This window comes from Paralichthys olivaceus, chromosome 5 (assembly GCF_024713975.1).
Source record: "Paralichthys olivaceus isolate ysfri-2021 chromosome 5, ASM2471397v2, whole genome shotgun sequence".
Lineage (NCBI taxonomy): Eukaryota > Metazoa > Chordata > Actinopteri > Pleuronectiformes > Paralichthyidae > Paralichthys > Paralichthys olivaceus.
Genome location: NC_091097.1, coordinates 9449486 through 9566839, shown reverse-complemented (window position 1 = coordinate 9566839; position 117354 = coordinate 9449486). Strand labels below are relative to the sequence as shown.

General features: G+C 40.5%; 5 protein-coding genes across 9 annotated transcripts; 1 reads left to right on the top strand and 4 right to left on the bottom strand.

The window, feature by feature from the left end:
- Positions 1-25230: 25230 nt before the first annotated feature.
- micall2a (mical-like 2a) lies at positions 25231-37441 on the bottom strand. 4 transcript variants are annotated; one of them, XM_020094814.2, is made up of 18 exons: positions 36724-37441; positions 36408-36456; positions 35153-35294; positions 33603-33769; positions 33373-33503; positions 32772-33281; positions 32488-32672; positions 31458-31518; positions 30819-31000; positions 30533-30622; positions 30173-30280; positions 29932-29996; positions 29631-29754; positions 27397-27499; positions 27073-27146; positions 26876-26990; positions 26700-26746; positions 25231-26625 (listed from the first exon to the last, which is right to left on the bottom strand). In XM_020094814.2, the coding sequence occupies exons 1-18, from the start codon at positions 36864-36866 to the stop codon at positions 26546-26548; spliced, it is 2376 nt and encodes a 791-aa protein (XP_019950373.2). In that variant the 5' UTR covers positions 36867-37441; the 3' UTR covers positions 25231-26545. The 4 variants fall into 4 exon arrangements, with proteins under 4 accessions (XP_019950373.2, XP_069381311.1, XP_019950372.2 ...); XM_069525210.1 differs by having other exon boundaries at positions 35090-35285; positions 36724-37438; XM_020094813.2 differs by having other exon boundaries at positions 35090-35294; positions 36724-37422.
- A 12537-nt stretch (positions 37442-49978) lies between these two features.
- On the bottom strand, positions 49979-68002 carry ints1 (integrator complex subunit 1). Of its 2 annotated transcripts, none has more exons than XM_020094707.2 (48): positions 67852-68002; positions 67430-67520; positions 67020-67310; positions 66291-66487; positions 65798-65935; positions 65543-65702; positions 65344-65449; positions 64921-65107; positions 64590-64735; positions 64366-64507; positions 64057-64233; positions 63851-63959; positions 63629-63749; positions 63453-63530; positions 63222-63379; positions 62904-63030; positions 62728-62819; positions 62557-62617; positions 62279-62476; positions 61742-61871; positions 61378-61557; positions 61113-61262; positions 60849-61028; positions 60635-60739; positions 60357-60524; positions 59974-60085; positions 59730-59888; positions 59494-59640; positions 59302-59400; positions 58781-58905; positions 58391-58645; positions 58132-58291; positions 57919-58050; positions 57289-57457; positions 56154-56280; positions 55934-56049; positions 55391-55478; positions 55045-55295; positions 53543-53672; positions 52925-53058; positions 52623-52815; positions 52410-52534; positions 52198-52307; positions 51868-51981; positions 51701-51771; positions 51507-51598; positions 51229-51338; positions 49979-51072 (listed from the first exon to the last, which is right to left on the bottom strand). In XM_020094707.2, the coding sequence occupies exons 2-48, from the start codon at positions 67482-67484 to the stop codon at positions 50957-50959; spliced, it is 6591 nt and encodes a 2196-aa protein (XP_019950266.1). In that variant the 5' UTR covers positions 67485-67520; positions 67852-68002; the 3' UTR covers positions 49979-50956. The 2 variants fall into 2 exon arrangements, with proteins under 2 accessions (XP_019950266.1, XP_019950267.1); XM_020094708.2 differs by having other exon boundaries at positions 56154-56277.
- Positions 68003-74934: 6932 nt separating this feature from the next.
- mafk (v-maf avian musculoaponeurotic fibrosarcoma oncogene homolog K) lies at positions 74935-86849 on the top strand. Its single transcript, XM_020094675.2, has 3 exons — positions 74935-75173; positions 81530-81608; positions 81700-86849. The coding sequence occupies exons 2-3, from the start codon at positions 81564-81566 to the stop codon at positions 82138-82140; spliced, it is 486 nt and encodes a 161-aa protein (XP_019950234.1). The 5' UTR covers positions 74935-75173; positions 81530-81563; the 3' UTR covers positions 82141-86849.
- A 27-nt stretch (positions 86850-86876) lies between these two features.
- Positions 86877-108077, bottom strand: tmem184a (transmembrane protein 184a). Its single transcript, XM_069524669.1, has 9 exons — positions 107642-108077; positions 107170-107391; positions 102186-102351; positions 99975-100065; positions 97557-97632; positions 91841-91932; positions 90423-90592; positions 90152-90349; positions 86877-88324 (listed from the first exon to the last, which is right to left on the bottom strand). The coding sequence occupies exons 2-9, from the start codon at positions 107389-107391 to the stop codon at positions 88095-88097; spliced, it is 1245 nt and encodes a 414-aa protein (XP_069380770.1). The 5' UTR covers positions 107642-108077; the 3' UTR covers positions 86877-88094.
- Positions 108078-109316: 1239 nt separating this feature from the next.
- On the bottom strand, positions 109317-111565 carry psmg3 (proteasome (prosome, macropain) assembly chaperone 3). The gene is made up of 3 exons (XM_020094414.2): positions 111407-111565; positions 110502-110730; positions 109317-109925 (listed from the first exon to the last, which is right to left on the bottom strand). The coding sequence occupies exons 2-3, from the start codon at positions 110718-110720 to the stop codon at positions 109773-109775; spliced, it is 372 nt and encodes a 123-aa protein (XP_019949973.2). The 5' UTR covers positions 110721-110730; positions 111407-111565; the 3' UTR covers positions 109317-109772.
- Between the last annotated feature and the right edge of the window lie 5789 nt (positions 111566-117354).

Sequence of the window (117354 nt, the reverse complement as noted above, 5' to 3'; positions counted from 1 at the left end):
CAACAGTGAGATTGTTTGCTTTTTGTAGTTGGATGAATGATGAGGCCTTGTAGGTTATGAAACTATGGAATTTGGAGGAAAGTTATTCATCAGACAATGTGCTGGTATAGTCACTGTTAAACCATTAGAAAAAAAATCCTGCACTTTTTTGTCTAGGAAATTAGTTCAAGCCCATAAAATACACTGCACATAATTTTTTGTGATCTCCTTTATAATTCCCGGCTTCCTCCTCCACCCTTATCTTCCTCTTCGCCACTGTTGTGCTCGAATGTGTATAATTTCACATCCCCAGATTCACACGGCATGTCACCAACTCGGAGTGAAATATACTTATGTTCAAAGGAGTCCTAATGTGGAGTGATGGGGAGGGGGCCCACAGTAGCCTCACAGCCGTTGACACACAGCTGTCTTTGCTGTAAATCTTGCAAATCCACACGGAAAAAAAAATCTCCCTCATGAGACTTCTTTGAGTGGTAAATTGCTCCAGCTCTGAAAGTAAGTGTAGTGAGAATCGTCATGTGCGTGTGACTACAGAGCAAATTATTTGAGTTCAATTGAGAAAGGAAGTCAAAGCTGTTACTGCACTTCTAATAACTGTAAAACATGACTTCTAACGTATAGTTACCAGACAAGGTTAATCCTGCAGGTTAATAAATACAATGCATTCCCCCAGTAATAGCATGCAAGGCCTTGTCGGAGTCCTTTTTATCTACAAGCCTTGTCTGTGAGGTTATTATATAATTATATTATTGCATTTGTCATTTACAGAGTTCGCTCTTGGGGTGAGGCACAAATTAAAGCAGTGAGTGTGTTAGCTTTATATAAGCAAAACGTCTGCAACACAAACCATGAGAAAAGTTCATATTTTTTCCTGTGTAATGAATGCTACATTATTTATATTATGAATTATGGATGAACTTGTGCAGACCTGAGCAGGCCCTCAGTGGCACGGCTCGTAATCAATCCTTGTCTGATGGACCTCTCCAACAAACAGTTATTAGTGGTTCCTCTGTCTCCAGTCGACTTGGGTAAACCTCACTAACTGGCAATATGATCTGTTATTATCTACATTCAAGGTATAAATGAGAATTTCGCTCACGGAAAATACATTGTCACTCATTTTTTTGGGGAAAAAAACATGTTAAGACATTTTGGCTGTAATGATTTAAAGATTGTGGCGACAAAGATTAAGCACTTCACCGGTTTCCTGTCATTGAAAGGCTTACTGAAGCCGCCTGCTAATGCTCTTCACAGAGTACTAAAGAGAATGCATATTAAATGACAGCATCCTTTGAATTAATACACTTTGTAACTTCGCAGGCACCGGCATAAGCACAGAAGTGAGATAGGGAGGAAACATTATTCATGGTGTTTTTCATCCTAACTCTACTTTATTAGCTTATTTGATTCCCTATTCTCCTCATAGTTGATTCAATACATTCCCTATTTGCATAAAACTGTCCGGTAAGATTATCTTCACTTATTCGATCTATCCTAAGAGTCACCTTGTTCAGGATCTTATATGAATAATGAGATTTTAAATTGGAAGACACTCACACAGAGAATGAGGCATTTACAGTTAATTCATCTCATTGAGTTACATTGCTTAGAGGTATTGGAGGGTTTAGATTTTCATTCAAGCATCATATTTAACAGTGTCTGCTTCCCCCACTTTACTGGCATTGAAATTTAAATGACCTGAGCCTGACAGATCCAATATTGCGACCCACTGTTGCTATTTTTCCTGGGAGGAAATATATTGTCAAAATCGCTACATTCAGAGAACGAGACGGAAAAAAAAAAAGGAGTGATCACATGGAGCGTCTCACCTTTGTGGTTTCCCCCTTCTTTTTATAAATACTTCAATGGGACTGAACGTCATTTGTTATTTCCCTATTTTTAGAAAACGATACAAATGCACCAAATGTTGCAGAAACGATTTTGGATCCAAATAAAAATTACTTTAAAGTAAGCAGTCAGTGTTTTATCTAAAGCAAAATGCAAATGTGCACGGAAGCATAAAAATTTCTGTCGCGCGTGCACACGCATTCACCGTGATTTTACAGAAAAAGAGACAGAGAGTAAGAGAGCGAGAGGGGGAGGGGGTTAATTGGCTTTTTATGACTCCAATTAAATAACATTATGCATATACTGGCTTAACGGCTTATATGTGGCCTCCATTAACAATGTCCTCTTGATTGGTTCTTGGGCTTAAGGTCTCCTCCAGCTCAGGCAGTGCTTGTCACACTGTTTAAACCGGTAAGTGGAGAAAAAGCTTATGTGACAGTAAGATATTTTACACGTGCCCGAACCATTTAAAAGAAAAACTACAAATCTCAAAAAAGATCAATGCCCACCCCTCTTCCTTTACGGACACGATCTGCACAGAGAGCCCTTGAAACGTTTTTGTGTCCGAGAAGACAATTGAATAAAATAAATCTCGTCATTAAGGCCTCTGTGCGATATCTTGAAAGCAAAAGAGAAAGAAAGAAAACAAGCATGTGCCTGTCCTGAAGCGGAGCTCCTGAGGTGTTAACTAATCTCTGGTGGCCAGTCTATGCACTGCCTCCTCTAATTGCTCCCTGTATTTCAGTCTGGTGTGAGAGCAGCCATTGTAGCGAGCGCCCAGTCAGCCCCCAGAGGTCTCACACCTTCATTATCACTCTTTATTGCAGAACCTTATACGGGCACTCGGCACCAAACAGCCTGCCCGTTAAAAATAGAGCCTTCTCCTCTCCTCTCCTTTTGGTGGTTTCAGTTTTAATTACTAACACAGAGCCAAAGCCAGAGTCCTCAGCAGGCATGGCGTTTCTTTCTCTTTTTTTTTTGTTCACTAATTAAAGCGAGGACGGAGTTTATTGAAGGGACCCTGACTCTGCTCTCTCATCTATTATTAAGAGGGCAGGACAAATCATTTTCAAATTTATATGCTGAAACCTGTCCAGGGACAGGCGCGGGGCGGTAAAGGTTGGGGGGGGAGGTGGGGTGAAATGGCGTTGAATACAAGGGGAGGTGGTTGAGACTGTCTATGTGGAGAGGGATTGAGAAAATAAGAAAAAAACAAACAATTTTTATAAATCAGCACAGAAGAAGGAGTGTGGTAGATTCAAGCTACAAGTCCCTGAGATGCAGCCCACCTTAATTCTGATCATTAAGGGATGAGAGTCTGCTCGACCTGCACCAGTTGTATTAGCAAACATAATGGCATTGATTGGAGGACACCCTCTGTGTGCTCTGTGTAAACAGTGGGCATAAATACCAAAACAGCAGGGCGGTAATGTGAGAGCACAACGTCCGGCCAGATTGATGTTCTTAGTGATTCACTAACCCCCTCTGTCTAACATCCTTAATTGTCTAAACAGGCGCGACTCTGGCAGCTGCACAGGTACCTCGGTGAAAGAACAAAAAAAAAGTATTTGACTGGAGAGAGGGGAAGAGGAAGAAGACAGCTGGTACAAAGAAAAAGAGCGTGAGAGACAGCTGATACGAGTCCTTACTCCTGTGTCGTACAAATACTCTAAATCTAATGTTTGTACAGATTTTGGGTAAAAATGTGTCAAAGTCAAATTTGAAAATGCTTGGATGAAGTCACGGATTTTCTGCTTAAGAGGAGTTTTACGTGAAAATCTTAAAAGCCTTTGATTTTACTTAAGCAAATCCAGGTTTTTATAATTGCTTTTTGTCAGCTTGTTAATTGTGTAAAGGCTGCTGAGTTTTTACAGGCTGGAAAGAATCCTGCATTCTTATTCAACCAACATTTATTTACTTTATTTTGAAAAATCCATTAATTTGAAGGTCCAAACTTTATTTTTCCACCACAAAAGCAAGTCTGTGTGACATGAACTTCGAGGCATTAACAGAAATGCTTCAACTTACAATAAACAATGCAACGCTGACTTTTTCTCACAGTTGCATATGAAGGAACGCTTTGTCAAATCGCTGCTGTACATTAAATTGGCCTCTAACTGCTACAGTGGGTGTGTGAGGTATCAGAGCAAAACACAAGTGGGAGCAAATCCGCACGGAGAAATTAGCAACATACAATTAGAGAGAGAAAATCTTCATATCTGGTTTCTAACCTTTATGAGGGGCGGTAGAGTGAATTGAAAAGGAAGAAATAATGAATTTAGCCGAGTGAGGAGCAAGAAGAATCCTCCCCTTAGCCTAACAAGCAGCTCGCATCCTCAGGGCAATTAGTCACTGTCATATGGGGGCAAATGTAGAACCCTTTGCATGCTTGTTAAGTAGAAACTTACACAGAGGTCACTGACATGTAAGAGAAATGCAGTGTAACCACTGAGCTATAGAAAATTTCCAGAGAAGAAGAGGCCAGACAAAACTCGAATTACAACAAATCTGTGTGACTTTAAACACAATCAAACTCCATCTTATCAAACAACATGGAAAGTGGCTAATTAATGGAAGTGCAGTGAAACACAATTGAGTTTTCTTTGGTGCTTGGACCAGATTGATGTTTTTTATTCAAATCCCGCTCTTTCATGTTGAGATGTGAAATATTACAACAAATGTTATCTTTATATATGTGACAATATTACATTAAGCTTTGATCACTTCACAAAATCTCAGAAAGAAAACGTAATAAAAGCAGCCGTCTATGGGACACTAATGTTTCCTTGTGTTTCTTTCTTCCGCTCAACCTTTTATGAGCTGCACGCGCCCGACATATTTCCATGTCGACAATTTGCCCCATTACCTCACCCAGTTAACATCCCCCCAAAAAAAGAATCCTGGAAACTGAAGAATAAAATGAATTTCACAGCAGCTCAATGTGTGATTGTTTAATTCCACCATTTCTATGCATTATAAATGTACATTTTTTTCAGGGTGGATTTTTCCAATACGTACAGGGGAGGGATATATAGGTCAGAGACCCCAGTGCCTTATCAGTAATTCGCCTTTGCCTGGTTATTAAGGACAGCTTAGGTGGAGAGGGCTGGAGTACCAGGAGGGGTTAAGGTGAATTGATTGCCTGTGGACATGTTAAACATGACCCTGTCAGGCCTCCACTCCACTCCTAAAATGCGCCAACCTGTGCACCTCACTCCAAGTAATCAGCTGTAAAGGCTTTAATAAAATTCAGAAAGCCCCGAGAACTTCCCCCCGGGGACGATACCAAGTTGAAAATAATCAAAACCCGCGGCAAGAGACATTTGCACTGTGTTACCGTAGGAAGTGTAACAAAATGCCTGGTGCTCTGAACCCTTAAAAAATGTTTTCAGGATGAAGAAAAAAAAAAGAGTTGTGGTTTACGAGTGCAATGAAAGCACATAGGTTGTTGTTGTTCACTGTTAAACAGATTGGGAAGTAATCACCAAAGTGTCTGCTCCTCTGCTGACTGGGTTCAGATGCAGCAGCTTGCAGCAGAGGGGCAGTGGCAGGGTAATTACGGGGTAACTTGGGCTCAATCTGTCTGTGGACGCCCTCCCTCTTGGAAGGGGGTGTTTCCCTTGATTAGCCCGACTCAGGGTGAAGCCCCCTCTGCAAACGGCAGATTGAAGTTCATCACAGGGGTCTCAGCTGCCAGTATGTTGCAATGAATTGCCCGCTGTAAGAAGGTGTTGACGGGAGCAGCTGGACATCAGAGAGTGATGAAAAGAAAAGGGAAATTCATGGAGAAGCCAGACAGAACGGTCCACTGGGGGAAGAGAGACGGAGAATTGGTCATCTGCTGGCAGAGCGCCGAACTGCAGCCATTGTAGTGTGGCTTCAGGGTGTATGTCAGTGTGTGTGTACAAGCCATATTTGTTTATATGTGGCCTTCATTGTGAAGGAGGCCTGAGTGTGAGGGTTAAGAAGTGTATGAAGTTCTTTCACTTTAATGGATTGGACCACTGCGGCCTCTGGCAATTACTCAAGCGATAACCTCGCTGAAATAGACGTTTGATACGCCTGCAGCATGTTGATAAAACGACAATAAAGATGAGACCACATAATCATTTTTTTTTCTGTGTGTCATTTCTCAGCAGGATTTCATGTTAAAATGTGTCACTGTTTAAAACACACACATCACATTAGAACATGTTATAAATGATAGTGACAGTGGACGTTCCAGTCAGGTTGGCTGACAGTGACATAGGTGTCTATTGTCTCACAAGTGCAGCTCCTTAGCTCAACAACGAATGTTAGAGAAAATGAGAAATGTGTGTGTGTGCGTGTGTGTGTGTGTGTGTGTGTTTTGATGAATAGAGATGGTGCCCTAAGGTGAGGACAGACGATATTGGTGTGATTCTACCATTCACTATATTAATGAACTGCCTAAAGGTGCAAATTAGGTTTTAATGGGTGTTACTTTACTGGCTTGGTTCTACCTCACACAAAGCCCTTTCACTCACTGCTCCTCCTGTACCTTTTATTCTGAAGCAGCTACAATTTGGAGTCCATTCAGGTACGCCAAACATAAAACACAAACATTAGCAGCTCAACTCCTCGAGAGGAGAAAGAAAATGCTCGCTCCTTTCGTTACGACACCGCGTTCTGACACTCTTCCCTCCACACTTGAAATGCCTCAACTCATTTTGCCAAATTCTGTCTTCCACCAGCTTACTGCGAACAAAGCCAAAACATTTTTGCATGCCTGCGTGTTTGAAGCCCCTCGCGCTGTATAATTCGCCGCTCTTTATTTTGCAGCAGTTGAATTCGGGAGGAAGAGGGGAGGACGTGGATTGCTACATTTCAAAGGAATAAACAGAGAAACAAATGTCTTTTTAGTGGGTGGTTTGAGAGAGCGCCCCCTCCCCCCCACTGCCTGACATGGTGGAATAGGTGACACCAGCCACTACTTAATTAGCCGCCATCATCTCCGAGCCCCAGAGAAAGAGGGACAGGCTAATGATTAATGATAAAAAAATGGCTGAGAAAAAAAAAAAAGGGTTGACAAAAGACAACATGTCATTCTGTGTCCTCTGCAGACGTGAACCGCTGCTGTGATTTACCCTCCTTGAAGCCGAGGAAGATTATTCATGCTCACAGACCTGATTAAGCTCAGATTTGTTTCTGCTTTTGCAAACATGGCTGGAATATTCGGACCCTGTTTGTATTTGCAAATGACACAATTTTCTTCCCCCCCCTCTCCACACACACACACACACACACACACACAGCCCGGTGACTGATACGATGTTTTTGACACACGTATAACAGCTGACTGTGCAGAGTCTTCAGGGAAATCTGGGGAGTCATGTTTCTGTCTGTATGTAATGGTCAGGCTGTATTGCATTTTTCATGCTTTAACTCCTCCACTGAATCTCTGAGCATTCTGCAAAATCAATTGCTGTATTGATCTATAACTAATTAGGGGAAGATAAATGGTTCAACTAAACAAATACAGGCTCTATAATGAGCCAATACACTGCAAGACATATAAATTGAGTTCTGCATAATATGAGGCTATTCCTCTATATTAGACCTTGCATGGTGTTCAACTAGAATGTGACTGATGCTGCTCCACAGACATCTGAAGCCAGAAATACACTGTAGAACATAAAGTCGTTTTTTTATTCTCTGCCAAAGGAGGTTAGGTTTCCCTCTCTGTTTGTCTGTTTGTTAGCAAGAATACGCAAAAACAACTGGATGGATTAATATGAATCTTGGTGGAGGAATGCATTATGGGTCAGGAAAGAACTCAAAAGGTTTTGTTGCGGATCCAGTTCAGGGATTTTTTAAAAACTTTCTTTAACATTGCATTTTATTTGTTTCTACACTTTTGTTAGTTTCTCATGGAATAATTCTTGCATTTTTTGGGGGATGATATTTATGAATAGGAGCAATTTCTTACAGATCCATATATACAAATCTGGATCTAGTGAGTTTAAATGTGGTTTAATAAGGGAACTACTGGGTCCTGATGGAGGTATAGCTACTCCCCGATTCCCCTTCTAGTTATTATTTTTATTCTGTATCATGACAGCTTACAGTTAAAAATATGTCTAACCTCCATGCCATGCTATATTGTGTAGCAACCAGATCCTGTGTTAAAACCACCTCTCCGGCGTGACGCGTGTTGTGTGCACTCACCAGCGATCAAAGGCTAATTAGTTTCAGCTGACACGGGGGGCGGCCCTCAGGTCAAAGATCATGACTGATGTTATAGAGATGATGGCGGAGAGAGGGAGCGGCAGGGGAGAGTCGAGGGATCCGAAATCCTCATTAACCAGAAATTGTTGCTCTTACATCAAATCCGAGACTCAACTCAACACATTTCCTATAATATGAGGAAAGCTGAACGTTGGAGTGAACGTCTCGCTCCTTTTACGTGTGTTTTTGTAGAAAAGGCAGATAATCAAATACACTAAATCTATGAAATGTTTCCCTGTGGGCAAAACTACACATATTGAGAATGCAGTTTAAAGTGTAAATATATGACTCATAACCAGGGGCTCCCTCTACAGGCCGACTGCTAACCCCAGCAGCAGCAGCAGCAACAGCAGCAGGCAGCTCCTCCTGACAACATGCTCTCTCGCAATGCTTCATTTGTCATAGCAGATGTTCAAAACTATTTTCCCTGGAAGCCTAAAATCTGAAGAAGTAAATTAATATCCCCTCCCCTCCCGTTTTAAGTCCCTCAGACTCAGTTCATAGCCTGCACTAAGTGCCCTTGTTGACTCAATTGGATTAGCACTAATATGTAAACACAGGAGGTAAGAGGAGTAATCCTCTAATGAGAGGAGGAAAAAAAAAAGTGAAATAAATAAGTTGAAATGCCACGGCTCGCCTTTAACGGGAGGCATCTTTCAGGTAAGCTGGATCTGTGCAGATTGAGAGCAGGTATTAAAAAACGTGGACCGGGGGATATTCCGAGGTAAACAGTTGTGACCATTCAGTGACAGCGTAATTACTCGTTTGTAACTTAGTTGGATAATAGGAATACGGCCTCGAGGGGATAAGACAAAGACTTGTTAATTATTAAAGCTTACATCAGCCAGGCACTAGAGAGTTGCAATTATTAATGTTGTTGTTCTTGTTTGTGCTTAAACACTACCTCTGCTGTTAATATGCTCATTAACCAAAATGAGTGATTTTATTACTCTTGATTTGGTTTGGGGTTTGTTAAACGTATCAGGGCTCAGCTGTCGTTGTTTACTGAGGGATAAACGCTCCTGGCAGATGTGGACAGGTGACAAGTGAAACATCCCGTCGAATCCTTTTTTAATCGCCTTAATTACCAGAGTCTCAAATCGGGAAATAAACTTTTTGCTCCACACCACGGCGCAGTTAACTCCATTCGGTTATTAAAAGAAATGTCATTTACATTTAATCACACTGATGCACTGCATGGCTGTCTCCACTCTTATCGCACTCACTCACCCAATTTAAACATAATATCTCATTGTGCTCCGAATCAAACAAGTTGCGTCTAATTAAACAAACGTTCCCGCTGAAATTTCCACGCGCCACCTGAAGTCCTCTTCGAAGTCGTGCACAGCTACAACACGTTCGCCTCCCCGCAAATTAAAAATCGCTCTATTAATAACTGTTGAATAAAATATAATGGCTGAAAATGTGAATGAGTTAACAGCAGTGCAATCAAAAATAAAAGCGAGGTTTTATTCTTTAAACTTTTCAGCATAAACAGGTCACATTCAACAGCGGATTAAAGGAGGATTTATCTCCTGATGTACACCTGCTTCGAATCAAAGCAGCTACCTAAATGTTTTGTTAGTAAAACTCATGTGGATGATATTGATTTCAGACGTGCACACACTGTTACTGCTGCTCTCACTGACTCTAATTGTTGCTGTCTGCTGCTCAAGGAAAAGAAAAAAGGATGTAAACAGTGGATGTCACTTATAGTGCAGCCATAAAACTGTGATTTATTATTATTAAAGAAAAACTGTTTCTGCTATGTGTGTGTGTTACAATATTTAAAGTTTGATATTTCTATTTATTTAGCTTGTAGCTGTTCATCATCTATGACATTTTGTTGAAACTACCAAACTGACACACGGCCTTCGTCTAACTTACAAAAATACAACACGGTGATGACGAATCTCGAAATACGCAAACAAAATAAACATAAAGCAAACAAGCAATTATATGAGCTCACTCTCCACCGTGAGTTCGAACCATATGCAGCTTTAAAGGGTGTTCCTCTTTCTAATGGGCCCCATGGGGACGAAGGGGTTAATTGATGCAGATGTTGATCGCTTTTACACACAATGCAGGGAGCATCTCCCCAGTGGCTCCTATTAGAGGCAGTTTTAATGAAGTGCTAAACAGAAGGCTTTCCTACAGTGTGGCCCGTCCTCAGGAATACCCAGCAAAGGAAAGCACTCTGCAGGAAAACAAGGTCCCCCATTGATTATCATGCCAAATAACTGAATCCTCCCCCGATCAATGCTTATTTCTCAACTTATGGAACCTAATAGAAGACAACATGAGAGGAAGTCAATCAGGGAGGCGTAATGCCGCTTAGGGCACATGAATGAGTGAGTGGCTGTGGAGGAAAAACCGCTGAAGATTTTAACCTCTTGATGGTAATGGTCCTAATAATTCAGCTGTTATTTCAGTGACAGGCTGCCGTTTATTAAAGGGTCAATTCTGAGGCTTTATATTATTTTAGATATTTTTTTTAAATGGTTCTTTCTTTTAATATCCTACTCATGGGATATATTATTTTTTTAGTATCAAAAGTCAGGACATTTACACGGCAATGATAACACTGGTTAAAATAGAAAAAAAAAATGCTTTTCCAGAATTCACACATGAATTTAGTTCCAAAAAACTAAATTTTTCTTTCTAAAATTACACAGGAATAAAATCACGCCACATAATGTGTACTAGTCTGTTGAGGTTGGTTAAAGTGACGGTAATGTAATGGGGCTTCTCACGCAGCGTTACCAGCCCATAGTCACTAAATTCTGCTCATTAAAATGACAAACCCAAACACACAGTTACTCAGGCGTGATCTTCAGCTGTGTGTGGCATCTGGCCCTGACGCACCTCCGCCCCCCAACTCCCCAGAGCATCGCAGAAAAACACACACACAGACACACATAAATGCACGCTCATGCACACACCCACACACACAAACACAAACCTACCCCAATCAAATTTTAAAACAATCAGCATTCCCTTCATTTCCAATTTAGTCACCTGTCATAGCCTCCTATTAGTGTCCACTATGATCCAGTATAAGGGGTTTATAAACGAGGACAGCGTTTTCCTCCCCTCCAGTCTCAAGGAGTTTTCCACATTTTCCCCCCAGTCAGCTCCTCACTCCATCCGTCAGCCTCCTCCATCCTGATTATCAGGAGACACCAATTTCAAAGAGACATCTTAATAGTGATGTCAATGTATTAATTAGAAGTGTTAATGAGCTAAAATCAACCCAAATTAAATTAATGCAGCAATAGACAGAGAGCGAAATTAGCTTCAATTTCTGTAAATGATTCTGAAGTGTGCACAACATATCAGCCTGTCTGAACATTCCCATCCCCCAAAGCTAATCAAGAGCTACATTGCAATTAGCTGCTTAATTAAAGCAACACTCTGCTCGGAAAATCCGGCACAATTAAGTAATGGCTGTTATAGCATGAAGACAGACTGTATTTTTCTTCTGGAGGAGAGAAAAAAAAATAGAAAACAACATATTCTATCCCTAATGGCCTGCAGGGGATTGAGCCAGCCAAGACGTGCCAAGATGGAGAGGTTTCTATCTCACGCTTCAATGGGGATCTTTGCTCCAGCTGGAAGCCTTGTGAATCAATGACAGCAAGGCAGATCAAACTGTCGTGCCCAGGGTTGCCGAGACATCTGAATTGGCACCGACTGGGGTGACTGTGTCCTAATCACCAGTTCTGTTTTAGCAGCTCAATGGCTTCCAGTTGGACGGAGCAGCTCGCGACTATTGACACTTTGCACATATTTCAGCAGCGGACCTGTTACTGATCCCTGTGGCTGTGGACACTGTTGTCCTTCAGTCCCTGCTGGTGTGGCTGGAATACGCCACAGTGACGAACAAACAGGGGGCCAGAGGACGCTGACCGTATCTACATGGTTAAACTGGATTCATTTATGGTTTGAAAACAACACACCACAAAGTGGATGCCCAATTAGAATACTACAGGCCAATTAGTGCTTGAAATTGAAATTTTCCTTTTAAAGGAATAATAAGATTTGCTTGAGGAGGATCTAATCTGAATGATGATATGAGGTCACTTGTTTCATGTGATCAAGTGCAAAAGCATATTTATATATTAGGCAGCACAATGGAGGCGAGAGTTCAGTTTACATTTGATGAGAACTGATCCTCTCGGTAAAACTTCATTGGCGTGTTCTTAAACTGAGTCCAAATCCCATAGTATATACCACAACAGTTAGCATGACAGGAACCAACATACTTTACTTTTTATGCAACAGACTGTCTATAAAGATGGACAATGCGTCTCCACTATCCATAAATCAATCATTGCTATCTTGCAAATTTGGATCCAGAGTCTGCGCTGCAATCTGTAGCAATGTCTCCCGATAACCACTCGACCAATCGCGAACTTTGACATTTACTTTGACTTTTGAATTTGACCCGTGTCCCGTCTACTAACATGGAGGGGACAGGGTTCAAGACATGTACTGCAGTCAACCACCAGGGGGTGATCGAGACACTTTGTCTTCGCTTTTAGGGAGCTATCATTTTGTCTATGAGTGACTCTCATGATGAAATACAGTATATATATATATATATAAAATTATCTTTTTAAAGGTTATGATTTTTTTTCTCTGTTCCATGTGTTTCTGCAGTTTATAACTCCCACAACTAATCACAGTTTATTTTAATATTAAGCATCTGTGTATAGCTTTGTCAATGGTTTTAAACACAGAAAACCTGCAAACAATAATTGTGGGATTCAGACAGAGGGACTAGATTATGAGAGGGACCTAGCAAAAACAAATCTTTTTATTCCACTGAAGAGTAACAGCTTTCAAAGCTTTTTAAATAAGTGTAATGTCTGATTTCACATCTGAGGAACCCCTCCCTGCTCTTCATATATTATCTGGCTTTAAAAGTGTCTGAACGAGTGGTGAGCTGTGGTTAACAGCGTCCTCGGAGGTGGAGTCCAGGGACCGTGGTGTAAACGGCATCCTTCAGCAGGTGTAGGCCACAGCAGAGCATATGCCGTCAGGTAACCAGGCTGGTTTGCTCTGCAGAGACTCTGCTGTGATCGTTTTCCCTGGGCCTGCTTCTGCTGGGAACCAGTGTCACTCACAAACACCATCTGCCAGGAAACAGGTCCGCCTGCGAAGAGCATTTATCAGCGGGTCAAGGAGTGGTGCCACACACCTGCTGGATCAAACAAAAGGAGAAGGCGCTTCCTAATTTCATCTTTAGGAATGAGCCGTGTAAACATAAAACAGTAGAAGCACTGGGCCACTAAAGATGGCTCAGAGGCAGCAGTGCTCCAGGAAACCTTTCCCTTTGCTGAAGAGAGGGGAAAAGACACCTGAAGTGTTTGACGCTAAATTAGCTTTTTAAAGACAATAATTAGACTTCTCCCCCTAAAGGTAAATTACCTGCTAACCAAGTGAACTGTGTTCTAATTATAGGATCTTGCCCCTGAGCCATTGCCAAGGATCCTTGTTCCTAGCAAGAAGATGTAAAACACATTTTTAGAAAGAAAAAAAAAACACGCTTTTGTGGTAAAGCGTACAGAATACAGAGAGGAAACATGCTCTGTGCTCCAGTGGCTCTGGAAAACTGACAGATCACTTCTGTAACCTGTGGAGGATTTAAACAAGATAATTTCATACAGCGACCAGATGGAAGCTATCATTCCTTATGTGCGTTTTGACAGGAGAGGTTGACTGAGCAACACTGGATGGGTGACAACTAGGTACTTATCTGTGCTTTGCATATTTTGCCGTTGATGTGGTGACACTGCAAATTGATTTGTAAGACACACGGTCGGTGAAAGGATATTGAATATTTACACTCACTATGTAATAAAAAACCTATCATGTCAGCCATGGGGGGAGGCTTCCACTGGCCTTTATAGGTCTAGGTAATTTCTCATTGTTCTGCCGGGTCGAGCGCCGAGGCTCCCGCAAGGCGGCGGTGTGGCTGCGGATTTAAAAAACGAGGGGGCCCACACATTTGAATTCATCACCCGTGCCGATAGCCCGCCACTAATTAATATGTAAATTCAACATTGTTTGTTTGCTGCTGTGTCAAACTTTGATGTGAGGAGCAGCTTCCAGGTTAACAGAGATTTAGTGGAGATTGAGGGCTGGAGACCTGCCACGTATCAGCAGCCAGCCTGTAATCTAATATTTTATTTAAATACATCCACTAATACTGTACGTCTCCACAGCTTAGAACCTGGGAGACAGGCTAATGATATTTTATTAAGCCAGAGTAATTGAGGAGCCCATCAAAATATGTAATTAAACACTTAAGCATAATTATCCAACACAGTAGGAACCCAAATGAATTAATTAAAAAAAACGCCAATACATCAATTTATTTGAATTCCTTTGTCCCTTTTCTACTTGTAATAATTAACATTTTAATTGCCTTAATTTGTGATGAGCAAAAAGAAATTCACACCTTATTCAACAGCAGAAATAAAGTAAGTAAATTGCGTTCGCAGGAAAATGATGATGAATGTTAAGGAATAAGATGTGTTTTTTGTGGAGTTAAAGAATGAGGGTGTGATGGGGTGTATATCCATTTCTGTGTGTGTGTGTGTGTGTGTGTGTGTGTGTGTGTGTGTGTGTTGCTTGCCTGGGTGTATGTTCATTATCAGCAGACAGGGCTTGATGCATACCTGGAGAGCAACTTAATATCCTCAGGCCACTACTACATGTCAGGCCATGAGAAAGATACACACACAAGACAGAGGAACATCTCTGGCCCCGGTGGAGCCATTTACCTTACTCCAAGTAGGTTCAAGATATTAATTAAGATAAATCTACCTCAATTCACACATTCTGCCATCTGCCTATTTATCAGAATTATGTTAATCATTTCTGTAGGGCAGAAGAATTATTACCCATTTTGTAGGTAATTCATATTAACATTCAGAACTAAATGATTTCTGCATTCTGCTCCATATGGACTCCTGCACCATGTCATCTTTTCAGCGCACATAGTAAAATAAGGGACACATTCATAACACTCATACAGAGCGCATGACAGCGATTTCCCTGCGGTACTCACACAAACAATATGGAAATGTATCTATTCTAATCATACACAGCCTCTCAGGATTTATCCTTCATGATGCACCTCGTGCATTTGAGCTGCTTTAAACAAAACTATAATCTTACGATGATCCGTTCTGTCTCGCTGGCTGTGATTTTAAGTGAATCGAGGTTGCTTTTTTTCCTCCTCTCTTTTGGCCAATAGATGAGCTGGTTAATTAAACTCTGAGGAGATAATTAAGACGAGGCGGCTGCTTGATTCACGCCGGTCATCCTGCCATTATGTGGGGCAGGCCGACAGGTGGCACGCGCAGGCCTGCATCAGGTGACAGCTCAGCCAACAGATCGCACCATGTCACGGTGTGTGCACATTTCATAGCATCCCCTGGTGCGAGACACTCCTGAAGACCCACGTGTCAGACAATTCTACGGCACATCTACTGAGTTGTTGGACTTAATCTCAGCTTTGGCTGTGTGGATGCTGCATGGCTGATGCCATGACTGGGTCAGAGTCAGGGGGCTACGGGGAAAGTGCCAGGGCTAAAACAGGGCAGATCATACTCCTGCACGAGCCATGGGCTAATGAGGGTGAGAACAGGGCCAGGCAATGCTATGTGATTAAATTTAGATCTGGAGGGAGATCTTGACCCATGGTGGCCTACGTCTAAGTGACATTTACCCAAGAGAAACACACTGCAGCTGAGGCTTATTAACCTTTTATAGATCTAAGCATGGCCGTCTGTCTTAATTGGCAATTGGAATATTAAATGGGCCAAATTCAGAGTGATTTGATCCAACAAGGTCTTTACAATGTTTTGAAAGGTCCAGCGAAGGTGACAACATGTGCATCTGATCCATGCAAGAGGTTGAATCTTCTAAAAAGTCATATTTCTGGGAAGTATTTTAGTCGATTACAGACTTTCAACAAGCTGTATTGAAGTTAAGTCATTGGGTTAACTGTGAATTACAACCGTATAGGACAGAGCTGTCAATAGTACAGAGCTTGGATCAGTTTTGCAGCAAAAATCTATATGTCATCAGAACAGAGACGAATACTGAATGATAGAATGATATAAACTCCATCGACCACTTACAACCGATCCATTGCAGTGCATCTTTTATTAATGCAACAAAACATAATTCTTCACTTTAAAAAAAAAACACTTTGTTTATCATACAATTACTTTTACAATTTCTAATTTAACTTATCTGATTTACAATTTAAGGCCAATTACAGCGACTTAGACAAGCAGGTTGATGATATTCAGGATCAAAGTGTGTGTGTCTGTGAATGTCTTCTTTTGCAGGTGTGATTAAAACCAGAGCAGGTTATGTAAGTACAACTTATTCAAGTCTAATCCAAGTGCAAAAGTACTGTGAAAAAGTTAACACCAACAAGAATTACATTTGTATGTATGTGACACTATGTTTTTATAATTTGAGCATATGGATAATAGGAGAAATGAATTGCACATCTATTTTTTTCCTATGTAAGATTTTAAATAAATGTGCTGTACAAATTACAATTTATTTATCTTACTATCCAAGTCTATTTTTGTATATAGAAAATATAGGTAATGATAAAGAGCTTCTTCTGCATTATTCAAGACTATTATAGACACAGATGCGTTTGTGTTTGTAACTGATGCAGAGCAGAGACATGCACACCTTGAAGCACATTTTTGATACTGTATTCTCTACCAGTGACAATTACATATTGATTTTATGTTTAGCTTTTCTTCTGCACATGTGTTGCTTCATGAATATGTGGTTGTATTGAGTTTGGATTTCATATTTTAAACCTTGATGTCTTTATTAAAAACAAATATTTAATATCAATGAAAGGTATATTTTTGGGTGACATACACTTTAAAAAGAGCAGTCTGCTGCATCTTTTTACTGTAAAATCAGTCATTTTCATTCACTGGAGATTGATAGGTTATATTTACACAAACAAAAGTATGTTATATTATTTGATTTGCATTAAATTTTATGTTTTGCAGCTGCAGTATTTAATTTCTGATGTGCAAATAGCAGATGATACAACTCCATGTGTCCCCAATTTACTGACTTTCAAAAACCCACATAAGCTCAGTGCTCGACTCATCTAAAATAGACAAAGACAAAACTTGATTTAGGTTTAAATCATCAGTGTAAGTGTGATTCACAGTTTATTTACTCGTTGAGTCTAATGTAAAATAAAGAAGCTGAGCCCAAATATCCTCATTTGAACAGATTTTCCCAGCAGCTCTAACACTCATGTCTGTTTTCTGGGGTTGATATTCATTAAGCAGGAGACGGCCACTTTTATGGACTTCTTACAGTCAGTTAAGATGACCGACAAGCAGTGGGAACATTAGTTCTGTGCCACAAGTCCCATACATCAACTGTCTTGTGGCGAGTAAGGGAGGGGATCAACATATTCTAAATGAGCAGACATAATCCCACTGAATGTGGAGTTAAGCCATTTCATAATTAGCAGATTTTCTAATGTATGCCAAGCTTTAATGACCTTTGCAAATGAGAATGGTTGTTTGAATTTCCATCCTTCACATCGTTTTATCCCTGCCATATCTGCCTGATAGAATGAGTGCACCAGTTGATGATATGCATAAGCTTAATGAACAAGTGCACACACTTCTGAATGGAAACTGATGGGCTCAAGCCAGGAAGATTGGAAATGCATTTCCACACCTTGCATATCATCATCATGACCTTAAGTGGCGCCTCTCTGACCCATTAACAATGCATTTCAAGCCTTTTCCTTCAATTAGGTACACTTTTCAGTCAGATTCCTCTCATCAAAATGCTATTAGTAGACGATCTTATCAGAAATATACCAGACTTCTATAGCATCGCAGCCCTTTAAGTGTTGTAAATAACAAAATTATCATTCATTCAGCAGCACAGATGGCAATCAGGAATAGCAGGGTATTGCCTTCTGAGCCGGGTAATATGTTGTTGTGAAGCGCTCCGGATATCTAACGTGAAAGAGTTACTCTCACATATCAAGTTTTAATTTTGCTTTGATCAATACTTTTATTCTAATTCCACAAAAGTCTGTCTGTCTGTATGTGGAGTGCATATCTTTAGAACTGTTCATCTTATCGACTTCACAAAAGGCATGTGTATTGGTGAGGGCCTGAGGATGTGCAGTGTGGAATTTAGTACAATTTGGACACATGATGCATATAGTGTTAATAAAAAGGAAGTGTCTCAGCAGCCGCCATAATAAGAGCTGTTTGAATTCTCTAAAAAATTAGGAAAAGAGCATGAATGCTTCCTTACTCATCTCCTTTAGCATAGGAGACTCCGGACCATCCTTTGTGAAAGAAAAGGAGGAAATACTGCCCCACAATTCCTTGCGGCAGCAACATTTAAAGCGACGCAAACTAGTATTTGCACCTGGACACACCCAAGTAAATATAAAAAACAGAATAAGAAATTTGTCTACAAGGTAAAAGCACACGTTCCTTTGGTTGCAATGGTTTATACTGGGCTGAATCACAGAGCTTTTATTTTTAAAAGCTGTGAATTTGGGTCTGAAGATTGTGTTAGTTGCTTAATACATTTCTGTAAAGGAAAGTCGGTTCAGTCAGTTTTCAAATATAAGCAACGTACACATGAAAAATAATGAAGCTAATTCAATTTCATTGAATAAAAAACATCGAATAGCCTATATTTCAGATCAACCAGGAAGGATGAAAAGTTTTCTAACTCTGCATCATAAACTGTTCTGCTCTGCACACACCATCCAGCAAACAAACAATTAAAAGTGACAGAATATTGTAGAACTGTTTGAGGAGGACTCACTAATGACAAGAAATAATTCTGAAGTAGGTCTGGAGCATCAACACAGGAAAAGCAAACAGCACATTCCAGGCAGGCAGGTTTAAACAGGGCACCTCTGTAGTATTAACAATAGACCACCTGACTGCATATAATGTGAAAACTACTCCTGGTGACAAACTAACAGAGAATGTTACCAATGTTTTATTGTTACAGTTGCCAAGAACAGACAAAATGAACACTGGCTCTTCAGAGAGTTCGTATAAATTCACACTGGCAACAAAATCACATGTTCACACATCTCTGCAGATAATCGGCCTAGAGAGACAATGTAAAACTCATATTGATCAGAAAATGTTTCCCATCATATGCTGAGTGATGAATGCATGTTTCAAGATATCTCTGATGATCTAAAGCTGACGTAGATTTTAATTTATATCGATCCAAATGGCATCGGATTTTGCCTTATAAGAAAGTTAACAGTATCTTATTGTGCTAATAAAAGAACATGCAGGGTATGCATCACCCTTATGATGCTTTTCAATAACTCTGCCAAGGAGGTTATGTTTTCACCCCTGTTCTATTGTATGTTGGTAGGTTTGGATGTTTGTTTGTGTGCAGGATTACACAAAAACAACTGGACGGATTACCAGGAAATTTGGTAGAAAGATGTGTTGTGGGTCAGGGAAGAAACCAATAGATTAAGGTGTGGATCTGACTCAGGAGGTCAATTCAGGATTTTTCCCGAATATTGCAAGATATTTTCCAAGGGAATAATGGATCTATATGAAAAATGCATTACCCTGATATCTATAAGCGTATACACTTGGTGCAGCTTGATTGAATTTAAAGGAAACTGGGGCCTATTGGTTGAGGTCAACGCACTGTTAAATGTGCATTTATCTCTTTACCTTTAAGCAGGTCTGCAACTGATCCCACAGACTTTCAGTAGCCTGAGCTAAACTGAGCTCACCTCACAGGATAACTTCAAACTGAACTTGGAGACGTTCAAAGAAGTTGGTCAGTTTAAGTCCGGATAATTAGCTAAATTAACCCGGCAACAGACGTTGACGGCCTATGGTAACGTCTTAAGAACATAAGAACACAGAAGTTCCAGGATATTTTACTTGCTGCCTCACAGAAGAGAGCGTTTGATCAAACGACACCATTGATGTGTTTAACGCTTCACAGTCGCGCTGCCTGACTCTGCCCCTGTCAGACGCCTCGTAAGAAGGCACGCGGTGGGCTCCGCCGAAAGCCACCAACATTCATCATGGCTTTAATGCTATCAAACTCTAATCTGTCTGGGATTTCATGTGTGTTAACACAGCTGCAAATGCAGAGAGCAAACACTCCAACAGCACTACATAAATGTCTCAATATATGAACTAGACAATAAACAACCTATTCAATTCCAGGGATTTGCATGAGAAACGTGAGCATTAGGGAACAGAGACAAGTCTTCTGCCTTTCTGCTGAGGGGTAGGATGGCTTCAAACATGATCCTTTGTCAGACGGGATGGGAGACACAGACGCGCAAGCCTCTCGGTTTTTGGCAGATCTTGGGCTCACAATGCCATAGATTAACAAGAGCCTGACCACAGAGCCGAAATAAGCTAATTGCTTAATTAGCTGACCCAATTCTATAAGCTTCTTTTAGCATATTAACCAGAGCTATGTAACAAATAGTTTTGTTTCACAGAGGCGGTGTTTGTTTATGGAATTACAATAATGAGGATCAAATACAAAACATACGGTCAATGGCTCTTCTTTTATGGGATCTGTGCTTTGGAGAACGACAGCATTGACTTCAGCAACACCGAGGTGCTTTTATTCGACTTAAACTCTATTCATGCCTTTGTCTCATCCACATGCACTGGTGCTCACTTGTAATTGACATCATCTGCAATCCCTCTGTGTTTTTCTCCTGACAGTTTATTATTATTATTATTATTATTATTTCTGTTAAACAATTAAGCCGCTCCAGGGGAACAGTTTGACCGCCCTCTCAATATTTCTGGACATTTGAGCTACGAGCGACAAACAAGAGAAGTGAGGGGAGAAAAAAAAACATCTTATTAGATTGAATGATGATTGAAATGGATTAATTTACATTTTCTGCATGCATACTTTACATACATGATCTTTGCTCAGCACGGGGAGGTCTGGGCAAAAGAGCACTATTTGTATGAGATGAACTCATCTATATGCTAATTCATTGGCATGTAGACCTGCTTCATTTCTTCCATTCAGGACTGTTTACCTATTAGCTCTTATACATGCAAAGGGAATTGGAATATTAAAAGCACAAAGCTAAGGAATACAGAGCATTAGCAGTACATCACCTGTTATAATATTTATATTAGGGCGCCGTTTCTGGCCTTTGTTTAAGCCATAACCACGAGGCGACTTCCCGAGACACTCGTCACAAATAAAATAAGCCAACTCTTTCACTTGAGTGAGACTTGTTGCCTCCGACAAAGGCACAGCGGGTTTTCGAAAGTCCTTCAAAGGACAATAGCGGTCGACACCCTGCTGAAAAACATATGAGGCCCCCCCCCCCGACTCAAATGAGGAAAGATCTGATGCTCAAAAGACGGAAGACAACTTAGCCTGCTTAGCATTTCACAAGTCGATTTCTGGGTTTTAAGGTGCTGTAATGTTCTTTTTGTGCGTCAGAATACGACTCGTAACAATGCAGATGCTTCAGTGCTGCATAGAACGTGGCCTTATAAGGTCTGACGGATCAACTTACAAGTGGTGCCTAAATGCTAATGTAATTTCATATGAACCGGGCTGAAAGAGATGCAATCAAGCATTGGTGATTCAGCCGACTGTTGTGTTTAAGAGGATGACAACCCTCTTTCTTATTGTCTATGTAATTCACCAAAATTGCCACTTACAGCCGCTAAGAGCGGGACGTTTCATCTCCAAGCTTCCTCTGGTCTTTGCTACTCATCCCATTTCTACTTCCTCCAAAAGTGCCACCACTTCATTAACCTTGCCAGGCGTGAGATAAGAGACGGCAGCGCATCAAAGCCGCCTGCCCACAGAGAGAACAGAGCCCTGCATGTCTCCACTACACAGCAGCCATCACACACACAGGCAGATACACAGTCCACAGCCCATCCAACATGCAGAAAGGACTCTTTGTGTTCCAAACTGTCACTCAGAGATGTGTTCTGTGCGTGTGTGCGTGCATAAGACATCATTATGTTTTAATATAATTCTAAGTGGGGTGAAAACATTTGCTTATTCCAAAGGTTTTAAAGTGAGTTTGATTAGGAGGGAGAATAATTGGTGTGGGTCAGACTCTCCATTGCCTCAGACACTTAAGATACACTTTTATATGCTATAAGAGGAGTTCAGGTACGTAGCGCTGTCATCGCTGTGACCTAAACACTTAAAACCTTGAAAATGAGAAAATTAAACAAGAAAAGCATCAAAGCCGACTCCAGCTCGATGTGTAACAGCTCCCGACTTCCTCGAAGCATGAAAGTAGATGGTAGGAAATGTATTAACTGAGTCACAATATTGTTTTACTTGCACCACATACAAATCTCTCTGGTGCATTTAATCCCTCTACCCACAGTTTCTCAGAAAGGAGGATATAAATTATTTTCCTTTGGTGGCAACGGCAAATCCCTGTCTGGATTCTGTTAAAAGGCTTAAAATGTCACTAAATGCCAAGGCTGAGACTCCCGCTAACACGTAGGTCTTTAAGACAAGATGTTAAAGCGTTGAAAGTTACCTGAAACTGATGAGGTTAATATTCTTATCGCAGGCGGAGGCTTCTGTGAAAGTGGATATTGAAAATAGCCAGGTAACCCTCCATATTAGAGGCTATCACACGGATTAGCAGCATAAACACCAATTACACATTTAATTGTTTATTGTCAGTGGTGTTAAGAAAGCATGCTGCAGTCTATAAATTAAATGCGACGAAGGAAAGGGTGGAGGGGTTTCCACTACATAATATAATCATAGGTTTGTGTTTTAGTCAAGAAGACGAGAAAATGTATCCAAAATAAGTCAAACTGCTCAATGTTGGGCTGTAAATTAGCAATTTATCCTCTTTTATCCCTTCACGACCATATGAATTTCCGAACCACTGGCACGGAAGGGTCCGTCGCTGAAATTTAAAATAGAGGACAAAAGGGCCACCGAGCAAATAGGTTTTTTTTTTTTTTTCAGCGCCATCCTCTGAAAGCTCTGCCAATGTGAATCAGAGGTAAAATACAGTGCATTAAGTCGACCTCTGAGGCAGCACAGAGGAGGGTAGAGTGAGACATTCTGCTATCTATTAAGACTTGCGTTATGTATATATTGTGTTTTGAAGGAATTTTACTGATCCACAAAACCAGCAGGGGAAGGATAAGAGTGAGTCCCTAAGACCATGTGGTAAGCAACTGCAGTGCAGATTCGCAGGCAAGTTGAAAGTTGCTGTGCCGTTCAGGAGAAAGTCTGGCAGAATCCTGCACGCCCGCTGATAACATGGTTGGATTAAGGATGTTTAAGGGAAGTGAAAATTATTCATTTGAGATGGATGAAAGCTGCACTTGTCAAGTCTACCAGTCATGCACTTTATACATTTCATTTCCACTAGCCAGCATGCATAATTTCCCCTCAATGCAAATTTCTACACACTGGAAATTGTGAGCATATTTACCCCGCTCCCTTAACACACTCTGTGACACAGAAAACGGATCATCGCCATTGAACAGGGAACCAAAACAATGCGATTTCGTTTGCAGAGGTGTGAGAATCACATTTTTTTGCAGGAAGATAAAGTCTCGGGACTCGGTAGAATACAAACGATGGCTTCCGTTTGAAATCATGCCTGAATCAGAAAAAGACAGTGTTTGGTCTCCCCGGCTCAACAGGATGACATCGGTGGAAAATAATTTTAGCACATGCCCAATTATCCAAACAGACTCCATGTTATGAGTGTAATTACTGGTTTTAAGTCACATAAGTCTCGGCCTCACTGTTGATCCAAGAGCCTTGTAACTGAGTATATGTGCTGTATATCTGTCTCTCTATACAAATATTATGATCTCTCTGATGAGAATTAAGTCTCCAGCCTGGATGGCCAATAAATTAGAGGCACGCTTCTCGTTTACTCATCAGAGCTAATGAGCCTGATAAAATTACCTCGAGGATCATAATTACAGGCTAGTGGCACAGACTCTGGCAGGGACTGGAATAAGACGACACACACACACACACACACACACACACAGAATTCAGATTGTATTGCAAGTGGCAGCGTACAACCTAAAGCATCACAAAGCACTTACATCTTATTAATAGAAAAACAACACACTGATGTCAATGTGCAAAAGCAAAAGATTACACATTGTCCTCTTTTTCCATTCACAGAGCATTAACTAGTTCTGCTAATGAGACGTACAGAAACCAAACAAAGTGTTCGACATCACATTTAAAATAAAAATGTACAGGATTAACATAATGTATGGTGTCGAACAATATTATAAATTCCACCTTTCTGTCAGAGCAGTTCAGACAGATTTTTACCACCCTTTCATAAAGATTAAGCACTTCATGGGTAATGGCATATTTTAATGAACGATGGCAGCCTGGACACAAGAGCTCACCTCAGAGGATTCCATTTCATCACACATTCACAGGATGAATTGTTTTACTTATGAATATTAATGTCCCTCTAATTTGAGGCTGTTGTTAATGCTTGTCGCTAGGAGCTTGGCAAATCAGGTCCCATTCCTGTTAAAACCATGTATTAGACACCCCCCTGACACTAAGCCCTCGCCTTTGATTCTTAATTGCAGAAGTGCAAGCATTTGCAGGAGATGGGGCGCAAAGCTTTAATTAACTCTAATATCACACATTCAGTCTCGACTGTCACCCACATCACGCGTGGCATTTTGTACCAATATCATCCCCAACTCTGCTCAGCCTGAAAGATTGTGTTCCAAGTTCATGATCACAATTTCATGCATCTCAAAATGAGGGATGTGCAGTTTGTAAGTAGCTGCGATTTATTGACGCCGGTGAATTATCTTGATGCCGTCTTTAAGGAGCCTTATTAAAAAAGCGTGCACTGATGCAGCTCTGCGATCGCCGCGCGGCTTTGATGCAAAGCAGTCGCAGCATTGTTGGTTTCTTTGCAAAGGCGACGTCTCATTTTCGGCGGCTGTTGAATCAACAGTGAAGCTTGTGGCATGGTAAGTAAAAAAAAAAAAAAGTTCTGGGATGTGTGGTAAAAGGTGTTATTGAGTAAATAATTCGAGCTCTTACACACACTAATCTTCAAAAGGATTTATTGGACAACAGATTTCAAGTTGGAAAATATATAGTAGCACAAGTACATTCAATAACACTTCTAAAATATGCAACATTACAGTACACTCCTTACAAACACTGCGAATGTCATTTTCTCACGTCGCGTGGCTTGAACGTTTTAATAGCTCAGGTGCAGAGCAATTCTGATGCAGATATTAGTAGAGAGTAATGTTTAATTAAACCAGGTTTGAAGATAAAGAGCTCAATACAACCTATAGTTTATAAGCCTTTCCTCGGCCATAAGCTACTGCTCTACCTAATCCTCTTTCACATAACATTATTGCATCAGCACAGCCGAGCACTTTTTGCAGCATTTATAAAATTAGCAAAAGAAATTAACTGTCTGTACTGTGGCAAATTGGATTTCCAAGTTGTCGCCGGTGCGATACTGCATACCCAGGCTGCCACCTACAGTACAGTAAGGAACGAGCCGGTCTGCAGCCAGGCAGCTCAACATGTGTGGCTCTTCATTTTACACTCCACAGCCATTCAAACTTAATTGACGAGGCGTTTCTTTTTTTTTTCCTCCTACCCCTCCCTCCTGCTAATATCCTTACAGGAAATTTGTTAAAATCCATTATTAAATAAATACTGAACTAATTTCATTTTGGATCAAGACTGTTGAAGGATTACACGTTTATTCTCCTCATTCATATTTGCACGTGGAACAGCCAGTGCTCCCTTTGTAATTCACACATCACGATAGTTCATTTCGACTCCCAGCATCCACTTGTTTTGACCAAGTGCATTTGAAATGTGAAATTCTGGATTTATAAATTATTCCAATGTAGCAATAAATACACAGTATTTTTACATAGTAGGCAGATCCATACATTTCTTGTGAGTGCTCCAGCTCTGTTTATCAATGTAAGGGAAACCGCAGGATTTGTAATGCAATTAAACACCTCTCTTCTTTTTTTTCTTCCCTATTTAACTGTGAAAACAATTGTGAAAAACAGGACACCCCATATGAAAAAGAATTAAGCTTAAATCGTGAACTATACAGAAATTTCCACCGCACTTACAAACCAACAAACCAAGAACTAACAGTGAGTCTCAAACCTTAGTAACCTTTTAGCGAAAAACATGAAAACCAACCTGAAACTGCAGGGAAAAAAAACATTACGTTTCCCAATTTCTTTCTTTGCCTTCACATTAGCACTCCATGAACTGCAGCACTAAGATATAAAAAAAACCTTAAAATGTCTATAAAGAATATTCATTCAATTTAAAAATAATTGAGTAAAAAAAATTAAAACAATAAAACCCATGAGGATCATTCCACTCGTCTTTTACTTCTTCGTCTGAACAGTTTTGAGATGGAGGACTTCCTCTTATTTTTTGTTTTCTTTACTCCTATTCACCAACAAAGATAATTAGAATGATACACTCAGACTGGAAAAACATGTGTCACATAAAAAGATACTCACCAAGATTTTTCATCATTTCATTCAACTGCTGATCCTCCTCCACTTCCCTGAAATTGATAAAAATAAAAACATGTTCAGTCTTTCTTGTATCAGATTTAGATGGTAATATATAAACAGTATTGCTCCACATTAGTGATGATTCTCTTAACAATCAATTACAAGACGCATCATGTCACCTCAGCCTGTCTTCGTCCAGACCCTCCACAATCGCATTTCTGCTGTTCACAATCTCCATCAGCCTCTGCATCAACGTCGTCTCCCGCTGTCGCTCCTCTCTGGACTTTAAATGATCTGTGACACGGAGTTGATTTCAGTGTCCAGAGGGGAAAAACAGGAAGTTAAAGAGTTGACGTTAAAACCTGCAGTTTCTCACCTGGCGTCTCCAGCAGCCGGCGAAGTTCCCCCTCCACACCGGGCTGCTGCTGCTCCAGCTCCTGCGTCCTGGCTCTGGACAAGAGCATCATTGATTACATGCAAAATCGAATTCATCATGAAAATGATATCCATCCCAAAATGGTTGCAATCTTGAACCGATGCATTTTGTTTGACAGTAAAGAAGTTTGAATTCTTCCTCGCACTGGAAGATGTTTCAAAATAAGAAGTTATTTTAAGTAAAGAAAAAATTAAAATGCATTTGACAAAACCTCCACAACGACTGTAGTAAAATACTTTCAGGGAAAACCAGTTGTTAGCTCACGTGTAAACAAGCTCCGACTCTTTTCTAATGTACATCTGCTTCTTTCGAATCAGGTTGAACCAGTCAACCATCAGTGGGTCCATCAGTATGTCTCCCTCTCCCTCTGAAAACATAAAAACAAACAAACAAGAAATACCTTGTTAAACAAACTGTGACCATTAATTGATATATTAATAAAATAATTGACACTGCTGTGTCCTCAGCTTGTACAATTAAATTTGAGCAAATTAAATTCTGCAGGGATAAATTAAACTCAAAGAAGGCGTTCAGACAATTATGTTTAAATACAGTTTTGTGCAATTCTGATGTCAAATACTGACGTTAGAGGTTACGTGCAGGAATAATTCTGTTGTCATTCATATCACACAGTTTTTCCCCCATTATATCAAAAAAGAATCACGGCTCATTTTATCATCATCAGATCAATTCTTTGTTTCATTTAGATTGTATTTGTTGCACAATAATAAAATTGCAGTGCAGTTACAAATGAAGTTTTTGTGTAATGGGGCTGGTGACTTACCTCCTGGGACCATGTCAGCACAGCCTCTTAAGAGACTGTAGCTAAACCTGAAGACGGCGTCCTCAGAGGCTGCAGCTAATCTGCCTCTTTACATTCAGTGTCAATATTACTGTCATGTGATGGAACAACATCTTTCAATACCTTGAATTGTCCTCAGTTAGTTAGACACTATTCCTGCTGTTGTATAAACTTCAAATAGAACATGACATTCCTTTATTTTGCAGGATATTTTGGTTTAAAATAGTTAGCTTCATCTGAAAATGTAACTTTCCATACAAAACACCAAATATTATTTGTTCCAAGTTTGTAAAATGATTCGTTGTTTTTCTTCTCATCCATGAAAGTCATCAGAATATTTTCATGCATTAGGACAAAACAAGCTTTTAAAAAGTCACTTATAACAAACATTTCTTACAACATTCTAATGTTATATGTTATACGTCTATTTGCAGATTAATCAATAATGAAATTAACGTCTATTTGCAGCTCTTCATTTGATAGAGGCCACAGAGATGCATATTCAAAATGCTTTTAAATGCAACTTTTAACATGGAGGGAATACTCAGTGAAGTACAGATTTGTCTTAATCATTTATTTATTAATAATGAGCAAAACCTCTGCAGGGATTAGCTCTATGTATTTATAATTTAATAGTGTTTGCGCTCTTAAAAAAAAAAGAACCTGCTCAGAAAGTCAAATAGTGAATTGTAATTTCTAATTCATAATGTTAAAAGCAGTTTAAATATTTGTATTAATATAATAGAAATGTATTTGTGGTTAAGAGACCCACAACATCCAGTACAACGCAGCACTAGGTGGCAGTTTCGACAGCTTGCATTTTCTGCCTCACCAGCTCAGACTGGACAACCTGAGTAGGTGGATGGATTGATTTAAAAAAATGATTATCGGCCATTCCCAATTACTGAACAATCAATCTAATAGACACACAACAAGAGTCGGGACTGTGACAGGAGGACAAGTCCAGCCGCTATCCCTGCCATCACCAGAATAAACACGATTTTACTGTGAACTGAACTTGAGGGCCAGGGTTTAGTTTATACGCCGACAAATTCCAGTTGAGTTAGATGATTTCCTTGGTGGTGTGCGATTGATGTCAAATTTCGGCCAAGGGATTGAATGCTCAAACATCCTGGGTGGCACATAGAGGGAAAAAAACTGTATGCAATCGACCAGAATATATATATAACTATACCCAAGTCGTGTTGACCTTGAGGAAAGCAATCAGGCCCCCAACTCCCACTACCTTAAAAAGAGAAGCAACGTCCCTGTGGGCTGTCTGTGCCTCTCACCTCATTTGGCTGCAGAAACAGTAATAGAAATAGCAGGTAAATCCCCTCCACACACACACACACATACACACACGCTCGCACACACACACCTCCAGCTGACAGTGAGTGAATGTGTTTGTATGTGTGTGTGTGTGAAGCAACCAGGACACAACTCCGCACCAGAGATACCGAGGCAGCAGCGGGATCGACAGTTTGCACAAATTCAATAAAATATGAAAGTTTGCTGGGAGGTTATCTGCTGCAGGAGAGCAAAATGTTCCACTGACATCTGCAGCTGGTTTCAAAATTGAAAAGCTTGTTTCTGATTTGTCCACATTCGGCTTTATTTGTCTAAACAAGGCAAAGGGAGGAAGTGGAAGAGGATTTCAATTGATGGGGGTGGGGGAGAAAAAAGAAAGACGTACCTTCCTCACAGCTGCGGAGCTTCTTTTCCAGCTCCACACCCTCCTTCTCCAACTGAGCCAAGTTTGTCTCGATATCACTCAGCTCCCTCTCGATCTGCTCCGCCGGGACGTGATAAGACTTCACCTGATAGAAAAACAAAAGGAAGTCACAGTCAGGTAAAGATCGTTTTAATTTGAAAATCCAGACTTTGGCTACTTAAATGTAAAGAAGGTCGTCCATTTTTTTCCCTGGGAATGTAATGAAAGCATATTTGTGGAGCTGTTAATTAATCTCTTAAGAGACTTAATGGAGGGAACTTACAGAGGGTGACCTCATTTCAGTCCTGGAGGCGTTGGTGGGTGACAAATACTTTCCCTTTTTAGCACCTAAGAGGTAGATAAAATAGGATTAGATAGTCCTTTCATGGCAGCTTTTCAGAAAAGCATTGTCGCATATACCACATCACCTGATCTATTTCTGGTAAAAAAAAAGAAAAAAAGAAGGCTAATATGAAATCAACAAGATAAGTGAGGCCTAAAAAACAAAGAAGCTGGGAACCAACCAGACGGACGTCCATGATTGGCTGAGGTGGTCGTTGAAATGCAAATAGATTCCACAGCTGGACGTCTGGGTGGGGATTTCACAGGCGAGTGAGTCCCACGCTTAAAACCTAAAAATGAGGACAGGACGTGTTTTACATCTAAAGCAACTACAATTCCAAAAAAATGTTGCCTCATAAATTGTCTTGCTACTTGCAGACTGAAATATCTCAACTATTTAACTGATTGCATTATTACAGAAGGTACAATTAACTGTTGACGCTTCCTCTAGCGCCACCCCGAGGGTCAGATTTTGTGGTTTTCAGTAAGTGTATATGTGTGACTTTAAGGATGATATTTTAAAAAAAAAGATGGGACCCGACCTGGAGCGGGGGTCATTGAAAAGCTTGTAGATTCCGCAGCTGGACGTGTTGGTGGGGATTTCACAGGTGAGTTAGTCCCATGTTTAATACCTGAAATAAAGACAGGAAGGTTTATGTGATGTAGATCTGCGGCAAGTTCAATCTGTTCAATGTTTTCTGATCAATCAGATAGAAAATCTGGCAATTGCCAGCTTTGCCTATAACCTGTTGCTGCGCCTGTGTCTTATTTTTGGAGCTTCATGAATTTTTAGCTGTTATGCTTCTGTCCATTATTAATGTGACTCACCCAGGGTTTCAGAGTCAGGCGGGGGTTTCTGTGGAGAGACGTCCTTAATGTTCACAGGGTCAAATGGAGCGAAGCAGACCGGAGGTGGCGCCGGTGTTGGGGACGTGGGAGGCGTTGTTGTAATGACGTTAGAGGAAGGCGAGGACATGAATCCAGGCTTATGTTGCACAACTTCAGCATGTCTGTGAGAAAGTCATATGAATTAAGCATTTAAATCTGGGACTGTTAACATACCTGACAGAAATGTAACACACAGACAGAGCTGATAATAAGGAATCAAAACAAGGGAAAAAGACCTCACCTCCTGGCATGGTTAAAAGTGGGGGAGGGAGAATGGAGGGATCATCAGCAGAGGTTGGAAATGAGAGAGTGCAGTGTTAGGAGAAGGAAAGGTTCAGGCCTGGCACTCCTCAGGGTTTGTTAGGACGGAGGACAGAGCGAGCGGCTGCACCATGAGCCAGTCAACAAGAACAGAGATGGATGAAGCTCGAGGTTTCTGCATTCTGGAGAATGAACACGCTCAGTGGTCACAGACGTTTGAAAGACAAAATGTTTTTCTCCACCCGTGTGACCCTCCTGTTCCCAGCTGAGTGAGTTCTGAAGTAATTATTGATTATTGGAAGATTGAGGGTTTCTTACTTTGGAAAAAGCTCGGTTCTCACAGGTTTGAACTTTGATGGTCCCTCTCTGCAAACTGCATCTGTAGAAACACAATTGTACAGAAAAAAAGGAAATTAAAATACACTTAGAATAAAAATATATATAATTTGGATTTGTTTTATCAATTAATCTGTAATTTTAATTTGTTTGATTAATTCTGATCCCTCAGACTCATAAAATCTGCTGCGATTTGAACATGTGATATGTTCAATATTAATAAACTTTGAATAAACAGCTCCTGCTGCAGCAGCGATGGTGTGGAGCCGATCTTTGACTGCAGGTAACTGTTATAGTTTCATAAGAAGAGCTGCAACGAGCCCATTCCAAACAGGCAGGTTCAGAACAGCCACTGCACTTTAATATAAAAACAGAGGAAAGCAGTAGATGAGATTTGAAACTGAAGCAAAATTGCTCAATAAACAACTGATAATCAAAATTGTTCCGTTGAAACAGTGCGTTCATTTTGAAGTGTTTTATGAATGAGGTGTGCACTCAAGGTGTGGTTTCATTTCTTCCACCATATACGTGACTGATCTTGACTTGCATATGTGTATCAAACCCATGGATGATTCTCTAATATGTGCATGAAATGAATGGATAAATGATCAACTCTGTAAAATGTGAGAGTTCATCCTAAATTTTCAAGACAAACTGGAGTTTTGTCCATATCAACACGCAGCAGAACTACTTTCCATGATAGACAGTCTTCTATCAGCGCTGATACTATGGCAACAGTTAATTGTATTTCTGTCTTAAAAGCACATCCATTCCCTAGAGAATGACAGTTCGACTCTGGAAGTTCATTACAAGTGTGAGACAGAAATTAAAATGTCAGCGAGCATTGCCGTAGATAGATGCTCCGGCTGTATAAATAGGGCAACAGCGACAAAAGGGCATTGTTTTCTATGAATGCGTTCTGAGACAGACAGACAATGGGCGAGGGGGTGGATGCTGGCTAGATGTCAAATAATGGATCAGGAATGACTGAAATGAATTTAGTAGCGCTTGCCTTTGGCGGTTGCGTGTACAGTTATTGGCCTTGTGTCGTCTTTGTCGACGGCCTTCAGACGTGGCGATTCCTTATTGTTCGCCTGGCTGGTGGAGCGCTGTCCTGCCCAGTTTCCTGCTGGGCCTTGGCTGCAATTCTCCTTTCTCAACCCGGGGTTGTCGGCTGAACTTGGCTCGTCTCCAAACCTGAAGCGAGAGAAAGCCCTCGCCATCACCCTCACTGAGAAAAGTCATTATACAAAAACAACACACAGTGGGGAAAGACGAGAAATATCCAGATCTCACCGCCTCTCTGCTGAACGGACGGTAAACGGGCGTTTGTTATTGTTGTTGCAGTTTTCTTCAGCTAGTTTCCTTCCAGTTGAGGTCCTGGCTCTGCTCTTCTCGTCATTAGGGCTCATCGTGACCTTTGGCCTCTCCAAAACACCTGAGGGCTCCGTGGGCTTCCTGTTGTCAGCTGAGGCCTGCGCGACTGGCGAAGCAGTCTGGAAAAACCTCTGCCGGGCCACCTGCGTCTTCTGGGCCGTCGCAGTCCAGGACTGGGGAGGTGGAGTCGGACTGACTTGCTTCTTGATGATACTGAGCGGGGCTGACAGCACAGACGATGGCCGCTGTGCAGGCTGGGTCTGGCTGGCACCATTTGATCGCACAGCTGTAGCGACGGGAACATTTTTGATCGCGACCTCAGAGGACGGAGGTTTGCAACTGTTGTGGTGGGTGCTGCAGATAAAAGTGTCTGGACTCCTCCCAGGTTTGAAGCCTCCTGCGTGAAGCGTGCTGGAGCACTCGCTGCATCTGGTGGAAATGTAGTAATATCAAATTACGAAGGCAATAAAAACACAACACATGACAGGAACGTGCTAATGAATATGGATCTGGTTCTTACTTGAAACAGCTTCTGTGATAGAGCTTGCCTTCCACAAAGTGCCTCTGAACCAGATGAACGTGGCTCTTGCATGCAACACATTTGCTGTTGAGAGTCCCTGACTTATTGGCGTTTTCTGCCAAAACCACCTTCTGTGAAAGAAAATGAGAATCCGAAACCTAACCCACTGAAATATGGTGTTTTTAAAATGAACATTATAAGACTGTAAATGCATGAAGCTGATTGCTGACCTGAGCAGCAGCTCTGGGCAGTTGGGGTGACGTCTGAGCTGCGTGAGTGAACGGTGAACGATTCTCTGCGGTGTTTTTAGACACAAAGGTTTTGGCGACCACGGGGAGATTCTTCTTCTCTGATGGCTCCTCCTTGGAGCCCTCTGCTGGCCTCTTCACACCTCCCACTGAGCAGAGGTACAACATTACTGTCAAACACCACGTAGAGAGTAACACAGGAGAAATATTGCCCACCTGCAGCCTGGAAATACATGAAAACTGCAATGATGGACTTATGGATGTGTGAATCTACCAAACCTGTCTGTTTGCAGGAAATATGGTCACAAACTGTTTCTGAATTAAGATGTTAAATAATGACCAGAAAAATGTTTTGCAGAAATTATGAGGTCAAAAGTGATTTAGGCATTTGACTTTTTGAACACACAATTAAATAATTTTGTCCAATTAGACATTCTCGATTTGACAAAGTTGTTTTTTTTGTTTATTGCCAAAAATGGGTTTTGTGGTTTCAGATTGACCTTTAACCCCCAAAAACTAAAATCAATTCATCCCAGAGTTTAAGGCCTTGTACACACTAATGCAGATGTTTTGTGAAACCTTTCCCTCTGTGTGTTTGGGCCTCTCGTACACGATTGAAGTCCTTTTACCGGAGACTTGTGGAACGATGATGTCACATGCCCACTGTTGCTCTGCATAATGAGCATGCACCAGAAACAACAAGCTCACTCAATAAGCTCATAGAGCATGCTCACCATGTTCTTCTGTAGTATTGATGTAGACTGGATCGCCACCTACTGGCCCTGCATGCTTGTTTGTGCGTTTGTTTGTTTTTTGTGTTCTCGTCTGGACGAATATATTTTGTAAAACGGAGGAGAAAATATCAGCAGTAGTGAAGAAAAGGCCTGAGTGGACATTTCTGTCAGACGTAATCAAATGACCTCTAGACAGTCCTGACATATTTGTGCTCACAAGGACGTGAGGTCACAGTGACCTTCACCTTTAGCCACCAAAGGTTAACCAGTTCCTTTTTGCATCCCGGTGTTCGTTTGTAGCAAATTGTTATTATGACATTTCACCTTTGACCACCAAATTCATATCAGTTGACCCTGGAGTCCACGTGGACACGTTTGCCAAATTTGAAGGAATTCATTCAAGGCGTTTTTGGAGATATTACGTTCACAAGACTGGAACAGACAGACAAGCCCCAAAAAAGGTCTGAATAAAAGGCAATCTTGGGGCCAATTCCAATTTTTTTTTAGCAGGAACTACGTTATTAGATGTACTATTAGCAGGTCAGTTTTTTTTTTCTCACGAAAAGAATATCTCAGGAAGCTCAGACACACAATGTGAGCTTGTCCTGCATTGTTTATTCAGTGTCTGGCTGCAAGCTTTGTTTCTATTACATGCCCGAGTATTTATCAGCCCCCAATGGCCAAACTTCCAAATTTAAATTTATGCTTTGTTCAGTGCAGTGAAAAAAAACTAACCATCCTTGTGCAGTGCATACAGATGATGCACAACTGCTCCACAGTTGTTTGTCATGTTCTCACTTGCGGGCCGTCCCTTGAAGTAGTTGTAGTACTGGGAGACGTAGGTGAGAATGCTCAGCCTGTCTGGGATCCTTAACGCCACCATGTCTTCTGCATCTAACAAAGCCGGGATCCCCAGCTTCTCCTCTGCGACCTGAAAAGCCTCGAGAGAAATAAAGAAAAACAAAATTCAACCAACGGCCATCGACTCCTGCCAAGGCGACATTTAATGGTACTGTACGATGGGCCAAGTAAACAGAACAGAATTTTTTTTTTACTACCACACAAAAACATGGGCACACAGACTCCTGCCATTAAAGCATGCGTAAAAATGTCAGCCGGGCGACTTTAAATAGACCCTTCTGTGTCCCGGCCCCAGAGAGGTCTGAAAAGGGAGCTGTATAATGAATAGCAAACTTCCTGTGAGCTTGTCGGGATAAGAATGAGGATGGAGGGAGCAGGATACCAGGGCATTGTTAAGGATCAGCCTGTGACACGCTCATTAAATATAAAGCAAAGCCCCACTGAAACGTGTTGATGTAAAAGAAGAGAAGAAAAATAAGGAAGAAAGAACAACTTCTTATTCAACACCTCCTGAAACAACCACCTGTAAGTAACATGAGACTATTCATGAAATATAGACGGGTGTAAATTACCACACCAGCCTCATTCTCATATTCCAGTGCAGCGAGCATCTCCAGTTGATGGAGACTTAAACACACTTAAACAGAAAATCATGGTTTTAAGTTCTTCCTGCATCACCCTCAAGACGTCCACCAGCGTCTTCCAGCGAGCCGTCATCGCGTGGATCGAGTGGCAGGTTGACAACCAGCCTCATTCAAAATGAATAGACCTGGAGAGCCTCTCCCCCACCCCCAGCTCAGTGTTGTTGCAGACAGCGACATCGGTTCATCCAGGACGAACCAGGAAGTCGTGCAGAGAGTGCACTGTGGCTCCGTGTGGGGCCTGTCATCCTCACAGGAAGCTGGTGAAGTGGAAGGAGACTAAATAATGGAGAGGTCCCGGCCATGCGGCTCTGGTCGTGTAAGGGGTTGAGAAAATAAATGAGGTCAAGTGGACGGAGGGAAGGTAAGGACTCAGATATTTCAAGTTTGAGTGCTGCAATGTTAAAATATTAAATCAACCAGCAGCATAAAGGCCACGAGAGGAGGCAGAGTTTGTGTCTGATGTGTGTGGGGTTGATAAGGTGTGGGGGGGGGGGGGGGGGGGGGGGGGGGGGGTCCTGTATCATGGAGAGCAAGCTCCAACAACTTACCAATCTGTTGTTCTCGAACACATCCTCCTTTCTGAGTGAGTCATAGTCTCTGGACACACAAAGAACACAGACTTCAGACTTGTTGGACAAAACATCATGAAGCTTATAGCATCAGGGCTGTGAGGAATTAAACTACAATGTGTTTCCTATGCAGACACACTTTTACACTACAGGCATCCTCAGATATCAACATAACAGCAGACATTTAAGGAGTTAAATCATGATCATGAAGATAGACGGATGAACTCTTGGAGGAAACTATAAGACTCAGAGATAATAATAGTTGTGTCTCACTCATTCTGAGCTGAATACTCACATTAAGTCCGGTCTGTATTTGTGTATGAGAGCACAGAAAGCCAGTCCGCTCCTGAATGAAGTGGTCATGTTGGTGACGGCCACATCTCTGTAGCCGTCGCACTGCAGCCTGCACCACTGCTCCAGAGCCTTGATGGCAGCCATGCTCCCTCGAACACTCGCCGACGCTCTGCGGGACGATCACCGCGGACGAGGCGTGCAACAGGCGGCTGCGAGAGTGTGGAGGAGCCGGAGGAGAGAGACGGACAGAAAAACAACAGTGTGTGTGTGTGTGTGTGTGTGAGAAGAGTTTGACCGTGAAGTGCGCACCGTGCAGCAGCTGCGTCCTGTTTCCTCCTCCTCCTCCTCAGTGGGCGGATGGATGGATGGAGTGTGCGGGGACGAGCTGCGTGCGTGTGACGGTGCACGTTTCTCATTACACTAATTAACACCGACTGATGATCCTTCATTCACCAGCATTGAATTAGACCCACACAGAAATATGCAAGTCATTATACAAGCGTATATTTTTTCATTGTACTGTTTCAAGCAAATGCTGCAAAATGAATATCTCATTTTAATAAAGACCTAAAGTGACCAAAATGTTACATCCAGAGAAAAAAACATTATTTATGCAAAAATAACATTTGTGAATTAAAGTTGTCAGCTACAGATTAAAGTTTGAGACTGAAGTCAAATCCACATGTGATCATGTTAAATTATATTTATGCTCCCTCTGTTTTGTATTTGTATACGTTTTATTAGATTTATTTGTTTTCAGACTGCACTGTATTTGACTATTAACTGTATTTGTATTTAACAGTGGATTTTATATTTTGTATTTCTGTACTTTCTTCACTACTACTCTATGGTACTGCTATGACAAATTAAATGTATGTTTTCTTTGTCTAATGTAAGTTAACACAGGGTCAACGGTACAATGAAAGGTGGTTTAAAGAGCAGGTCAGCTCAGCAAAGCAATAAGTGACATGTTTTTTTTAAAGTGAGAAGTAAGAAAGAGAGAGAAGAAATTTTGAATGAAGAGTTCAACATAGAATACTATATTGTACTATGAACAATGTATACAGTGCTATATACTTTCACAGAAGTCTATCTATCTATCTATCTATCTATCTATCTATCTATCTATCTATCTATCCTCCTGTCTGGATTAGTCACCTGGAAATTTTATTTAATTTAATCTGCACTACACAAATCTTTACATTTAATTCATGTTTCATGTATCTTCTTTTATTCTATGTGTATATTCATAGGTAATATGTATTTGATAATTAGCTACTTTTATTTATGAACCGCCATATTGAAATTTGAGGATACTTCTGTGCTCCTTTGTATTTTAAATTGTCACTTCAGGTGTCATTCCCCATGCGTCATGTGGACATTTGCAATAATATTTATAGAAATTCATTGTTTTGGGGAGGGTTCAGTGAGGGGAGGAGGGTTGCTGATGGATTTCTGAGGTAATTAAACACCAGACTATATCTCTGCCTGCAATGTTGGGGTCATTATGCAGGGGGAGAACCAATAACAGAATCTGTGACATGCTTTTTTCTAACTCAGTCATATTTGTGTGGGGCCTAATTAGGCACTAATTGAGGCCAGCTATAGTCACAGAAGGATTTTGACCTAATTGGCCCACAGTGCAGTGTCCCACAAAATTTTAGGGAAAACTCGTGACATGATTTCTCAGCAACTTTCATTCTTTAACAGAGCGTGAAGAATTATACCTCTATACGCACGTCCATTTAACTCAAAGCTTCACGTTAGCTTCTCTGAGCCGTTTTGAAAAGCAGTTTCAGATTTGACCCACAGACCTCATCCCTGACCTGTGACGTGAGGAGTGTAATTAGTGTGAGACCAGAGCTGAACTCTAGTGTTTGAAATGTGAGCGACCCACAGTGACCTCATTCACCACAGAACGGGTTACAAACACTGTCGACATGAATTGTTTATTAATTGTCAGGAGAAGAGGCCTCAGGAGGTGTATGCAGAGAAACGTCTCCAAGTGCTGCAGACAACAAATACGATGTGGGACAAAAATACAGTAAAAAAACAAAACACATGCAGTAGATGTATTTGAGAATGAAGCCTTGTCTGCACTTTAACTTTCTTGACTGAGAACATGTTTGTGACCAGAGGGGGGCAGTGTCACTCTGCACTGTTAAGAGACAGTTTCATCACTGCAAAACTGTGGTCACATACATATATACATACATATATATACATATGCATACACAATACATACATATACATAAATATATATGTAATAGTGTTAATGTGTGTAGAAACACTTATTTAACACGTATATATAAACTGAACTAGAATGAAGTCAGAACACCTCCTCCAGACTTTATTCTAGTTTATATTTAAGTTTTAAGAACAATCATTCATATCATCATATACTATTGTCGTATAGCATTATAATTACATTAAATAAATTGATTAGTGTGTGATTCAGGGGTTGTATCACATAGAATTTAAAAGCTGATGAGATCTTTTAAACGTGTATCCCCCATGATTCTGTAACGCTATGTGCAGACACACCCCTATGATTTTATGTTATTATAATGTGTTTTATTATATTTTATAAATCAATGAGAATTCACTTTTACATTATTCAGATTAATATTGTGAGATGTTTTAGTTTGAATTTATAAAAACAAGTTTTTTTTCTCAGGCCAAAACCAAGAGATCCAGAAAACTTTTTCTACTGGTCATATTCATTGGTCTCAACATTGATGTACCACAGTTATTTTATTATATTTCTTTGATTTTGTATTTGTTGACTGGTTTAAATCATATGTCTTCACAGCTAACAAATGTCAGAGTGATGTTTATATATTTTTACAAGAAATATCCATCCATCATGTAATTTATATACTGTAGATTCACTCCCCATGATTTCATTTTTCAGCTATTTCCTTCATTTCCTATGAGGACGTGTGGCTGCACGCAGACATCCTGCCTGTGTCTGTGAAGGTAACCTGAGAGGTCAGGGATAAGCTTGTCATTAGTGAAATTATTTAAAAATCACTCCACTGCTCTGATAGACATGATTAGATGGACACAGTTTTCATTTGTCTCTGCTCTGTTCTGTGGGACACAGTATACAGTGTTTCAATATAAACAGATTTAAGATGGGATGATGAAAATCAGATTCAAATTAAAAACAGCTCATACATGTCATGTTTACTAATTCACTTTATGTAAGATTGATTTTTTTGTTCAGGTTTTATCAAAAATAGACAAATTAAACTTCAAAAGCACTTTAAAAGTTTTATTTAAATAAAAATGTCTTGAAGAGGGTTGCTATTGACAATAATGTAACAACTGGCTTCTAATCTTAAAGAACACTATGAACGTTTCACAGTGTAAGTGAAATATGGCTAAATATACATATATCATGTTGCGATAGTGATAGTATACACTGTGTTTCTTTTTGTTATGACTATCTGTACAAACAGGAAGGGGGAAAATAATCAATCACTGTGCATGGCATCAGCTTCCTGTGTTTGTGACAGTGTGTCAGCCCCTGACATGTTTACAGTGCTGTGGATCTCGGCCTCATGCTCTCTGGCTTTGGCCCTCAGCTTGGCGATGCTGCAGGAGCGGAGCTCCTCTGAGCTCGGCCCCTCCGGCCTCTCCCACTTCCTAGACCTTTGGGTCACGGGCTGCTTACGCACAGTCAGCGCGGCACCCGCAGCCTTTGTCCATAGATAATTTTCTCCTTCCTGTCGCTTCTCCCAGTGCTCGCTGTCAGAAGTCTCTGACTGCTGCTCTGAACTCCTGCTTGCTTTCTCAGAGGCTTCATCATTGTCTCTTTTAACAAAAGCCCCTGCTACTACAAGCTGGCTCTGGAGCTTCAGCTGCCGCCTCATCTTGGCTCGACGGTTCTGAAACCAAACCTGTACACAAAATATAAATATAGATATAAATATACATTCGACATCTGGAAAATGTGCCTTTAAAGTCACAAAAAGAAAAAGTTCATAGTCAATTGAAAGAGTTATTTGTTGCTTTAATCATTCGGTTCAGATTTCTTTCTAATGTGATGCCAATGTAATCATGCTGAAAATCTTATTTTCTTACATAAGACTTATTTGATCTAACTGTAACAGCTGAAGCTGAACTTTTCAACAAATTTGGACAGAGCGCATCGTGAAATACTGTATGGACCAGAGGACCGAGTACAGTACAACCAGGGACTTATGCTCATATCGGCACGTGACGACTATTTTAAGATAGAAATGTCACTGTATTCAAGCTATATTACATTTATATCAACAGAAATATACATTGCTGTGGCAAAATAGGATCCATTTTCCAAGAATTGATGTGATACTGTTGAAAACTTTGAGATCTTGAATAGAACTTAAGTGAGAGCTCTGTGGGATTAAATGTTGCAGCACAAGTTGGTTGTGATTGACCTTTATACAAGATATTACAAGGTCTCAACCTTCCTGTGTAAAGTACCTTGAGATAAAATATGCTGTGATTTGATGCTGTACAAATAAACATTAAACCTTTCCACGATGAGTTTGAAGCGAACATGTTCAGAGAGAGTTCAGTGAGTCGGTCACCTGCACTCTGGCCTCGATGAGGTCCAGTCTGAGGGCCAGGGCCTCCCTCATGAAGATGTCTGGGTAGTGGGTGGTCTCGAAGGCCTTCTCCAGCTCCTCCAGCTGCCAGCTGCTGTAGTTGGCCCGTGCGCGACGCTGCTTCACTGGCCTCTGTTCATCTGGAAAGCACGAGCACCAATTACACAATCGCCAACGGGTGACAAAGAACTAATGGCTGTAAATTGGGTAATTAGCGCAGCAATCATTAGGCCCACTTTAACACTGCTTGATAATTGATTGTTAGTTTCGAGCTGTTAGCCAATCTTTTGTAAACATTTACACTGCAATCGGATGGTGACTCACTGACTGTCTTAGAGACTGTGCCAGTTTGGCTGATGAGCTGTATCTGCACACGTCCTTTATTGTACAGTCAGTCTCTATTTGGCCACAGGTGCTTTGAACTCACCTACGCCCTCCGAGAGTGGCCCCAGCCCGACCGCCTGCGTGGCCAGCAGCAACGCCTCCTTGCATGGCTCCGGCTGCAGATAACTCCTCAGGGATTCGTAGCTGATGAAGGGCCCTGGGATCAGGATCTGAGGTTGGGAGCCCAGTCTGGTTGGGAACGCCGGGAAAAGGTGAGCTGCAGCAGGTGAATGGAAAACTGCAGGGAGGAGGGTAGAGACCAGTTGCCCCGGGCCAAACATGTCCAAGCTATTAAAAGTCCAATATTGAGGGGCAGTCCAGGCTCAGTCCTACAGGGATGCTGGGTGAACAATGAAATGCATCCCAACATCCAGAGTAATACAAAATAAAAGAGTGAGTTGGATCCCTGTATCAGTCCAGTTGTGAGAGCTGCTGTTTGTGCAGGTATAAGGTGTCGCCTGAAGAGCGAAGGTATGACTTAAGTAGCGGAGGTGGTCTCACCTGAGCTGTTCTGCACCTCTCGGCAAATCCTCCCCCCCTCCTTCCCTGGTCACATGACCTCCAGACAGACAGCAGGGGTTGGTTTATAGGACAGAGGTGAGAATCCAACCTGTGATTCATCCCTCAGTGGATTATCAGTGTTACCCCATCAGTGTTCGCTGTGTTTCCTAGTCGTAGGGTGTGATTGGGAAAGCAATATATTTCTATTTCAGTGTTATGGAACGTTCTTTCTACCAGGGACGGGTTACAACATCTCTGACGTTTCAAGCAGGGAGATGGACAGAAGCTCAGTGTGCACACGCAACACCGTGAAGATTTGCAAAACTCTTATCTGACTGGTTTAACAGTTGTCAAGTGTAATAAGAACAAATAACTGCCGAGCTGACTTAATGAAAACACAGGTTGTTCAGTCCTGTTGGACAAAAAAAGATCAGCGAACCCTGAAGAGCGAGTTCCAGGACAAACAAACCTGAGAAGCTCATTTGTCAGATGTTTTTAATCTCTCAAAGTAATGTCATGTTTCCTCCTACTGTTGATTTTACTGTTTAAATTTATTGTCATCAAGACAGGCTGTGGAAAAATATCCTGTCGATTAACCTCGCAAGTAAGAGCAGTGTAAACACACAGATTTCTTATCATGACAGCAGGAATTAATGTCATAAACAAACCTGGTAAACTGGGTGTATTAGAACAATGACAACGGTAAAAACAGTTTCATTGTTTTGGCTTGACTATTAAAAAAGACATATTCATTTTGCATATAATGAAAAAAGTGCTGCTCTAGTGTGTGGGTTTCTGTTTTAGCAGAGGGAAAAAAGGGATTTTCATGAAACTTGGTAGAAGAATGTGGCATGGCTGGTGAATTTCCTAGGGAATAACTCACGTCTTGATGAAATAAATCAGGGATTATTCGAGGATATGATTTTGTGCCATTTGATGCAACTTGATTAATTTGTTGGGGCTTGGTGAAGGAATGTGTTTTATTGTGTGCCATTTTGTTTTTTTCACCTCAGGGTTGGATCCAGCATGTTCACCACTTAACCAGGGAATAATGGATCATGATGGAAAAAAAAAAACAGACATGTTGATCCTAATAATATCTATCAGTGTGTAGGATCCAAATAAAAATCTGGATCTAGTGAATTTAAATGTGATTTCATAGTGGAAGTGTTGGGCCTTGATGGAGGAACATGCTCTAGTTACACTTGATTCCAAGTGTGTAGTATTTATTAGCAGTGTGATTGGTGGAGTCCATTGTGTGTTTTTCTTCAGATGTTTTACACCATTCAGACATGTAGGATATTGAGCAATAATTGAAGGAAGTGATGTTTTCTTAGCTCCACTGTTGTAAAACATGCAACAGTGAGTGTTTCGCAGACACTTACAGGAATCTTCCATCTCCGATCAAAGCACACAAATCAACACATTAACAGTGAAGACAGGAAGATTATTAACACTTTTTTTCCCTTAGAGCAAAGCAGCTGTAGCTTAGCGTTGATGGATCTCTGATGAGATGATCGCCAGCGCTGTCTGTGTGAATTAAACACAGGTGAGTCAATTAATCCGTATCACCTAACAGCACGTCCCGCTAACTGCTCGTCACCGAGACGGCGGTGAAAACACTGAGCTGTCAGTGTCGTCACCGGCGGACTGGCTTTGATCAGCCGTGGGACGTCAGCAGGAGGCAGCTGGTCAGGGCTGAGGTGAGTCACAGGACGGTCGTACCTGTGCGAGCAGCGAGGGCCGCCAACGCCTCACCTGTGGCCCTTTCATCTGCACCTGTTCAAACACCACATTAAAGTCTTGGTGGAGGCAATGAGCAGGTCAGGATTAGGGTTTGGCAGAAGGTAATGTGACTAAAGGTTGATGTTGAGGTGGTTTTACAAGTTTTTCAAACAAAATTTCAAACCTTCCCTGTTTAAACTTTAAAGATTCAGTGAGTAAGATTTAGGTGAAAAGGATGTTTGGGCAGAAATTGAATATAAAATAATCCTAGTGATATTTTTCACTCATGTGTAATGATCTAAATTCTTTAGATTTTTGTTTTTACAGTCATCCAAACTGGACACACTAAACACCTACACACTGAACCTTTAATAGGAAATCTTGTCATTATTAGATATGCTCTTTCACACCATTGGACCATAGAGCAGGGCGATATGATGTATTACAGGTTTTCATATCAGTCGATATTGATATTTATCATGATACATATCACATTATATTTGAAGCAAGGTTGAAAAACAGTGGAGACAGAGCCTTTGCTGCTGTGGCCCTCAAACTCTGGGCCAAAACAGCAGAAGAGAAAAATGTTGTGACTGAAGTTCTGCAGATGAAGGATTGATACTCCAAAGAGCGACATGATATATTATCATCTATAAATAAGTATGTTCATTTAGATTTAACATATTCTATTTCATTTGTGTTTTTGTCCTCTTGTTTACTTTGATACATAGTTGTGGGTTTTGTTTCGTCATATTATTAAAAAGACACCTGAGTGAAGGAGGTGTGGAGGATTGCCCCGCCCTACATACAAAACATGTTTAGCTTAATGAGAGGTGCTTATTTCCATTATATTATAATCTCAAAATGCTGAAAAGGCATATTTGATTAATACCGTGGCAAAGTTTCACAGTTTTCAGCACTTCTGTTTGTTTGTGTGTGAGAAAAAAGACAGACAGACACTGAAATGAACCATTTCTTGGTTTTTACGAGTTCTGCTGGGAAAAGGAAAATAGATTAAAAGTGTCTGCTTTGAGCTGTGGCTAAACAAACACTGTGTGTGGTGGAACTGATGACTGAATAGCCATCTGCGTTTGTCCCTGGCACACAGGTAGTTACAGGGATTTCTGCTCTGTCTGAAAATAGACCCCGTTCCTCCACCCCCCTGCAAAATTCTGTTTGTCTGTGCGTGGCTCCGTTAAGTCCCATTGATCCAGATAATCAGACACAAAATTGGTGAAAAACCGGTGGGGGAGGTTCTGACAGTAGTTGCTCTAAAGATAATTGAAGGAGGCATTAAGACAACAATGGTGTCGGCTAATGCCCGGCCTTGTTGCTCGCTCAGGTATGTCTAGCTCCCCGGGATGATAAGGCAACACTGGAGATCCACAGCTAAAATGGCAATCATCGTATCATTAGCAGACCTTCGACAGCAGGGACATAATGTGTTTTATCTGTCGGTTCAGCAAACCTTGACTTGTTTCAGCTTGCATTCATTCACTCACTCGCTGCAAACTGGAGGAAAAGGGACATCGGAACTCCCCTTCAAAGGTGTGTCGCTTGATCTCAGATAACAGAGATCCTCACATTTGGAAACACTTAAAGTCCCTCTCTGCTGAAACGTGTGTTTTGATTATTGTTACTTTACTTGGATGATTGGACTTCACTTTGCAGAATGAAGCGTGCGCAGACTGTAAAAGGCTGTTTTCACTTTCATCTGCTGAAGAAGGAAATTTTATCATGGAAGCACATTCAACCACTAATAAGTGTTTTCTTCAGTAAAGTCCAATGGAAGAAAACTATATAAAACATATATAACACAGTATAAACCTTGGTAACAGTTTGAGAAATAGATCTTATGTGCAAATTATATATTCTACAGCTGCAGGCAGCTGTTTTTAGCAAAAATACTCTTAAACCCACTGTACAATATTTTCAGCAGCAAACAGCAGACAGACACATATGGAGACTAACTGCTGATGACATAGTGCAGGGTAATTATCAGCTCAACCAACCAAATCAATCAAATTCTGTTTGTAAAGCCACTTATTCACAAATCTTAATTTGGCCCATAAAGCTTAACAAGGGGCGACATCTTCGGCTCTTAATGCAGGTAAGCATCTCTCCCAGGATGGACAGAGGTGCAGACAGTAACAGAGCAAATCAACAAAACAGGCTAACAGAGAGTGAATATTGTAACTGTAGGATTTAGAAAAAAGTCAGTTTCACACTGGAACACGATTGGCGTCAAAACAGTTTTTACTATCACACAATCAAAGTCATACAACTGTGATGTGGAGCAAGTTGATTTTTTGGTGGGAAAACCAAGTAAATACAAATAGAGAACATCTGAGGAGAAGCTTTAAAGCTGTCATAACAGAGTTTTTCTTTTCAAAACAACACTGAACACAACACTGACGTATCCTTATCTTTTAATCTGACATGATAAACGTTGTACAAATAGTTTTCTGTTCAGCTCCGTTTCCTCGCTGAGAAATATGTGGCTCTTCAGCTGCTAAATCCTCAGCAGTGAGTCTCTGTGTGCGTCTACTGTTTGGTGCTGAGCATTTTCAGCGTACAGTGGGTTTAAGGGCGTTCTTGCTGAAAACAGCTGCTTGCAGCTGTATAAATATGCACATATTACCAGGGTTTACACTGAGATACAGTACCGTTTTCTCATCTTTGAATTTGTTGCAGAAAACACTTTTCAGAGAGATAAAATTCAAATGGGCTATTTAACCTCTTCTCCGTGACAGACACGGCTGAAGTGGATTAACTGTCACACTCTGCCCTCAGTGTGACAAGATACAATCTGACATAATGGAGATCATCAACACAGCACAGTATTATTCTTTCTCTTTCACGACGGTGGCACTTCAGTTCATAAAACACCAGTTCTGCCAAATGTCACACGGAGACGGATGATTATCGTCAGCTCCGCTGTCATGGGAATATATCTATCTGGTGTAATTTGCAGCCTCGAACATAAATGAGCACAGATAAGATCAATATTTAATGAAAGTGTAAGTGAAGCTTAAGGGTTGTCACTTATGCGGCGGCTGTTAATGGCATGTCACATTATCATACTTATCAGATTGGGTCAATCTTAACTGCAATTACTGGCCTCATTTCTATTTAATTCATTACAAATGTTGAATCATTTCGGTCGTCCACCTCTGTGCAAACACACCAGGAATATGTTCTCCAGCTGCCTGCAAGTGTGTTTTAGTGTCAACCTGCACAAAAGATTCAAACTAAAATCTATTAATGGAAGTGTGGATTGGTATAATTCAATCAACACACCTAAAATGTGTTTGTAACTAGGAAGAAAAGTGTGTTTCACGGCTGAGGAGACCCCTATGCTCGGTGCCTCACTCTCCCTGGTAATAGTATCCAGCAGTGAGCGGCCTGATTGTTTTAGTCCTGGATCACTGGCCATGGGATAAACCTGAGAGCCCAGTGTGCTTTTCATGTCAAAACCTTCAAGGGAAAGCGGCCACAATCCAAGAGCAATCACACTTGAGACATCAAAGTGCCAGGGAGAAGAGAGGCGAGAGACGGTCCACATTTTTTCCACGCAAGCCAAGTGCAACTCAAGCGTGGAGGAAGAGGAGATGATCTAAGGCGAGGGTGCCATTGAGAGGAAGACGGAGAGCAGACAGATGTGCACGGGCAGGTAGCGGCACATCGGGGCCCCTCGTGTAGCAGAGAGAGAAACCAAGACGAAGCCTCCGCTGGCCGCATTCCTGTCCGCTCACTGTCCACTTTCACATGGGCAGGAAGACGCACTGGCAACTGCGTGTCTGCACTTTGACACAATATGTCACATCGTATTTCAACAGCCTCGTGGTCAGTGCTGGAAGAATACTCAAAATCTTTACTCAAGTTAAAGTACCAATAAACTATGAGCGGAAACTAGAACTCTCTAGTAAATGCCCTGAATTCAAAACTTAACATGCTGGAAAAGTACGAACAGAAAGTATTACAAGAAAGCGTAGAAAAGAAAGTAGTAAAAGTTCTGCTGTGGACACCCTGGCATCCTTCAGACTCCTGACACCTTCAAATTCTCTTCATCAAGCCAACTCCCAAAATTCACAAGATTAGGATTAGATTATAAAGGAGATTAGATCAACATTGTGAGATTTACAACATTTCCACAATTTCCCCAGGGAATTATTCCTGAATTTAATTGAAGGGGACTGTTGGCAGAGGAATGTGATACTTTTTAACACTATATTGTATATAACGTGTTTAATATTTGCTTTCCTATGTGACATCATAATCTGAAAAGTCGCTAATGTTGTCAGAAACGTGTCGTGGAATTAAAAAGTAAAATACTTCCCTTTGAAATGTTGGGGAGAAGAAGTGCAAACTTGCTTTAGGTAAAGTACAGTCATCAGAACTGCACTTGTTAGTTACTTAGTTTCCATGGTTACCTCAATAAATAAGTTCTGTGAAGATATTTTATAACCTTGCACTCAAAAATGTTCCGTACGGACAAATGAGCAGCTGCATGCCAGGGCACCCAGCCTGGTGCGATGAATAAAGGGCGCAGGGTTGTTAACTTGTCAGTGGTCCGTCAAGACCATTCAGCAGTGCAGCGCCCCCCCCCCCCCCTCCTCGTTAGCTGTCACTCATCCCTGTTCCGCCTCACTGCTGCCCAGCCAATAGGATGCTGGCGCCTGACCAAGAGCCCAGGCTGCTAGGACTTGTGCAGTAAGTTGATTGATAACCATAAACAGAGCTTTCGGCTAGTTATAGGACACCATACAGGTGCAATTAACACATCGCGGACTGAGACGGCATTGAGAGATCAGCAGGTAGGGTGCATGATGGGTAGGACGCTATTAGGTGTACATATGGACAAGTTATAGCAACAGATGTGTGATGATATAATATATGCATAAAGAGGGATTGTGATGATTCAGAAGACAAAGAAACATGTATTATGTTTTCACCTGTGTCTGTGTGTCTGTTTGTGTATTTGTTGGCAGGATGCGGCAAAATGACTGAACCCAACTTCCAAACTTGAGGAGAGAAGGGCTCAGGGATGGAGGCCAAGATGTTTTGGTGCCGGTGTGGATTAAAAGGTGGATTCAGGATTTTTTTTTTCACTTTAATTAACAGTTTCATGGCAAATAAATCCTTTGGTTATTTTCTTTTTTCTTTTAAACAACCCGATGAGAACTATCATGTGTAGGATTGTTTGGCTTTAGTGGAGCTATGAGCTCTACTGGGTGTCATATTTATTTAAATCCTGTAAATGACCGTAAACAGGCAGTTTTGAGTCACTTTAACCTCAAGGCTGCAATAACCTGCTTTCATTTGTTCACATCCAGCCTGCGTATCTCACACCTTCCATTTCTGATCGACAGACTCCACTGACCCACCAGTGTGGGCATGTCTCGCCCTCACCGAGGATCCTCGGTGGCTTCATCTCCTCCTATGTAACAAAACACCAGAAGCGGTTGTCGTTGCAAAATGGCCTCTACCCACATTGCTTCTTCAAAGCAGCCTTCGGTCTGTGTGATTGAACAATTACCGCTACGGTTAATTTACCATGAATGGGGACGTCCACTTTCCTAGTTTACCAGCATGCCCACACACTGTTTAACAAATCCCTGTGACTCCATCAAGAGGTTTCCACACCAAGTCAGAGGCAGCGGGCAAAACAACTCACACTTTCATGGCAAAATGGTTTCCATCACAGCGTGTGCATCACGCCTTTAATTTGTCTGTTACACCCCAGTGAAGAGCGAGCGTTCCAATGACAGCTGTTTCCAGTTTTATCAGGATCCAAGAATTATTGGAATGAAATGAAAGGCTGCAGACCTTCCATTTATTTTACCCCCTTCAATCTCGTTCGAGGTGCTAACATGTTTCTTTGAAAGGTAATAATTGGTTCTTTCGGAAATTTGTGTTCTCCTTTTTTTTTTTTTTTTTATAATTTCAACATTAAATTGCTTCTCAATTAAACATTGTAAAATGTCTCCACTGCAGGATTGTGTTGCCCTTTTCACTTCCTGTCAGATAAAGATGAATGAAACTTCATTTCCCCAAAAAATATTTTATTCAGTTCATATCAATGCAGCTCACAGACAGTGTTCTAGTAACAGAAAAGCATCATGATTTTAAATAATTCATTTCATTTGTTATTAGTTTGCGCAATGACATTGTCTTTGTATTTTTGCTTCTCATTTTTAATACTTTTCAAGTTGTTTGGCAGCTGCAGTCAACTGTTTGACATGTTCGCTGTCTCAATATTTAGCAAACTGCTCATAAAACTCACAAGATGGATCTTGATGGAAATGTTTTAGATGTTTATTAAAAAAATTTACACAAAGTAAGATGTGATTGTAGCGGTTGATTTTTCATGTTGAAACTATTAAAAAAATTAAGCCAAAGGTAAAAATATGAGTGTTAATACACAATGACACTTGTATTGTTGAATGATGTAATTGCTGACCATCTAGAAATGTAAAAATCTCCCTCTAAAAATACATGTTTATAATAATTTAAATTTAACTTCAACTTGAACTATAATACAATTATGAATATAGTTGTAATATAAATACATTACAATTTTTAATAATTAAATCAACCATTTCTATTATTTACCCAGTTTGTGTATTATATGTTGGATGTTATGATAACATCACTTAATAATGTTCCGGTTTTTGTTCAAATTTCATTACTGGTTAATGTATTGTCACATTTTCAATTAAAAAAATAATTTACTTCCTTCACGAAGTAATGAATGCTGTAATTGTGACTTCATTGCAATGGCAGTAATTTCATAGTTGTAATTATTACATGTTCAACTAATTTAGAGGGAGTTTTAATACATTCTTTGAAGTCACTAAATTATTCCCCTACTGGGAGTTTGTAGCTCGCTGGAGAAGCATCTAATGTGAAGAACTGAAGAGAGTCTGATTATCTGCTGTGATCAAATTAATATGACATCAAACTAAAAAAAATCTGGAACGCAGCGATGGCAGAGAGCGACACTGGAAGTTGTGAGCTTTACTGTTATGTTGTCGCCTCCATGTGAAGGACTTTCATCGACTCTGCGATCATTGAACTGGTGTCAATTTGTCCGTAGATACCCACAACAAACGCCTTGTGGAGCAAGATGTCTGCGTGTTCTGGAGGGAGGAGAAAGAAAGTACTTGAAACAATGCTGCGGTGGATGTGTGAGACAATGATGCAGGCTTTATTAAATAACTTTTTACTAATAAAAAAATATATATTTATATTGTTTGGTCACATAGAATCCAAGACAGACATGTGTTTGCTCTTACCTTGACAGAGAAGCACGTATTCTGGAAGGTTCCTGAGCGCGGTCTGTACCACGTCGAAGTTCCCACTGCCCATACAGTACATGAAGGTTGGCAGGAAGTCTGTTGCCAGGCTGTAGCAAAGAAAACACACACGTTACCTAATTAATAGAAACTGGTGAAAACAACTGATGGTTTAAATTTGCTGAAGCTCTTTTTATTTAATTATTTCCTTCTTTGTTTATCTCTGCACACTCCCGCTCGGCTCCAGCCTGCTCTCTGCAGGTCGGCTGTAAACTTACCAGGGATTGTTCTGAATGCAGCGCAGGGCCAGACTGAAGGCCATGTTCCGACACAGCTCCTCAGAGGAAACCATGAGTCTCTGCAGATCGTTCTACAAACAACAGAAACACAGAGTGGCGACGGACGTGTTACAGACTGACGGGTGCTGCACTTGACCCTAGTTTTTAGTGTGTGCCTATTTTGTATGACTCACAATGAAGTATTGGATGATCTCTGGGCTCCTCCTCGACTTATCATCCACCTCTGTCAACACCTCCAACACATCTATAGCAAAAAAAAAAAAAAAAAAGAGAAACTAGGTATTACTCATTATGAAACAGGATTAATACACGTGGCATCTCGGCAGAGGTGTTTCGTTACCCTCGACTGCTTCTCCTCTAGACATCTTTTTCAGGTACATCGTCATGTCAGCCGCGCTCAGTGAGACGGAGGCAGATATGTTGACGAGAGGAAGGGAACCAGTGGACACGTCATCTGGTAAAAAAGAAAAAAAAACAATTATTCAGAAAGATGCATGCCTCTGCAAAATGACTTTAAGGTTGTATCTTAAAATGTAACCAGAGATTACGGTATAAAACTACATTCGCTTTACTTGAAGAAATGAGATTCTGTACAAACACCCTATTTTAAATGTGCTCATGTTCTAGATAGACTTGTAAAGACTCCATGTGCTCAGAGAAAGCTGCTCACCATCTCTGTCCTCTGTCGCGACCTCTGCAGAGGAGTTTTTCACTGGCAACGTGAGTCCAGCCAGCAGAGACTTCAGCTGGACCAGGTCCGGGTTCTCTGCACACAGATTCCTAAAAAGACAAACAGCAGAGTTCCACTTCTGTACAATACAACAATTTTTAAAATGTGTCACAAATGAATCCTAGAAAAGGATATTGCCATGATATACTAACTGTAATATGTTCGAGTGCTTCTGCAGATAAGGAATGGCGGCCGCTGCATCGTGCGTGATGTACTTCTGTGTGAACTGCAGAAATTTGTTGATGAAGACCAACGGAGAACGAGTCCTCTGAAAGTTCTACAGGAGGAAACACACAGGAACACCGTGAATCTAATCTCTGTCCAGAATCTCCCGGTGAGGATCTGAAAGCCTGTGAGCCGCCCACCTGAAGGACCTTCATGAAGGAGAGAAGGCAGTTTTGAAGCGCCCTCTGGTGGTCGCTGTGGAACACGAGTGGCTGCAGCAGCTCCAGGATGGCGAGCACGTTGCTGAAGAAGGTCATGTGGTTCTGCTGCCGAAACTCCTGCATGTTCAGGTGAATGCGGCCGTGGAGAAGCCCTGCGATCATGGGCAGGTGTCTGTGGAGAAAAAGTCAGCAGGTCGTATCGTCGTCTGTGGCGGAAGTTAATCTCTTAATTTGTGGATTAAAACTACAGCATGAAATATTTCTTTTTTTTCGTATTTCACCTCAGCAAAAGGACAGGGTGCGACACAGCCATCTTACGACAGGCCAGGTTGGCGTCAGACACGCGGTTTTCAACAGACTTTGAGTCTCCAACGTCAGCGAGCAGAGTGACCAGACGATGGACCAGGACGTCGAGCTGGGAAGGGGAAATAAATACTGTACTCTGTGTGGTGTCATGGTTTTAAATATGGGATTTCAAATAGTATTCAATATCAAGCACATGAATGAGGATAAAGACAATAACATCATGGCACATCATTCTTCCAAAATATATTTTCTCCCTCGGTGTTTTGATGCTCGTGGTCTAACACGTGAAGGCCGTGGCATATGATACATATCATTTTCAAACTCAAACCATTTAATGATCCCTCCCTATGTATGGAGGCATTAAGATCCTGTTCCTTCTTTAAGTTATCCCTTTATTTAGTGAACTGTTTGACAATACAGCTGCTGGTGCTGTTGGGTTTTTAATTACACAGCAATTACACAATCTGCTCTCACTCAAATTTACTCAAGAAGATAATGAATAGCAAGCTTCTGGTTGTAAGTGAAATATCTTTTTAAAACTTTAAGTGCCACAACATAATCGGTTCAATTTATTGTCTGTAAGAGATCTTCACCTTGCAGCTGCTGCCATCCGCAGCTCCTCCGCTGCTCAGGGTGCCGTCGGGCAGGGTGACGTGCTGGATGACCTCTGGAAAATGCAGGTAGATCTGCAGCAGAAAGTTCTGGCACCTCTTATTCATCGAACTGAAAAACAGAATAAACAGAAGAGGGACGTAAACTGTGTGTACATGTTATTAGTGGCTCAGGACAGTTCAACAGTGCGTCGTAAATCCAACAGCTTAGCAGCAAAATCATCAACACTGTAATCCCTGATGTTATTGAGTTGTGTAGCCTGAAGCCATTTAACTGACAGTGACTGGTTGACCAATTTTGTGCAGCTCCGAAAAGTTTGTTGCAGATTTTCAACTCAAGTGAGCTCTGGTCTATACTGCAACAAACATTATGGAGCAGACTATGTTCCCAGTTGGCTTTTGTGAATTTCAGTTATTTTCCCATCTCTTTCAAGTGATTATCACCAGAGTTAATACGAGATCAGAGATTAAAGAGCACGATCCAACACTTCTCTATTGTTTCCGTCTAGAGGCCACAATAATTAATGTGCATTAATACAAAGTAGGCGCATGAATAGCATAATGTAATTCTGAGGTATTTGCCTTCGAGTCACTGCAGATTCATACAATCCTCTTACTGGCTCAGGCCCGTGTCAGGCTCAAATGATGCACTATACTCTCCACTGACTGAAAAGTTTATTACAGCTATATGTTCAGCAAAACTACAGCGACCTTGACCAAGAGTAGAGAGTCGTTCAATAGTTGCTGTGTAATTGGAATAAACACCAGCTTATCTGACAGCGAGCATTCGCAAGAAGAATGCTTCACATACAATCATGTGTTTATTCAACACAAGGCCAAAACCCTTTACTTTCAACATGGTTTTATCCCGCCATATTTTCACAAGCAGCCGTTTTACCAGGCAGCTTAGCTGTACTTAAAATACTGTAATTCGGAAGCTAATTTTGCTTGACCTTGGCCAAAGTTTCCTCATTAAAGTGGTTTAATAACCAGAGACACATTCATGAAAGGAGGGTTTGCCTCCACAAAGAGTTGCACCCTGATCTCTGACAGCTAAGTCAGAGCAGGAATTCACAACACAGGCAAGTTTAGAGCTTCAGCCTTAATCCTCTTGGCTTCATTATAATACACTGAGCTTTTAAAGAGATCACAGTATAGACGACTTCTGCTGGTTTTAATTTCACACCAATAGACCTAATTATCGAGTTTTCCCTGGTCCACAGCATTGTGGCTGACAGAGGAAAGTTCATCTGCACTGAGAAGGAGAATCTAGTGCGATTTTCTCCCAAGTTTATCCGCACACCATAACAGGAAGGGAAAAAAAAATACTTTCACTGTTTGGGGCTAATTAGAAAGAACAATAAGATGTGTTCAAATAGATGGAATGAGTGCTTTGGTGAAACTTGTAGAATGAAAATGGAGGGGTGAGAATGACGGAAGATTCGAGAATAGATGAGTATTGAAGCAATAAGCATACACCTTACCTGTCCTCCCATTTCTTTGTGCAGTTGATGAGGTACTCCGACACCTTCTTGATGTTTTCCAGATCTCCGTTGCAGTAGGAGTGAAGGAGGGGCAGCCGGGACTGGATGAGGGAGCGGGAGGCCTGGTCCACGCTGACGCTGTCGTCATGTTGTGAGTCGCGACTGTTGAGCTCCGACTCAGACAAGATCAGGTCCACCAGGCTGATGAGCTCCTCTGAACTGAGTCGCAGCACAAACTTCTCCGTTTTCTTCTGCACCGAGGAAAAGATAAGTCAACAATGAGTCATCATGAGCAGAACTGCAGGAAAAATCATCACATCTAATAACTGTGTGCTGTTGATCTTACTTGAGGGATCTTCTGGTCACGTCCTTGCCAGATACGGGGGATGTGGCTGCACGCCCACAGGAAATCAAGGGCTGATGATGGGTCCAATCTAAAAAAAAAAGAGAGAAGTGGATATTTAACACTAGTTCTAACTTTAATGCCAAGTTCAGACGACTTTCAAAGTTGTCGGATTGCTCTGCGGTTCACACAAAACAACTTGCCGCCTTGTTTCTGGGAGTGTTGTAGGTGTTGTGAGCTTATACTACACAACTGACTAGCGACAGGGAGTCACACATAACACCATTTCTCAGCAGGAGAACTCTCCGACTTATGTCCAAGCTTTATACTGCATTCAAACCGTCCTGTGCTTTGATTGGCTGTTTGTAGCTTACTCTTCCAGATTTTGCAACTGATGCAACAATGCAGATTTGGCTCCAATCTGGGTCTTTTGTCTACCAATGGAAAATCGAGTCTAAAATTGTGTAATATGAACATTATGCTGAATCTACTGAAATCACACCAAACCATGACTGGGAGAATGTTAAACAAAATAAGAAGTCGTACTTGTAGTCTCGTCGCTTGATGAGAAGAGCACTGATACACTGCAGGAGGGTGGACCAGTTTGACTGATGTGTGAGCAAGGCCAGAAGATAGGGTCTGTATGCGGGGGTGCCTCGTACCTGAAATAGAGAAATAAGATGCATGACTGACTCCAAGCACACACATTTGAGCACTGGCAGCAGATACAGTCCTATACGCTGAAGGTAATTTATGCTTATCTCACTTTGTTGAGGGTGAACAGCAGTTTCTGTTGAAGGTCCGGACACACCGACGTGACCTCTGGGTCGAGATACTCCAACCAATCAACGAGCAGCCCGGAGCTCAGTCCTGACTTGGTCACCTCAGAGCTGCTGGCAAAGGTCGAACTGAACGGTTAGTTGTGCTTATGTTTAACTACTGAAGACCTCAGAGAAAAGAAATCTACAGTGCGTCCAAGATGAAATGAGGCTATAATGAGCAGATTTACTGCAACCAGGAAAATCACAATATTTACTATTTCCACAGACCCATTATAACCAGACCACGATATGAGCTGTTCACAGAAATAACAGTGTCTGCATTTGTTTGCAGATATGAAAACGGATAATTTACAGAATAAAAAAAAAAGCAAAATAGTTGCGTAGTTCAAGTTCCATATATTGGTTGTATTTGTCTTTCCTTTTTGTTTATTAACAAAATAAGGTTTATGGTAGACCTATAAAATATTAAACCTTAATTCCATTTCTTGGCCATAATGGTTTGATAATGACATCTTAGGAATCATTGCCAATTTTAAATATAAAAAAAATACTGTCTGTTTAAATTGTCTCATAAACTCCACAGCAAACCAAACAAACCCTAAGCACTGCACAGGCCCCAAGAACCTCTGACCGGTGACGGTGCAAAACGAGCGCATTTCAGCGGGGGAGCGAGGACATGAGGTGTACGCCTGCCTCTATCCAGAAGCAGCAACCATCCTGCAGCAGTAGGTTGGTATTGTTTGGTACCGTGACATTTTTAGAATTTTGGCATCGACTTGGCACCGAAGTATCACTCCTTGTGACATCCCTACACACTTCTAGACATAGCCTATGGCGATGAGCAACTTCCAATATGTACCTGCCTCTCTGGCCGTGTTGCTGAGAACCAAACCGAAAAATACTCTGTAAAGTATTCAGAGATTTTCACAGCATGTGAATGTGTAAAGCCAATGTAAAGCTGCAAAACCAATTAAACCTTCCTGAACCAAATCCAATAGCAGTTTACAAGTACGAGGCCTCGGACGGCAGCAGACGCAGGTTTTCTATTTTCCCTAGGCGGCTGTGCTTTTTATTTAGTCGTGTCAAATATTAATGTTTTAATAGAATTGCGGTGCTCACTTGTTAGAATCCACTTCCTTCTTCACGGCTCGCTCCTCACTTTCTTGGAGCAGCAGGGAAATCACCATTGCAACCGGGCCAGAGGTCCCGTTCTGTGTGCCCACAGTCATCAGCAGAGACAGTAGCTCCTCTAAATATGGCGACTTCACCTCCATCAGCCCCTGTAACACTGGAAAATCATAATAAAACTGCATAATTAATGATGGATCTTGGACTTGAACTGCATTTGATATAAGAAAACCAAATGTTAAAACTGAAGGCGTCTTTCATGCCTTAGTGCTAATGAACTTTGAGGGTACACATCCACTGAATTATAGAAGCCATTTAATATGTGGCTTTTGGATTTAATTTACACAATCTAACAACCAGGTCACCACCATATTTGTTCCTAATTCACATTCACAGTACTCAAAATATTAAAAAGTACTAATAAAGTTACAAAAAAATATTTTATACAACATGCTGTATTTAATTGATTGTTAAAATGGATTAAAATCGATTGATCTTCTTGATGACTCTTGAAGACAATAATCTATGTAACGAATTAAGTACTTAAATATTGTATTGTCTAATCTTTATCACATATCAGGCAGTTCAAACGAATTCACATGAACATAACTCCATTGATACCTTTGCCAATGAGCTCTGCTTCTGCATTACACCTGTCTCCAGATTTCAGCATTGCGATGATGGTCCTCAGTGGGACCTCAGTGTCTCTGCGATATGCCAAAGCCTCAGCCAGGTGGAGGAAACCTGTCCGCACTGCAGGGCAAAGACACGCATCACTCATTGTTTTACATAACTGGATCAGTATCTGAAAAGAGAAACAGTCCAAGTCCTCACCATCATTATGCCTGTGTTTGTGAGAGTTCTGACTAGCGAGGGATCTGAGCAGAGTCTTCAGAGGTCCTGCCTCCACCGTTGGGTTGTCCAACCAGATCAACACCTCAACGATGACCTTGAGGAACAGTGAGGAAAAAGCAACGTCCTGGGACACGAGACGCTGGAAAAGAAAAAAATGTGTCAGAAAACAGAAAGACATATATTCACAGTTTAATTAATGAGCTATTGGAATCATGCACTTTTTGTTAATAAGCCCCACCTGATAGAGGTGCAGTTGGCGCATGAGAGGACAGGAGAGGGCGTGGCTACAGTGCATGGACATGACAATGGGGCCTGCATGGGTAGAGGTGAGCAGGGCAGCGATGGCCTGTAGGAGGCGAAATGCCAACCCACCCTGCTGAACCTGGCCTTGTTTGGCTCGCATCAGTTCTTTAGCCAAGGCTTGCTGCAGGGCTAGAGAGAGGTGGCTGGGAGGCGGGCCATGCCAGCGAGGGTCCACCTTTATGGGGAATATCTGTCGTAGAAAAGGAAACAGAAACAATTTCCTTTTGATACAGTGACTAAGCAGTCAAGGACTTTTGCTCGGAGTGTTTTCCAAATGTAAAAAGGAACAACGTATACAAGAAACAGCTCTCGAGTTAAATCCTACCTGAAGCAACATGCCAGTGAGATCATCGTCAGGCCCGACTGCAGGAAGCTGACTGGCCGCTTTCATCTTCACAGAGCTGTGGGGCGTCTCCACGGTAACTGTAGCCTTACTTGTTTCAGAAGAATCTGTTAAGAGGGATGTCAAAACATTAATGAGGAATTTAGATCATTTAAATTTTGTTTTTTCTGTCTGCTACGTCGATTTTTAAATCTATGCCATGAAATATTATTCATAAGGTATACAGGCATCTTAAAGTATTTCTGTTGACCCAAGGAAGAGCAGAGTTTTTTGGATGAGCGTCTGTTGGGAGGAAAAAACAAAAAGGCAGACAGAACTTCCTCTATTTGTTTTAAACTTTAAACTGCGCTTGCTGTCAATCATGTTAACAGCATGGTAACCACGTGTTCTTTGGAGTTAGGACACAACTCATTGATAAAGCCAGTTCCTTGCTATAATCATTTTGGGGTTTTCTAAGTCGCAGACGAAAAGAAACAAACCATTTGGAAGATAAAGTCACTGACCTTTGTCAGGAGGAAGAGACGAGCTCAGTAATGAATGGAAAGTGTGCCCCCCGGTGGCACCTCGCTCATGCTGCACCTCAACCAGGTGGGCCATGTAGTCTGTTGCAGAGGAAAAACAAAATGAGACAAATCAGAAAGATTTACAACAAATCTCAAAATCTTAAGAACAGAATATCTGCAGGAGATTCTTACGTTTGTCCATGATGTTCTGCTCAAGTGCGTCGGTGTCATGGGAAACAGCCTGATCCAGGTACTGCAGCAGTTTACTCATGCTGGACACAGGAATGCCAAAGGACTGAACAAACAGCAGCAACTGTTGAGGCTCCAGGTCATGCAGAGCTGAGGGAAACATGTGCAATGATTAGAAGCAGTAAACAATATTTACTTGATGAGCCATGTTTGTTTCAGCAAAGTAGGAGAAGTTGTACCTGCGTCAACCAATCGAGAGACTTCTGATCGGATCATCCTCAGTTTCAACCAATCAGGCAGCAGAAGGGCCTCTTCTGAAGTGTCAACCAGGAAGGCAGTGGGTAGAGGTTTCTTGTCAGGGAACCAAATGTCCAAAAGAGCATAGAAATCACTCTCTCCTGTGAATATTGTTAAAAAACACATATAATATCAAAGATGTTCTTCATTAATGCACACATTGAAATCTGACATGCACAGGACTACCTTTAGGGGGCCCCAGAGTCAGCAGGATGACCATGGCATGGACTACCAGGATGTGCATGGTTGCAGTTTCGCCTGTGGTCCAACGCAAAAACACCTGGTCCTGAGATTCTGACTAAAAATAGAAAACCATGTGAATCCACCCTGATCTGTATAATTCAGCAATCAAAATCAAACAGGAATTAAACTGCAGCATTTGCTTTAAATGTGTTTTTGATTGCAGTCACTATCAAGATCTTTAGGTGATCACAGGAAATGTGCCTGAAAACTAGGCCCCAAACTTTGCACTTCTGGGGTTATCTAACCTATAAGAAGCCACTGTGAGAGAAGCCACAAGAAGATTCCAAAAATGTAAAAGACAAAGTCGTTCATTTAGTGGTGCTCACCCAGCTGTAAAGATCCTCGCCCTCTTTCGTCTTCCTCATCCTCTTAATGTAAGCAGAGAAGATGGTGAGGAAAGCAGAGAGCACAGCATTGGACTCAGGCCTGGAGGAGTGTTTGGAGAACATGCTGTTCATGATGGTTGAACGTTCGACGATCAGCCGCGCAACATCCTGCAGAGAGCGACACAAAGAACAGTCAGGGGGGATCGAAGACAACATCTAGACTTGACTTAAAACAAAAAGCATGTCATGATGAAATTGAAGCAGCTCGCTTTGATTACCAGTGCAAGGTCATTATGAGAGGCCTGCTCCTCCACTGGTGCATGCTGGGAAAGGTAGATGAGATAGGCACTGATCGTCTGTGGATCAGTCTCCATGTGAATGGCCTGCGAGGGAACAGACAGACAAGACTTACTCTTCTATCTTTTACTCAGGAATCCACCTTTACCTTTGCTTCCGATTTTAGACAGTGCAGTGCCTGAGACAGATGCTGACCTGCTGCAGAGCAGTGGACGTCATGCCCCTCACACTGTCAAACAAGGGGAGTTTTGGGAGGTCCTGCAGCAGCCATTGGTAACCCGGCAACAGCTCAGCATCTGCAGAATCTTCCTCCATGGGTTGATCCCGCTCATCTCCATCCTTCAAGCCTCCTTCACTCAGCACCAAAGACAAACCCTGAAAGCAAATATATTAAGTCAAATGGGATAACAATGCTGATAGAGGTTGTAGAATGATATATGCTTCCAATAAGTTTGATACCTTCATAGCCAGGACTCTCGATGCCACCTGAGAAGAGCTAAGACGACGCAGGAAATAATCCAACACTTCACATGTTGTCTGTTCATCAGCCTTAGGACCTAGCAAAAGATCCTGCAGTCGTCCAAGCAGCTGCCTTTGCTTCTGTTGTCTCTGAGAGGAACAGAGAGGATTTGAGATTCACTCAGGGGTTCACAAATAAAGATCAGTGGCTCAGAGAAAACAAATATAAAAACAGGACAGCTTCCGTTTAAAATCATCAACATACTTGTCTCTTCTTGGCCCTCTGCTCTTTGCTCTCTCCTTCTTCGTCGTCCTCTATCGGCAGACTCTCATCTGCAGCATCGTGCAGAAGGAATTCACACAGGCACTGCACTGGAAGCACATCCAAGGACCCCTCACTGGACTGAACCAGATCAGCCAACCAGGGCATGGACTGAGAGGAAGCCTATGATGGATTGAAAGTGCACCTTACTTACTTACTTGACCTATGGTGACACTACAAAAGTGTTATTTCATCTTTTAATAGATGGGCTACATGGTTTTAGGCTCAGTAGATGTATCCTGAGCAAGTGCTTGCAAATCTCTCCGTTATCTGAGGCACAGCGAAAACATGTTTGTTTGCCTGTTACCTGTCTCTGGATGATGTTGAGGAGGAAGTCTGGGTTGCGACTGCGGCAGAGGAGGTGTCCCAGACGCAGGGACTGGTTGAGGCTTTTGACTTGCTCCTGGAACTGTGGTGGAGGTCGACGAGGAGGACCCCTGAACACAAACAAAAACCATTAGTCCTTCTCCCTGTAGGAACTCATTTATCTCGAATGTTATGAATGACTTTATATAACATAACTGAAACAACAGCAAACTGCTTATTATCCTTATTTATTATCTTTGGGCAGGATTTATTTTTTTACCTCGACCTTAGTAGAATATTCATTTTAATATAGACTGTAGTAATAATATTGACAAGGTATAATGTTTAAAGCTGCATTTCATGAGTAGGACAATATCATGGGAGATACGAAAAAATATCAGGATCAGAATTAATGTACTTTTAGCCAAATAAGTCATTTCAAAACATTCTGATGTATGAGCAGAGATGTACCCTGCTCTGATGGATGTCTGTTTAGTCTCATTTAAGTCACTTTTTCACAAACTGTGAAATGTCTTACTGTGGATCCAGGCTGGTAAGTTGAGATAACAGCAGACTGTTGCTCTCTGTGATGGTCTGTTTGGTGGACGCTGCTGCCAGGTGACTCTCAAAGGCCAGAATGTCTTGTTTCTCTCGCTGGGACATCTGCAGCTCCCTGTTGATCATCTCTGTCTTTGTGTCCTCATCAGCAATGGTGCAAGGAGGGTAGGTGTAGTTACTAAACACAGAGACATGTGTTGGTTAAGCGTCATTAATCAACTAGGAGTTACTTAACTCTAAATGATCACCTTTACCTACTTTGTCATAACCATCTCCATGAGCATTTTCAGCGTTGGATAGCCGTCCCAAGCAGCTAAACCTAAACAAAGAAAATGAAAAATGTCACGCAATATATCAAAACACACAATTTAATGACTTTAAATACATTTGAAAACTAAACATATGTATGAAACATAAATTTAAATGTACCTATTCTCTGCGGATTAAATGCAGCCACCACAAGCAGCAGCAGCCAAGCCTTCCAATAGAGCGCGGATATCGCCAGATTTGGTGGTTGGTACCTTAAAATTAAACATAGAGTCATTCGTTATTATCGACTAAAAACTGTATGACCTAATGAAGTTTTTAAAAGACATTGGATGTACCCCGCTGGCAGCTGAATGTTCTCTGGGTGGTGATATGTGCACAGATTCAGCACCGCATCGATGAGTTGGATCCTCTCCACTCTCAGGACCTCCAGATCTGTTTTCGAACAGTCAGTCACCTCTGCAGCTTCAAAATGTAAAGAATAATATCACGTATTTGCCGTTTCCTCTTGTTCGCCTAAAACTATTTTGCAGACGTGAGAGGACGAGATGTAAATAAGGAGATGCCCCTTTGAATACTGAAAAATGTACAGAGAGTGACACACTGAACACACTGACACTCAGAAACAGTTACAGACGAATTGGATCCTCACACACCATCAGACTGAACTCCAGCCGCCCTTTTAACCAGGTGATCTGCCAGCTCCATGGCGTCAGCCGGGCCCAGAGGCAAATCACGCGACAGGCCGATCACCAGAATGCGCATCAGTGTGTCCTCCAACAGAGGAACCTCGGAGCAGAGACGAAGGAAGAAACTGGGGAAAGAAAAAAGTAATTGGTAGATGCAATCTGAAGAACCACACATTTTAAACCTGAAGGGAGACTTACTTTCTGTCACTCTCAGGAGGCCAGTTGTCCCACTTGTAATATGTCTCGGGTTGCTCTGTGAAAAGTACTTTGTGAAGGCTGCAGGTGAGATAGATGATGATAAATTATGTTTAATGTAGATGGAAACATCATTTGTTTAAGAAGCACAAACTGTTCAGGGGCAAGCAGATACCAACCAATGAACGTAGTCTTTTGCACCAACTTTGCTGATGGTGGGAACCACAGTGTGAAGCCACCACACAGCGTCTCTCTGTATGGAAGCAATCTGATTCTGGAAGGACCTGAGGACGTCAAGATCTGAAACAATCCAGACACATGTTTAGGGGGAAAAACAAAGACCTAATAAAAATGCATTATGGTTATTAAATGCAAGATTAGAACAAACACACGGCACTGACTCTTCTTCTCGCCTTTGTCCCATGCAAGGCCGGCTTCTTTGACCTGAGCAGTGATGCCCAGCATCATGGAGACAGTCAGTAAATCTGTCACTTGGATAACAAAACGCTCCTGCAGAGAGAGAGACAACGATAAACAGTTCAGAGTCAAATTTAAATGCAGGATGATTGCAGATAAAATGACAGGGGGAGTTTTCATCTGATCTTACTTTGAACTCCATGTCCACGTAGCTGGTCTCCTTCCTCTCCTGCATCAAACCGAAGCAGAAGGACTGGAAGTTAATCTCATGCTTTGTCTGTTTGATGATCTCTCTCAGCAAAGCTCGGGAGGCACGGAGGTAATCATCCTTATTGGTTAGCAGGTCCTGGAACACCATCGCCAAGAACTACAGACATAAAGGGAGACAGAGAGAGTGAAACAAAAGAATTCAGGCACAGCAATAAAAAGCCAAAAGATGAAAACAGACACTGATGAACAATACAACATGTCTTCCATTTCCATGTTTTTTAATTTGTACCTTCGGAGCCTGTTCTGGGCTGTGCTGGAGCACTGTATGGAGAACTTGCATGTTGTTGGGATTTCTGGCATTGGACAGCTCATTGAAGATCACCAGCTTTACCATCGTGGCAAGGTTGTCTTTGTGTGCGTTCAGCAGCTCCCTAGAGAATCACACACCAAAGTGTCAGTTAATGTGAGTCACCAAAGACAAAAGAAGTAAGATTAACTGAGACAAAGACACACCTGACACACAACATGTAGTGGTTGAGGAGCACTTTAGGTTTGAGCCGGATCTTGATCAGGTTGGAGATCACCTCCATGTCGTCTGCTCCGTGTGTGTTGCAGTTCATACACAAAGACATGAGGAGGTCTTGGGCAGGTCGAGTAAGCTGCATACATTAAAAACAAAAGAATGGAGATCAATAATCAATTCAATTTTATGGAATTATAGAGTCAAGATTGGATTTCCAAATGTAATAGCTTAAAGCAACTATGGCCAGTGAGATACAGTGACATAAAGCTGTTCAGGTGTTCAGGTGTTTGTTTATTCCAGGGTCTGTGCTCCACTTCTTACCTTCGGGTTCTGGAGCCACATCTCCAGCCTCTGCACAGCCATGAGTCGTGCCTCTTTGTAGCCACATGTGGCTGTAAGCAGACGCAGCAGGTTTCGTGACACGTTGTCCATCGGCTGCCTGCGGTTCAACTGATCCCTGAGCACGTCCAGCACATAGTCCTCCACACTCTCTGCCAGTTCTTCATACCTACAGTAACCCCAGAGGGAGGGACAGAGGGAAAACATTACAGCAACTCTTGATAGTTTCTGCAGAAATCATAAATTAAGCTGCGTTGAGTTCATGAACTCCTACAGCCTTGTCGTCTAGACTGAAAAATATTCAAGCTGAATTTTGTCTAAGCACAAATAACAGTTTTGAGTAAAGTCTCTTGGACATACTTTTGTAGTGTTACTCACATCTAAGAATATGAGTATTTTTCATACCTCGGCATCACCTGCCCCTCATCCTCAGGACTGAGTTTCTCTTCTGCTATCAGCAGTTCTGTCTGGCTGTCATCCTCATCAGGTGTTGAAGGGTGGGGGCTGCTACCTAAAAGGCAAAAGGTTGACACTTGACACTTGTATCCTGCAATAGCAATTCTAATCATCCAAAAATCCAAACTATGTCCTCAATGCACCGCACCTGCACTGAGATCTCCACCAGAGCGACCGGTGTCGGCCTGAAGCAGCATACTCTTTGGAGGCATCTTTGTGCCAAAAGCAGTCTGGATGTTGTCGACGAAATTCTTACAGTGAGAACTGTCCACCCAGATTCTTTCTCCCAGAGAGTCTTCGATGTACACCTGCAAAAACATTTCAGAGGTAAGGGTTTATACATGAAATACGAAAAATTTAAAAGGAGTATGACTTTTATTTTGACTGCTTAGGAGATTCTCACTTTAACAAAAATCTCAGGCCAGTTCTCATCCTCCTCGTAGGCTGCCATCAAAAGATTGCAAGCAAGAACAGACACCAGGCTGTTCCCCTTTGCTTTGAAGTTGATAGAAGCATCACGACGCAGGAGGCTACAAAGGGCCTGGTGACAAGAGCGAGGAATAAAGTCAGAAAGATGGTACTTAAAATCCTGAATCTGTGAGGTTCATCTCATTTGTTTTGCAGTACTAACAATACTTTGCTGAATAGTATAGTTTTAATTAAGACAACTTTCCAGTTTTTCTTTTTTCTCATGCATTAACATAAATAGATATAAATCAAAGCAAATTAAAAAGTAAACAAGCTAATAAATGCATAATATATGATTAATTATTTGACCTTCTGGGCTACTTTGTGATTTAAAAACAAGCAATGGCTAAGGGATGAGCTACATTACATAATCATAACATTTCTCCCATGATATAAATATTACAGCATTACTGTACGAGCAGTCTCACCTCAATAATTCCTTCAGTTGCAAACACATTGGGCTTGATTTTGGCCAGGAACATGAGACTTAGGTACAGCGTGATGTCAGGTTTTGCTCGGTTCATCTTGAGCTGTTTCACCGCTCCACACAGCAGTCCCTCAATGCGATCATCGTTACCTTCAGACTCTGCGGCTTCAATCTCGTCCAGCAGCACCGCCGGTGACACTAAAATTAAAGGAAAATAACTTTATTTGTGTAACACTTATCTAAACAAGGTTACCAAGTGCTTCACAAAATCCATGGCAATAACTAATGAATACAAATAAATGGTATTTAACTCAGTCCAATTTTAACTGCCAAATCATAACATATTAAGGCAAGACCTTAAAATTTATAGAGAAATCAAATGGTTCCCACAATGAGCAGCACTTTGACGATTGTCGAGAGCAAAATCTCTCATTAACTGGAAGAAACCTCTAGCAGAGCCAGACTTGGGGTGAGCAGAGAAGGAGAGAGGAGAGGTGGGTGTGAAAGAGGAGAGAGAGAGATAATCTTCAGTTGTACCTTGGCATCATCAAGTGTTTCGCCCTTTTAATTGCAATCACGTTAAAAGACGAACCTGAGGTTACACTGAGGCTAAAAATAAATCTGACTGGCTACTGGCTTGTATGGCAGGACTAAAAGGGTGTTATAACTTGTAACTGGATGAAGGATTGAAGGGTTTTCAACGTAAGCACAAATCCAAGTATTGTTTTACCTTCAATGGGAACCACTGATGGCTCCTTTATTGAGGGCGAAATCGCCCTTTTGTCTCCTGCAGCTACATCAGCGAGTCTTCCCAGAGCACTGACTGGAGGGGTGGTGGAGAGTTTGGGACGCTTGGTGAGGCTTGACAGCCCCGATGAGGAGGGCAGAGTGGAGGAAGTCTCTCTCTTACGGTCCGCTGGTAGACCTGTGGATGCTGGCTTCAGGAGGACGGCGGGGGCTTTGGGCTCTGCACCCTGGCTCTTGGATCCGAGGGCAATGAAATCCCCCGGGGGTGGGTGAGCTAGGAAAAGCAGACATCACAGGACAGTTGAGATGTTGCCCCTCTTAGTTATCATCATAAACACAAGGTGGGGGGGAAAGAGCAGCAACAATAAGGTGACAGGGGGATTTGCATCGTACCTGATGGTTTGGCAGCACTGGGGCGCCGGAGAGCTGCAGGTTTGGGGCGGTTCATCTCAACTGAAGGTGTCACAACCTAGTTTACAACAATCTGTGTGCGAAGAACAAACACACAATACACAAACGTCAACACATCCGTTACAGTTAGCATCTTCTAGCTAGTTAGGAGTGGTACGATCACTCAAATTAGCAGCTAGCATTAGCTTTGCAGACTAAACGTAGCAAAACGTCTGTGTCCGGTCTCTGGTTATATGCTGAAATGTTACATGAGTCTGTTCTAAGTAGCTGCAATTAATTATAAATGGGAATAAATGTGGCTGTTAGCATTAGAAGTTAGCCTCCGTGAATCAATGATTGACAGTGGCGTTAGCATCAATCTGCTAAAACGTAAACAAACTCGTATGAGGTTAAAGGTATCTCACTTGTTGAACGGCTTCATGAAACCGATCCTTGTCAGTCTGAAGGAGACACGTCTGGAAATGTACCGTTGATAAAACGATAAAGAGCAAATCCTAGATCCAAGCTAACGTTAACACAGAGCCATGGTGGCTTCTTCTTCTTCCCCTTCACTATATCGAGTCAATATTCATACCGCCACCTAGCGCAAAGGAGTGTCAATGCTGTTGTTATGTACTTTTTCTTCCACAGTGCACTAAATATATAAACACAATTAATCATACAAATGATCTGTGTTTGAAAGTTACACTGTATATAATGACTTTATTTACATAGTACTTATCTGAGCAAGGTTACAATGTGCTTAATAAAATACTTAAATAAATAAATAAATGAAAATAAATAAATGAAAATAAATAAATGAAAATAAATAAATGAAAATAAATAAATGAAAATAACTCTGTGGCTAAAGATAAATCTGACTGGCTACTACTGGCTTGTATGGCAGCACTATGAAAGCCATGTGGCCAGCTCAGTAGATCAGACTTCATTACCTCTATGTCTTTTAAAACCTAAAAAAAGTGGTCCCATTTGAGAAACTACATAAAATGTAGCTGCAAGAAAAAGTAAGATTACAAGGATTTAAAGGAATTGTTAAAAAATAGTTGATCATTAGTTTATTAGTTTGGTTACCTTGTATTTATTCTGTTTAACAGTATATCTCATTACTATGTTCTATATTCCCTCGTGTTTATAGATTGTAAATAAAGATGGACGACATGATTGGTCCCCAAAAGTGAAGCCAAAGCATCTTCGTTCCCACCTGGTGGCTGGCTCCAGAACATGTCACAAATCCTGCCTCCTCTATGTTGATGAACGGGACATTGACCAAACCAAAAGCTCAAAGTAAATGTTAAATACATTTTCTCAAAGACAGTTTCTGCCATTATAGGTAATTTGTCCAAGTGCTCATTCGTCTGGTAAGTTTGGGTAAATTAGTTATTTGATGCAGACAGTGGGACAAACAAACGATTATCAAATCTCGTCCTTACAATATAAAATGTAGTACAGACATTCTCAAATAGTTCTCAGGATAGTGCTAGTGAATCTTAGAAACTCTTAGATAGAAAATAAAAAATCTGTCTTTATTTTAACTTCAAAATGCTGTACATGAAAATTGTCTTTAACTTGGATAATCATACATGACAACTTATTTTGTGAGAACATCTCAGTATTATGCAACACCAATAATTGACCAGCAGATGTCACCATTCTGATTGTATTACATTCTCTAGTACACTGACTAATTTTTTGTTCAGCTGCTTTCATGTGGTTCAGTCAGCGCTTGCTAAAAGAAAAAAAAAATTGCCATCTCATCTTCATATTAATAGTCACCATTATGTATGCGTGTATCACTGTTACTTTTCCCAGTAATGAAGACTTGTCACATCAGAGCTATTACAGTCAGTATTCCTATCAATTTGCTGTTTAATTCTACAGAGTATAAAAATGTACCTTAACAATGGTGAGTTGATGCAGATCACAAAATGAGATGTGCTGAATGAACAAACCACCACTTTCTCTAACAACATTTTGACCTTAGCATTTAGGAAGAAAGGAGCAGCCACATGTACCTAGGTCAAATAAACCAACAGTTTTTGGAGTTATTGGCTTGAATTAAAAGGTATTAATCTCGTTAAATAAGCTAATTCTGATAATCAATACAACATATCTATCAAAGAAAGTTGTATGTACTATATAAAAACAGCACATGTGACTTCTGGCTTAAAATAACCAGTGTATTCAGAGTTGGGGATGCTGTTTTCTACAAAACACAATCAAAGCGCAACAAGTAGTGAATATATTACTTTAAAAAAAAAAAAACTATGACAGAGAAATCTATTTAATTTGGTGTTTTCATCCTGTTGCTTCACTGGATTTACTTTCAAGCCTAAAATAACAAGGCAGGTGACATAATATTTGCACAGGGTTTTAAATTACAAGGCTCCAACACAAGGTGGCAGTGCAGTCCCCATTTTCTACTAAATCAATATCATTCCATGTACAGGGTGGAATATTAGTTAGTCTCCTACCAGAGCAGAATTTGAAAGAGCAAAATAAACAAATACAAATGAAATGAATAAACATGATCTAAATCCAAATAGAACCGTCGGCAAATATAAAAGTAGAGGTATTTTGTGATGACTTTGTCAAAGACCATCCAGACCATCCTGAAATAAAAGCAATTTAACCACAGTACACTTCAGCACAGATGACCCAGTTGAATTAGGTCGAACCCAAAATCTGATAAGATGCAGATGGTTTGAGCGTGAAGTCAGCGAGGAAGTTGGAAATCTCAGAGTCATGATGAGTCACACACTGAGGTGACGTAGATGCGAGTTGTTCTCAGAAATTACCGTTTGTAAATGTGCGTCCTCGCAGCTGTTTTCATTCTTCAACAATGTCCCTGCAGTGAGGAAAATGAAGTAAGAGCATCAGAGCTTTTTTACCGCCCTTAATAATGTCCATATTTAGTGCCGCCCATGGTCAGAGGCAGCGATTTGCTCATTCTTCAAACATTACTAAACCCTGACAAGACTATCAAGTATAGAAATGAGCAACTCTCAACTTTTGGACTCGTTAACTATCCTTAAAAGCCTAAACTTTTACTTTGGTTATCGGGTGGTTTTCAGTATAGTGAAGCTTTAGGAGAGTTTTACAGATGACAGGTACCATGGCCTGCTCCAGCTGTCGCCTCCACGGCCACCACCACTACTGTAACCCCGTCATGTTTCCTTTCCACACAGCGTCAACCTTCCAGCCGGTTACGTAAAGTGTTTTCGTATGAAACACAATTTGATGAAGTCAGTGGAATGTTCAGTCAGTGCTCCAAATTAAATCCTGTGTCATATGGGAAGTCTGCGGATCTGCAAAAACAATTCTTTGACTTTTGAAATTACACGGCCGAGTCTGTGCCAGAGGCTTCTGTCTAATGTGTCAGGTACTCTCACTTAGCTAGTTCTCAACAATGTAAAAAACACTTTGAGGGAGAATCTAATGTATTATGTATTAGCATTATAATTTTAAACTCTGCGTGGCTGATATTAACCCCTTTGTTCTCTAATAAGTTGGAGCATTTGGAGGAAGGAATGATCCCTTTACAACAGGGGGCCTCTTTGTGCAAGATCAGATTTCTGAGTTCAAGAGTCTGAGTCAGAAAGGAGCAAGATTAGTGAGTCAGTGTTACTTCCTGTAATCTAAAACGGCCTGAAAGAACCTGGACCCCACAGCACGCTGATCTGACGAAAACCCCGACGTCTGTGGCACATGGTGCGCTGTTTTTGTTTTGTTGGACAGATCGGGTGTATTTCAGGTCATCTGTGTACGCTACTGCCAGATGGACAGTAATTGGGTGGTATGGCATCGACTGAGCAGCTGGATGTCTGACTGATCTAGAATAGCAGAGGTCATCCTGCAGAGACTTTCTCTCACAGTTGTTCTTTTTCTTTTTCCAGCCCCTGGCAGTTTCTGCCTGAAACCAAAAATATAAACACAATATAGCCGTAGTTTTATTTTCAATCCTGATTCTATTTATTTCCCCCTCTACCACATTACTGTCTCCAGTTGTTTGATTCCATTTTACTCAAAATGTAATCGAATGTCATCTGGAATTGAATGTAATCCTATCTAATCATCTTAATTGTTTTCATTATGTCTCAATGTTTCTATTATGTAATGTCAAGAAATCTAATCTAATCTAATCCAATGTAATAAAATACAGTCTAAACTAATCTTTAACCACCCCCTCTCATCTAATCTCATCTCTGATTTAATGTAATCCAATTTCATCTAATCTATTGGGATCTAATCTCATGTTCTTCCAATTCTTTTCTAAACCCATCTCATTTCAACAGTTTTGTATAATCTCATTTATGCACGTCTCAATTTGTTCTATTGTAATCTATTGTTATGTAAACCTAGTTCATCTGGAATCCAATCTCATGTAGACCAGTTTTATTACATCTCAGTAAAGCTCATATAATGACATGTAATCTATTCTATTATCATTTAATGAGATCTAATCTAGTCTCATTTCATCCTGTTTTTTTAGCCCAATATTTCCTCTGATTAAAACTCATGTAATCAATTCTCATCTCAGTTTACTTTATCCTCATCTGGCTCCATCTCTCATCTAATCTATTGCAATCACATATCCTTAATTTACTAAATTATCAAGTCTGAAATTTACACAATCCAATCATCTAATCTGATCTAATTTCTGATGCAGTGAACTCTAATCTCATATAATCTGAAATACACTATATTAACTCACCCTATTTCATATTTACTTTTTTTTTTTGCATCACATTAAATCTCATGTAACATATCATGCAATAATCTATTTCAATTTAAACATTGTAACATAAACTTTAATCATGTCTCATCTAATCCCATCAAATATAATCCGATCTCACCTGGATTCTAATATAATACAAAACAGGATCATTTGATTTAATCACATTACATACATTTATATAATATAATCCCGTAATAATCAAATCTCATATTCATCCTAATTTGATATAAATCTCTTCGTCTCATCACATGTCTAATCTAATGTGATAAAGTTTCATCTCCTCTCATTTAATCTCATCACATTTGCAAATAATATGAGCTACTCTAACCCAGAGTAGGGAAATACAATTTAATCTCACATCAACTAATGTGGATTCCCCTACATCATGATTCTATTCTATTTTAAACAATCTAATCTGCAATGTAAACAAATTAAATGATGCCATCTCATAGTGAAGCCCACATAATCCACTTTCATCACAGCTCATTTTAATCTAATGTAATCCAGTCTCATTGTATCTCATTTAATCCCATCACATGTGTAATGAAATGCTTTCTATTTTAATGCAATGTCATCTAATCTCAGGATTTCCCACCTCTGCTGTAATCTAATGTAACCCAGTCTCACCTCATTTCACTTAACTCATCACACCTCACCTATAATAATCTAGAGTAATCAATTCATGTTTAAATCATGTCATATAAACTTGAACTAGATCATAAAGCCGATTAATCACCTGCATTTTACCCAGAATTCCTCATCATCTGTAATTAGGCCCATCATCTATTTGTTGTGAACTTTTGCTTCCACGTGTGATTCTGAAGAATTCTTTGATCTGATGAGTCAGAGGCCATAAAGAATGACAGGAACCTGAAGCTATCACAATTGTTGCATGTGGCACAGAGCCGAGAGGGAAAAGGGAGGAATTCTCAGGCGTTCTTCACTGGAAGCAGGACTTTGTGGATAGCACAAAGGAGTACTTCACTTGTGATTTAGAAAAGACAATGTTCAGTGTTGTTTGTCTAACACCACTGCTTTGGGAAAACACTTTACAGGGAGAGTTTAGGCCTATTTTTGGTCTAAATATCATCCCATTCAATTCTAAGTAAAAATGTATCATTTATTTATCATTCACGCTTTATCTAAAGATCACAATTACATCATGGATCTGAAATACATGTGGTTGTCTTTATTGTGTCTGCGTGCTTCCTCTTTTGTCTCTGCAGTGGCTAAACATAGCAGCGTGAAACCGAAATCATCATGGAACAAAAATGATCGAATTATGAAGCTGCTTTTGTCCTAAAATGGTCAATTAAAAAACTGCAACTTGTTCCCACCACCAGTCTGTCTGAGATAACAACGTCATGCTGATGTTTGATGACATATCACAGACTGTTAGATTTCATTATTGGATTTCTGTCCGTTTGGAATAAAAAAAGAAGGACGAGGGTATTTGTTCTTCATCGTTCAGCAGGAATGTTTTCTACACAAACTGACTCACATGGATGAATAAACTTCGAATGCCTTCGTTTTGAGGATGCTGACATTTGCAATGTGACAGAAAAAAACATTATTTCAAACATCTGACAGCATTGCATTTTAAGTAAATCCCACAAATAACTGGAACAGCGTTCAATAGTTCCTCCGCCAAGGCCCAACATTCCCCTTAAATTCAATCAAGCTGTACCAAATTGCATATGCTCATGCAGTCCCATAAATATGCTGTATTTTTTTCATCAGGATCCATGAATTATTCCCCTGGGAAATCAGCAAACATTTCCAGATCCACACCAAAGTTTAATGGGTTCCCTCTTTGCTCATGTCTCACAAGTTTTTGTGGAAATCCATTTAGTAGTTTTTGCTGACAAACAAACAAACGAACAAATATACAGTGGTGAAAAAATTACTTCCTTGGTAGATCTTAATACCAAGAATGATGAAAATTATGACTCATGCTAATCGGAGAGAATATCCAACAAGAAACACATGACTATTCCACCTAATCTTGGTCGAGTCAGCAGAAACAAATGTGGAAAGTGTATTTCCCTCTTCTTAGCAGTTGTCTGAACTTTGTAACCCACAGTGTTTATAGTATAAACACTCTGAATCTGTTTTTAACAGGCACCACAGTCTGAGACAACCTCCAGGCCCAGGTCTTTTCTCATATCGAATAAACGAACAGAGGAAGACCCGTGCCAGCGAGGCCCTTAAAAGGCTCCTGACTTAACATATTTACATTCAGTACTTAATTACCCAGAATAAACTGTGACGTTACTGGGCAGCAGTGCAGTTAAAATAAGAGAAATCCTGTGACTGCCGGGGCTACTACACCACATACTTTCCTCAGGAATGGAATGCTGCCGCCGCTCAAAAGGAGGGAGGGAGGAGGAGGAGGATTTTTCCCTCTCTCTGTTTATGCACATTTTTGAAAACCTTGTTGTGTAGACCTGTGATGGTAGAGAAGAGCGTGATGGGCGGAGGAGAAGGACAGAGCAGCAGGTTGTATGATGATTAGGACCTGAAGGTTTTCTTTCTGGCTGTTTCTGGCTGTGACGTTGGCATCGTGAAGTGACTTTGTGCGGATTAGTTTTGTAAAGTAAGCAAAAGCAAGTCCCCAGCAGTATCTGTCTTCTATTTATGGCCTCACCCCTCACCTCCTCCTCCTCTCCACCACCATGCCCCCCCTCCCCCCTCCTCTTTCCCAGACTGACGTCAGCAGAAAGTTATTTTCATGAATGGAGGGGGCGGTCACGAGGAATCGGTGACGTGAGTGCTTGCGGAAGCAGAGCGTGGAATGTTGGTACATTGTTGTTGTTTTGTAGTTTTAATTTCGTACGAGGATCTGCCGCCGGTCAGTCCACCGCCGCTGGACGCGTTTTTACGCACGGACCGTGTCCAGTTTCTGCGTCGCCTCTGACGGAAAAGCCGCCACTTTTCCTTTTTGGGGGGTTTTACGCATTCCGGTCCACAGATATATCCGCGTCCACAGAGGTGAGCTTGTTTTTTTTTATGTTGGTGTGTGATGTTTTGACATTTCTTGTAAATTGTTTCTCACGGGGACATATGTCAGCGTTTTATCACGGTGTGTCCACCGATTGTCCGTCATATGTCCGAGTTTATTATGAAAGTTGGTGTTGAGTTTGTGGATGGTTTCGCGCGGACACGTGTTGTGTTGGAGTAACATAACACAATGACTAAAAAAAAGTGGATCAGAGCGCAGGAGCGCAGAGGAAAAGAGGCAAAAAGTAACTTTGTAGAAATCCTCATTTTTTATATTACTGTGTTTTCTATTTTGCCAGATTTCCAGTTGTTTTAATACATTGGGTAATTTTTAATACTAAGTGTTTGTGGTCTAATATGACAGTGAGTGAAGGATAACAGGGCATTCCTTTAAGAAAAACAAATATGTGAAGATTACGCGCATTTTCATGAAAAAAGGTTATATTTCAATTTCGCACTATTTTCTTTAAATCGACGTCAACATGACATTTTACTTAATGTTGTTAAAGTTATGTTACAAAACGTCATAATAGCCTATTGTTTAATAAACTGGTAGTTATTATGAGATAGAATCTGTGTTTTTTGAGGTTTGTTTATTTTTTACCTACTTTCTGTTTCTCAAAATAGTTTATTATGGAAACTGGAAGTGAAATAAACTTAAATGAAGTTAAATGAAATTAAGTAAATTACTTTCACTTCCCCAACTCAGTTCTTGCTCTGTCTAACTTCTCGTTCCGAGGCGGGGAATTTATCACAGGCAGCTATAATGACGCAAAAAAATAAATAAATACCAGCAGCATTTACGTTTGACATTGGAAACAACACGTGGTCTGAATTTTAGACATGTGGGACAAAGGGCACGACGTGGAGTCAGACCACCAGGGCTGAGTGGCCTTACACAGGGGAAACAAGCATCAGCAGGAGGAGGGCATATTTCCAAAAACAGTAAATCACCCCCAGAGAAGGGAAAGGCTTTATCTTATCTTCCTGTTTAGCTATTTTTCAGCTCAAGATACTTTAAGACTCGGGTGTTGAGAAGGAAACTGTATCCTGCGAGTGCAATTCATTATTAATAATTACCTCATAATAACAACACTTAGAATAATGACTGATTGACTGTCTTTTAAGTTTGCCCTTTGTCCTGTATGGGATAACTTTAACTGTCTGAGTTCTGACCTTTTTGTAAATACCATTGTGATTAATAGATGGAAAATATTTGTCTTTGAGTAACTTGTTCCACTGATATGGCCACACATGTGTTGCTCGGGAGCCCTTCTCTCACTGATTCAATGTCCGTTGCTGGTGGGTGCACAGTGCGTCCGCTACGTTCAGAGAGGCGGGTTAACATGTCATGGGGTTAACATGTGGTTACATCTCCAGATTGATGATGTCTTCTTTTGGATCAGGGAAGTTGGATTGTCTGACTCATTTGCCACCAGTGTGGGTGTCAGAGAAAGACAGTGATAAGGCACATCAGTAGAAATCCTTCCCCTGGAGACAAAGAATGTAGTTTAATCCACTTGTACACTATATTCTCATTTTACTAGTCAGTGGTGATTAAGTAAAAGCTACAATGTTTTTGTGGTGGAGTATTGTGCAAGTGGCATAGCTGTGGTTAGTGACGCAATGACTCACAATGAACATGTCCGTTGTGGTGTGTTTTGCTCCTTTTTTCTCTGGAAGCAACTATGTAGAGTTTGGATTATTGACTTTGGAGTGAGGGTTGTGCCTCCTGACAGTTATATTGTGTCTGCTGACCACTCAGTCGGCCACCCACAGTGACCTGCTGCTCAACCTCTCTATAGTCTCTAGTGGCCCAGAAGCATCAAGTTGTTTCTTCTGTGAGATCGTGTTATTGGGAATCCCTCGTTGGTTCCCAATGAGGCTGATTTGCTGATTCAGTTGTTGATTTTTCAATTTTTTTCCCCATTGGCCACCTCCTGATTCCATCGTGACTCAAACTGTATGTTGGCAGTGACATAAACACTCCACTTCTCCACAACATTTATATTTTGCTGTCACATGCTGATTTGTGCCCTCGTGCCTCCACCTCTGCTGTTCTTGAAGGAGAAACACAGGAATATGGAGGGTGCTGGATTGTTGAGTGTATTTTCAGCGCTTTGGTTTGTTTTGGTATGTCAAGCTGGAAAGTGAGAAATTATGTAATGCAAGCATATCAGAGACAGAACATTAATATTTCCCCCCTGCTCCCACATTCCCAGCTTGTAAAAACCTGGATGGATATATGCTCTTAAGTCTTTTTGCATTCTTGACATTTCTTTGGATCCCAGCGTCCCTCGTATCTTTGCTCAGATATTTCAGCGACTTCTCCCTTTTCCGCACAAACGTTCCAGCAGTCATGCCAACCATTTCCAAGGTCCTCTGTACTTTTCCTTCCTCTCCATGAAACAACGGGAGTTTCCAGGAAACGTCAGATTGAAAGGGTGTGATTCCCTGCCGCTGGTCACTGCTTTTACCAGTAAACAGCATGACTCACTGCTCAGCTATGCTCTCCATTTCCTTCACATAATATCCCACTGAATATGCTGCGCTGGAGAAAGAGCAGAGATCCTGGTCTGTGGAGGAACCTCTCCACCTCCCTGAGAAAAAAATGCAAGAGAAGCTTTCTCTGTGGAATGTGTCTGACTGTCAAGGGCGCGCAACACGTTTGCTTTCTGCTCAACTTGCTCCTGAACTAAAACAGGAAAGAAAAAAAGAAAGAGAAGAAAAAACAAGGAGGCCAGATGAGCCAACTCTGCATTTATCACCCGAGCATGAGCACATGAGTCTTTTGATGTGCTGTTTATTTTAGGAGCAGGCCGGGCCCCTCAGTTACCTGCTGGAACTGAAGTGCAGCCTTGAACTTGACCAGATGCCTGACTTTAGAAATATAAACATTTGCCATGAGTGGACAGGAAGAAAAGGCACATCTAAGTTCAGTTAGTATACACACAAAATGTCACAAATGAGTTCTTTAGCAGCTGTTTTAGTTCATGTTGGTTTGCGTGGATGAATCCAGCCCTCTTCTTGTCTTCCTTTCCTGTTTTCTGTAGAGATGAGCCATGAAAAGCTTTGAAAAAAAGTCTCAAAAGAAACAGTTAACACCCAAAAAACAAAGCAGCAGGTTTACCAGAAAACATTCACATCAAATAAAACAGTTAGTTGAGGAACCACTCTCATGTTTTCTCTTGGCTACAGTGATAACAATGCTGAGTAATTTATGTTTTTGGTCTTAGTTATCACAGGAGCAGCTCCAAGAATGACACATCTTTGCCTGCTGTACATGAGAAAAGTGAAATAATTGCTTTGTTTACTATTCCTTCCACCAAAGAAAGATGGCAGACATCTCACTTTCACACGTGTGCACCCAGGCGGCCTTTGCTGTGTTTGGACCATGTGAAAGTCTCTCTTCTGAATTCCAGACATTTTGTGAATTTTGCAGCCGTTGTTTTACAAGTGGGATCGGCTGAACTCCACCCCCATGGCCGAGTGCATCACAGGACATATTTAGACTGCATGTTCCTTCTCCGGCGAAGATTCGCCTCAGTGCATGTGAGGGTTTGCACATGTGTGTTCACTCAGGAATGTGGTTTTGCTCTTTATTCCCCAGACATTTAAGGCTTTTTCTTGAGGTGTTTTTCTCAGACTTCTTTTCTTCTTGGTTTGGAAAAAGGACTAATATGATTCCTGTTTTTTACCACAGTGAGAAGCTGTGACTTGTTGTGAAACATGTTTGCCTCAATCGTCTGTGTGGCAAAATCATTAACAGTGGGATTTGGCTGCATGCGTAACACAATTGCTGTGTTTCCTCTGAGGAAACTTTTGGCATCTTGATCAGGAAAACCTTCTCCCTGTGTGTTGCAAAAACATAAGCACATGCTCAAAGAATTTTAGGGAAACAACCTGGTCTCTCGCTTCATAGCTTATATGAAGAAAGAGAGGGAGGCCCCCCACATCACTTTTCCATGATCCCCGCAAAGGAATATACCCAGGGACCCTCCTCTGATGCAATACCACTTAAACAAGGCTGTTTGGGCCAACTTGCTGTCGAGGAATGTTTTATATTTGCTCTCCATCTTTATTTGAAGCTTCTGAAATTGCAGTGAAGCAACTCTTTTTGCTGCGTGTTTTGCAAAAAAAACGAACCAAGGACATCAGAGAGAGCAACAGATGTTCTCTAAATCTCCTAACAGCAGTTTATTTGGCTCTGGCTGGAGCTGTTTTTCTAGTGGTGTGTACGTGTTTCTCATCTCCTTATTTTCTAAGTTAGGATTCTTTGAGGTTCGTCAGCTTGTGACAAAAACACCAAAGCAGATTCTGCAGACAAGACAGACACGTTCAGTTGAAGCTATTATAAGGAGAGTGACTAATGCCTGGATCCCAGGAAAAAAGTTGTTTTTCATCCTCGGCATCTGCAAAGTCCTGCAAAGTGATATTTGAAGCCATATAGGCTGTGAAGTCGTGATGAATATCCCAAAAGGAGCAGCCACACCCAGAGTTTTTTCCTCCATGAAAACTGCAGCGAACAGGCCTGCAGAAAATATTTGCCCTCTCACTGACATATCACTTATCGCATGCTCACTTAAATTGTTTAGTTGGCAGAAATTTGTGTCAGCACCGTGGGCTAAATATATCCACCAGAGTTAAATAAGGGCATGGAGCAGCTCAGGAAAGCCCTGAGTGTAAGAGGATACAACTCGGCCCCACGAATCGATAGACTCCATTGTCTCCACGCAGAAAATACATCAGTGACTATAAAGGAAACTATTCCTACGTGACACTCTATCTCCAGGAATGTTCCACACGCATATCTGCCTGCCCCATAAAGTTCAGCATAACTGTAAATGTTATGCTGATGTGATGGTTTGTTTTAATGATGAGGAGGCTGTGGATGGACTGTGTCCCCGCAGAGACGTCAGATAAAGAGGAGAACTCAAGGGAAGCAGCGGGATAAAGATCACAAACACACAGGGGAATTCTGGACACAGGGTGCCTTTCAGTTATCAGCACAAGTTAGTCCCTCTTATTTGTACTATGTATAGGCCGTGTTGCGGTTATGAATGAGACTTGTTTATCCTTTTGCTGACCATGTGACTTGCACTCCCACGCCCATTCGCAGGGTGTTTCCATGGCAGCAGTCGAGCATGGAACAGTGCACTCCTAGTCAGGCTGGTCTGCAGGCCCTGAAATGGAGCCTTGGGGGGATGTGTGCCTCTCACAGGATCACAGCTCAGCGCTCTCGCTTTTTTTGGCCATGGCGGCAGTCTGGAGAGCATGTGGCTCCACTGTAATAAGTACAGAGAGGCTTTTCTAAAAACTGCCCTGGCAAAATAAAAAAAATAAAGAGCAACAAGAAACAAAATGCTTAGGCAGAGAGCCTGAATGCAAAGCTGCATGAAGAGAGGTTGCAGGTTTCTAATCCTGCCTGGTCTAGTGAACTACATTGTGAAAGCTCCCCTCCTCTTACAAGTAAATAAATAGTCTTAAATGGAGTCAAGCCGCCCTCTACTGGCAGCTGCGAGCTACTGCCATGCAAGCACATTATTGACACGTGACAAAACCCAGGAATGTTGTTGTGATGCCTCTTATAGTGGTGAATTTAAAGGGGACAGTCACCATAGAGATGCCTATCTTACTCCAATGCCATACTCAGCATCTGCAGCATACAGTGATATTCACTGAGGGAAGAAGTGCTCCGACCTGTTACTTAAGTACAAAAATATCAATACAGCTATTTTAAAGTATACAACTATAAGTACAAGTCCTGTATTCAGAAAACAGGAAAAGTACCCGTTATGCAACTGGCCGTGTGAGTGATATATCACATTATGTAGTAATACATATATACAGTAATACAGTATAGTAATACATGTGATATATTATATTGTGTTATTTGTTATTAAGTATTTATTGCACAATGAAGTTTCAATATTGTAACAAGTGATATATGTTTTATTGTGTATTATAATACCACCACTACTACTACTACTATTACTACTGATAAAAACAATTAATAATATAGCACACATCTAAACAAGGTTACAGAGTACTTTACAAAATACATGGGAGTAAAATAACATGGAACAAGACAAAACAAGAAACAATAACATTATATAGATATAAAAAATCTATATAAAACAACAAATATAAGTCAATAAAAAGCTTTCCTATAAAATGTTTTAAGCAAAGATTTAAAAACTTAACTCCTCAAGTCTTATCTTATTGAATCAATTTAAAAGTGACAAATGTTTTGTCTTAAAAACTTTTAATATCTCTGAACTGCATGTACAAAGAGAGAGAACTTGAGCATTAACATGGTTTTCTTTCATCTTCATCTTGCTTGTCAGTGAGTCTTCTGTGAGATCCGGGCCAGTTGTCTGCATGCAGGGAATGACGACTCATTTCAAGACGAGCAAAGCTTTAAAGGTAAGTGAGAGAAGTGTGGGAAGTGTTTCGTTGGACTTGACTCACATCCAACATGTGCTCCTGTTCCTCACCCACTGCTCGTGTCCTGCAGGTCAAGAAGGAGGCGGGTGAGAATGCCCCAGCACTCAGCGATGATGAGCTGGTGGCCATGTCCGTGCGGGAGCTCAACCAGCACCTGCGTGGGCTGACCAAGGAGGACGTCGTGCGGTTGAAGCAGCGGCGGCGCACCCTGAAGAACCGGGGCTACGCTGCCAGCTGTCGCATCAAACGTGTCACCCAGAAGGAGGAGCTGGAACGGCAGAAGATAGAGCTGCAGCATGAGGTGGACAAGCTGGCCCGAGAGAACGCCAGCATGAGGCTGGAGCTGGACGCCCTGCGAGCCAAATACGAGGCCCTGCAGTGTTTTGCCCGAACTGTGACCCGAGGGCCCCTCTCACCGGGCAAGGTGGCCACCACCAGCGTCATCACCATCGTCAAGTCAGCCAACAAACACAACAACTCCAGCCCGACCCCGTTCTCGACTCCGTCCTAATGTCGACAGGACTGGGCTCTCCTCGTCCTGCCTGGTCCTTCCCGGTTCTGACCCTGCCTGAACCCACTCATCCTGTACTGAGAGGACGCTCAGTAGTTAGACTGAGGGATGGGCTGGGGTGGCAACCTCCATGTGATGTCATTCTGAATTCACCGTCTTCGTTTTCCTCCTTCCGTCTGATTTACACAATCTATGTTGTCTGTGCACTGTGCAAACCCCCACTCCCAGACCCCCCCCCCAGCACCGGCAGGGTAATGGGCCTCTGTGATGACCCCTCGTCCCTGACTGATGGCAGAGATTTGTTTGACATGCCTTAATGTGGCAGCACTGGCCTAGGACACCTCAGAAACCTATTGCCATTAAGCATAGAACACAAGAGATTCGAGTTGCGTGCATATGTGACGGCAAAGCCTTTTCCAAATGATATTTTCGCAAAAGTGCCTCAGCCGCCGAAGCTGTTACCTTAAAAAGGATCCATGATTGATCTCACATGTAGTTTAACGCCTCTCCATAGCCACATTACCAGTGATCTCCAGCCTCCAAGAGCCACAGAACCATACGCTTCCCCAGATATGTTCTGGGGGGTGGACAGTTTGGTTGGAGGGAAAGGCTCTTGATGGGTTGTTGGGAGAATTTGCATTAAGCAACTGATGACTGACCAATGTTTGGCCAATGGGCTCCTTTCAACATGTGTTTTTTTAACATGATGAGTCATGCTAAATATTTTTAATGATTTAGAAGCTAAGTGAGCACCTTCCAGGAAAAGTCATGCTGCAAACGCATTTTGGGGTTCAAAAATTACATTTTGAATTTGCTGGAAAACTTCAAAACTCCAACATTAGACCAAAATTTTAATGCAAATATACCGACTCCCCTTTTTGTCAACTGACTGGCTACTGACCAAAAGTTGACACACCCAAACATTTCTCTCTCATCTGCAGGGTGTCTGTGTCAGGCATCTCAAAGCAACAAATCAGATTCATTTTAATTTGCTGTCATTATAGCTCATCGGCCAAACGCTCGACTCGTGCCAGTGTTTTGGTTCAGAAATTGTTGAATCTGTCAGTGGGGCTGAAAAGTGTTTTCTCACAGTGAGCTGTGTTGTTGAAATCTTTGGAGCCTGTGTCAGATTCAGTTTGTATCTTTACAGTCCCCCGATCGACTCAAGAAATTTCTACTTTTGATTATTTGAAACGCATCGAGTTGAACAGATTTTAAACTCTATTTAGCTGAACACGTCGACTCGAAAAATTGAAAAGTGATTACGGATCATTTTGGGCCAGATTTCTTTGGATGTGGTGGGTTTTCACACTCGCCCAGTTTCAATCATTATATAGCACTTATAGGGAAACTGTTAAGATGCAGTATAAACAATTCGCATAGAAACTGATCCCAGAGAATTTGAGACCATGACAGATAGAAGCTCTTCTTGCATTTCTTAAGTTACTGAGGCTTTAAGTGCACAATGATTAAATGTGGTTTGACCACTTATTGCAAGGTCAAGCCTTATGTAGCTAAGGATGGTTTACTCTGTATGCAACAGCACTTACTGGGGGAGGTTCTGCCTCTTTCCTTTATATGCCACTCTTTGGTAGGTAATCCATATTGGATATAATGTAATGAGAGCGGTTCTGATGAGTGAAATGCAATCAGGGTCACTTCCTGTATATTACAGATTTACAGACAACACAAAACTCCCACTGCCTCCGTCATTACGTCGCGCTAAGAACTCCGTCCAAATACAAATCATTCCTACCGCTGGGTCACGAGAAGTGCTGCTGCCGGTGTTGGTCACTCTGAAACAGTAGCTATTTACTTTGCTTTTGACACACTCTTCTGCAAGAGAACTCCTGACGCCCATCTCTAGAAACAGTGGTGTCACGGCAACTAAAATAAAAACAAACAACAAAAAACGTGGTTATTAACACCTTCCTCCTGTTGTACGTTTTGAGATATTTAAAATATGATTATCACTTGAAATCAAGCCGTTCTTACCGAGGATCCATTCCTAATTTGGAGTGAAGTGAATAGAGATTTTTCATGTCAGGATTTTCTCTTGGCTAAGAGGACATGACTGTTCTTCCCCTGTTCCATAGCTGCAAAGAACAGTACGGGGAACTTTGCTGCTGTACAACCTGCTGTGATTTTGAAGCAGGGGCATTGCTGTGTTCTTACTCTCATTTTGTATTTTCACTTGGTTTCTATGTTGATGCAACTTATGTCCCCTTTCTGATACTTCGTTTTATATGCATATACAGTATATTATAAATATAAATATACATATATATATATATATACATATTTTTCTATATTTATGTCTTTTACTATCCTGGGAGTGGTGTGATTATGTAATCATTCTTTAAAGTCTAATTATGATGCTGACCTTTTTTTCTGAAAGAAAAGATGTATTCACATTTACAATGAGAAAACTATTCTCATAACTTAAGCCTTCTTTGTGAGTATTTATAGCCCATGAATAGCTCTTCTCAGCACAATTAATATTTGGGACTACGGACGGTGACTATGGTTACAAATAGGATGCAGTTCATTATCTCTAACGTTTAAAAACAGAAACTATATTTCTGACTGCTGGTTCACACTGTCAGTGAAGAGCACATATGTCATATTTAACACCATAACTTATAAATCCTTCATAATATTGGAGTGAAACAACAGGCAATACAGATTATAATTGAATTAAGTGAGAGGTTACAAGTCAAACTATCTATGCAAAGGAATTCACATATTTTACATTAAGTCTGGATCATTTGGATGGAAATTTATACCAAACATGTGCTCTTTAGCACAGATATCAATTATCTCAGATATAGAAATCAATTTCAACAAAAGGGCACTAGAGTGCAAACTTCCACCAGTCCCCTTAGGGAACCACATTTAAATAAACTAGATGCAGATTTTTATGTGAATCTGCGCCAAATTACACACACTCATAAATATCGGTTCCCTCAACATGTCAGATCTTTTTTTTTTCATCAAGATCCATGAATTATTCTCTGAGAAATTATCAAAAATGTTAAAGAAAAACCTGAATCCGCCCCCTGATCTGGATCTACAATTGAATATTTGCTTTCCTGACCCATACTGGATCCTCCCATCAAGTTTCATGGTCGTGCCTCCAGTAGTTTTTGCAGTAACACAGACACACAAACATAAACGTAAACATAATGTCCTCAGCGGAGGAAATATTTCAAAAGAAAAGCACAATAAAATGGAGAATATTGAATTATTTGTGTTCCTAAAATAGAGGGTTAACATATATAAAAAACCTTTGTGGACTCTGTATTGTAACACAGACGTCGTATCCTATTCTAAACATAATTGATTTTGTCGACAGTTTTAAATGAAAATGACTTTACCTGAAATTAAAATTGCAAAGCTGCTAAAGTTGAAGGTCATTGAGGAATTTAAAGACACATGTTTGTTTACACAACTCATTTTTCAGCACATTGCAACAAAATACTGCTCAAAGCAATTTCTGAGAACATTAAAATGACCTCTTCAAAACCGAATGCTGTTGAATGAGGCATAATTTTCAGTCATTACTGTATTCGGATCATGTGAATAATCTTTTGGTAGCAGAGTGTATATATATATATAGATATAACTATATATATATTTCTTTACTGTGCCATGTGAGAAGACAAACCTCAGTTTTAAACATCCATCCAGAGTGACCCAGTTGAGGTCCACTCATGCTCTGAAACACACAATGCTGCAGTGTTATTTTACCACAAGCAACAACACTTGCTAGACGCAATAATGTCACATTATACGATAAAACAATAAAAGCTGCAACTTCTTTTTTTTTTTAAATCACTTTAGGGAGCATTATGCAGATATGAATATTTTATGGGTGAAAAGAGGCACAAAACATCACCTACCATGGATGTTTCCTAAAAGTGATCCGAGCAGTTGAAGCTTGGAGCTGTAATAGAACTGTTAAAGGTATCAACTGTTATTTTATTTTATTTTATATATATATGAACCAGGACAATGGCAATTGTATGTACACAAACGAGGTGGCTCATCTTGACCATAGGTGTTCAAGATGATGAGATTAAAATTTCTTCCTGCAAACCTTTCTTTGCTTAAATAAGCTTTCACACACAAGCTTTGCCAGCCCTACAAGCTACAGTGTTTGACTTCGCCCGTGTAGAGAGTCAAGATTTATTACTGTAGATTCAAGAGATTTATATGTGCCTATAAATTCAGTCAGAAAAAAGAGCTCCATGGTTGTAGGAATGTTTGTGTATGGATTACATGGTTGTGGGTGAAATAATGGATACAATTCATTGAATGTTAATTCAACAGCAGCAGTTCCTATGTTTAGTTTGTACTTAAAAGATTTTTTTGTTTTGGTCTCATGGCAACACACTGAGGCTCAATGAGTGACTGTTAGAAGGATCGTAACAAGGCAGCACGTCCATGAGTATGTTCCCTTCACAACTTGTCATTATTCTGCTCATATTTTTTATATTTATTTCATTAATTTGTGTAATTAAAACAAAAAACACCTAAATTATTTTACATTCATTTATTTACATGTTTTCTCAATGAACTACCCTCATGTACAAATGAAATCTGTATTTGTTTCTGCTCTGATTTTAAGTATGGTAAATTATTCCTATAAATAGATCTGCTGTGTCTGTTTTTGTACCTTCAAATAAAGCTTTTTTCCTCATCTAAAAGTGCACGATTGCTCGATCCAACATATGTGAGTTATAGAAGAAAAACATTTATTTAGCAAATGCCAAACAGACATTGGTCACAACAATTTATTCTTGTTTTTAACTGTTAATCAATTTCTGCTTTCCCAGAAAGACAGCCATCATTGGCACAAGAGAGTATCAAACTAAGACTCGCTATACAAATCCAGTCTCAACTAATGCACTTAGAAAGCTACAGTATAAGAATATCTCCCACTGAAAAAATGGGAGAAGAAACTGCCACAAGTCTCCGAAAGTACGGATTTTGGTTTGGTCCGACTATGCCTGAACTGCACACATTAAATAACTTTTTACACAATTAAAACATATTAAAACACTAACATTTACAACAATCAAATTCTGTACATATTTCATAAAACCCTGATTGAGAACATGTATAGTTGTGTTAACGTATAAAACTCAAAAAGGCTCTTTTACATATAGTGTAGAAGACCAGTTGTTAACGTCTGCTGAGCGGATGTCTAGATGCACTGAATTACGCTCTTTAGCACGCTGGGAAAATTAATGAGAATAATACAACTCCCACTTGGGTAGGAGACAGGTTTATCCAATTTGTCTACATCAGCGGTTTGACAAGCCTGCTCCAGAGCAAATGTGTCTTTGAATCGATTCCCTCTGTTTGTCAGGAAACCAGGCGGAGAGGAATGCTTAGCAAATACTTGAAACAAACAGATGCAGGAGAGTCCATGAAGTGTCGCTGGCTTCCCTGCATCCCACATGGAGTTGCACACAGTATTAATCACCTCCTCTTTGAAACTAACATGAATCAGAGGGAAGGTGCTTCAGACAGCCAGAGGGCGACTGCAAGTGCTGACATAATGACAGAAAAAGAATCAGGATCAGAGACACCGCTGAGCACTACAGCAGCTCGATTTAAAGAAAATGTACAGCTCCACACTTTGCTGATAGGGTGGAGGTGCTGTGTTGTTTTCCTGTGATGATTACTGCAGAGATGGTGGCAGTAATCAGTTTTCTGGTCATTGAGCTAATTTAAAAACCTTTATCAATTTTCATCCTCCTCTTGGTGCTTAAAATATTCATTGAAACACGACAGACGTAAGAGGTCCATCTTAAATACTGGGGAAATGGAAATGAAACACCTGGGTTCAATCCAGCTCGGTGCAATATGTGATACAGCTGTTTCCCCAGGGGGTCGGAGATACGGGTGGCAAGGACACAAACACCTGGATCTTGCTCAGAAACTGCCTAGAATTCATCATCGGAGGTAATCAGCATGATTTTGTCAGACTTGCGGGAGCTCATGTTGCCCGTGACCACTTTTCCGTTTGTGCTGGGCTGGACCACCTCCTGTGTGGACTGCTGGGTGTACTGCTGGTAAGCAGGCGAGAAGTTGTGGATGGCATCCTGCACCATGTCTCCGGGGTTTATGGTCTCCTTCAGGCCACTGGAGATGCTCTGCATCTGGGGGATGTTCTCTGCAGGTACAGCGACAGGGGGAGGTAGTTAGTCACACAACAATGCATGTGGCGGTGATATTGCAGCCTTAGCCCTGTAATACGTCAATGAAACTATGACGGGTGGGTAAAAATGGTGATGTTCCTTCTTGAAGATCAAACTAAAATGCTATTATTTCCTGACAGCATACTGGTTTATGAGTGGGTGGAGGTTTCAGGGCCTTAAATCATTAATCCGTTACAAAAAAAGTAATTCATAACTAAAACTAAGCATTTAAGCGCCACTGATCTGAACAATCCAGAGCAAAACACACAAAGAATACAAACGGACAGAAGAAAAAAAAAATCACTGAAAGATTAATTTTTTTCATCGTGGCCTTTTCAAATGCTGCAGTTTATGAATGGACTGAACTCAGTCACAGCAACTGTCTCCATTCATGCTCCCTCAGCATCCAGCTGTGAGCCAGGTTGAATTTCCCCCAGAACTAAGAGGGTGTCTAAAGAGGAGCGAGCCAGCAGATATCCACAGCTCTTCTGTTTCAGGGTCACTGGCAGTGCGGTCTGCTCAGGATTGGAGGCGGCAAAGAGAAGGGAAAGGTGGGGTGGGGGTATAAAGCAGTTAGGCATGGTCTGCTGGGTTTCTCCTTATTGTCTGTCTTCCTGGTTTACACCGCTGCAGCAGAGGATCAGTAAACCAGAGGTGTTCTGCAAACACATACATCGGCACCCAGGGGTGGAGGTGGAACTGCACTGATAATTTTTGTCAAAAAGTTTTTTGTTTTTGGAGGGAACAGGATGCCTGAAGCAATAAAACAATCACACTGTGGAGCAATGTTGTTATTATTATTATTATAATTTTACTGGATGATAAAATGAACAATGGATTTTTTGTAAGCAGGACGAATGACCATATATGTTTTTGTCATTTCCTTCTTTGATTTTTACTTTGATTAAAAAAACATCAAGCTGATAAAGAAAGTTTTCATTATCACTTCCAGTGGTTCTGCAGTTGAAGCAGCTCAAGGGGATGAATGGTTTCTTGTAGCAGTAAAAAAAGGCAAAATGATTGATATCACCGTGTAGGGCTTTTCCCTCGGATTCCATCTGTCTTTTCCTTGCATGCGGCATTGACGTCAGAGGGTCGCCCTGCGCTCCCTGCTAGTTACGGTAATGTACTTTGAATTCCTCTTCATCTTCCTTTCTTTAATGGCATCTGTCCTCTGAGCCATGAGTGACTGTGTATTCCCTAGAGCTGAATATCTACCCCTGCTGAGTTTCAACCAAACTGACACTACAGCACTGCATCTGAGTGCAAATTTGCAAATATGCAGACATTACAGCTTGATTATTAGTTAAAAAGTAGGATTAAATGATCGCTTAAAAAACTAGAATTGTACTAAGTAGAGGCAATACCTCCACTAAGGCCCAACAGTCCCTGAATGAAATCACATTTAAATCCACTAGATCCAGACTTTTGTTTGAATCTTCACCAAATTGCACACATTAAAAAATACCAGCCTCTCTTAACATGTCTTAAATAAATTCTATGAATAATTATCTGAGACATTAAAATATGTTTTGGATCTGCATCAACAATTTAATGCATCTTTCTCTATTCCATACCACATCCTTCCACCAAGTTCAATGGTAAATTTTCTAGTAGTTTTTTGCGTAAACATACTAACTAACTAACAAACTTAGATGAAAATATATTCTCCTTTGTCAGGTCATTAGCCTGTCTAGTGTAAAAGGCTGCAAATGACACCGAGCAATGCAGATAGTGTTGCTGCTAAAACTTTCAACTGTGTCAATCCTTATTCTGATGGCAATGTTGAGTTCAGCGCTCACCTGGCACTTCATTTTTTTTCTCCTGATACACGGTGCAGGTGAAGGCGTATCGGAGGGCAATGGCGGCAAAGAACATTTCGATGCAGATGATGAAGTTCTGCCAGCCTGCTGCCACTGTACCCGCGCCGACCTCTTCTCCATCGATGACGAGCGCGTTAGGGATGACGCCACAGCGCTCCAGGATCGCAAGGACCATTCCTGCAAAAGTAGCAACATCGTTATCAACCGATGTTACAAAAGAAACAAAGAAAAAGTGGAAGAGGGGACTTACCTTGCCAGAAGGATAAGAAGATGACAGATTTAATTGTGAGGAATTTGAGCACCGGTTCGTAAGGCCTGAGCAGGTCGCTTGTTGCGAAGAAGAAGAGGAACAGAGCGTAGAGGGACAGGCTGACTGAGAAGTTGTAGATGATTGTGATATACAGGTATCCTCCAGTCACACTGCACAGAAACAGAGCAGGAGTCACATGTGTGGAAAATTAAGAACTATTTGACATTTTATTGCTTTTTGACAGCAGACAACAATTTCTTCATGTTTCGACAGCATTTATCACATTGGACTGAATGAAAGAGACATGTCGTCTTATATTTCATGGACAGAAGGAAATACAGTCTTCTTGTCATGAACAAGCAGCTAATAAAGGCTCTGTGTATGTCTCCTTCTTAGCTCAGGATGCATCTGATAAACAGGATTTGTCTATATTTTATTGTCAGTCTGCTTTTCTAGCCTCTTTGCATTCTGGAGAGTCTCTCTGAGGACACAGCTGAGACTACATTAATTACTCCCAAGCAGAATAGAACGCAGATGCTTGGATGAAAGTATATAAGTAAACAATCTGTGAATCATCAGAGATTCACTATAGAGCTTAAAAAATAAGAAATGAACCAAGACTATTTTTTTAAATCTCCCTGCTACTTTAGTTGCTAAAGTAAATAGAGAGATGAACAGTAAGGATTTAATAACGCCTATGCTTCAGCTCCGCAGTAAGAAGTCAACAAAATAAAGTGGATTGCAAACTTCTGTCTCAAGCCCTTAGTTAAACTCTGTGCTTTTCCTGAGTAGTTTAAAAACAAATGTTGCCACAGCTGAATCTTCAGATACTGAACTAAGAGCTGAAGAGAAATCAGACAGAGTTTATGGGCTTCAGATCTTATAACTGTGATTACACACTAAAGACAATTTCATTGAATATATTACTCATCTCACTGTATTCTATTGAGACGCTTACTGACTGAGCTGAAGCCCTGAAATTCTCTAAAATTAAATGTGTCACTCTACAATTTATCCCTCGCCTTTTGCATCACTTGAAATCCAAAGCCAAAGTATGAAATGAAAAAATACATCTCACTTAATAACACCATGCCCCACAGAGTGTAACATACAATACGAGTTAGGGGCTTCATTTCAGGACATTTCGAGAAAACTATAAGAATCTAATCTATTTAGTCCATATTACACAAACTCAAACTGAATTATGTTTTGCAATACCGACAACAACCATGGCTCTGTGATTACAGTGGTGACATTGCTGGGCACCTGGAAAGTTTGAACCCACTTGAAATGAAATCATGGCTGTTGTGAGGTGGTAATATAATTATCTCCATCTGCACATAAATAGCAAACAAGCCTGTTGGCGTTGGCATGAATGTACAAGATACGAGTGAAATGCAAAGAGTGCTGCTGCTCACCTAAAATCTCCATCGTGGTATTTGCCAAAGGCCTGCAGGATGATGGTGATGACGGCCATGATGGGTTTGACAACGCAGAACTGAAGCGTCGCCTGGGGAATACATTGCAATTCAGAGTGAGACACCCATACAAGAGAGGACACCATGTCAGAGGAGGAGGTTGGAGGGTGAAGGAGGGCGTTAGATTCAGTCTGTACATCTAATAAGATGGAATAGATCTGTAACTGCTTATTGAAAACAAGCAGGTGTCCTGATCCCTTTAACCCAACCAGTGGCTGTTTCTCACCCCGGCGTTGCGTTTGAGGTTTTTTTAATCCCACGACACAATATATTCGCAAACTCAGGCAAACAAATAAAGTTTGACCCATTGAGTACTTCCACTTGACTTAGGACCTAAAACAGAGACATCTCTGCTTCTGTCCGTTATCTCTTTTTCATGCTATGGCTACAATTTAAAGGAGGGGTTTGACATTATAAGAAATATGATAAATTGCTTTCTAACAGGAAGTTAGATAAAATGTGGTATATGACAGATGCAGTCATATCTGTTGGTTAAACAGAATTATAGCATGTACAATGGACAAAGTCATGTCCATCTTTATATCCAGTCTATGAACTGTAGCCAGGTTTGTTAAGACTGGAACTAGCCTGACTCTGTCCATAGCTGAAAAAGAAAAACATCCCATCATCAGCATTAAATGCCACTTCAACATGTTTTTAACTTTATGTGCAAATATGACGATTCACTGCTTTATGGATAGTTATGTGTTGGATTAACAGCTGGAGTCTCCGCAGTTACCTGGCAACGGCTTAGAGCCAAGAAATAGTCCTGCCATTAAAACCTCATACAACAGGAATTTGTGTTTGTACAGATTCAGCAAATGAGATAATAACCTGATCATTGTTAATTAGTGAGCTTTAGAAGAGCTGATAGTTGGGTATTTGTTTCAAGCCAGAGCAGCAGTTTCCCCTTTTCCCAGGATGTATAGCAACTCTGAGCAAAAGAGCCATTTGGTGCAATTCCTAAAATGTCAAACTATTAAATGACATAAATTGCGTAACCTAAAATCTTATTTGATCAAATTTGCTTGTTCAAATCCTAAAAAGTAAGTGATGTGACACTGATGTCTTAACGCTGATTGGATGGGGACTGGAGGACATGTGCCTGCTGACTGGTGTATTGAAGCCTGAGCCAACCAATTTGACAGAAACTGCTCTGAACTCCCATCACTGTTGCAGTACTTGAAAGCAACAGACCAAGGGCCTCATTTAACGGCTGCATAAACACAAAACAGGGCCTGAAAGAGGCATATACACCACTTCCCACGCAGAAGTTGAAACCCATAAAAACACGCTTGATGGGAGAACGTGCGGCCCTGTGCGGAAACTCTGACCCATGCATACGAACATTTTGGAGACAGGGGAAATTGGCGATCCAGATGGTGAGATGGTAAAATGAATGGAAATTAAATGTGATTGGTATCATTATACATACAATGATTCTTCACACACATTTAATTTCGATTCATATCGCACATTCCGCGCGGATCCTCTTTATCAAAAACAAATCAAACCAGCAGTGTTACTTGTGCTTTTGCCAATGAGCCATACAACGTTATATAAAAGATATAAAACAACTTGCATCTCAAACTGAATTCTGCTCAACATTTCATCAGCACTGTTTCACCATCACTTTCCCCAAACCTTGGAGAGCAGAAGAGAGGGATGAACTGTGCTGCGACTGTCACTGGTGGTCAGCTGAGGAGCCACTACAGCTGTTTGAAATGTAGGATGATGCCAGAATGTGGCAGATGGCAGGCTTCAGGGATGTCTGGCTCGTCTTTACCCAATTTTAAGTGTGAATGTACAGACTCCTATTCACCTCGACTAAGGTCACTTCAGGTAGTCTGTCTATAAAGTAAAATAATATAATATATGGTCTTTCAGTTTGAGAGCAGGATTTCATGTTCAGCACTGCATTCGATTCAAATATACCCTGCTTGTGCTTTGATTTCCTGCACTCCAGCTCCTCTCCACACGCTCACACTGCTTCTGTGCCCACGTAAAAAAAAATGTCTGCTCTTGGATTTTTGTTCTGCTCCGACTTTTTCTTCTCCTCTTGGTCTGAATTCCCCAACTAATAGAAGCTGTAGTGTTGACAAGTGAAGTTGTGCCCCGAAGTGTGTGTGTGTGTGTGTGTGTGTGTGTGTGTGTGTGTGTGTGTGAGCTTTATTTCTTTGAGAGTCCCATACAGTGATTCCCGAGGTCCCGCCCTTCACACACACCTTACACCTCTGTGTTTGAAGAAAAACAATGATACCTTCTTTGAGCAGCAGTCAGCAGATCCCTGGTCAACATGGAGTGACACAATTAAGGAGTACCAGTACAGAGTACCAGTATTGAGTACCAGTAGTAAAAGTAACCAAAATAGGGCGGGGCACTTTGCTTTATCATCACTACATCCAGATCATTCTATTAGGTGGCGAATTTCAACTTGTTGCAAAAAAAATAACATCTGAGAGCAAAAGTAAAGAGTAGACATTTCCTGCTTGCAGAGAGGCAGCGTGAGCAGGAAGAGAAAAGCTGAAGATCACGATAGGGTGGCATAAAATAATCGTTCATTAATCGTAATCAAGGTAAAAGTTTGATATCATCATGATATTGATTTGAAGTCACATCGACCCTCCCTAATCAGCAGGCTCATTCATTAAGTGCTTTGCATTGACCAATTGTGGTTGAATGTTGGCGTGTAAAGGGTGTGATATGAGGATGATCCATGCACACACATTTCCAGTTTGACAGTGATTAATGAAAGAGAACATTACCTGCAATTGTGTGCGAGCTTACGTTGTTACAATTCAAGTTTGTGTGTACACATACACCCTCAGTATGAGTCCTACTCACTGCACCACTTACATCTTGTAAGGGAGTAGTGTTTGGGTAGATGTGCCTGAGGGAGGTTTTTTTTGTTAGGCTGAAGTCAGTGGTGAGCTTTACAAAATGACAAGAACAATCCAGTCCAGAACTGATTCACTTTGAAGTTCTGAGTTCTGGCAGTCTTAGCCTGTTTTGATTCCGGTCTTGTCACTGTGAATAACCCCAAAGCAAATAATTTAGCATGATACTTCCTCCATGCTTGATATTCCAAACACAATGCATGTTCATAATCCAAGTGAATTAAAAACCAACCGGGGTTACTGCCTCAAATTAATTAACTGCACCCATGCACGCAGACTCATTGAAACCAAGAAATGAACTTTATTAGTGAGCTACATGCGAGTGTCAGTGAACGCTGCATTATACACGTGTAAGATAAGAGGATATGTTAATATGTTGATCCTGTGTTTGTCAAACATGATGCTGCCATAAACCAGTGCATGAAAGAGTTCTTTTAGTCTGGAATAATGTGTAAATCTGTTAGATTCATTGCATCTGACCTTTTTCATTTTTTGTTAACAACCTACTGATATTTTCCACGACAATACTAATGTCCCACAATAATATTTAGAATTCGCAGCTTGATATGACCCAATGCATTTTCTATCTGTTTAATTTCACTTGGGAGTTTACTGTTATGGTTCACTGGTAGCAACTACTGAGAGAACTACGTTTATAATTAATAGCATCACCCATCCACTTTGTGTATTACCCTGAAAAACTGAAAACAGTTTAATGAATCCATGTACTGTACAAGTCCATTGTTTTAACTGTCCCGTTGTTCTTCTCCCTGGCTCTGCGATGCTGTCTCTACTGCACACCAGAAACTGAATAGATATTTTTCAATATCAACTGCTTCCTATTGCAGTCTATTTTAGGAAAGAAAACATAATAAAATAAGAGTATCCTTGAAAAAACCTAGACAGGTGCTCCAACAAAATCTAGTCAGTCACAAAAAAATCAAAAACATGGGACTAATAAAAAATGATTGTATTGTTAAATACGTTTCTATAGTTTTAGCATCAATGCAGTTGTTTGATATTGATGAGGATTCAAAGAAGTTTTTTAAATAGATGAGTTATTGTAATTGGATTTAGTTTAAGGTAAAGCTCCACCTGCTGATTCTGTATCCTTATTCTTCTTCTAATTATATATTGTATGTGCTCTAATGTTTTAATGTATAATACAGGCTCAGCTGTCGTTGTTGCTTATGCATTGATATCTTTTGAATCCCCATTGGCCGTCACAAGCAGCTGCCCCTCGTGTCCACAGGATTAAACTTGTGTCCAGTTTCCGGAAAATAAGGCTGGACAGTGTCCTACAATACGATTTAAGAGCTCGTCCTCTAACCTTATCTAGGACAACCCCAACAACTCTAAGCTGCTTTTCCATATTACCGATTTATTTGTTAACCACTCTTTCAAGTACATGCTTAACCTTCACCAAAATGTGCAAAGAATTTTTATGTTTTTTTTTTACCTTTCAAAAAAAAGGATCAACGTTTTTTCAGATCTTGTGCTCTGTCATAACTGTTTAGTATTGGACTGTGATGAGCTGTTATATATTATATATATATATATATATTTCACCTAAGTCTAGGATGAGAACTCACCTCACCTGACCTTTTTCCCTAAGAGCAAACTGTGGTATTTAACTCTAAGCCACAACAACATGCGATATAACGGAGTAATCAATTTAGAATAAATCAGTATGACAGCAGTTAATCGTTATTTCAGATCCAGTTAACTTCACATCATGGGTGTTATTAAAACAGCATTTAATAACTTCTGAAGTGTTCCACATACTGATTTCTGAACCTTTTTTCCAGCAATCACAGTTAGGTTGAGCCATTAAGTCAGTGAGACGCCTTGCCACTTAACCTCCAGTTCCACATCATAGAATCCACTCGACTAAAAAAAAGGCAGTTTTAGATGATTGTAAAGATCTAGTGTGAAAAACTACAGAGAAGGTCTAAGTGTGCCCATGCGAGAACACAGCAGGATATTGTCGGAAGGATTGACCACAAGCGAGTGGATGTGATGAAGTTTCTCACACTCTAACATGCAACTGGCACAAAACAAAAAAACAAAAACCAAATTAAAAAAAGAATACAAAAATATCAGGACAAAAAAAGAGGCCACACAAGAAGAAGATGGCACCAACTTATAAAGACAACGACAACTGAGCTTTTGGTGATAAGACCCACCACCTGTGTCGATTCACTGCAAACACAAAGACGTAATTTCCGCAGCAGAATTAAAATGCCCTGTCTTGCCTTCATACTCTACCCAGACGGCACCCCTCACCTGATTGCTTTAAACTCCTTGTATAAAAGCCACCAGAGGAAACTTCTCATTTTTGTGTTTATCATTTGCCACAAATAAAAAAGTTAATTTCACCATGTGTTGTGATTTGAAGACACAACCCTCAGTTCCAATTTACATCAGCATTAGACTGGGAGCTTGTGCTGCATCCCAACACAGTGGGTGAGAGCTCTGCACTGACGGATCGTATAATTTCTTTATGTATTCTATCAAGCTGCTTTCACCTGGCCTCAATTGCTTTGATGCTTTTTCTTTTTCCTCTGGAAAGCATGCAGCCAATTGTAACTGTTGTCATTTTTCAGCAACCTGGCGATCTGGGCAGAATGGTAATTTAAGAATATTGATTTTTTTTTTTTTTTTTAAAACGTATTCTTGTTTTCCAAAGTGTGTAAATGTATTACAGTGGTGGAAAGCAGCATCTCAAGAGCATAGATAAGGGGATGATTGAAGCTCACCTGTTTGCAGAATCTTAAAAAGCCGATGGAGTAACTCATACCACCGAGGCAGCAGGTACCGTACAAACAACTTGACCTATGTAGCCAAAGAGAGACAAAGTCTTATTCAATTATATGAAAAATAAAATCAGATATGAGCATCAGAAAACAGAATCCGTAACACACAAACACATATGAATAGAATATGACAGCCATATGACAAAAACATACCTACCTTAAATATTCAGATTCGATTGGTTGCTAACTACTATCAGTATAAATTTCTGATAACTATAGTGATTTTCCCAGGAAACAAAACGCCAAATGCTTCTTCCAAATGTCAAGAGTTCTCACTGGGTTGACTCTTTTACATAACTCTAAACTGAATATCGCCAGGTTTCTGATTCATGACCTTGGATTGTGAGGAACTGTGATGGGAATTTTTTATTATTATCTGACATTTTACAGACAAAACAACTAATCGATTAATCAAGAAAACAATCAGTAGTTTAAGCAATAGTGAAACAATTTGTTGCAGGCCCTCGTTTTGAATATAAAGACCACTTCAATCAGACTAATTAACAATATTGTTCATGCAAAGCTGTTTAGATGACAAAATCAAAGTGGGAATTATAGAGCCTATGATGTGTGCAGTTACTTAAAAATACTTAAAATGTGAAGTATTTATAACTGGGAATATCGGTATTATACTGGAGCACACCCACTGCTGTTATTTGATATGTCTATTATGTCTATAGAACAATATAAACCAGCTAGGTCGAGGTGTCATGTGAGTCCGATGATTCAATGCCTTCCTGGCGTCATGACGTCTTCAGGCTAAAACAACAGCATCAAAGACGTAGTGTACAAATACTCAAGTCACTTATTTTTTTAGAACTAATTCAGTAGTTGTGTGTTTTTAAAAGGCAGTTTAATCAATGACATCTGCACTTTGCTTTAGGGCTGAGCCTGAGGCAGAAAGACAGAGATTGGTGCTAAACTCAGCCTCATGCTTAATAATAACTTCCATTCAGCTTGATACAACAACACAGCTCTGTCGGCTTCTAGGCCCTGAGGTGCTTTAGATGCTCTTAACCATCAAACAGAACAGTTCATGACATTTCTTAACAAAACATCTAGTCATATCCAGCAGGGAGGTTATGTTTCCAGCCGGGCCTTTTTGTTTGATTTCTTTAGCAGGTTTTATGAAGAAAACTACTGGACCGATTTCCACCAAGCTTGGTGAAGGGGTGGGGCCTCAGAAGAAACCATTAAAGTTTGCTGTGGATGCTAATCAATGGGCAGATCAAAGAGTTTAAACTTTTTAAAAACATTGCAACATTTTGTTTTGCATTTTTCATTAACGTTCTAAGGGAATTATGTACAGATTACAGTAACAGACTATGTTTTCTTACAAATAAATAATTTAGGTTTTCAGACGACTTCCTTTTTTTCTTTTTAATTTATTTCTATAATAAGTATGAGAAAATCATGTGTAGGATTTTTTGGCCTTGGCAGTGAAATGCCGATCTACTTTTGTCTGTTTTAATTTCTTCTTCAAATCCAATAAGATATGTGAAGGTGAAATGCAACCTGAGAACATGCAAATAAGAACATGAGCTTTGAGTCTCAATACATTTGAGAAACAAATTGGGACTTGCCTTCAGAGTTATCATACTATAAGTTATCTTACCCAAATCGTACAGAGCCTTAACCTGAAGTGTATCGTGGTGTAGCTCACACATAATCTGGTTTATTAAAGAGAACATGACATATTACTGTGAATGTAAAATATATATATATAAATAAGACTGGTCTTGGTAATTATATAACATGCAGACAGTGAGCATAGAAATCTAATATATCTAGTTATGTTATCTTATTCATCTCACATGTTGCTAATTATAAACATACTTGAGCATTGACAAGTATGAGTATGACCCTTGTTTTCCACATGCCTTGTGTGAAACGATTTCTGGGGATGAGACAGTGATTTGCCGGAAATTCAGAATGAAAGAAAATATTCATTGTCCGTGTAGATCCTATAGGAAATGTGTAATTTACACTTTGTCTCCGCTGGCTGAATTTAAACAATGCCATCATTTATCAGGACTCAACACAAGTGTCTCCACTGTCTTAAGAAGCTAAGAGCTGCTGCCCTGTGGCTGAGCGGGCCATAAAATACAGTCTAACCAGGCAGATCAAAAGCTCTGAGATAAAGGATAACTGTCACAGATTAATGCCACAGTTGTTTATTACCAGAACTTTCACTGTGTGGTGTTCAAAGTAAATGTTTCTTCAAGGGCAGCAATGTGCACCTTGTGCCTTTTGTGAGTGTAAATATGATCCATGATTTGCCCCATTTTTACTGAAGTTGTCATTACTTTCAAATCTTGAATATGCCCAGACTGGATGCAGGACTGAAATGAGAGCACTCACTCTATGGGCTTCCCTCGGATCTCGGACATGATTGCGCTCTCTCCTCCCAGATACTCGAAGGACAGGCTCAGGAAATTGTAAATGACAAATGCTGAAAAAAAAAAAAGGATTGAGGAGTGATTCAAACTGCAGATCAAAATTCCACACCAACTTCATCAAGTTTAACTTCATTTACATAAAAGGCAAATGGTTTCAGGGGAAAACGCACCCACATGATAAAAAAAAATAATTAGTCCATCATTTTGGAACAATACATGTTTCAGTCCTTACATTAAGAAGCTTCCAAGGGTTCTGTGTCTTGGAAATCCCTTCCTAATCCTTTGTTGCTATTTAAAGAGGGATTAAGAGAAGCTAATGCAGATGGTGTCCAGTCAAGAGAAGGTTCATTATGTTTTAGCCGTGGCTGCTGGTAGTATTTTAGTCTCCTTGCTTTCTGGTGCGCTTCGCTATCAATCACCCACAAAATTGGCCTGCAAACTGGAAACTAATCTCCTGAATAATGCATTTCCTACTTTTCCCATTCCCAAATTACTTGTAATCCATTTTGCATGTGACTCACCTTTGCCACCGGTGAAGTGCTTTGGTCTTTAATACATAATTATAGTTACTCTGTATATAAAAGGAAATTAAGCTACAATCTACAGAACAATGCTTACAATGCATAATAGCTCTGAAACATGCAGAGCAATTTGTCCAAATATATTTCTTAAAATGAGTGATTCTACCTAAAAAGGTTTAATATAGGCGTCTTTAATTTGCTAAAATGATGCAAGTGTTTGTCATGCAAGTGCAAAAACTTCTGCTTCTAAAATAACTTAACATGAGAGCAATGTGAAAAACTAGTTTGGCCAGTTCTATTCTGGCAGCCTTCTAAAATATGAAGACAACAGAAACGCCATTATTGACTAGGAAGGACGTTATGGAGACAGACAGATACACTGATCAGCCACAAAATAAAAAAACACAGACAGGTAAAGGGGAAAACATGTATTATCTGGCTCCTGTCAAGGGGCGAACTAAATTATGAACAGTCAGTGGTTGAAGCTGATGTCTTGGAAGCAGGAAGGTCTAAAGATCTGGGCAACTGTGAAACAGACTAAACTGGGGTGGCTAGAAATCTAGTTGAGAGCCTCTCCAACACTTCTGCTTTTGTGAAATGTTCCCACTATACAATGATTGTTACATAACAAAAGTGGTGCAGAGAAGGACAATCAGTGAACCTGCAACAGGGTTATAGGTGCCTGAGGCTGGCCCGTGTGGTAAAATCCCATAGAAGAGCTACTGTAGTGCCAATTGTGGAAAACAATAATGCTGCCTATGATAAAAAAAAAAAATAGAACCCACAGTCCATTGTAGGTTGCCAGGTATGGGGCATAAATGCTGCAAATATTGTTATGTCTCCATTAATGATAGACACTGTATTTTCTAATGAATGTTTGTAATATTGTGATTTTGTTGATGTGCCCTGTTACATGCAACATTTATTGCACTCATGTCTGTCCCCAGATGGATCCCTCACCTGAGGTTTCTGCGTAATTTCCCTGTTACGTTTTGTTTTTCTTTCCTAATCCTTAGTTAAGGACGGAAAAACTGTTCAGATTATTTATTCCTATGAGCAAAATTTCGACTTGTAAATATGGGCTATACAAGTATAATTTGATTGATTGATTGACTGATTGTTTGCCGACATCTGCAAGTGTCGACAAAGGGTGTGTGAGCAATGGCACAAGGATGCACTGAAGGAAAAATGCATGACGGCAGAGCCACCTCGGGTCCTGACATTTTAACTTGACAGTTAAGTTGACACGTACCACCTACCTCAACATTGTTACAGATCAAGTACATCCCTTTAATGCAACCTGGTGTCAGTGGCCTCGTTCAGCAGGATAATGTGCCCCGCCGCATTTGACAAAGACGTTTGACAAAGACTTAAAGGTGTTGCCTCTGCCTGCAAATTTATGCAGATCTCTCACTTTAAAGATCTGGGGGATGTGCTGGAAAAACAACCTCGATCCACAGAGGCACCACCTCTCCACTTACATGACTTAAAGGATCTGCTGCTAATGTCTTGACGCCTGATACTATAGGACACCTTCAAAGGTCTTGTGGAGACTGAAGCATGAGGGGGACAATACAATATTAACATTGATTTTAATGTTGTGGCTGATCAATGCAAGTAAGAAAAAAAGGGGGTGATCTTATGATATTTACCTTCATAACAGTCACGAATGGAATCAAAGTACACATAGTACTGGTCGTTGCTGATGAAGAGCAGACTGAGCCAAGAGTCAAAGGAATAAACTGGCACAATTAACAGGATGCGGATGATGTAGCGCTGCTCGTTGGGGACCGAGTAGGATCGAAGGTGCATATAGATCTACAATGAAAACACACAAGAAAAACATCAGTAAACAATACAGCATCTTATCGATGTTTAGTGTGATGCATCAGAGTAAAGAGTTATGAATTAAGCAAGAAAACTTCATTTCTGCACAAGATGTAAGAGATTCAAATAAAACATGATGCAGTGCAGCCTGCACAATAAGCCATTCACATGGATTTTCCATGAGCACTACCATGACAACAGACAGTGGTTGCTCTACAATATCTAACAAAATAATGGCTTTCAATAGTAATGTAACTTTGTTGAGGCTCCATCTAAATGTCTATTCAATATATTGATTTGTGGGCAAATTATTGTTTGAAATGGTCTTTTTATTTCCCACCGCCTCAGACAGATTTCCAAATTGTCTGTTACCAGTCCAGAGCCAACATCGATTCAAAACAAAGAAAAACATAAAGTATTCAGTTTTCATTAGCTATAACCAGGTAAGGTTGGGTCTTTGCTTCGGAAAATACATTTTTTGAAATATCAACCAATCGTTTCAGCTCTAAACCGGACAGTATGTTGTTATACACAAATACCAATGATAAAACCGGAACATTTATTAATAAGCCGTGAGATGTGTCAGTATTAGGTCATCTTTGTGTATCAACAGTAACACAAGTTTATCAAGCATCCTCTGTAAATGAAAGACTAACTTGTGCAAAACTGACCATGAAGTGAGACAAATTTCAAGGGTGTGATCAGTGAAGAATTTCACCCTCCTGAGAGCTGACAACAAATAATATAGTGTTTTTTTTAATCTGGACTGTTTTATTTATAGCTTCATTTTAATCTTACACTCACTGTCTCTGCCTGTGTGAAGATCTGTCAGTGTGAAATGCAGCAGAGAGGCTGAAAGAAAATCAGCAAACTCCTATTTTAATGACCCGGCACAACATTTCTTAGACCCGGTCACAGTTTTCATTGTACAGCTCTATCATCACATACAGACGCAGACAATAAGATCAATAAATACGTTTTATTTTCACTGAGATGCTAAAGGTCTTTGCCTTGAGTTTTAAACACACACACAGACACATCCCATATGCCCTCATATGGCCTCCATAAAGCTAACATAGTGCAGCTGACAACATGGAGGGCCACAAAAACAGCATATGGCAAAGATCAGATAATTTCTCTGACCTTTAGTTTTCAGACTGGTGTAAAACTTTTTCAAACCCATTGGCCCCATCGTAAAGATGAAATAAATGTTTGAATCCCTGACGAAATGTACGACATTTCACTGCAGAGAGTCTGAGGTGACTGACTTCGCTCTGACCTCAAGCAAATATGTTTTTTTATCAGTAAGTACATTTGTCTCTCCTGCTGATCTCTCAGGTCATGCAACCACATGACTGTAGGATGGTTAGTCCCACTAAATTTAATACATTTTTAAAAAGCTATTGCACCATGGAGCGGTTTGGAAACTGCCATCATGTGGCAACATCGCTGATCCGACACAGAGTGCGGATCAGACATATGTCAACAGTTTGGGTTACTGCAAATCGAACCTCTCTGCAAATAAATTATTTTCTTTCGGACTAATGTTCATTGGATCTATGCAACTAAACAATGTGCAGATTTAATAGAGAAGTCAGTCAAATGGTTTCTACATCACAACTGTCCACCTACCCATAATAACAGACATGTAGAGAGAGCTCCTAAAACCAACTGCTTATTAAAAACAAAAGCATACTAGGGAATATTACTGCAATACCAGAGATGTGGCAATAGTTTTCCAGTAATGCCTGATGACTCATTATTCAGATCATGAAAAAATCCAAACCAGTTTCTAAATAGACTAAGATGGTTATTACCCATAAGGCAAATAACGAAAGTGATCAAATTAAGCTCCAGTCGTTATTGACAAATATGTATAATTTTTTAAAGAGACAGGGTAAAACACGAGATGAGAATTCATAAAACATACAAAACCCACACAACCGATTACAGTCACAGAACAAATGATAAGTCAATTAATTGATCAGTATAGTGGCAGAAAATCAAGCAATTACTTGGTTAATTGATTAATTGATCGAGTTGTTAATAAAAAGTAGAAATAGCAAACATTCCACTTCCAGGGTTCATATTTTCTGCTTTACTCTTGTGTGATCATAAATCGCAAACAGGAAAAAAAAAAAATCATTGGTCTTTAGGAAATCATGATGGGCATGTCACTATTTTCTAAGCTATTTTATTGATTGAAAAAAACAAGATGAATGCAAATAAATAAATAATGACAATATTTGGTAATTGCAGCTCTGATTTCAACTTCAGCCAAGACAATTTTTACTGATGGTAAGTACTTGTATCACCAAATGCTAGCATGCAGTCATATCTACTTGTACTAGTGCCTTTAGCTGATACTTGCTGAAACTAAATGATCTACAACTTCTTGCAAACAAGAACAAGAAGCAATTTGGAGACATCTCTGCTTTTTTTTTTTTTTAAATCATAGATCTATGCAAACAGATATATGGCCCCTCTATTGGCAGGAAATGCGGTTTGGGACTGTCCTGTTAAAAGTTTGTAATGGATGTTTTTAAACACAGATTGAGTGTGAGAAATAAGTAGCAAGAAGCAAAATCCACCTTGTTGTAATTTTAACCACATACAGTGTTTGTGCTCATTCCTTGGGTGACTTGCTGAATGATAATTTCCAATTTTTCCACAAAATTTAAACACATCAGTGGTTCAGAGCATTTTTAAATCATTAAAACACCATTTGTCAAAGCAGCTGAATGTAAGTACTTCTAAACAGAGTTCAGAGTTTCACTCTAGTCAACACGTTCGGCTTGATTAAATGCCCATTAAAGGCTGGACCATAAAGCCTGATTACTGTGGGTGGGCGTAAGATGTACTTATATATGTCCTCCTCGATGCCATAACGCTGCCCTGGCTTTAATTCTAAGTTGCAGGATAAATGGTGGCTTCAAGCTCAGGTAAAACTCAGACTTATTTTTGCCTTAACAGAAGAGTTAAGGACAGAAGAATCCAATTTTAGAAGAAAAAAGAAATCTGAAGGGATTCTGCACATTGTAACTAAAAGTGAGTGTCATGTACAAAGCATGACACAGCCATACTGCAGGGAGAAGTCCAGTCTCACCCTAAACCCAAATGCTTTAAGTTGCAAAAGGGGCCAATAAGCCCTCTAAGAAAAATGAAACACTGTTCGGAAAAACCTTACAGCAAAGAGGATCTAAGGTCATTGTCTGTCTGTGTTTAGTATTCAGAATGTGAGTTTGAGAGTCTATAGCAATCCTCCGGAGCAAAGTCAGATGTAACACCACCAGCATTGCAACAAAAGTCCTGCAGACCATTTTATTCTGTGTGAAAGGACGGATGCCTGTTGCAAACTTGCCCTGTTTTCCCTGCGGTACACTTGCTGTTTATTTGTTCAATTAAAATGTCTTCCTGGAAATTGTTTGGCCAAACAACTACTATATTAAAAACGATAGAAACCAATTTGCTGGGTGTTGACTCACAAATCCCTGAACAAGGTTTATTCTTTTGGAATCACAAGATGCAACATGTTGCTGCTTCTTGATGATATTAAAAAGCATACAAGCCACAAATAATACCAAATGTTATACTAGAATAACACTCAGAAGAGCAGAGATCTCCACCAAGGCTCATAAGTCAACTGAAATTCAATTAAGATGCACCAAATTGCACACACTCAAAGATATCAGTCATTATAAATATGCCTGATTATTTTCATCAAGATCCATGAATTACTCTCAGGGAAACAATCCACCTTTTCTTGCAACAGTAAATAAAGACTGTTCCTGGATCACCATTAGTGCAAAACCACACCAAACCTTGCTGGGCTCTTTCTTGACCCATGTCCTATCCTTCCACTAAGTTTAATTGTAATTGGTTTCATTGTTTTTGTGTTATTCTGCTGGTAAAAAAAACTAGAAGCAATTTTTTCCATCAGGATTGAAGAATTATTGCCACAAACGCCAATATAAATATAATGTCATTGGAGGAGGTAACTAAGCACACCTCACAACAGATACAGTTATAACTCTGTGAGTATGGTTATAATACAGGTGTAGGGCTGCCAGCCCGTGGATGATGGCTAGAAGCGTGTTTGATACAAGGGTTATAAAATCGTCAACTAAATCTGGGAGCCATTAGAACAGCAGAGCATTAAAACCGCAGTGAAAAGGAAAAACAACACCCTCATCCTTTATAATGCTGTAAAATGCTATCTGAGTATCAATTGATTTCCCTGCAGATAATACACTGCACCCTACTGCATTCTCCACAAATGATAAAACCATGATGATAAGCTATCATCTGTGCACAGTTGGTAACTCACCCACACGAGGAAACACTCATTTACAACAGCGATGAAATGGATTCTGGGTAAACAGGGCCTGTGTTGAGCCATTTATTCTTCTTAACCATCTCTCCCCCACACTCGCTGTGTATTCATTGTCCTTTAATTGGCTGAAGGATTTCCATGCATTTTAATCTGATGGCCTCCGTCAACTATAAAGTAAGTAAAACATTCCCACAATGCACCGGGGCAGAGCAAGTGCGAAGAATAACAACTGCAGGCGAAAGAAAGACATACTTTATGACTAGATAAGACAAAGAGTTAGGGTGAGTATGGGAAAAGTATGCAGAGGTAATAAGCCTTTACGGATATGAACATTTGTTTCTGTCCTCTGGCGAGGGAGGTAAACTCTCTCACACTCCAACTGTCTCTGATTACACATTTACATCACCGAGTGCAAAACACTCTGAGGCATTTTTGCTCATGTGCTGCAGTGATTTATCCTCAAGGCTTCTGCTCACCTGGTGGAACGTGATGAGCAAGGCGGACCACACGAATATTCCCGTGAGGCCCTGAGCAGCCATGGTGTTCAGGAACATCTGGCCCTGTATGATTGAGCCGTTGCTGGTTTGGATGAGGGTCACATTGGAGGCGGCAGACTTCTCCAGGAGAAGCGGCGAAGGCAGGTGGACGATGGAGCTGTTCTCGGCCGAGGGATCCACGTCTTCCACAGAGACGTTCATCTGAAAGAGACAGAGGACACGGTGCAGTCAGTGGAGGGCTGACAGGTGAAATGTAAGAACATGTCCCCTGGGGTCTTTACTGGATATTACCTTAGTGGGTTCATGCTGCCTGCTGAGCACTAAACTAAACTTTTACACTTCACTGTTCTTATATATAGAAACATCCAGTTAAAAAAAACACACATACAAACAGCGTCAACACGAAGTCATCTTTAGTGTCCTCATTCTTTACTGTAAACAGAGTGCTCACCTTGTCCTGAGGAGGCTGGAAGCTGCTTTATCCCACTGACCACAAACAGAGCAGGCTGGTGTCCCGACGTTACAGAACAAACACGGAGAACAATTCCGCTTTCAGAGAAACCAACAGCAGTCAACATCCGCCATTCGCCGCAGACTTCATCTACCGCGGGTCGAGGAGCCTGAACTTCCTTGTTTGAGACAGGCGAGGTCGAGGTCGAAGTCCAACGAGCCGGTGAATCAAACCTCAGAATAAAGAAACCTTGAATTAACCGAGATAAACAGGCGCAGAGGCAGAGACGCTGCTGTGGCCTGGAGCGTTTACTCTGTGCAACCAGAGGAAAGCAAACTTCCTGAGCAGGCGACGCAGGTTTCTGCCGCGAGTCCGGTGAGCAAGACAAACAGGTTGGGCGCAGGTGAAGGGATCACGTGGGCGCAGCTCCGCGTCTGACGTCATCACGTTGGCTCCACTACAGGGAGAGTTTTATTCTAAGAACAACTAGAATATACTTTTGATGAATATTGTATATTACCCTTTAATATATCTTTAGCTATAATGCATCAGACTGTATTTTTTATTAACTTAGTATGTTACACTTGTACTTACATCTCTACATTTACTACGATTGATCCTCACTTTAACAGTTACTTCTAATACTGAAATGACCTGACATTTATGGATTAGACAATTGAAACAATTTGATAATCAAATCATCATATGAGTCAAATTTCAGCTGCTGCAATTTGCTAGATAGTTAAATTGTTTGCTAGTCAAACAAAGCAATACAAGAACATATTGACTTGGCTAGCGACAATGAAAATAACTGTTAATTTTGATTGCTTGTGTTGATAAGTTGAACTTTATGTCAACATTGTTTTCTGTGTGTAAATAAAGCCATGTGATAAAACGCAAACTCAACAAATGAGCAGCAGATATTAAATAATATTTTCAATAATGCAAACGTAAACCATTGTGGTCTGAGAAGTATAATTACACACAGGATCCCACACAAATGAACCAAAGTGGTGAGATTTAAAATAAATACACAAATAAAGAGGAACAAAATACACATAAATAAATGTATGTAGATCTAAATGATAATTTAAGCCTGGTTGCCAACTTGTTCAATGCAGTGTATATACTCACAGGTCTATAGGTCTTCAAAGCAGCATGTGTATGCACATTAAACTATTTATAATTGAACTACACATTATTAGTAGATTGAGTAGATCTGTTCCACAACGCCATCAACCTTAATACGGTAAGAAAACTAATTACTCTTAAATTTGACAAGTACATTTTATTTATTTCATAAAAAATACAAGGATATGAGAGTCAATGTTGAACACAACAGTGCAAGTCTGACAGTGTATGTATAGACGACTGCTGACCTGTAATGCTACTTTTTCACATAATCTGCAGTAAAACATTACAAGCAGAGTGTACTGCTTTGAAATGTGCTGACGGAGTCTAAATCACTTCTTAACTGCATAGTAGCCTGTGTAATACAGCCACAACTGATAAATGAGCCACAGACTTCAGCCTGATTAGAAAAGGCCTGGAACAATTTTCCAGTTTGATGGGGGTATTAGTGATACCTAAAATGTTGATCCAGGGCCTAAACAATTCTTCACTGGGGCAGAGATGATTGAGTCACATTTGTTTGAAAGACAGAAAAAGGACAAGCTTGAGAAAGTGACCAGTTTTATTTCGAAGTTCTGCATCAAGACACAATTGAAGACTATTTGCATTGGACAATACAGACATATTAACAGTATAAAGTATAACAGATTATAAAATTAAATGCAGGGTCTGTGATTAAATTGAATCATTTTCTGTGAAGTCTTTGCACATTCCTCACTTTTTGAGAGCACAGAGGTGTAGAGCGAACACACCCTTAAAACCAGATTAACTCTTAATTGTTTTCCATAAGACGTTTCTTCCTATCTGAATAAATCTAAAGGATAAGAGCGGATGAAATCAGATGTATACATTTCCATCATGAGGCGCAAGTCCTTGGGTTTTCTTTTTGTTTTATGAAATACTGGCATTGATTAGAATCCTTTAAACTTAAAAAGAGGCAAAAGAAAAATATGACATTGGTGGCATCAAGGTGGCCAGAGGTGTACATTTTGTTGACTTCCTACCAGACCTTACAGCTTTGGATGATGTCTTTTATTTGTTTTATTGAATCTAGGGACGAATCCTTCAATGCCAGTCCCAGTAAGACAGGCCTGTTGCCGGCTTCCTGCGAAACGAACGTCGCCAAGTTTTTGGCACAGACATGTGTCAGAGGCTGAAAATAGAAACAGAAAGCAAGCGTTGGATTATTACATGCAGAAATGCTGCAATGTAACACGTCTACATCATAAGAAAACTATTGGCTTCTACATTCCTTTCAGATGTGTAACAGCAGGCCTGTGAAAAACACGCTCTTCATCTCACACTGTACAAAAGTAGTCCAGAAAAAAAATGCTGCCACTGCATATGTGGGAAATAGTTAGGACTTGCCAGATGGCCAATAAAAATCAGCCGATAAGAGCCTTTCACTAAGGTATTGTTTGTGTTTAACATTATGACAATGCAAAAAGTTTTTGCATTTATGTTCACATTTTTAATTAAATGTATGTATATTTTTTATATTATTTTCAAGTTTCAATTTTTTGTTTTTACTTTACAAAAACAGTATATATATACATTTTAACAGATCTCAGAGAGTCCACAGACCTGCAAGCAGAGCGGGTCAGAACCTCACCTGCCCCACCACACCATGAAAAGAATTACCCTGTGCCGCACCATCTGACTGATGGCCTGTGAACAAGTCTACATCCCACTGATACAATATATATCAGAACAATATCGTTGAGGTTACCTCATCTTTGCCCAGCAGCACCTTGGTGGAGAAAGTTGGGGTGCTGATATCATTGGATCTGGAGTCAGGTGTGACAGATATCAAACTCCCGATTTTGCCGTACTGAGTGAGAACTATGAATATGTAATTACTGAACTCCGTACAGACGACCTGCGTTGAAACTCCATTAACGTCTTTCTGTGTCTGTCTTGATCTGATGATGGGCTCCGGAGAAGACATTCTGTTAATTCTAGGAGAGAGAAACAAAACAGGAAATTTCACATGAAGATAATTGAAAGAGTTACCATTACAAAATACTTGCAGTCTCACTGTTGAAATGACCAGTTATTGCATGTATTTACTGCTGCTTATAATGAGCATTATCTATTATTGATTAGCCTAAAACAATGCAAAGCAGCAGATTCTCATAATTAAAAACTTGGAATTGGATAATATTTGGCTTTTTATCTTGTAAACTGATTTAGACGTTTAATTGATCATCAAATGTGCAGTATGTGATTTTAACGTTACTTTACATTGACTATATTTGAGTCTTGAGCTAGTTACTGGTCAAAAACACTGCAGGTGACGCATCGAAACATCACAGTTGTTTGCAAAATAAGTTTTTTTTTTAATGAAACACGACTCGTTCACGTTACATTGTGATTTAAAGGCTCTATCACAGCTCACTGTCAGCAAACTGTTAGTAAAGCTAGCAAACAGGAGTGTGAGATAACTGTGTGCTCACCACCCGCAGATTATTTCTATCAGGGCAGTGACAGAGGAAACTCAGCACAAGTCTTTCACTTGACACAGGAACGTGCTGCACTCAGATGCTGTTTGGAGGCTAACGTTAGCTTCACAGCTACCAGTAGCTCGGGCAAACCAAAAAACGACGTCACCTGTTAAACATAAAAAGTCCTCACCCTGTGTGTTCGTCTGGTCACAGTGAAAACTGGTCTCTGCGCCAAACCGCTTCACTTGCAGTCAGTTCAGAGCAGCTCCGTCATTCAGGAAACCACCATGAGCACAAACCGAAAACAAACCTGCCTCGTTCAGCGGAGCGTAGGCACAGCGTGATGACGCAGCCTGACGCCACTTCCGGTTGAAAGAAAGAAAGAGAGAGAGAGACAGAAAGAAAGAAAGTGACAGAGATAGAGAGAGAAAGAAAGAGAGGGGGAAAAGGAAAGAAAGAGGGAGAGAAAGAAATGCATTGTGCAAGAAAAGACAATCTGCAGTCTTATATTGGTTCTTACTGTGTTGATGTTCTTGTTATTTCTACAATACATTTCTACACTTTTAGTATTTGTGATAACGTTATCAGCAGTTAGCAAACTAAACTCTTATCAACAAGTTTTTATGAATGTACTATTCTTTCTTCAATTTACAGATATGATATACAACTATACATTTATTATTTCTAGATTTGTGCACAGTTAAAGGGGCATCCATTCATATATTTTATACTACATGGTTGCAGCAACAACATCAGTAATATGATCCAAACGTCTTTCAACCATTACCAAAGCAGTGGTGGAAAGTAAGTACATACTCTTTTTAAATACTGTCTATAAGTACCATTTTGAAGCACTTGAATCTTTTCAATCTATGCTACTTTTTACTTTTACTGCTACAAATCCAAGAGAAATAGGCTGAGTCTACTTTAAACCCATTACAATTTACAACAGCCTTTTGGAATTCATACAACTATTACACATAACATTACATTATTTACATAATGATCTGTATTAAAGGCCCTGCAAAAGTCAATTTCAAGAGTAAAATGTGTTTAAATCACAGACTGTATATAAGGGTTTAAATCAAATTGCATTAGCAAGTAAACCCTATGGTTTGGGTTAGAGAAACAGTAAATGTATTGGTACTTTGTATTTTTGTCATGAGAAATATGCATTTCTGCATTTACTTGATGTTTACAGCAGGACCGAACACTGAAATGCTTAATGGATAAAAGCATATTGTATTTATTTCTGTTTTCCCCATAGATAGCTTTCAAGGTTCCTGTGTTGTTCACAGTGATTATATTTAATCTGTGTAGTCTTTTTCCCAGGAATGACAGCTATGAAGTGGGGATGATTGAACTGAACTTTAATCAAGTATTGTCAAAAGTAAATGTATTTAAGTTAAAAATAAGCTGATCCTCTGGCCTGGTACACTTCAATCAATATTAAGGAAAGAAAACAGCTCTTCCACAGCAAGAAACCACAGAAGCAAGATGTTTTTTAATTAACTGTCAATGGAGCTTTAATTTTAGGAGCAGATAAAGTCTTGCGCTTAATTTTGCTATTTTTAGCATCAAGGTTTATTGAATAGTGGCACCTTATTTTCCAGGCAGAGACACTTTAATGTGCGTCCAGATTTATATAAGATCACCTTCACCTTTAACCACTGAAATCAGTTCATCTTTGAGTCGAAGTAGGCTGACCTGAGATATGTCCAAGAGGCTTAAAACACCCAAACAGAAATTCCACCAAGGTGAGATGTGACGTTCTTAAACTAAAAACTAAAAACTTAGACTAAACACTTGTTTTGTTAAGTCACAGTGACCTTGACATTAACCTCCAAAATTCTAATCCGTTCATCCTGGAGTCCAAGTTTGTGCCCGATGTCATGAAATTCCCAGTAGGTGTTCCTGATGTATCACATTCACAGGAAAATGAGGTCACTGTAACCTTGACCTTTGACTGCCAAAAACAAATAAGCTTATCCCAGGGTCCAAATTTGAAAATAAAAACTCAAAGTGTTCTTGAGATATTGTGTTCACAAGAATGGGACGGACAGACAACCACAAAACAAAATGCCTCTGGCGCAGACATGTAAAATATGTATGTAGACTGAATGTGGAAGTATAAATAGTTCATCAATGCATCCATCTATTATCTACACAGCTTATCCTTCAGGGTAGTTGGGGGAGATGGAGCCATTCCCAGTTGACGTTGGGTGAAAGGTCTCTTAGAGTCTCCAATCTACCTAAAGCCAATCTGCATGTCTTTGGACTGTGGGAGGAAGCCCGAGCTCCTGGAGAAACCCACACAGACATGTGGAGAACATGGAAACTCCACACAGGAAGACTTGGGATTTGAACTAGGTAGTAACCACAGTATCACTATACCGCCTTAAATAATTATTTTTAATTTCAATTTTCACACATAACAACAGATCAACAGGGCCAATCAATATGATCCTTCTGAGATTTGTAGGCCATCCAAGGACAATTTAGTCGGCCCTTTCGTTTTTGGTTACAGACTGGTAAACTTAGAGCTTCAGGAGAGATGAAGGTTTGAGGAATTTTCACTGTGAATAAAAGTGCTTCATTATTTAATTGTTGTCTTCTTTATTTTCTACTCATCAGAAAGGAGCAGTCCCTCTGAATGTGACACAATGTCAGATAGAAGCGGCTAGCTGAATTGTTATGCACTCTGAGTAGGCAGCGGTAGGTATGAAATTGGTTGGACCACTTCCTCTTACTCCCCAGTGGACTATCTGTGTCCTTGACGGAAGGTTTTGATATAAACTCTAATATCCATACATAACAGTTCAGCATTAATGTATGGAGTATTCGGTCGTGTGTGTGTGTGTGCGTTGAATAGATTTGAGCAAGAAATCAGATGCTGTTTGTCCACAGAGTCTGTGACGGTATAACAGGGCAGCTATGATCAAACAAGAAAGATGGGGAAAGCACAGACTATCACATCATGAGGGGATACGGTCACATTTTCTAGCTCAAAACTGATAGTGCCACTTTGATATTAAACTTAATAATGTGGGAGTAAAAGTTCAGACTGATAAAAAGAAGACAGCCTCCCATTCACAACTAATAAAGCATCTTCAGACTGTTGCATAACCATGTGACAGCTATCAGATGTCTTGGGAATACCTTCATTTAAGTTGTTTTTTTCATTCTCAAGGTGTTTTTGTTTAGGTCTGTCATCTCCGCACAGTAAGATGACACCTCTGTGAGAAAACCTTCCGTGTCCATCTCTTTAATTAAAGGTCACGCTTCATAAGGTGAATTTTTATATTTCCAAAAATAGTAAGGCAGAGAAACATGTTCATTTGGCAACCGACAAAGTGTTTCTCAAATTAAGCCACAGCCAGCAAATTAACACGTTCAATTAATGAATACAGTATGTGGTTCAGTTTCCACAGTAAGTAGAATTTTCTACATGCAAACATGTTCCACGTAGGAATTATTCAATAGATTAAAACACCAAGAAACAGCTTTGCAAAAATTACATGACATATCAGTTGACATGAGATTATTGTTATGGCCCTTGTTGTGGTAATTCATTAACTGCTATGTCATGAAAACAGAGATGTGTTGTGTTTCTAGATGTTTTGTTGAAAACGTCCAATTCGACAAACATTAGCAGTTATTCAGGACTAAAAATAGGTCACACCGGGGTTGATCCAGTGGGTCATGGGAATGTTTTTACGATAGGAAATACCACTGAGGCTTTGTAATGAGCTCTATTACTCATTCCATGTAATATTTCTTTGCATTTTACTAAGGCCTTGCTTTGCATAATGAATTACAGTAGACTCACGCTAATGGGTACAGTGGCTGCTTTATGGGTTCAAGGGTCCTTGAGCTGTTTCCAGGGAAAATGAGGAATAGTTTAATTCATTATAATGTGATTTATGTGAAGACAGCACTGGTTGAGATGAATTTTTACTCACTTTGGTTTCTTTTCTCCACCAGCCTCAGCCGTTTTCAAATCCTCTGGCTTGTTCACCAGTAGTCTCGCATGCAACTGCAGAAAAAATCATAAAAATATGAAAATATTAGAACCTTTGGATTATATTTTTATAATCCATATGTTATTGATTGCTTGGGTTGTTGTTTGTGTAAATGATTGACTGTATATAAAGATGAACAACACCACTGCTCCCCAATAAACTGAAGCCAAAATGTATCGATTGCCACCTAGTGGCTGGCTGAAGTACAGGTCATAAAACCTGCCTCCTCCATGTTAATTGATGGAGAATAAACTAAAGAGTCAAAGTACACATCACATTTTTCTCAAAGACGATTTATGTCGTCTTAGGTGCTGATTGTATTTCGGTAAGTTTAATTTTAATTAGCTGTTTGATGGTGTAAAAACAGAGTTAGTGATTGTGTATCGACCTGGCCCCGGAGCTCTAGCCTCAAACACTACTTTTTGGATAGTGGGAGAAAGTCGTCCATCTTTATAGTGTAAATACGTTTATTCTTATCAACATGTCAATCAGAAACAATCTACAAACATCCTGACATATCTGCATGGCGTCACACAGAGATAATACATTTATTACAAAAATGATGGTGCTTAAGAGCCTCAGTTTTAGAACCACATCCTCTGTACCTCCATCTCTATGACAATTCAAGTATTTTTTCCTCTGTCTCCGACTGTCCTTTAAGTATCTTATTTGCCGTTCATGCAGATCACCAACCTGCATTTCAGCTTCTCATTTAAATTGACTGTGTGAGTCTGATGTGTTTGACGCATCGAGTGTCTCTGTCACTGACCAAAAAAGCCACATCATGCAGGTTTTAATTTTCGTCTCTTTACACTTTTCAAACAATAGCTCCGTATCATGTATCAGGTCACCAGGGATGTCAGCTGCAGTGTATCTGAAACCTCTTCCTCACACATGCTCTTAAAAAGAAGAACAGATATCGGCCAAAAAAGAGGACACCTTAATACCTCAGTAAGCTTCAAAGTCACAAACACACACACACACACAAACAAATATTACCCCTGTGGCCACTAGAGTGCTGTGCTGTATTACAGATAGAGCTCAATAGCGTCTTTACCATGACATTTGAAAGTAGCACTCAAGTCATGTGGGATTAACCACTGAGGTTATTTTCCAAGTCTTTTTAAAAGGGGTAAAAAAGGCCAAAGCCAAGGCAATTGTGAGAAATAGACTTAACTGATTATGATTTTTCTGTCTGCACATAAATGACTATTTCTTTTTGTTTTTGTACGGTTTCAGGGTTTGTGAAAATCCTTGTAAAAGACTAAATGTTACAATACAATAAAAGGATTATACCATTCAACAGCAGATCACTTCACAGCAGTGGAGGGTAACACAGAAAGTGACTGTTCAGCAGTGTAAGACATTTCATTCTGAAGCCAAAAAGCATTTTATCTAGTTGAATTATTCAGTGTACAGCATCATGAAAGGGGAGAGCAGTTTCTTATGTTCTGCATTAGGCAAAAAGGAGCACGTCTCTTCAGTTTGTCTCCTGGCTTGAATGGGCTGTGACTGACAGAAGGCAGATCTAAATATTTTGGAGAGGAAAATGAAAATCAGAGAAGCAGCAGAGACACCTCCCACCCCGTCTCATCTCAGCTCCTCACAGTGTTCCAGAAATGAACCCATTAAATTGTGACTGGAACATCTTTCAGTCAGTAAAGGTTCTTTTTTTTTGGCTTGATGTTTGAATGCTTTTTCAAATTACTCCTCAAATGGTATCTCACAGGAGCAGAGACGACATAGAAACATGCTTTAAAATGCGTATAACGAATGGAAACACTATTTTTCAAATGCATCTTCAGTGCTGATCTGTAGCACATGAAGAAGTTATTAAGGGCAGAAATTCTATTATCATGTACAAATGAGGATACTCCGCTCTATATTTTATGAATGGACAATGGCCCTTTTGAATGGACAAACAGTGACCAGTTTGCAAAAGCTTCCTCTGAAGCTGATGCTCTGCAGTTCAATCATTGACACTTCATTTAATATTCTGGAAAAAACAAACATAGCATGCTGAGATAATCTTTTAATCCAACTATGATCCGATTAGCGTGTCAGATAACATAACTTTTAGCTAAAACTTATACCTCAGCACACGTTTGGAGGTTTG

Coding starts and splice junctions, on each gene's coding strand:
- micall2a (XM_020094813.2), bottom strand. CDS start 36,866: ATGGCTGCCATCAAGGCTCTGGAGCAGTGGTGCAGGCTGCAGTGCGAC. Junction 32,673..32,771: donor GTCCGTTCAGCAGAGAGGCG/GTGAGATCTGGA, acceptor CTCTCGCTTCAG/GTTTGGAGACGAGCCAAGTT. Junction 27,500..29,630: donor GCTCCGCAGCTGTGAGGAAG/GTACGTCTTTCT, acceptor TTATGTTTTCAG/AGGGAGAGGGAGACATACTG.
- ints1 (XM_020094707.2), bottom strand. CDS start 67,484: ATGAACCGCCCCAAACCTGCAGCTCTCCGGCGCCCCAGTGCTGCCAAA. Junction 58,906..59,301: donor GTCTCTTCCTCCTGACAAAG/GTCAGTGACTTT, acceptor CCCTCTTAACAG/ATTCTTCTGAAACAAGTAAG. Junction 56,050..56,153: donor TGCTGTTCACCCTCAACAAA/GTGAGATAAGCA, acceptor TCTCTATTTCAG/GTACGAGGCACCCCCGCATA.
- mafk (XM_020094675.2), top strand. CDS start 81,564: ATGCAGGGAATGACGACTCATTTCAAGACGAGCAAAGCTTTAAAG. Junction 81,609..81,699: donor AGACGAGCAAAGCTTTAAAG/GTAAGTGAGAGA, acceptor CGTGTCCTGCAG/GTCAAGAAGGAGGCGGGTGA.
- tmem184a (XM_069524669.1), bottom strand. CDS start 107,391: ATGAACGTCTCTGTGGAAGACGTGGATCCCTCGGCCGAGAACAGCTCC. Junction 90,593..91,840: donor TACCACGATGGAGATTTTAG/GTGAGCAGCAGC, acceptor GTTTCTGTGCAG/TGTGACTGGAGGATACCTGT. Junction 88,325..90,151: donor GAAAAAAAATGAAGTGCCAG/GTGAGCGCTGAA, acceptor CTGTACCTGCAG/AGAACATCCCCCAGATGCAG.
- psmg3 (XM_020094414.2), bottom strand. CDS start 110,720: ATGTCTTCTCCGGAGCCCATCATCAGATCAAGACAGACACAGAAAGAC. Junction 109,926..110,501: donor TGCTGCTGGGCAAAGATGAG/GTAACCTCAACG, acceptor TTCTATTTTCAG/CCTCTGACACATGTCTGTGC.